The sequence below is a fragment of the Aethalodelphis obliquidens genome, unplaced genomic scaffold (assembly GCF_003676395.1).
Source record: "Aethalodelphis obliquidens isolate GAN/ISIS:26980383/991018 unplaced genomic scaffold, ASM367639v1 scaffold3, whole genome shotgun sequence".
NCBI lineage: Eukaryota > Metazoa > Chordata > Mammalia > Artiodactyla > Delphinidae > Aethalodelphis > Aethalodelphis obliquidens.
This window is the reverse complement of record NW_020837947.1, coordinates 14,496,612-14,637,696: the sequence shown is the minus strand read 5'-3', so window position 1 is coordinate 14,637,696 and position 141,085 is coordinate 14,496,612. Positions and strand designations below refer to the sequence as shown.

Sequence of the window (141,085 nt, the reverse complement as noted above, 5' to 3'; positions counted from 1 at the left end):
GATATCGAATATAGTTCCCTGTGCTATACAGTAGGACCTTGTTGTTTATCCCTTCCATATATAATAGCTTACATCTTCTAACCCCAGCCTCCCACTCCATCCCTCCCCCAACCCTCTCCCCCTTGGCAACCACAAGTCTCTTTTCTATGTCAGTGAGTCTGTTTCTGTTTCATAGATAGGTTCATTTGTGTCATATTTTATTTATTTATTTACTTATTGCCATGCCTCATGGATTACAGGACCATAGTTCCCCGACCAGGGATCAAACCCGGGCCCTCAGCAGTGAAAGTGCAGAGTCCTAACACCTGGACTGCCAGGGAATTCCCTGTGTCATATTTTAGATTCCACATATATGTGATATCATATGGTATTTGTCCACAAAGGATAACTCTTAATTGTCATGAGATGGAATATTTCATAAACATTAAAATGATCACTCTGGGGCTTCCCAGGCGGTGCAGTGGTTGGGAATCTGCCTGCCAGTTCAAGGGACACAGGTTCGAGCCCTGGCCCAGGAAGATCCCACATGCCGCGGAGCAACTAAGCCTGTGCGCCACAACTACTGAGCCTGAGCTCTAGAGCCTGTGAGCCACAACTACTGAGCCCACGTGCCACAACTACTGAAGCCTGCATGCCTAGAGCCCGTGCTCCGCAACAAGAGAAGCCACAGCAATGAGAATCCCACACACCACAACGAAGAGTAGCCCCCGCTCACCGCAACTGGAGAAAGCCTACGCACAGCAATGAAGAACCAACACAGCCAAAAATAAATTTATTTTTAAAAATATGATCACTCTGAATACTGTGTAGCAATAAGCCTTCTTATATTAAATAGTATATTTTTACTGATTAATTATTATTAATATATAATTTAAGACATTTAAGTACCAAATATAACAATATTTTAAATATATTAAAAATTAATAATACACTATTAAATAAAAGAAAGCAAGATAAAAATTATGTGAAACTGCTAATTACAACTGTATAAAAATTATGCCTACTTGTTGACAAGATTGAAAGGTAATGTGTAAGTGAAAATATAATTTTTAATGTTGAATCAGGACTCTTTGTTATGGGGGAAAAAACTGAACTTGGGATTTAGGCCAAAACTGAAATTTACTTGCTCCCAGATCCCAAGGAATGATTGAGCAATGCAGCCGTAGGAGAACAAGAATCCAGCTGGCCCACTGGAGCCACTGGGACCAAGAGTTTTAACATCTTCAGGAGCCTTTTTCCATCCCTTGATTCTCTGTTGGCCTCACTCTTACTCACTACAATTGGCTTTGTCTACATGCAGAAAACATGGCTCCTCAAGTCACACTTAACAACTTCTGCCTCTAAAGAGGGACTCCCTGTCTTCCCTAGTCTCTAACAGGGCTGCTGTTCAGCCAGCATGCACTGGTTCTGGATATTGACGATCATCCCTGGAATTAGTTTCAGATATCCCAGGGAAGGGAATCATTGGTATTACCTTTCACTCAATCAACCATAGGCAGGGGGCCAGGTGACAAAAGAGCATGGCTGCTCCCACGAGCATCATAGGTTTGAGGTGATGGAAGGAGCACTTCCCAAGAACAGGGGTTATTACTGGGCAGATTTTTTTTTAATGTCTTCTATATGTGTAGTTTTGGCTTTTATTTTCCAAAATGTTAAAATACAACAACTTTTAAGAGGAAAAGAAAAAATTGGGGGTACTCAAAATCATCTTTCTCAATTTTATTTCTACTCTGTCTTCGTTAGAATGCATTTCAACCTCTCTGTCCAATTCATGGTTAAATATGGTCACTATGTACTGGAAGTCCTTGCAGAAACAGGGTGACTGGTGTCCAGCTTAGTGTCACTTTTAGCTCTGCCCTGGTTGAACATCAAAATAATTCTTTTGTGTGATAATAGAACAGGTTCATATATGATGTATTCAATTTCCTCCAGGATTTTCAGCATTTGGGTTAAATTTCATTCAACCTTATACCCACACTTTAATTTCCCCACGGCACCAACCAGAAAAAAACAGGCCCCAACTTTGCCACACAGACATACCTAGGCATCCTCATCTTTTCCCTCAGCATACATAGATAAAATTTTGTAAAGATGGATTTGCATACAAATGCAAAAGTCTATTTTAAAGTCTTATGTCAAGTCTTTTAGAAAGAGCTTCCAAATTCTTACTCTTGAATATTCCCTAGTAGCAGGAGATAATTTGACTGCTGAGATATTCACAGAAGAAATGAGAAAAAATGATTAATTTCTGGACATGTTTAATTTCATAGAATCTTAGGCTCCTAATTGATCGTTGATTTCCAGTTCTTCCAGGTGCAACCACACCATGGAGAAATGATTTTAAAAGATGAAGCATTAGTGAGAGCCTAATAGATTTTTCAGGCCAGCTCTCAAGATTCTCTCAATTTCCTATGTACCATTACAGAGTAACACATGTCTAGCACTTAGAACGCTCTGGTAGTGCACCTGGGGACAGAAATGACTGGATAACACAGTAGGATCTGCCTAAGTGTCCAAACAGCAAGCAAACAAAAATAGAAATGGAAACCAGCTGAATAGAACATCCTAGGGGAGCAGCCCTGACCTACCGTAAACCACTGCCATGGGGACAAAAATCATAGAAATTTCCAAAGGGTGCTCAGGACACATTTCCAGCAGAAACCCTTGAGCTCTCTGTGGTTTGCTTCTTTCCCCGGCTCATGGTGTTTGCAATGGGACCACATTCCAGGCTCAAGGGTCTTCTGCCCATTCATAGGGCACAGTATGGCAGAGGAAACAACCTATTGCATATTGCTAGTTTTAAATGAAGGCTATCTTAATAAACACACTAAGAAGCAAAAATTGGAAATCGGGGGCTTCCCTGGTGGCGCAGTGGTTGAGAGTCCGCCTGCTGAGGCAGAGGACACGGGTTCATGCCCTGGTCTGGGAAGATCCCACATGCCGCGGAGCGGCTGGGCCCGTGAGCCATGGCCGCTGAGCCTGCGCGTCCGGAGCCTGCGCTCCGCAACGGGAGAGGCCACAACAGTGAGAGGCCCGCGTACCGCAAAAAAAATAAAATAAAATTGGAAATCGGTCCAGTCCAACCTGCCAGAGAAGTGGGACCATAAATGTAATAAAGATACATTGGGATACATCCCAACACATTGGGGTCATTTTATAAACATTCGTTTAAAATTTCATTTATAGAGCACTAATTCATATGATTCCCTCAACACTTGTTTTTTTACACGGTACCAGCACCTGTCTAGTTCTCCTTGGGGAAAGGTGTCTTGCTCTTTCATGAGATGAAAGCACATTCGGTACAGATTTCCAGTCGATTCTCCAGAACGCTGCACGCCTCCACGCTTCAATTCCCTAAGTGTTTGGGAATTAAAGTCATTAATCTTTTTCTTTCTTTTTTTTTTTAAATCACAAGGACCCTACTGGCATAGTGATTAGCAATTGTAGCCTGAAAGAAAGAAAGAAAGAAAGAAAGAAAGAAAGAAAGAAAGAAAGAAAGAAAGAAAGAAAGAAAGAAAGAAAGAAAGAAAGAAAGAAAGAAAGAAAGAAAAAAGAAAAGAAAAAGAATTCTAGCACAGCTGCAAGAAAACAAACAGAAGGGCTGGGAAGACCTGGTCTATTTTTGTTTTCCATTTAGTTGGCAAAACAGAATTCCCTTTAGGAAAGAATTCCCCAACTCCACTTCACTACATATTTCCTCACTTTTCCTACATCTTTTATTTAATTTTGCAATGTTGCTGTCTTTTTAGTCGCTGGGCATTTGCTTGTTTTTATAATCCGTTTAACAAATACCATTGCATGCCGAGTACTGGTGAAGTACTGTGCTGGGCCCCCTTCAGCCACACAAAGCTAAATTACACGTGAGTACTGACATCAAAAGTGTATTATCCTAGGACTTCCCCGGTGGCGCAGTGGTTAAGCATCCACCTGCCAGTGCAGGGGACATGGGTTCAAGCCCTGGTCCGGGAAGATCCCACATGCCGCGAAACAACTAAGCCCGTGTGCCACAACTACTGAGCCTGTGCTCTAGAGCTTGCGAGCCACAGCTACTGAGCCCGCGTGCTGCAACTGCTGAAGCCCATGCGCCTAGAGCCCGTGCTGTGCAACAAGACAAGCCACCGCAATAAGAAGCCCGTGCACCGCAACGAAGAGTAGCCCCTGCTCGCCGCAACTAGAGAAAGCCTGTGCACAGCAGCGAAGACCCAATGCAGCCAAAGAAAAAATTAAATTAAATTTAAAAAAAAAGTTTATTATCCTAGTAGAGCATATGACTGGTACATAAATAAGTATAAAAGGTGGTAAGGGGGCTTCCCTGGTGGCGCAGTGGTTGAGAGTCCGCCTGCCGATGCAGGGGACGCGGGTTCGCGCCCCGGTCCGGGAAGATCCCACGTGCCGCGGAGCGGCTGGGCCCGTGAGCCATGGCCGCTGAGCCTGCGCGTCCGGAGCCTGTGCTCCGCAACGGGAGAGGCCACCACAGTGAGAGGCCCGCGTACCGCAAAAAAAAAAAAAAGGGCAAAGGACTTGAATAGACATTTTTTCCAAAGGTGATATATAAATGACCAACAAGTATATGAAAAGATGGTTAACGTTAGTAATTATCTGAGAAGCACAGATCAAAATCACAATAAAATATTACCTCACACCCATTAGGATGACTATTATCAATTAAAAGCAGAGGGGGAGAGAGAAAATAACAAGTGTTGGCGAGGATGCAGAGAAATTGGAACACTTGTGCAGTATTCATGGGATTATAAAGTGGTGCAACCCCTATGGGAAACAGGATGGAGGGTCCTCAAAAAAATAAAAATAAATGTACTGCAGCATCCAGCAATCCCAGTTCTGAATGTACATCCAAAAGGATTGAAAACAGGATCTTGAAGACATTTTTGCACACTGTGTCCACAGCAGCACACTACTCACAATAGCCAAGAGGTGGAAGCAACCCAAGTACCCACTGTTGGTTGAATGAACAAACAAGATGTGGTATATACATACCGTGGAATGTTATTCAGCTTTAAAAATCTAGGCTAACCTACCACATGCTACAACAGGGATGAACCTTGAGGACACTGTGTGAAATGAAATAAGCCAACAAAAAGACAAATATTGTATGATACTACTTATGTGAGGTATCTGAAGTAGTCAAATTCATAGAAACAGAACGTTAAATTGTGGCTGCTGGAACAGGGGAGGAAAGGTTATTGTTTAATGTGTATGGAGTCTCAGATTTTCAAAATGAAAATTTTCTGGAGATCTGTTTCACAACAACATAAATATATTTAACACTACTGAACTTTACACTTAAAATTGGTTAAGATGGTAAATTTTATGTGTTTTTCTTCATAAATTTTTTAAAAAAGGAAATTTAGGATAATTGAGGGCTTGGAATTCTCCCTCCTTTTCCTACCTCTGGTCTATTATGAGTCCATTACCCCTTTCTTTTCTTGCCTTTGGTCCTGGGTTTTCTTTGTGGGAAGTTTTGTTTTTTTTTTCTTGTTACTACTAATTCAATCTTCTATTTTGATTTTCTCTGTCTTCTTGAATCAGTTTAGATAGTTTGTACTTTTCTAGAAATTTGTCCATTTCATATCGATTATCTGATTTGCTGGTACACAATTGTTCAAAATACATATTTCCTTACAATTCTTTTTATTTCTGTAAGCCCTAGAATAATGTTTCTTCTATCATTTGTGCTTTTAGTAATTTGAGTTTTCCCTCTTTTTCTCTGTCAGTCAAGCTAAATTGTCAGTTTTGTTGATTTTTTTCAAAGACAAACTTTTGGTTTTGTTGATTTTCTCTATTTTTTTTCTATTCTGTATTTCACTTATTTATATTATTATCTTTATTATAGCCTTTCTTCTGCTTTCTTTGGGTTTAGTTTGCTCTTCTTTTTCCAATGTCTTAAAGTGGAGGTTTAGATTATTGATTTGAAATTTTTTTTGTTAATACAGGCATTTACAGCTATAAATTTCCCTCTAGTCAGTGTTCCAGCTGAATTCCATGAGTTTTGCTATGTTATGTTTTTATTTCCATTCATCTCAAAGTATTTTCTAATTTCCCTTGTGATATTTTTCTTTTATTCATTGCTAATTTAGGACTGTGTTGTTTAATTTCCACTTATTTGTGGGTACCCCAAATTCCTTTTTGTTTTTGGTTTCTAATTTCATTCCATTATAGTCAGAGAATATATTTTGTATGACTTCAGTCCTTTTAAATTTTTTAAGATTTGTTGAGGCTTCCCTGGCAGTCCAGTGGTTAAGACTCCACTGCCACAGCAAGGGGCACAGGTTTGTTTCCTGGTCAGGGAACTAAGACCCTGCGTGCTGCATGGTGCAGCCAAAAAAAAAAAAAAAGACTTATTTTATGGTCTAACATATGACCTATCCTGGAGAATATTCCACGTACACCTGAGAAGAATGTACATTCCGTTGCTGTTGGTTGGAGTAGTTAGGAGGATTAATTTAACATCTGTCTGTTAGTTCTAAACAGTTTTTAGTCTTGTTTATTCTTCTGTTTTCTTTTTGATCTCCTGTATAGTTGTTCTATCTATGATTGAAAGTACGGTACTGATGTCTCCAACTATTATTGTTAAATTGTCTATTTCTCGCTTCATTTCTGTCAGTTTTTGTTTCTTTTATTTGGGACTCTGTTGTTAAGTGCATATATGTTTATGTATTCGTTTGCCAGAGTTGGCCTAAAAAATACCCCATACTGAGTGACTTAAACAATAGAAATTAATTTTTTAAGTTCTGGATCCTGGAAGTCCAAGTTCAAAGTGCCAGCAGGGCTCGTTTCTTCTGAAACTTCTCGCCTTGGCTTGCAGATGGCCACTCTCTTGCTGCTTCTTCACATGGTTGTCCTCTGCCCACCCTGGTGTCTCTCCATGTGTCCTAATCTCCTCTTTTTATAAAGACACCAGTCAAATAAGATTATACTCTAAAGGCCTTACTCTAACTTCATTATGCCTTTAAAGGCCTTATATCCAAATATATTCACACTCTGAGGTTCTGGGGGTTAGAGCTTCAAAATATAAAGTGCAGGGGGTGGGGGTGGGGACAATTTAGTCCATAACAGTTTACAATTGTTATAAGGTATAACAATCTCATGAGAACAATTGTTCTTAAGAACACTCTTGATGGATGTCATTCTTTGTCTCTATTAACAGTTTTTGTCTTAAAGTCTATTTTTATCTGGTATTAGTATAGCCACTCGAGCTCTTTTTTGGTTACTGTTTGTGTGGTTTGTCTTTTTTTCAAACTTTTACTTTCAACCTACTTGTGTCTTTGAATCTGAACTGTGTCTCCTGTAGACAGCAAACATTGGATCATAGGGTTGTTTTTGGTTTTTTTCATCCATTCTGTCAATATTTGCCTTTTGAGTGTTTAATCCATTTATGTTTAATGTAATTACTGACAAAGTAGGATTTATGCCTGTAATTTTTGTCCTTTATTTTCTATGTCTTACGTCTTTTTGTTTCTCTATTCCTCCATATTGCCATCCTGTGTGTTAAATAATAATAATTAATAAAGTTCTTTTCTAGTGTACCATTTCAAGTCCCTAGTTGTTTCCTTTACTAACTTTTTTTTTAGCTGTTTTCTTAGTGGTTGCCCTGGGGATTTAAATTAACATCCTAATTGATAACAACCTAGCTTAGATGAACAACAACTTAATTTCAATCATATACACAATCATATATAGACCTGTTCCTTCCCCCTCCTTTGTGCTGTTATTGTCATACAAATTACACTTTTATACGATGTATACACACGCCTTGTGTGCCCATCCACACAGATCTACAATTATTGCTGCATGAAGTTCTCCTTTAAATCAGATAGGAGAAGAAAAGTGTGACAAACAAAAAATAAATTTGTACTGCGTTTTATATTTACCTATGTAGGTACCTTCACCAGTGCCCTTTATTTCTCCATGTGAATTCAAGTTACTGTCTAGTGTCTTTTCATTTCAACCTGGCTTTAGAGTTTTTTAAAGGACTCTCTTTAGGATTACCCTAGGGAGTTGAAATTGTACACTAGAACACAGACCAGTTTTCTTATTACTTTTAGGGAGAAGAGAATTTTCAGAGGTCCTTTCTCTGCCATTTTGGCTGACATCCTTTTTCCTTACATTTGGAACCTGGGTGAGAGATTTGTTCCCTCTGTATTCAGTGCTGTCCACATGGCCTGGGGCAATACAGAAAACAGTGCTCAGGACAGTGCTTGTAAGGCACACAATGCAGTGCTACTATCAGCTATACAAATCCAAAAGGGTTTACCTAAAGGAAATGGGTGAAGGTTTTCCTTGGCCTTTATGCTGGAGGCAGTACCATGAGGCTTGTCCCATGTGAGGTCCTCAGCTCCTCTTTTCTCCTTTCTCTCTTCTTCCATCCAGTCTCTAAGATAAGACAGGATTGGTGCCCACCCATGTTGAATTAGTCATCACCTAGTCTGAACCAACTCAAGACCATGTTTCCTGCCGATATGGTGGCAAGAGCATCAATTTTAGGGTAAAAATAACTTGGTCTAAACCCAGCCATGCCACTCACTACATGTGTCCCAGGAAAGTCCCCTTAACATCATTGAGCCTCAGTTTACTTTTCTATAAAATGTGGGTAATAATATTTATTTTGGGAGTTCCTAAAAAGATTAAATGAAGCAATGAATGTATTTGAAGTGCCCAGTATTCTGCCATGCATATAGCTTGTGCTGGAGAATAATAATTATGCCTCAATATTATCTGGGAAAACGACCTACTTTACAGCAAAGGGAACTATACTCAATATCTTGTACTAACCTATGATGGAAAATAATCTAAAATATAAAAATATACACACACGCATATCTGAATCACTTTGCTGTACTAACACAACATTGTAAATAAACTATATTTCAATAAAAACAAACAAAAATTATCCAGAAGGGTGACTTATATAGCTCTGTGTATAATCTTTTCCTTTATTAAAACCCATCTTACTCCTGAAAAGTTTTTATTTATATCTAACAAAATTCCAGACTAGGGCTTCCCTGGTGGTGCAGTGGTTGAGAATCTGCCTGCTAATGCAGGGGACACGGGTTCGAGCCCTGGTCTGGGAGGATCCCACATGCCGTGGAGCAACTAGGCCCGTGAGCCACAACTACTGAGCCTGCGCGTCTGGAGCCTGTGCTCCGCAACAAGAGAGGCTGCGATAGTGAGAGGCCCGCGCACCGCGATGAAGAGTGGCCCCTGCTTGCCACAACTAGAGAAAGCCCTCACACAGAAACGAAGACCCAACACAGCAAAAATAAATTAATAAACTCCTACCCCCAACATCTTCTTTAAAAAAAAAAAAAAAAAATTCCAGGCTATATTTAACTCTTTTATTTTGGCCTAGATAGGGAAAAAAAAAAAAAGTAGCTGTGAGCTCTCGTTACCACGACGCTTCACAGTCTGTGTTAAAGCCATATCTTGGCCATGTTGTCATTAATCCAGATGTCTTTGGTCAGCTTGCTTGCCTTTTAGTCCCTTTATTCCTCTTTTGATGATCCTTTGCCTGCTTTTTTCCTTCGCTGTCTTCCATCTCTTCCTATGTATATTAATTGATGTGTTTTGTAGGTCAATGTGTTATTAAGGTCAAGGTCTGTGTCTCTGGGACTTGGATTCAGCTGTCAGCCCTCAGCATCTAAGACAATTCGAGACCAAGTTGAAGCTGCACCCAGAGGCGGAGAGGATGCAAGAGCAACAAAGGCTGGATTTGATGGACAATTAGGACAGCTGGAGAGAACAGGAACAGTTTCTTTAGACCTATTTTCCTGAGGTCAAAAAACCCGGGAAGTGGGGTAGGGTAAGGAGTGTTCAGGAATAACTATAATCACCAGCTTTGCACACACATAAAACATGGGTCAGGACATGCTGGGCCTATTTCATTATTTTTCACAAAAGGTTCCCTCAGACTTTTCAGTCTCTTTTGTTAACAGATGCTTGTCCTAAATTCTATTCATTCGCTCTTCCTTCGTTTGTTTCGTTTTCATTATGTCCTCTACCCGATTGATTATGCACTTAATTACCATATTCCTTTTTCTTACTGGTTCCTTCAGCATTTTTCTGACTGGTTACTCTTGTCCTCATTACAGATCTTTCAAGGTCATTTATTTGTTATAACAGAAAGAAGAGATTTGGAATCTGATGGTTCAGCCCCTGGGAGATGCACAAACTTGAACGAGTAATAATGGGCCTATTTCACAATTCTCTCCCCAAGTTGTCAGAAAGATGAGAAACTTTTATGCATATGCAAAAATTGAGACATAGTAAGAACTCAAAAACTTATAGCTATTATTGCTGTTTTATAAAACTCATGCATTTAACTTGCCTAGGATTTTTTATTGGGTGCCCCAGGGTTATTTGGCTATAAATAAGGACAACTAACCCCTAGTCAGTGAAGCCTGTTCTTGGAGCTGGTTTTTCAAGAACAAGGATGGGCTGGACTGAATCGTTCACACACTCTATTTCCTCATGACAAATGGCCGGCATTTGTGAGGATGGAGGTTTAGACTGTGTCTGTGGCAAAGATCAGGGTGGGTAGCTTTTAGTATCCCCGGGCTGTGCCGCCAAACTCTCCAGATGCTCTAGGGTCTTAACCAACTTGACATTAAGAATCATCTGCAGAGTCATTTTCTGTTTTGGGGGTTTTTTTGTTTTGTTTTGTTTTTCTGCGGTACGCGGGCCTCTCACTGTTGTGGCCTCTCCCGTTGCGGAGCACAGGCTTCAGACGCACAGGCTCAGAAGCCACGGCTCACAGGCCCAGCCACTCCGCATGTGGGATCTTCCCAGACCGGGGCACGAACCCATGTCCTCTGCATCGGCAGGTGGACTCTCAACCACTGCGCCACCAGGGCAGCCCCATTTTCTGTTTTTTTGGTTTGTTTTTTAATACCTCATGCCCAGAGAGCCTATGATTTTGGTCTGTGACAAGGCTCAGTTACCTGAATTTTTAAAAGCTCCTGATTGGTTCTAGTTGCTTAGTCAGCTTTCCCAAATTAGGTAACTCAACAACCCCTACTCCCAGATGCTAGGTTTTCATCCCAACCTCCACTCAAACTTTTCCCGCATCCTTTGCTTTAGATGAACTGGTTATCTACTGCAGACTAGCGTGCTCCTGATGCCGAAGAGTTAAACTGTCGTCCCTCCCCATCGATATTTGCAAAGTAAGTGGTTCCATCTGGAGGAGAGTGTTTTTCTCAAAGGAAAGATTTTGCATCAAGCTTTCAGCCACTTCCTCCTCCAGGAAGCCATCCCTGATAGCCCAGGCTCAGCTCAGGGCCCTTCCTGCATACTTTGGAAATCTCCAGTACACATCTCCAGTTTAGCACTTGTCACAGTTATATTAAAATGACCCACTTACAGATCTGACTCTTTAACATCAGTGACTGTGTTATTTTCACCTTTGTACCTGTAGCACCAGCCCAGTGCCTGGGACGTGGGAGGCTCCCAGTTATCTGCCCTTTATTGAGCCTCTGCTATGTGCCATGTGCACATATTTTCATCCTTCCACGAAGGACTTTCACAGCGAAATCAAACCTGGGCCTCTGACATGATTTGCTTCACGCTCCTCTTTCTGAGTTCTCTAGTTTATAATCCCAATTATCTTCCAAACCGGAAAGCTGGGCTTCATCCGGGACTTGTCTTCCTCACTCCAGCTCATATCCAATTAGTCATTCATGCCCTGTCCATTCTCCCTCCCAGAAATCTCTCTACCTGTCCCCTTTTATTCTGGCTTCGTGGCCACTGTCTTAGTTTCCTGAAATTGTTCCCTCCGCCTAGTCAAGTCCTCTTCCCATCTCTCCTGAGAGCTAAAAAACTCTTCAGTGAAATGTCCTTCTCCGAGGGATGGATAAAAAAACTTCTATGTGCAGACAGTGGAACACTACCCGTGGTAAACAGGAAAAAGTACTGATACGTAGAACAGCTTGGAGGAATCTCAAATACATTGGGATGAATAAAAGAAGCCAGTCTCACAAGTTTATACACTATAAGATGCCATCTGTATGGCATTCTCAAAAAGACAGAACTATAGTGATGGAGAACAGATCGATAGTTGCAAGTGGTCGGGGTGTGGGGGGAGGGTATGACTACAAAGAGGTAACAGAAGGGATTTCGGGGTGTGTGTAATAGAACCGTTCTGTATTTTGATTGTGGTGATGATCACAAGAAACTCCACGTGCATTCAAATGCATGACACTATATGCCCCCCAAAAGGTCCATTTTGGATGTGATAATTTGAAAAAATAAAATTAAACAATTATAATGAAAATCCTATTTGTTACCCAATAAATGAATGGAATATACACATTAATAATTTTTACAGATGCAGAAAAACACAAAACAAAAACTCTTCGATGACTCCCTAAAGGCCATCTGAAAATATCCTAACCTTTATAAGATCCTTTATGATCTGACCCTGGCTTGCCTCTGGGGCCACCCCTCTAACACCATATTCAGTCCTTACCCGCAGATACCCCCAGAATGTACACTGTGTGCTCCAGTCCTGGCAATCTGCCCAAAGCTCCTGGATGCAACAAGCTTTCTCTCGTTCACCCGTGCCTCTGTCCATGCTCGTCCCTCTGTGGATGCCTTTCATATTCTATTCCCCTTCGTGTCCATGTGGCTGTCACTGACTTACACTTCACCCCATCACCCTTCCGGATTCAGCCTGCAACCTGCCCAAGCCCGCCTTCCCTGACCCATCCTCCCCGGCCCTTCCTCAGAAGCCAGTTGGATCCCAGGCCCATCTCCATCTATTTGAATTGTAATCCTCTGCAGTCTTCCCACAGATCGTAAACTCCCAGTGGGCAGAAACTGTTGCTTATCATGCTATTTCCAGTGTTTAACCCAAGGCCTGGGAGTAGTAGACTGTTACAGTTTGAGGAATGAATGAATGAATGAATAAATGATGTTGTAACCTCACGGATATGACCAAAACACATTAGAAGGGAACTTGAAAATGGTGTTTTCTATTATTCCGTGGCCAGTCCTTCTATCGGGCTCCAAATACAATGGCTACCTATTCCAGATAAATCTAAACAATTAGTGGGCAGAATTCCATCTAATTCTGAGTCCACGAGGGGGTCAGGGGTGGAAAGGAGGCACCAGGACCAAGTTGACCATATGCTATGTGTCAGGCACTCGTCACGTACACTATTCTATCCTTTCATTCTCACAGTCACCCCAGAAGCAGGTATTAATAGCTGCATTTTACACATGAGGAACCAAGTTTCCTCAGCCTTGCCCAACCTTCCAGAGTCAGTAAGTATTGAAGCTCGTAATGGAACAGTAGCAAATCTTTATCTATTGGGCTTAAAAGCCTTGCATCTTATCTCATGGAATCCTTTTAACAGTCTTGTATGAGTTGGGTTTTCTTTTTTTTTTTTTTTTTTTGCGGTACGCGGGCCTCTCACTGTTGGGGTCCCTCCCGTTGCGGAGCACAGGCTCCGGACGTGCAGGCTCAGTGGCCATGGCTCACGGGCATAGCCGCTCCACGGTATGCGGGATCTTCCCGGACCGGGGCACGAACCCGTGTCCCCTGCATCGGCAGGTGGACTCTCAACCACTGCGCCACCAGGGAAGCCCTGAGTTGGGTTTTATATCCCCACTTCACACATGAGAAAACAGAAAACGACGACTAAGAGACGAGAAGCAGCTCCTCCAAGGTCGCAGCGGCAGAGCTGGGTCTGTCTGACAGCGAAGGCTGTGTTCTGGGCCCCGGTGTGACACCTCCTTCTCTCTCCACCCCCAGTCTCCACTTGTTGTGCGTACATGCTGCCCCCAAGACTCAGGTGCTGCCCCTCACACTGCAATTCCTCTCTCTGCCCTCCAACTGACTAGTGAGACGCTCCCAACCCGGGAAAATCCCAAATAATCTCACGAATTCACATTGCTGCTTTTATAACAACACGACCCAGCCAGTGTTACTAAGGAAGAAAGAATCCCTTCCGAAATAAAATCACAAACAAAGTTGTTGGAGCCATAGTTAATTTATTACCTACGGGTAAACATTCCTGTTGGTTTCCGAACATTTTGATTAAGAAATTACACTAAGGGCTTCCCTGGTGGTTCAGTGGTTAAGAATCTGCCTGCCAACACAGGGGACACGGGTTTGAATCCTGGTCCGGGAAGATCCCACATGCCGTGGAGCGGCTGGGCCCATGAGCCGTGGCCGCTGAGCCTGCGCATCCGGAGCCTGTGCTCCGCAACGGGAGAGGCCACAACAGTGAGAGGCCCGCATACAGAAAAAAAAAAAAAAAAAAGAAATTACACCAAATTTAAAGGGAGCATTTACAGTCATTGAAACTACACAGTGAGACCTTGTACATATTAGTAGATGTGAGTCCCAGTTATTCTATACATTTGAAAAAAAAAAAAAGTTTTACCCAGTTTAAATTCAAGAGGCCTAAAAAACAAACAAACAAACCAACCCTCACAGCTACCTAGGATAATCGGTAAGAAACGGAGTTTGGACTTTCTAAAACAAAGAAAACCAGTTTTGACCTCTAGTTACCCTCAGCTAGTCATCTTATTAATGGCAATGCTTTGCTCGCTCCCCACAAGCTTTTGCTTACATGAATTATCCATATTTTATTACGTCCAGAACACACACTAATAAAGACTACAGAGCAAAGGGTAAAAATCAAGAAATAAAAGGAGAAGGGACAGCCGTTTATTATAGGTAGAGAAGTCTTTGAACTTCTACTCCAGGTGGGGCTGGGAAAAACCAGGACTAAGAAAAGCGACGCAGCGCGGGCTTGGTCAGGAGAACCTGCAGGCGTTGCCAGATGAGGTGGCCGCCTTCTGCTTTAAGTTGCTCTCCGGTGGCTGACACTTACCTGTAACAGAGACTGAGTTCAGGCTTGGTTTTTGCTCGTTTTCTGCATCCTGCCCTGGTTCTCAATGCGCTTCTCCCCTGCCTGGTATCCCCGCCACGCTCCTTTCCCAAGGAGCCCAGCTCGCCCTGCAACCTGATTACGCTCTGGCAGGGCCTCTGCTAGGTGCCTCTGTGTCACTGGCAAATCAGCTTGCAGGCCACAGGTGGTGTTTCTGGAGGATCAGGTGGGGATGCCTTGACTTGGCACGGCTGGGGGACGCTCATCGGATTAGACCCCTCTTGTTCTCATGTGCAGCTGGACAGCAAAAAGTCCCTCAGTTTCTCATTGGAAATCAGCTACAAACACAAGTCCCGTATGAATATTAGTACTGACTTCATCAAGATTCTATTCTTGATCTTTCTACTGTTATTAAATTAAAACGCCAAAATGTTGCTTACTCACATTTCCAGTTTTCTTTTTATTTTTTTTAAAGGATACTCCAAACTCATGTAGATTTTGGTAAAAGTTGAGGTTGTCTTTTCTTTTAATGTTAATGTCTTACACAAATGCTTTTGAGCAATTGAAAGCTTTTTTTAAAAATTAATTTATTAATTAATTTATTTTTGGCTGCGTTGGGTCTTCGTGGCTGCACGTGGGCTTTCTTTTTTTAGTTGCGGTGAGCGGGGGCTACTCTTCATTGCCATGCGCGGGCCTCTCATTGCGGTGGCCTCTCTCCTTGCGGAGCACCGGCTCCAGAGCGCAGGCTGAGCAGTTGTGGCACACGGGCCTAGCTGCTCTGCAGCATGTGGGATCTTCCCAGACCAGGGCTTGAACCCATGTCCCCTGCATTGGCAGGTGGATTCCTAACCACTACGCCACCAGGGAAGCCCTCCAGTCTTATCTAAGCTCCTATGAAGAGCCTCAGGTTGGAGTGTAAGTGAATGGAGACTCTAGAATGAAATGCTTGTCCAGAACTTACCCAAAGAGATACCATAGGAACGTTAGCTTTCGTGTGTTGGTCCAGCTTAACGTGTCCCTGGCAAACAATCCTTATAGTTTATGCTCTTAACTTTCCTTTTGTTTTGAGGTTATATATGCCCCTCTTGAAGTAATTATTAACAATTTATTTGTGCTTTCAAAATCCTTTTGCCCAGCTCTGGAAGGGACAGAATGTCACCCCCCTCCCCACGGCGGTTCTTCTAGTATAGGTGGGCTGGCTTCAGCCCAGGAAAGGGTGACCCTGAAAACCTGGTCGCCTGGTCAAGATGCAGCTGGTTACAAAAGAGCTTTCAGACTCACTCCCAGGACGCAAGAACAGACTGCTTAATTGCTTCTCCGGGGGAAAGGGAGCCAGAATAGCAGACCAGTTAAAGGATGAAGGTGGCTCTCTCTCTCCCCCCAGGGTCTCTCTCTCTCTCCAAGGCTGAGCAGTGGTCTCTGTTTCTCCCTGTTGTGCCTACTTCATTCTTTTTTTTTTAATAAATTTTTTTTTTTTTTTTTTTAATTTTTTACCGTGTTGGGTCTTCGTGGCTGTGCGCAGGCTTTCTCTAGTTGCAGCAAGCAGGGGCTACTCTTCGTTGGAGTGCGCGGGCTTCTCATTGTTGTGGCTTCTCTTCTTGCAGAGCACGGGCTCTAGGCATGTGGGCTCAGTAGCTGTGGCGCACAGGCTTAGTTGCTCTGCGGCATGTGGGATCTTCCCAGACCGGGGCACGAACCCGTGTCCCCTGCATCGGCAGGCGGACTCTCAACCACTGCACCACCAGGGAAGCCCAAAGTGAGATCATTTTGAACTACAGGCATACCTTGTTTCACGGCACTTCTCAGAGATTTCGTTTTGTACAAAATGAAGGTTTGGGGCAACCCTGTGGCCAGCAAGTCTATCGGCGCCATTTTTCCAACAGCATTTGCTTACTTTGTGTCTCTGGGTCACATTTTGGTAATTCTCAAAATATTGCAAAATTTTCATTTTCTCACATTTGTTACAATGATCTGTGAATGGTGATCTTAGATGTTATTACTGCAAAAAGATTATGACTCGCTCAGGTGATGGTTAGTATCTTTAGCAATAAGATATTTTTGGGTTTTGTTTTTTATTTTTCGGCTGTGCCGCACAGCACGCAGGATCTTAGTTCCCTGACCAGGGATCGAACCCATGCCCCCTGCAGTGGAAGTGCGGAGTCTTAATCACTGGACCAAAGGTATTTTTAATTAAAGTATGTACATTGTTTTTTTAAAGACATAATGCTATTGCACACTCCATAGACAGTATAGTATAAACGTAACTTTTATAGGCACTGGGAAGCTAAAAAATTCATGTGACTTGCTTTATTGTGATGTTTGCTTTATGGCTGTCATCTGGAACTGAACCTTGGAAATCTCCGAGGTCTGCCTGTACTTGTTGACGTACCAAACACAGTTGGATAATCTGTCCTGGTTACAGAAAGGGCCTGGGCTGAGGGGCACATTTGGACATGAAGTGGCTACTGAAGCTGTGAATGTGCTGAGCCACTCAGGACAGACATGGAGTGTGAGACAAGGTGAGAAAAGGACAGGAGAGGGCCTGGGGCAAGGCGGGTGGAGCAGCCACATTCAAAGACAGTCGAAAGTGCGTCTGCAGGAGATCAACATGCAGTGGCCTGAGAAAAAGTGAGAGCTGGGAGGCCGCCGAAGAAATTTCCCAGGAGGAGCGGTCCACAGTGTCAGGTTGCACAGTGGGAACAAAGATAGGGGCTGGGGCCTGTTCTCTGCTGCAGGCGACCAGGACAAGAGAGCGCAGCCCACTGCCACGGTGGGGACAGATGCCAGATGGCAGAGAGTTGAGGAATGAAAGAGGGTAAGGTGAAGATCAATGCTGTAGAGACTGTGCTTCCAAGAAACTGGATTGTGAAAGAAAAGCAATCTCTAAGGGCATTGAGCAAAGCTCAGTGATTGTTTATTTTTAAATCTCAAATAGATTTAAGCACTTGCATAAAAGAAAATTCAACAGAGGAAGAGAATTCAGACATGCTGGGTGCGGGGGAGGGGTACTATGTGTGGAGCCCATAGAGTGGCAGTAGCCCAGTGTTTAAATAGGGGCCTCTGTCATCCATCTGCTAGGATACTAGGAGAAGTTGCTTAAACAACTAAGTTGGAGAATTAATGGGATCTCGGTGACAAGGAAGGACAGGAGATGCTGTTTTGGGGGAAAAAAAAAATTAGAAAACTCTGATTCGTTTGCAATATATTAACAGTCTCCACCTGGGGAGATGGTACTGGACACACACAGAGACATACACCTCCTATGGTAGATGGGGGACCAGGGTGGTCCACTAGCAGCACATAGAGGGCAGCAGGGACCACGGCCTCCTTATCACAGCTATCTACCGTGGAGGATGCAATAATGCAACATGGAAAAAAAGTACAAGGCGTAATGTCTACAAATTAAAATAACAGTGTCACATAAGAGTTCTACTGTTTAATTTTGCTATGAGAATCCAAAAGTGGGCCACCTGTTATTAAAGATCACAGTGCCCAGAAAGGTCATATCCTAGAATCATTGTCTTTGTTAAATTAGAACTGAATATGATTGAAATCTTGCATTTAGAGAATTTCCTGGAAGTCCAGTGGTTAGGACTCTGCGCTTCCATTGCAGGGGGCAGGGGTTCCATCCCTGGTCGGGAACTGAGATCCCCCAAGCCACGCGGGGCCTGGGGTTGGGGGAGAGAAAGAAAAAAGAAATCTCACATTTAAAAGCCAGAGATGTTTAAAATCACTCCTTTCGATGAAAAGATGGGACCCTACAAATTCCCACCTAGACCTGAGAGACCTACTTGAATCATCTTCAAGCCAACCTGTCGTGTCCTTTACAAATATTGATTTTAGTTGCTGCCTTTATACTCCTTTGCAGTTTCATCCGTATGGGATAAACGTTCGACTTGTGCTTGGCCTCCTTGGCGATATCACCCCTTCCACGGTGGCCTCTTTACCTTTCCTGGTTGCTACTCCAGATACCTCCTGCCCCTCCAGGGAAACTCTCCCAGATCCTAAGCCTATTCCACATTAAAATTGGTTATTTATTTATTTTAATTTTTAAATTAAGGTATAGTTGATTTACAACATTATATTACAACATAGTGATTCGATATTTTCTATAGATTATATTCTATTTAAAGTTATTACAATTAGGAGATTGGGATTACATATACACACTACTCTATATAAAATAGATAACCAACAAGGACCTACTGTATAGCACAGGGAACTATACTCAATATTTTGTAATAACCTATAAGGGAAAAATACATACATATGTACACCTAATTGAATCACTTTGCTGTGCACCTGAAACTAACACAACATTGTAAATCAACCATACTTTAATAAAAAATTAATTAATTAAAAAAGTATTATAAAATATTGGCTATGTTCCTTGTGTTGTACACTATATCTTTGTAGCTTATTTATTTTATATGTAGTAGTTTGTACCTCTTAATCCTCTACCCCTACCTTGCCCCTTTGGTATTTAAATTTACATATATTTTCCCCTCCACTATGAGGTCTGAAAATAGGTATTGTTTTAGTGTCATCATATAAAATTCTGGAGCCTCTCAAACAGCCCCCAGGTATAAGAAAAAGGCCATTATACCTACAGTCCTATTTAAACTGGTTTGAACTGAGCACCTCCTGGGTTTTTATTTGCACATGGGATTATCACAGCCCATCCTGCCTCTGCCTCTGTGGTCATTGCACAGGCCCACTCTGTAGCAACATCTTTGTTGTGAAATTGTTCTGTGGCTCTGCCTGCCATTTAATGAGCTCATTTCCTGGTCGTACATCTGCCTCTGAGAGCTTGATCTAGATCTTGTTCGGAAAGTAAATGGTGTGGCAGCCTTGCAGGGTATGGCTGTCACCAAACTGTGACACAAAAAATACCAAGCCCTCGACTCAGATAGGTCAAGTGACCACTAGGAATAAACATTGGCTAAAAATCACAAGAATCTACCATCTGCTTCTTTTATAAGCATCTAAAAATTCTTGGGCTTGCCAATTCAAATGTAGTTTATTTGGGGACTTTCCTGGCAGTCCAGTGGTTAAGACTTCGCCTTCCACTGCCGGGGGCGCCGGTTCCATCCCTGGTTAGGGAACTAAGATCCCACAGGAAGCACGATGTGGCAAAAAAAAAAATGTAGTTTATTTGTCCTTTAAACACATAGCATTTTTTTTTAACACCTTGAAGCAATAGACATTTATGATTTCACACTGTTTCGGGAAGCTGGAAATGGCTTAGCTGTGTGATTCTGGCTCGGGGTCTCTCGTGAGGTTGCATTCGGGCTGTCGGTCAGGGTTGTCGTCATCCCCAAGCTCATAGGGAGCTGAAGAATCCACTTCCAGCTCACTGTCTTGGCAATTGGTTAGCATCATCAGTTCTTAGCTGGCTGCTGGCACAAGGCTTCAGTCTCTCGTTTCATGGGCCCCTCCACTGGGCTGCTCACAAGATGGCAGCCTTCCTTCCTCAAAGTGACAGATGAGAGAATGATCAAGAGAGTGGGAGCCAGTGGGCATCCAAGGTGGAAGCAGAGGTCTCTCGTATCCTAATCTCAGAAGTGATACCATCACTTCTGCCATATTCTACCAGGCATGCAGTCCAATCCTGGTAAAACTTCACATAACATTTTGCCTTGTAGTGCTAGTGCTCCAAGGGGTTAATTAATGGAAAGAATATATTATAGATATGAATATTTAAATAAATAATGTAGACATATATTGAAGCTAAATCCTTTTTTTTTTTCTTTTTTTTAATTGATGGAGCATATAGTCAAAAAGGCTGGAGACCACTGCCCCAGAAAACAAGAAATCCTGCTTTGGAAATATTTTCTAGGTGCCAGGCACTGTTCTTAGCCCTTTATATGCATCCTCACAATTACTCTTCATGACCTTATAAGGCAGGCATTAATATTATTCTTATTGTAGAGTTGAGCAAACCAAAGCACAGAGAGGTTAAACAACTTGCCTGAAGTCACACAGCTACCAAGTAGCTGACCAAGACTCAAATCCAAGTAAACTAACTTAAGAACAGTTCCTCTCCATCCCGCTCAACCTCCTTTTACAATCCAGTTTACCCTTCATTAACAATTCTCTTACACTCTCAAGGACGATACTAGGTCATGGGGAAATAAAAAGGTATGAAATGTGTTCCCATCCTTGGGGAGCTGTGTGATGTGTCACAGTCAGCGGCTAATACCAGTTATGAATTTCTGGTTATAAAGCACAAGTCGCTTTCTATGGGCTTGATTGAAGAAGACTGATTTTCTTTGCCTTTAGCAAAGTGGTCTCCAGCCTTTTTAAGGCTTTTCATTCTCTGATCTGTCACTTTGAGGAAAGCAGGCTGCCATCTTGTGAGCAGCCCAGTGGAGGGGCCCATGAAACGAGAGACTGAAGCCTTGTGCCAGCAGCCAGCTAAGAACTGATGATGCTAACCAATTACCAAGACAGTGAGCTGGAAGTGGATTCTTCAGCTCCCTATGAGCTTGGGGATGACGACAACCCTGACCGACAGCCCGAATGCAACCTCATGAGAGACCCCGAGCCAGAATCACACAGCTAAGCCATTTCCAGCTTCCCGAAACAGTGTGAAATCATAAATGTCAACTTTTTAAAACTTGAGCATTCAGATCCAATATACATATTTGTACTTATTTATAACTATTATACTTATATTGCTATAGCACTAATATGTTAGGTATATCATATCATATACTCCAATTAGTAATTTTGATAGGATGAGGTTAAATACATGTAAATAGAGGTTTTCCTGTTTTCTTGCTGTACTTCATGAGTCCTCTGAGAACTGGCCTGTTAGGGGCAGCCCCCCAAGATGCACGTTTGTGCCACTCAGAAAGGTTGCTCATGGAAAATTCTTGGAGAATCTCAGTCTCAGAATTCTCAAGTTAGTGGGAAATTTTGAGGCTAGGGTGCGCCTGGAAGAGAGAATCTGAATGAAAGTGCTGTAAGGATCATATCCAAATGATTCTTTTCAAAGTAAGTAGTGCTCCTCATTTTCTTGGCCTTAAGGACAGTTTAATTTCTATTGTTTCCGCCAATGCTCCCTCTAGAAAAAAAGTCCTCCAGATGGTGAAGCCTGTAATATAATTTATCTCACCTCTTATTTGTGTGTTATTGCTCCACAGACAAAATCCTCACTTAACACTGGTCAAGATATCCTTTATGGAGCCCACAGTGGTTGGTGAAATAAATCACTTTTAAGTTTTCCTATTTCGTAGTCAAAAAGAAAAAAACAAAAGCAAACAAGAAAAAAAGCCAGATGTGCCAGTTTATGTGTCAGGTTTATCAAGAGCGCCATTTCATGCAAGTCAAAACTACAAAGAGGTGTCATCTCACACCGGTCAGAATGGCCGTCATCAAAAAATCTACAAACAATAAATGCTGGAGAGGGTGTGGAGAAAAGGGAACCCTCTTGCACTGCTGGTGGGAATGTAAATTGATACAGCCACTATGAGAACAGTATGGAGGTTCCTTGAAAAACTAAAATAGAACTACCATACGACCCAGCAATCCCACTACTGGGCATATACCCTGAGAAAACCATAATTCAAAAAGAGTCATGGACCAAAATGTTCATTGCAGCTCTATTTACAATAGCCAGGACATGGAAGCAACCTAGGTGTCCATCGACAGATGAATGGATAAAGAAGATGTGGCACATATATACAATGGAATATTACTCAGCCATAAAAAGAAATGAAATTGAGTTATTTGTAGTGAGGTGGATGGACCTAGAGTCTGTCATACAGAGTGAAGTAAGTCAGAAAGAGAAAAACAAATACTGTATGCTAACACATATATATGGAATCTAAGAAAAAGAAAAAAAAAAAGGTCATGAAGAACTTAGGGGCAAGACGGGAATAAAGACACAGACCTACTAGAGAATGGACTTGAGGATATGGGGAGGGGGAAGGGTAAGATGGGTTGAAGTGAGAGAGTGACATGGACATATATACACTACCAAATGTAAAATAGATAGCGAGTGGGAAACAGCTGCATAGCACAGGGAGATCAGCTCGGTGCTTTGTGACCACCTAGAGGGGTGGGATAGGGAGGGTGGGAGGGAGGGAGACGCAAGAGGGAGGAGATATAGGGACATATGTGTATGTATAACTGATTCACTTTGTTATAAAGCAGAAACTAACACACCATTGTAAAGCAATTATACTCCAATAAAGATGTTAAAGAAAAATTTTAAATAAATAAATAAATAAATGGTATGTCAGGAGGGAATACCAGAAAACAATAAATTCCATATGTTTAAAAAAAAAAAAAGAAAGAAAGAAAAGAGTGCCATTTCATTGTCCTTGGGCCCTGCCCCGGTTGGGCCCCTCCTCCTCTCTAAGCCCCCCACCTCCACCCCCTCCGAAGAGATGCACCATTGCGCTTGCTCCTCCAGGAGTCTAGGGGTTCCAGGACCCTTGGCTTAGGCCGTTAGAGGCCCCAGGAAGAGCGAGGGAGTCCCAGTTGAGTTTCCCCCACAGCAAAGTCCCTCCCTCATCCTTAGAGTCCCAGGGCTGGCAAAGGAATTCAGGAGAACCCAAGAGCCGGCAGCTGAAAGTGGTGGGGTCGGATGGGAACAGATAAGGGACTTCAAATCAGAACAGCAGTTTCCACAGTGAATTATGAATCAAAACCAAATAAATTTATAAAGATGGAGTGACAGGACACAAACTGGAACTTTGCAGTTTTAGGAAAGAAAAACCCAAGTGAGGGTCAAGGCCAAACATTTTTACCAGCTCCACACACTTTTCTGAATTCTGACTGTGGCTTGGGTGGGAAGGAAGAGACTCCTGTTTAGTTAGCCACTTGGCTTTGAGTTTTGGACAATAATGCATTTAAAAGGAGCTGCTTTTGCAACTTATGCTGAGAAAAATCAGTAAGAGAAAGATTATCTAATAATAAAAGCAACCATTCTTCACCTCAGCTGCTAATTTGTTCAGACCAAAACCACCTCCCGGATATCAAAGAAACCTGGGAGCCAGAGACAAACGGGAAATTAGTGCCTTGAGCAGTTTCTTTCCAGGAATGGGGAAAGTTCAGTGTCTTCCTGCCCAGACTGGCAAAAGAGCTATTTACACTGTTGAGATCTTTAAAAATCTTCTGACCTCTTCTCTCGGCCACGAAAGTCAGGCATAGCATTATTTTGAAAAGAGGCTAAGATGGGATTTTTCTCTGCAAATCCCCAAGCTATCCAGAAACCATTTTACTTGAATACAATGAAACGTGGGAAGTAAAAACTCTCATGTGGACATTTCAGGGGTAAGTCTAGCTCCACTGCCCGGGTTGGAGTCTTACTCTGCTAAAATATCAGCTTCAAATATTGGTGGCTGCTAAGTGCTGACTGAGAGCTTTACCATTACTGGAGTTTTTAAAAAACATGGTTATAGGGCTTCCCTGGTGGCGCAGTGGTTGAGAGTCCGCCTGCCGAGGCAGGGGACACGGGTTCGTGCCTCGGTCTGGGAAGATCCCACATGCTGCGGAGCGGGCTGGGCCCGTGAGCCATGGCCGCTGAGCCTGTGCGTCCGGAGCCTGTGCGTCCGGAGCCTGTGCTCCGCAACGGGAGGGGCCGCAGTGGTGAGAGGCCCGCGTACCGCAAAACAAGACAAAACAAAACAGCAAAAAACCATGATTATAAAGTTATAAGTTTCTTAATCTTGGGGAATGCTTTGCTGCATTGCCTTGCATGTTGCAGATGTTTATTAAAAAAGCAAATATATAATAGTCGTTATTAAATATAGGCCAAAGAAGGATGTGCATTTTTTAAAATCCAGAAAATATAAGCCATATAAAATCCAATTTTGTTCCAGTTAAATTTACCCTAGAAATTAGCATTTTAAACCCTAAGTGCCCCCTCCTGTTCTTTCTTTAACTGATCTTTTTTATCTTTCTTTATCTTATAGCTGATATAATATTGCTGGATTCCTATGTGTGTTTTGCTAACTAAAGCCATGCTAAATGCTGGTGATGAGAGAAGCAGAAAAGGGAGGGACCTTTGCAGAAACTGTTCTTGAGTCTAAGATGTTCGTTGCTTCATTTCTTGTTTGATCTGGTTCCTTTGAGGCCCTTCACCAGCAGGAGAATTTGGAAATGATATTGGCCAGGATAATTATAGGTGGGTCCACAAGTACATTGGCAGATGGAGCTAAGGAGTTAAAAGAGTGTATTTACACAGCAGGGCAGAGTCAGGAAATCTATTGTTTCTGTATTTTATCAAGTCTGATTGTTTCAGAGTTAACAAGCTTAGAAGCAAAACAAAATACTAACACTGAGTTGACATCTAATTTGGCTTAGTTTTCATTTTAAAGGGCATTTCAAGGATGCTGGAAAGTTGAGGAGACTGTAAATTGAATAAAAACAGGTATCTTAGACCTCTATTTTAGCCCATCCAAGAATATATATTTTATTGTTCTTTTTTTAAAAAAATTGAACCTTTTTTTTTTTCTTTGCGGTACGCGGGCCTGTCACTGTTGTGGCCTCTCCAGGACTGGGGCACGAACCCGTGTCCCCTGCATAGGCAGGCAGACTCTCAACCACTGCGCCACCAGGGAAGCCCAAACTTTTTTTTTTTTAAGTTAATTGTAGACACAGCAGTTGTAAGAAATAGTACAGGAGAGAGCCCATATACCTTTCACCCAGTTTCCCCCATGGTAACATCTTGCAAAACTGTAGTCTATATCACTCGGGATATTGACATTGATACAGTCAAAGTACAGAACATTCCCAACCCACAAGCACCCCTCTTGTTGCAGTTTTATGGCCATACCCACTCTCTCCTCCCTCACCCCTCCCTGACCCTTGGCTACCGCCAAGCTCTTCTCCATTTCTACAGTTTTGCATTTCAAGACTGTTACGTAAATGGAGTCATACAGTATATAACTTTTGGGGATTGCTGGTTTTCTTTCAGTATAATTCTCTGGAGATTTGTCCAGATTGCTGCACATATGGGGAGTTTATTTCTTTATACTGTTGGGCAGCGTTTCATGGTGTAGACATACCACAGTTTATTTAACCATTGAATGTGTTAAAGGATGTCTGGGTTGTTTTTCCTTTGGGGCTATTACAAGTAAAGCTGCTATAAACACTCATGTACAGGTTTTGGTGTTAACATAAGTCTGTAAAGGTCCAAGGTACAGTTGCTGCACCATGTGGTAGTTGCCTGTTTCTTTTTTTTTGTTTTTAATTTATTTTTGGCTGTGTTGGGTCTTTGTTGCTGCACGCAGGCTTTCTCTAGTCGTGGCGAGCGAGGGCTACTCCTCATTGCAGTGCACAGGCTTCTCAATGCGGTGGCTTCTCTTGTTGCGGAGCACCAGCTCTAGGCACGCAGGCTTCAGTGGTTGTGGCGCGTGGGCTCAGTAGTTGTGTCTTGCAGGGTCTAGAGCGCAGGCTCAGTAGTTGTGGTGCACGGGCTTAGTTGCTCCGCAGCATGTGGGATCTTCACAGACCAGGGCTCCAACCCGTGTCCCCTGCCCTGGCAGGTGGATTCTTAACCACTGCACCACCAGGGAAGCCTGCAAGTTGCACACTTTTTAATGTATTTATTTGCCATCTTTATATCCTCTTTGGTGAAGTCTCTTCAATTCTTTTGCCCATTTTCTAATTGGATTGTTTGTTTTTTTGTGTGTTGGGTTTTGAGAATTCCTTATACAGGTCTTCCTCAACTCACAATAAACTTACATCCCAATAAACCCATGGTAACTTGAAAATATCATTAGTCAAAAGGGCATTTAGGGCTTCCCTGGTGGCGCAATGGTTGAGAGTCCGCCTGCCGATGCAGGAGACACGGGGTCGTGCCCCGGTCTGGGAAGATCCCACATGCCGCGGAGTGGCTGGGCTCGCGAGCCATGGCCACTGAGCCCGAGCGCCCGGAGCCTGTGCTCCGCAACGGGAGAGGCCACAACAGTGAGAGGCCCGCGTACAGCAAAAAAAAAAAAAAAAGTGCATTTAATACACTTTACCTACAGAATATCATAGTTTAGTTCTAGTCTAGTCAGTGCAGCTTCCTGCCACTACCCAGCATCACAAGAGAGGCAGGTACTACGTATTGCTAGCCTGGGAAAATATTAAAATTCAAAATTTGAAGTACAATTTCTACTGAATGCGTGTCACTTTCGCACTATCATAGAGTCCAAAAATAGTAAGTCGAACCATCATAAGTTGGTGACATCTGTACATCCATATACTAGTTCTTTATTGGATATGTGGTTTGCAAATATTTTCCCCCAGTCTGTAGCTTACCTTTTCATTCTCTAACTGGGTTTTATGCAGAGCAAAATTTTTAATTTTGAAGAAGCATGAATTTATCAGTTTTTCTTCTCATGGATCATGCTTTTTGCGGAGGCCTATGTCCCTAAGATTTTCTCCTATTTTTTTTTCTAAAAGTATTACAGTGTTATGTTTTACATTTACGTCCCCGATCCATTTTGAGTTAATTTTTTTAAGTAAGATATGAGCTTTAGGTCAAGGTTAATATTTTTACCTGTGAATGTCCAATTGTTCCAGCATCATTTGTTGAAAAGGGTATTTTCCCTTCACTGAATTGCTTTTGGACCTTTGTAAAAAATCGGTTGTTCATATTTGGATGGGTTTACTGAAACTGTTACAAAATTATTTTACATTTATTTTAAAAGCATATTATAGCAAGTCAACTTAAAAGAATACAAAAGAAATGTTAGATGAACTTAGCTGCCTTTCTTCAATTTATTCCTAGTTAAGATGTTTATCAGTTCACACTCTGATTATTTTCATGACTAAAGGCATGTGGGTTTTGGCTGACCAAATATTTTTCTATAGTGATTAAATTCTATATTTAAGAGAAAATATTCAACATTTCATAACCTAATGGTTTTCTCCCTAGGCATATGATAAGTAGTATATAATTGAATATAGATAATTTTATATTTATTTGTAACTATATACTGGAATAACCATCTTCTTTGGCATGATTTTAAAAAATACAGTCTCACTATAAGATATTCCCACTGTAAAACAAAATTCATTATGCCGTGAAACCCTACGTTGGACCCATTCCAGGTGGATTGATTTTCTTGGAAGGATTAGATTGAATATATATAATTATGATGATTCCAGAGCATAGACCTTCGCCTCCCGTAATGTCATTTAAAAACTGTGCTAAAAGGAAATTGCTTTTCTCCCACATCCTTGCTTATTACAGTTGACTATTAATTCCCATCAGGAAGCCAGGTGGCATCAAGAAAATCGGTTCAATTTCAAGGCCCTGGAGCAGTGGTTCTCAACCTCTGGCTACACATTAGCATCACCTGGGGAGATTTTTACAATCCCAATACCCATGCTGCACCCTGGACCAATTAAATCAGAATCTCTGGGGTTAGGATGCAGGTATTAGTATTTGTTAAAGCTCCCAGGTTATTCCCGTATGCAGCCAAGTTTGAGAATACTGCTCAATTGTTAGGTCTCTTCTTTTGTTTATTTCTTTATGAAACTTTATATTACTATAATTTATCACTCAATACTGTGAATACAGTGTACTGGGTTGTCATAATATACTATGTGAACTTATATCTTTCAGGTTTCACTCTTCCTTGGATAATTTAAAAATTTCTAACATTCTTTTTATTCTGTTGGCAAGAGTAATACATATTCAATGAAGAAAATTTGGGGAAAAAACAGGCAAGCATAATGAAGGGGAAAAAAAATCATTTTAAATTCTATCATCCAGAAAGAATTATTGTAACATTCTAGTTTTTTTTATTAGGCATATACACATACATTAACATATATATATATATGTATATACATATATATGTATATATATATGTATATATATATGTATATATATATATACACATTCACCTTTTATTCTTTCAACGTTGAGATGATATTGAAAATATAGCTTTATATGTTATTTTAGAAATCTCATAAATAAATGCAAAAATTAGTATCAATAGCAGAAAGTGTGAAATCAGTATTGGTTTGCAACTGTCATAATTTTTACACTTTCACACACCTTGATCTGGGTCATGGATATAAGCAGGTAAGTCATACCCTTTAATAACTCATTTTACATTGCTACAAAACAACATTTAAGGCGTATGACTATACTTCCCATAATATTTTCCCCCTAAGTTGACAAAGTACTGCTATCATATGTAGTTTTGGAATTATGCCAAAAATGCATCATTACCAGCCAAACTGATGACTATTGTGTAAAGATAATAAAGTTAATTTTTCTTTCTAAATCCTTCAACTACTCAGACTAGAATAAGAATATGAACCAGGAAAAGCATATAAAGTGAATATGTTTATTAAATGTGACTTATTAAATACAGAATGGAATTGCGTTCCTCTAACTCAGACTCAAATGCCAGTTGAATTTTTATTCTCTAGATTTCAGTGGGAGGAGATATGTATGCATATATCATGAGCATATGCCTAAATCTTTGCATTACAAGGGAAAAAACTGATACATATTCACTATTAAATATTTAGGAAAGTCATAAACAACAAAAAAATTTTTTTTCTTTTTGGCCGCACTGCATGGCATGTGGGATCTTAGTTCCCCGATCAGGGATGGAACCCGTGGAAACGAGTTCCACACATCCCCCTGCAGTGGAAGCGCGGAGTCTTAACCACTGGACTGCCAGGGAAGTAACCCCCTCAACATTTTTTAAAAATAAAAATCGCCTGTAACTACTGTTAGATGCAACAACTCTATATAATTATGAATGCATCTCAGTATAATTATGCTGAGTAACAGAAGTCAGACAAAGAAGAGCATATAGTAGATTATTCCATTTCTATAAATTCCTATAAAATTGTGGAAAATGCAAATTATTCTATAGTGACGGAAAGCAAGTAAACAGCTGCCTGGAAAGGCAAGATGGGGAATGGGAGGGGCTGAACAGAGGGATTACAAGGACGCACAGAGATGTTTTTGGGTGAATGGTTAGGCCTATTAACTTGATTGTGGTGACGATTTCAAGGATGTATACATTTGTCCTAAAACCCATCAAATTGTACACTTTAAATGTGTGCAGTTCCTTCTATGGCAATTATACCTCCATAAAGCTGTCAAAACAATAAGGGACTGTTGGCAACTTCCAGTCATGGAATTTGTTCTGTAAAGTTTTGCTTGAAATCCTGGATATTGCAGTCACTTACTGGATATTATTTTCACTAACCCATCATTTTTACTCAGGAAAACACCCCATAATTTCACACTCTGAAATAATGAGTGTTTCAAGTTCTCCAACAGAAAGGAAAATTCAAATATTTTACTCATGATTTCTTCCATAGAATTGTCAAAGAGCATAATAACATTCAAAACAACATATCAAGTGATTGTTTCACTTTTCAAAGTTACCATTGACTCTACTACCTCTCCTATAAATACTGCATTTGTAGGAGTGACAGAAGTCATTAAAAAACAAACAAACAAACAAAAAGCAGCTGATAGACTTGAGATCAATCCCAATACAACTGAGATCAATTCAAATACAGAATCTCAGGACAACATCTGAGATTTGGATGGGAGCTCTATAACATGGGATAAGATAGTCAACCTCTCTTCTATACAATTTTAGTAATTCTTTAGATCAAGCACTGGTCTTTTCATTGGGTTCTTAATCACACGCAAAAAATAACTGAAGTATTTTTTAATGTCAGAGACAACATATAACAGATCTAAGATTAAAAATTCATAAAGGTATTCAAGTTAATAGGGGAACATAAAAATCTCTCAATGATTTAAAATGTATGTCTCTATAATGTCTATTTTTCCAGTAAGCAATGTTGACTTATGAAACCAGTTTCCAGCTTTGAAAACCCCCAAGCATTTTTCCTGGCACTTAACTCAATAAAAGTTTGTCGAATTAATAAGTCAAAATATTTTTTTAAATGTTGGATATTTACAGGACCCTTTGAAGAATTTGTGAAGGGATTTGAATTTGTTGCATTATGGTAACTTGATCTGCCCTGGAGTGCAGAAACCTTCCAGATAACTTCAGGCACCCTCCATAAATGTATCCTGAGAAACTCTCCCTCCATATTGGGCACATCATTTACTGTATCTGCGTTCTAGTCACTCCATAATAGGTGGAGAGCAGCCCAACTCTAGAAAAATGAGAAGCCAAAGCTCTATGGGCTTACTGGGGACTACATTTCAATAGTATTCATTTATTTGTTTACATTTAGACACATTTTGAACAAAGTGGTGGGAGCTATGTTAAATCAGTTTTCTGTAAATAATTGCTTCTGGAAAGCCTTCCACAGTGGCTGGAGGGGGAACAAAGGTATATGTATATATACATGACATGAATGAAAGAACTAACTGTCCCCTTCCAACACCCCACCTCCGCAACCCTCAACTCGGCTCCCTCGCTTTGTTACCTTAGAGTAATCTTAGATTTGAGTCAGGAGCCAATTTTAAATCTTGGTAAATGAAATAGATATATGAATAGCAGGCTTTATACTTAAACCCAAAGCAATACATTCCTTAAAAGTTAGAAGAATAATGGGCTTCCCTGGTGGTGCAGTGGTTGAGAGTCTGCTTGCCGGTGCAGGAGATGCGGGTTCGAGCCCCGGTTTGGGAGGATCCCACATGCCACGGAGCGCCTGGGCCCGTGAGCCATGGCCGCTGAGCCTGTGCGTCCGGAGCCTGTGCTCCGCAACTGGAGAGGCCACAGTAGTGAGAGGCCCGCGTACGACAAAAAAAAAAAAAAAAAAAAGTTAGAAGAATAATATTTGCCTATATACATAATGTATACTTACTGGAAGATGACCTTTGAACTTAATCTGTATGTTGAACTTTTTCTGTAGTTTCTATACAAATATTGGATTATTAGCTACTCATGAATTGAATAAAGTTGTTAGTTTTTCTGGTGTTCTAGTTAATAATCAGCAAATACAGGAGAGGAGAGTAAGAGTTGGGCTCTTAGATAACTTGATGTAAGTAATTGCTCCAGAAAAAAAGTAGACTTTTTATTTAGGGAAAACAAGTGATAAGTGGTAGTTTCAAGGGTGAAGAGTTGCCAGTTTTAAGTGAAATTGTCTGAAGGTAATCGAGAGAATGAATCCGTGGGAGAGTGTTGGTTTTAGATTCTGTTTTAATCACTATAGTTATTATTGTGCTTTCAAGGGGTTGTATTAACATATGTGAATTATTTTCAAACATATTTGAAAACGCTTTGTATGCACAAGATGCCCAGCTATGACTCTAAATTTTATTGGCAAATCTCACGTGACCTGCCTTTCTGGAGAAGTAAGCATTAGACATATAAGTTCAGCCTGCTATATGGGCAATGTGTATTTGTTTCTGAGAAATCTCTGTTTTTATGAGAGCATTAACTCTCTCAGGGAAACAACTCTACCACTAACTGCCCCATGGGAGAAGATGTGCGGGGACACCTGCCTCCTGCTATTTGGAAGAGAAAGGGCTGCTGGTGAGAAATCGGGATAACTGACAGCCTTGGACTGAGAAGTGGAAAACAGAGAACAGCTGCCTTCCTCTCCATCGCTGACACTGATGCAAGCAATTCTGAAGGTGTCTCTAAAACTCTGGAAAAGAAAACCTTGATCAGGCTTCCCTGGTGGCGCAGTGGTTAAGAATCCACCTGCCAAACCAGGGGACATGGGTTCGAGCCCTGGTCTGGGAAGATCTCACATGCTGCGGAGCAACTAAGCCCGTGTGCCACAACTACTGAGCTCGTGAGCCACAACTACTGAAGCCTGTGTTCCATAACAAGAGAAGCCACCACAATGAGGAGCCTGCACACAGCAACGAAGACCCAAGGCAGCCAAAAATAAATAAATGAATTTATTTTTTTAAAAATCTTGTAATAACTTATAATGGAAAAGAATCTAAAAAAGTATATATATACATATCTGAATCACTTTGCTGTACACCTGAAACTAACGTATCACAACATTGTAAATCAACTATATTTCAATAAAAATTAAAAAACAACAAAGCTGAATGCATGATCTGATAAAGAAATATTTTTAAGAAAGAATGAAGCATCTTAAAAAAATAAAGAGTAATTCCACAGTCTCTGAGTAAGATGGAAAGGTTTCTTTGGTCAGTCTAAACATCAAAGATACTTAATGTGTGTGTTTGTGTGAATCTACAAAGCAGCCTGTTATCCTTAATACCTCCTTATCATGGTGTTGTTTCAGGAAGAATAGGGAGTACTAGAACATGCACATTTCTTTTTTTTTTTAAATTTAGTTTTAATTTATTTTATTTTTGGCTGCATTGGGTCTTCGTTGCTGCGTGCAGGCTTTCTCTAGTTGCAGCGAGCAGGGGTTACTCTTTGTTGCAGTGCGCAGGCTTCTCATTTCCGTGGCTTCTCCTATTGCCGAGCAGGGCTCTAGGTGCACGGGTTTCAGTAGCTGTGGCATGCGGGCTCAGTAGTTGTGGCTCACAGGCTCTAGAGCTCAGGCTCAGTAGTTGTGGCACACGGGCTTAGTTGCTCCACGGCACGTGGGATCTTCCCGGACCAGGGCTCGAACCCGTGTCCCCTGCATTGGCAGGCAGATTCTTAACCACTGTGCCACCAGGGAAGCCCACATGCACATTTCTTAAAGTAAGACTTTGCAATTAAAAAATAAGTATCTGAGCATTTCACACTGAAAAATAAACACAAAGCAAGCAATTGCTAATCTAATCAGACATTGGCACTGTCTTCTTCAGCATGCGAGTGTACACTGCCAGCTTGAAATCTTTGACCTTGCAATCTCTTCTGAAAATTCAAAGGCTAGTGTGATGTGAAAAGCTTTAAGAATTTCCCAAGAACTGAATAAATATAATCTCACAGAATGGGGAATTTTGAAAGTATTTGTACTACTTAATGGTACATTTTCATATGTGCTGAGGTTAGTCATTCTCAAATAGGTTTTTTTTTGTTTTATTTTTAGCGCTACGCGGGCCTCTCACTGTTGTGGCCTCTCCCGTTGCGGAGCACAGGCTCCGGACGCGCAGGCTCAGCGGTCATGGCTCACACGCCCAGCCGCTCCGCGGCATGTGGGATCTTTCCGGACCGGGGCACGAACCCGTGTCCCCTGCATCGGCAGGTGGACTCTCAACCACTGCGCCACCAGGGAAGCCCCTCAAATAGGTTTTAACAGCGTTGTTTTGCTCTTAACATCCCAGGTGAGGTCTAAACGCCACTTTTCACTGACATCCCTGAGAAGAAGAGAGAACATATTCCAAGCTTCCCACAGAATGGGAGTGAAATGTTGCCCAGTGGTTGGCCAGGGAGGAATCTGTCTTCCATGTACCGGCTCTGAAGCCTTGAAGGCCTGATTTAACCTCTCCGGGCCTACTTTCCCCCACTCCATTGGTAAAATGAGAACAATAGGATCAGCATGGCAGTATTGCTGTAAGGATGAAATGGGATTATACACACAAAGTGTATTCACAATGTCTGGTACTGAGTAAGTACTCAAATGTTTCCGAAATATTTAAGTCAAAATGGGGGAAATGCTTAAAACTTCGGAAAACCAACCATTTTCCAAATATACTGCTTCTTAAGGGATAGATTCCAGAGAAGGTGGCCGTTCTGTACTTCTTTCAAATAAAAATGATAAATTCAGAAAAATTTTATGCTGGATAACTAAGCTATGGTTCCCAAGGAGCCCTTTTACTACATGCAATTAGTTGGGCACAAATATCCTGGTGCTGAACTATTGTTTACATCAGTTCTCTACTAGATTGTCCTAAATCTGGGTATGGGATATTTATCTGGCATCTAGGGGCAATATTCCAAAAGTTTCTTCATTTTTAATGAGCTTCTGTTTGTGAAAACTAAGGCGCTTAGTTGTCGGTTAAAACTGGGATAATTTTTCTTTCAGCCCCACTACCTTCATGCTTACGTCCAGATAATTCAGCTAACATTTTAATTTAGTTCGAATATATAGTGACTGCCTGCTATGTTCATATGACAAGTATTATATTCAAGAGTATGAAGGGACAGAATGCAAGCCACTTAGGCAGTTATTATTGAAAGCCCTTATCTATGGAGAAATACTGACAGCAAACGACGAGCAGATCCATGTCATCCTGTTTCAGCGGTGGCGTGAGGGAGAGGTGGCCTGGACCTCCAGCATCAGGCCCTTAAGGACAGGCACATTTCCAGTAACAGGCTCCATTCCCCAGGTTCCCCGGGGAATGAGGGCAGCCGGTGTTGCCCACGGCATCGCCTGATATCACTTGTTCCGGGTGATAGGAGAGCGTGGGGCTGCCTGGGCCACCTCATCCGTGGTCTGACTGCATTAACCTCTCGGTTCCCGGCTCCTGCCACGTGAGGTGTCCTAATATGGTCAGACTCCGCAGGAGCCCAGGAGCGCTTGCCTTTCTCCTGCTAATGGGGAGGAAGCAAACACTCTGAAGGTAAGCAAACGGGGATCTGGGTTCGCCTCTGGGCCAGCTGAAAGTGGGCTGCAGCAGAAGCCCTGCCTCGGGTCATCAATCATTTAATAAACCCCCAGCGAATCCGATCTCCTCGGGGGGCTTTCTGCCCTGCCCTCTTTCTCGCCCTCCCCTCCCCTTCGTGGAGGCAGCCCTGGGTGGTGGTCCCCCAGCTCCTGTCCCCGTACAGGAACGGGAGGGGTCCTAGGGGTCGGGGTGGGCGGCTCGCCTGGCCCTTGACTCGAGGCTCTGGCCGCTCCTCGGGTCCTAGCAGCCTAGCAGGAGATGCTGCTGCAAGGCGTGTCTGGGGCTGTGCTCATGTGATGAAGCGAGGGAAAAACAAGGGGGAGGAGGAGGAGGCAAAGAGGTGGCTTTTTTTTTTTTTCTTTTAAGGAGTTTGCAGCGAGCGCGTCTCCTTCATTCGCTGTCTGGGCGGGTTCGGAGGAGGACGACGGGAGAGGAAGGCGCTCCTGAGACCTCGCGGGCGCACGGCTCCTGGCTCTTCTCCCCGTCCCTGCTATTTGGGGAAGGCGTAACCCGGCTGCTGGGCGCGGGAGAACCGCAGACAAGCCATGGGCGCCGGGAGCTCCACCGAACAGAGGAGCCCGGAGCAGCCGGAGGCGGGGAGCGCGACGCCGGCCGAGCCCGAGCCCGAGCCCAGCGGCGGAGGCTCTGCGGCGGAGGCGGCGCCCGGATCGTCGGCGGACGCGACCATCGCCGCTGCGGACCCCGCCACCAAGGTACCGGCGCGCGGAGCCACCTGCCCCGGGGTGGCGGAGGGTGGGGTGTGTGTGTGGGTGTGTGTGTGGGGGTCCCTTGATCTCCGCCTGCGATAACTTCCCGGCCGGTCCAGCCCATCTGCAAACTCGGGAGCATGAATCCCTCTTTCTAGGCTTTTCAGGGTCCTTAGCTCCGGGGCGGGACCACAGCAGCGGCGAGCGCGGCGAGGGGCTTGCATCTTTGTAGTGGGTCTCCAGGGGTGGCGACTGCGCCATCCGCAGTAATAAAACCCGCCGGCTGCCCGCCGCTAACTGAGCCTTTCTCCACGCTCTTCCGGTGGGAGCGACCCAGCCCGATACCGGCGAGCTGCTTGGGGGAGTCCGCGGAGAACTGACCCCCGAGCCGAGCGTGTCGAGCCCCCGCCCCGCTATCTCCCCAAGCGGAAAGTCCGCTGTTGGGCCCTGACGCGTGTTGCAGCCTGGCGAGCCCTCCACCCATGGGTTCCCCGCAGCGCACCGTCCGTGATATCAGCTGTGTCTGGAGCGACCCGGGTTTGGTACCCAGTCCTCCTGCGGCAGCGGCTCGAGCAGACACCGCCTTCCTGATGCAGAGAAAGCCTGGGGTGTAGCTCGCTCGGAGCCAAAGAAAATCTGAGCCGACGCTGCATTTCCAAAAGGAATGACAGGTTTCGCAAACACGGCGGCGTCCTCCTTTTTGCTCAGTTCATTGCACTCAGTTGGATAAACAAATACTGGAGGAGTAGTTAGAAGTTCTCAAATGCGGTCAGAGGCGTAAGCCAGCATTCCCTCTACTCTGGTCTCTGGAGGCAGTGCTGAACCTCCTAGACATTTTGCATTTTATAGTCGTAGTCTTCAAGGCTGAAATATTTCTTCTTGGCGACTACAGTCGCCAAGATTGTGACTTGTTCAGATCGTTGTCTTTTAGATCTATTTTCCAGCATCTATGTTCTTTAGCCAGGCTTCACCCAACCCTTTTTGTGATATTTTTATAGAAGATGTGGATAACCACATTTAATACTTAAAAGGAAAAAAGAAAACCCGTTGTGTCAAATTTGAGGGTATACGGAGTACATGAGGACCTTTAGGAGTTATCTCAGGAAGTATAGATGTTTACAGTGCGGGGGGGGAAAAAAACAACCCTGAAATCTAGGTAAAAATCACAGAATTATATGACCTAATCGCCTTGACCTTTTAGCTGTCTTAGTTTAGTTTGGGCTGAGAGACCGCTCTTAACTAGATTACCTCTAGTCGTTAACATAACTACTTGTACTAGAGCTGTAGGTGCTCACAGGTACCAACTGTGCCTGGAATGCCTAGACTTTCTGAGATGCCTAAGAAATGTACTATCCTTTTGAGATCTCAGTTAGGTTTTAATATTTACTGTACATCACTTTTTGATGCCGACTACTGTCAAAATGGCTGTGTAACCAGTATTTAGAGTCCAGTAATGAAAGCAGTTTTAAGGTGTCGTTGCTAAAAGCTTGCAGTTGGGGAACATCTTTTTCCCTGGCTTTTACCAGTCCTTCAGGTCTTATCAACAGTTCACCCTGAGATATGGTACTGATTCCCTTCGCAATAACTTCAGTGTGTTCATTTAAAATATTCCCTCCTTTCTGTTCTCTTTATCTTTCTTCCATAACCTTATCCTCCCTTTTTCTTAGTCACCACCATCTTGAAACAGCCAGATGACCTCCTTTAAAAAATTACCTAAATGACATCCGGAATATCATTGAACTTTTTGGCCTACGGCCCAGTTATCAATTTGGAGACAAATCAATAAACTTACATATATCCTTAGAAAGTATGTAGTTTTTCATTTCAACTAGCAACATTTATTTCTCAGGTTTTGAAGACCTAAGTCTTTTCACAAGGATGGTCTAATTAAGAACGATTCCGCACATAGCTTTTGCCTCCCCTCCTTGCCCCAGTTCAGCCCCAGTTCTTGACCTCTGAGTAATCTCATCTGCCATTCTAGGTTCCCACAGCACCAGGGACCCTTCTTTCCAGCAGTTTCCATATTTGTGGGTTTAGTGACTTGTGTTCTTCTGGCTGTTCTGAATGCTCCACAAGGGCAGGGACCATATCTGGTTTGGCTCATAACAGGTGTTGCCCCATGTGTGACATGTGTGGCTGGCCGGGAGGATGAGGCTGGCTCCCTGATTTTGATTGCAGACGGTCAAGTTGGGGAACACCTTGGCCCATCTACTTGTTCTGTGACTTTCTCATCATCATGATCTGTGTCACTTATCAGATAGTGACTAAGTCAAAGTGAGTCTGGTTATTCACAGACCAGGTGAATATCTAGCAAGAAACTAAGATTTGGGGACTCTGATTTCTGTTTCTTTAGGAGGGCTTTTTACCGTTGCAATTTCAAATTGCCTTTAATCTCAGATAAACAAATGCATTATAAATGCAGGTTACTCAGAGGAGACCACTTCATACTTGGATTAGTGATGAATTACATCTTGAGCTTTTTTTTTTTTTCATCTTGAGCTTTTTTGATTGGGTCTGTGGACATTTGGGGAGGTTTAGACTAATGCTTCCCTCCTCCCCCCAGTAGAATGCTGATCATTAATTAAAGGCTGTTAGATTTTTTTTCCCTGTTGGTAAAACTTGATTACTGAAGCCTCACAGTTTAGATGCACTGAGACAAGTCCTGGTTTTATCTGTGATGTATTTTAATGGAAATGGAAGGAGTCTTATCTTCCAGTCAATCTTTTACAATCTTTGTATGTTAATTCTGAAGGGAAATGGCTTGATCAGTTATTTTCCAGGTTTAATTTTGAGAGTTTGCCATTTTGGCCACTGCAGGGTGCAGGAAGATTAGAGCACCTGAACACAGGTGGTAAGCAAAGCCTCGTGGTATTCCTCAGTCATCTGCTTTTAAACATTTGAAGTCATCTGCTTTTAAAAGCTGAAAAGCCTGTTTTCACTCAGGTAGCAGTGTAGGGTGGGGTGGCCAGTGACAAACTTCCATATCTCTGGCAAATCTTGATTTCTGGAGCCAAGCTTCAGGCTAAATCTGGACAATCCCAATCCTCTAAATTAGCCTTTCTGTCTTTTCTGTTCAGTGACTCAGAGCTAGAAATGGAACAGTTCTCAGCTGCAGCAGTGTGAGGCCTAGGTCCCCGGCAGGTGGGGAGACTGGGACCCTTGTCAGTCTTTCAAGCTGTGGTTCTATTTGGTTATGAGAGCTGTGACTCAAACAGATGTGTTCATATAGAAGCGTCCACCGTCCCGATGAATAAAGTTGAGGACGCCCTTACCTTTTGTGCATTAAAACAGACAATTGATTTGGCCAGCTGCATTTCATAATTCCTCTCCCAACACAAGGTATGTGCTGTTTCCCATTTACCCTGTGTTTACAAAATAGGAATGGAGATGGCTGTAATGTGATTGCCACCAGTTTTACACTAGAAGGGCTAGAATTTAAGATGATTTCGAGAGAATTATATGTTAACAGAGTGGGTTTTTTTGTGTGTGACTACCTGTATTCATATGGATTTCCCTCAGATTATAAGAGGTACTACTTTCTGATTAGAACACAGTCTAGAAATTGGAGCTGTGGGTGTGGAGATGGTCGTTTAGGGTACCGATAGCCTGTGGGGACTGCAGTGCTTTCCCTTTAATCCATTATAGCCTTTTAAGCTCTTAGATTTGTGAGATCAGTGAAGATTTCCACTTAAAATACTTCCCTTGGTGAGGAAAAGGCCCCAAACATGCGTCCTCTTTGAATTTGCTGTGCATTGACTAATCTCTGTGCCGGGATAGCTTTAAACTACATTAAAAGGATGATTCCAGCTTGGTATCTTACAGGATAATTAATAAAATGGAAATAAAATGTTTTGTTTTAAAAGGTACAAAGGGGACTTCCCTGGTGGTCCAGTGGTCAAGAATCCACCTTCCAATGCAGGGGACGCGAGTTCGATCCCTGGTTGGAGAACTAAGATCCCACATGCCGCAGGGCAACTAAGCCCACACACTGCAACTAAGACCCTACACAGCCAAATAAATAAATAAATGGTTTTTTTTAAATGAAAGAAAAATAAAATAAAAGGCACTAAGAAATGGTTTCTTTTTCTTTACCAGTTTTAACACCTGTTCAGTGTTACAGGAATACCAATGAAAAGAAAATCCAGCTAAATGGTGCTCATCCTTGGCCTCTATAATTTTTACTGCTGTAGTCATTCATGAAGTGAGAAATTAGAATTTACAGCACTTAGCATTGTGAGAAAAATATATCAGTACTTTTATCACATGAAAAATATAAAACTAAGGGCTTCCCTGGTGGCGCAGTAGTTGAGAGTCCACCTGCTGATGCAGGGGACACGGGTTCGTGTCCCGGTCCGGGAAGATACCACATGCTGCGGAGTGGTTGGGCCCGTGAGCCATGGCTGCTGAGCCTGTGCTCCGCAACGGGAGAGGCTACAACAGTGAGAGGCCGGCATACCAAAAAAAAAAAAAAAAAAAAAAAAAAATATATATATAAAACTAAAACTTCTTGAAGCCAATTCTTAGTTCTCTTATAACCTAAAAAATTATAATTTAGAAGAAGTTTCATTTTAAAATAATACAATAGAAAAATATGGAAAAAGCTGGGTTTGGGAGGGAGATGCATTATGTCTTGTAAATAGGCGAGCTTACTTTCCTTTTTTAAAAATTTATTCTATTTACATTTATTTTTGTCTGCATTGGGTCTTCGTTGCTGCACGCGGGCGGGTGGGCGGGGGCTACTCTTCGTTGTGGTGCGTGGGCTTCTCATTGCAGTGGCTTCTCTTGTTGCGGAGCACGGGCTCTAGGCGCGCGGGCTTCAGTAGTTGTGCCATGCGGGCTCAGTAGTTGTGGCTCACGGGCTCTAGAGCGCAGGCTCCGTAGTTGTGGCGCTCGGGCTTAGTTGCTCCGCAGTATGTGGTATCTTGCCGGACCAGGGCTGGAACCCCTGTCCCTTGCATTGACAGGTGGGTTCTTAACCACTGCGCCACCAGGGAAGCCCAGCAAGCTTATTTTCAATAAATTCTTTAAAAATCTATAATTATAATTATTTGTCTTGTCTGTTTAGATTTGGGGCTATTTTCCTGTAAGTTAGCACCTTATTAGAGAATGGGTATGGGTTTTATACCTATGTTCTTACTTGTTAGTACATCTAATAAAAGGATTAAGGTGAAGATATTAATCTGTAATAATTTTGATTATATATACATTTTTATTTCTTATCGTGAATAATTAAGTTTACTTATTTAAACCTGACTGTAGACCTGACATCATCATTCTTGAATAATAAAGGCTTTATAAAAGGATGATCAAAAGCACTTGCTTACTCTTATTAAAATGATTTTTATTTAAAGTCATAGCAAACAGGATTCATTTAATGTTTATTTTTCTAAAAATGTTAATGGTTGAGAACCTTAATTTGTAGAGTATGGTAAAAAGGGAAAGCCTCGTGTTCCTCCCCACCCCTTAAAGTACTCACTGTTAACAATAGTTTGAAATCAATGTTGGTTGTTTCTAGCATATTCTTTTAAAACCTTTATGCGTGTGCAAGTATATAGATAAGAATAGCTCTATCTTTTGCTTTCAACAAATAAGATCATAACATATATTCTGAAACTTTAGAGTTTGGATATCTTTTCATATCAGGCCATAAAGATCTACCCTCATTCTTATTGGCTACATAAATTTCTCATTTATGGATTGAAGTACCATAATGATTTAAGCAATCCCCCTGTGTTTATATTTAGGTTTTCCTAGTCTTTTGTTATATTAAATTGGCACAGGGAATATCCTAGTTCAGACATCTTTGTATGTGTGTGAATGTATCTCTAGGATATATTTCTGGAAGTGGAATTGCTGGATCACAGGATTTACATGCGTTTAAAATTTTGATAGTCCTTGCTAAATTTACTTTCCAAAGAGATTCATCCGCTTTGCATCCCTACTCTGTGGAGAGCAGCGCTCACTTTCCCTTGCCCTTGCCTCAGTGGATAGAAGATTTTTCTAGTATTTGCCAATCTGTACCTCAGTTGGCACCTCAGTTTCCTCGATGCATTTTTAATTATGAAGTTGGGTGCCCTGTCAGGTATATTGGCCATATGCTTTTCTTCTGTGCACCACTCCATCAGGAACTGGACTGGCTTTTAGAGCATTAAAGGGTATAGTTTATTTTATTGTTAGTTAACTTTAAAAGACTTTTTCCCTCCAGAAATTAATCAAAATTGGGAAAAAGCAAGTTTAGAGTAAAAAGGGGGCTGAGGTATTTTTCCCTTTCCTTCCCAAATTAGCAAACTGTCTTTAATTTTATTTGCTTGGATTGACTTTGCAATGACCTACTTCTTTAGCTATCAGTTTAAAAATTTCTCCTCTGGGAACAATCTAAAATCATCCAGTTGCCAGAAATTTCTTCATACATCTGATGCATGAAATGTTGGAATCAGGGATTGTGGGCAGAAATCCACCTCCTGGGAAAACAGTAGTCCCCTCCCCTGGGTGCTGTTCTCAGTTCTCATAACAAATGACAGCCTGGCTCTGTTAACTGGAATAAATGTGTTTTCCCAGGAAAACGTAGGTGTTCAAAGCACTGGAAACTACAGGGTCTTTCCCAGACACTGTTAGGCTTCTCTTAATACAAGTATTCATTCAAGTTCAAAGGTTTTCATCTTCCCTACAGTTTCTTCATGATGTTATGTAAATGAATAAGCCAAATTTTAAGAAGGGGAGATAACTATAAATCATCGGCAGATCTGTCCGTCATATGCAGACATTGCAAATTGTGGAGTTTGGAGAGATTAAATTTTCTGTGGTTCCCAAACCTGGTTGTGCAGTTGAGTCACCTGGGGAGCTTTTTAAAGACACCACTGGGCCCCCTTCTAGGTTATTCAGTCAGAATCCCAGGCCACCCCAGCGCCTGAGATTCTGTAGCCTTGATGCTCATCAGGGATCCTAATTTGCCTAGTTAGGCCACTATTGCCTGGAGGAAGCGGTTTGGGGTGTAGACTTGGGCGTGGCATTCAGAGGTAACAGCAGCACAGACTGATTGACATTGGTGCTTGTGTGGGTGGGAGGGAGGGTTTCAGATGATGCTAGAAGAATTAGGTGTTTCCCCTCCTCACAACAGAGGAGAAAATAAATGGAAACATTTCCTACATAATTTCCCTCCTTTATTCTACTGCCTTTTTTTTTTTTTTTTGGCTGCACTGGCTCTTCGTTGCTGCACGTGGGCTTGCTCTAGTTGCGACGAGCAGGGGCTACTCTTCGTTCTGGTGCGCGGGCTTCTCATTGCGGTGGCTTCTCTTGTTTCGGAGCACGGGCTCTAGGTGCGAGGGCTTCAGTAGCTGTGGCTCACGGGCTCAGTAGTTGTGGCGCACGGGTGTAGTTGCTCCGCGGCATGTGGGATCTTCCCGGATCAGGACTCGAACCCATGTCCCCTGCATTGGCAGGCGGATTCTTAACCACTGCGCCACCAGAAAAGTCCCTATTCTACTGTCTTGAAACCAAGTGTGCTGCTAGTAGAGGCTTTTTCTTAATGGAATGTGCTCTTCAGGGTAAATAGGTGTGGAATCAAGTGCTCTCATCGTTTCTGAGCCAGGAGCTACTTGTCAAAGTTCACTTTTTGTTCCCACCTGATTGCCTCTTAATCCTCAACCCTCATTTATCAATTTAAAACGTCACTTGTGTTGGGTAAGTAGACAGTAGCTGATGGCTTAGTTTATGGCCTTTGGCTGGTCCGAAAATCCGTGAAGAAATCTTAACACCTAACCAAGTTTCTGAAGATCAGAAGAGGGGGCTGTCTAAAAAAAATTTTTTTAAATTAAAAAAAAAAAGAGGAAGAGTGCTGTGTGGCTTTCCCCACCACTTGATTTCATTAACATTTCTCTACTGGCTCCTGTACTCCAGGAACTGGGGATTGAAGAAGAGAGAAATCCAAGAGCTCGGTGCTAAAAAGAAGGTTAAAGTGTTCCCAGTGCACTAAAATGTATTATTTTCTGTCTAGAGGGAGAAATTTAATTCATTTTCCATACTGGTTACCTGTTCCAGTACCATTGACTAAATAGTCCCTCCGGTTAAAACTTGAGTTTCCGTATGCATATATGTTTATTGATTTCTTTTTACTTAAAAAATTTTTCCTACTCTTTATTTGTACACGTAGTTAAAAGCATTAAGAGAGTGGCTAAAAATGTAATTGATTCTAATGGCAGACCCTTGGTTTAAAATACTTTTATATTCTATATCTCTGGGCTCACCTCTGTCTTGTGGCTATCGTAAGTTTATACACACATAAATATAAAAAAGTGGGGAGCCTGTGTTGTCTTCAGAAGTGAAGTTATTTTCTTGGCATGTGATAACATTATGCATTAAAAATAGTCACTCAAGTATTTGCTAACCACTTAGCCTATGAAAGGCCCTGGTCTAGATGCTTCCTGAGGTAAATTACACACAGCATTATCCTTGAGCACCTCAGGATCTAGGTGAAGTATAGGATCCCTCTAGAGGAAAAGATTCAATAAGAAAGATTCAAATAAGTTGAGTAGACAATAGAAGAATTGCCATTAGTTGGTACATGTCTATTCAGTGAATTGTCCAGATAACTGATGAACAAAGAAAAGAAGATCTTGGCAAGTGTTGCAGGCAGATAAAGACCGTTAGTCGGGAGGCCAGGAGGTACAGGGCATATGAAAGAGCTGAATGTTGTAAGAGGATAATGGGAAGATGCCGATAGAATTGCAGCCAATCATGGTAAGAGCTGCACAGGCAGCAGAGAGCCAGTGAAGTGAAGACTTCCGATAAAAAACAAAGCAAAGAGGCAGACCCTCTCACACTCGGCAGAGAGGACACCCCTAGGAGCTTGGGGGGCAGATATTAGCCCATGCGGTGGGATGGGTGTAGGGTGTAGGCTCGGCACGGGGGCAGCCAAAAACAATTGAGGTTTCAAGACTTGGAATACGGAGTGCCTCAGTTTCTCCAGTAGACAAGGACGTTCCCCTCAGGATGTTGGTTTCAGTTGTCTATTGCTGTGTAACCAACTGTGCCAACCAACTGCTCAAACCAGTAGTATCTTTAGAAGAGAGAACATCACTTGATAGTAACAGCTTGGGATTTTTTTTTTTTAATGTAAAGAAGAGGTTTGCAGCAGAGTCTAGGGAATGACAGAGGGCATCCATGAGATCAATAGGGTTTCTCTAAGTAGTGATCTGCTCAGAGCCCAGATCACTGGCACTGCGAGCAATCCAGGCTTGCAGAGTCGGGGGCACAGGGAAAGATTAAATATCACAGGATAAGAGATGATGACACCGAAGGGGCTGAGAGTGGCGGCTGGGGAGAAGGTGGAACCAACAGTGAATATTAATAGAGGAGAAGACAGATGGCACTGGCTCCACCAGCCATTGGGTCACCGCTTCATCATGCAACAGTGACTGGTTTACCCCAGCACATCTGGGTCCACCTAAAAATGAAAGAAACTGATGGTTGACTAGCATTTCTTCCATTTGTAGGCAAAGAATCTAGGTGGCTTGGGGAAGGTTTATCTTCACTTTCAAAGCAGATACTTCTTCTTCGCAATTTTTTCCATCTCCAGTGTATGCCCTTTGGTGTGTCGTTCGGAGGACGATTTATGGTTTGCTATTTTTCTTCATGTCTGAGCGTATGATTTCTTACTGAATTGAACCATTACATAAGGCTCTGGGTTTTGTCTGCTTCATGATCAATTTTCTGTCCTTGCTCAGATATTGACCACCCTTATTGAAGCCATGCTCCATCATGTCCTTGATGGTTTTCCTTACTCTTTGAAATACATATTGTTGTGATGCATAAAACAAGATTGTTGATGTATGTTATGGTTGTTAGCTTTTTTTTACATTTTCAGTTCTGGGTGTTAATTTTTCACTAAGGTAACAAACTGCTTGCATAATGCTTTTTAAGAAACTTTTGTTTGAAATTATCCTTCACTTGGGTATGTATGTAAAACAGTCTATTGCACACCAGTAACGTTGAATGCTATGCAAACTTCAACCTTAGATGTGGTTGAATTTACAATTGATATACACTGCAGTACCAACTGGGGTGGGATGGGGGAGGTGGAGAAGGGATTGAAATCTACAGGAAATTGCTAAAAATTAGACAGTCTCTCTATGATGAATTTTTCTTAATTATTTCAGAAATGACACGTTTAACCAATATTTAGACATGAGTTCCTGACTCCTATAATGTTAATCTAAATATTTGAGTGGAAATTTTTGTTCTTGTTCTGCTCTGTTTTATATGAAGTAAGTTACTGAAAAGCAGTGGAAAATGTCACCACTAAAGTTTACTAAATTATTAAGGATTATTAAGGATTATTAAGATCCTTTCTCCAATCCTGACAAAAATGTATAAAATTTAAACAAAAAATTCTTGACAGTACTGGGAGCAAAACTCAAATTGATTTGATTTTATATCTGATTTTTTTTTAAACCTTCAGGAGTTTAAGTTTCCTTTAAATTCAGTGTGATGGCAGTGTTAGATCTGTCCGTTTTGTTTGCAATATAGGAAATTTGTTTTACTTCAATTAAAATGCTGATTGGTTGTTCTTTTGTTGTTAATTAAAGGCACACTAAGGTCTTTTGAATGCTGAAAGGATTTTTGTCCTAAATGGAGCTAAGAGAACCTACAATGTTATCTAGAATTGCAACAGTGACAGAGATTTCAAGTCACTTCTGGAACTGTGCCTGATAAACAGTCCTCCAGGACAGGGAGGAATGCGAAGAATGCATTCTACTTCAGGGAAGTAGGTCATGGTTTAAAGCCTTACATTTGTCAGAGAACTTTTCTCAAGCAGTCCTTATGATTGCTGGGTCCCCGCTAACTCCGTACTCAGGGTTCTTTAGTCTTAGGCAAATTAGGTGGCTAAATTAACTTGTTAGTTTCTAGGAGGGTTGGACTAAAAGTAACAGATTCACCACATGCGCCTGTACTCCCAACACCAAAAAGAGTTAGGGCTATAGACTAGTGACTGGAAAACCATAGATGTGGGCTTCCCTTGTGGCACAGTGGTTAAGAATCTGCCTGCCAATGCAGGGGACACGGGTTCGAGCCCTGGTCCGGGAAGATCCCACATGCCGCAGAGCGGCTGGGCCTGTGAGCCATGGCTGCTGAGGCTGCGCGTCCAGAGCCTGTGCTCCACAATGGGAGAGGCCACAACAGTGAGAGGCCCAAGTACCGCAAAAAAAAAAAAAAAAAAAATTTTTTTTTAAATAGTAAATAGGCAGATGATGTGTAAGTTTACTTAGGAAAATTAGAGAGTACATTTTAAGTGAACTGGGGGTATTTCTTTGCTGCCAAGATTAAGCGCTGCAGGAACCAGCTGAGTCTGCTCTACCTAAGTGTGACCATAGTGCCCACAGTTTATTGTGGACTTAACCCTGTGGAAACCATATCTTGCCCTGAATTGTAGCTGAGTGCTGGACAAAGAGACACTAACATGACAGGGTTCAAAGGCAAGAGAGAGAGCACATACTGGGGTAGCAGGAAAGGTGGCATGGAGGATGGTATGGACTGAGTGTTTGTGTCCCTCAAAATTCATATGTTGAAACTCTAATCCCCAGTGTGATGATATTAGGAGATGGAGTCTTTGGGAGGTAATTAAGTCATGAGGGTGGAACCCTCATTAAGGAATTAGTGCCCTTATAAGAGGAGACACCAGAGAGCTTGCTGCCCTCCCCACCCGCTAAAAGATACCCTCTCCAAAGCAGGAGGAGAACTCTCACTAAGAACCAAATCAGCTTGCACCTTCATCTTGGACTTTCAATCTCCAGGACTGTGAGAAATAAATGTTAGTTGTCTTGGCTGTCCAGTCTATGGTAATTTGTCATAGCAGTCTGAACTAAGACAGAGGAAATGGAATTTATGGTGAATTGCTGAAGAGTGGAGATGCTTGAGAGAAGGAGGCAAGAAAATAATTAAGTAATTTTTTTTTTCTTTAAAATCTGAGAACTTTATTGAAAGTTTCTAGAACCCAAATGGGTCTAAGTTAGTCACTGGGCATTTTAAACACAGGTGAATAAAATGAGAATTTTTTGATGCACAGTAGTGTTGTCCAAAGCATAATGTAAATAAATATTGCTATTCTAGAATTGTCTGAAGAGAAGAAACCAGAGAATATCCTAACCTGGAGTTGGAAGCTAGAGGCTCATTTCTTCAGAATAATTTGGCTTCCTGAGATAGTTATGTTTATTGAAATCCCCCCAGAAGTGGTATCCCAATAGCTGGGTGATTAAGTCCTCTGGTTCAAGTGTGTTTTCATTTAGCAGAATCTACTGATGCATAATAGAGTAAACCAGCAATGTCTTATTAGCCCCCATTCAGCCTAAGTAATTATTTAAAATAATAAAAATAAATAATGAAATAAGGAGGCAAGAGAGAACCTCATCATGTTGGGACAAATACTGAGTGAAAAATAGTCTAAGAAAAATTGGGTTAAAGATTTTGGTTTTTAACTGCAGGACTTTTGCAGAACGTTTATTTATTTATTTATTATTTTATTTTTGCGGTACGCGGGCCTCTCACTGTTGTGGCCTCTCCCGTTGCGGAGCACAGGCTCCGGACGCGCAGGCTCAGTGGCCATGGCTCATGGGCCCAGCCGCTCCGCGGCGTGTGGGATCTTCCCAGACCGGGGCATGAACCCGTGTCCCCTGCATCAGCAGGCAGACTCTCAACCCCTGCGCCACCAGGGAAGCCCCCAGAACCTTTATTATATTTAATTTTATTTTCTTACAGTTTTTTTTTGATGTGGACCACTTTTAAAGTCTTTATTGAATTTGTTACAATATTGCTTCTGTTTTATGTTTTAGTTTTTTGGCCGTGATGCACGTGGGATCTTAGCTCCCTGACCAGGGATCGAACCCACACCCCCTGCATTGGAAGGCAAAATCTTAACCACTGGACCACCAGGGAAGTCCCAGAACCTTTAATACGTTATTATTGATTATGCTTCTCCCAAAGGAGACATATAGTATGCATCTTTACCCAAATACAACTGGGGAATGCCAGGCTAGTGAAGAGAGCACAATTAGAGAGTGGTGACTGAGAAGCCAGGAGAGGTATCTTGTGGCTCTGCCATGGAGAATTTGAATACCAGAGTGTGACTTCTACATTTATTGTAATTGGCAATGTGAAGCCAATAATTAATTGGGATCTACATCTGTTAGGGTGGAGGCGGGGACTTAACTTTCTGTTTTGAATCTGAGACAAAGAATAATTCTGAGATATTAAGGAAATTTGTTCTCTTTTGGAGGAGGGGAGCAAGGAGGATGGATTTTCATTTCTTTCATATAAAAATGATAGCATTTTTATATCTAATTTTTAAATGAACCATATGTAGAGAGATTCTTACTCTCAGATTAAAATGGAAAAATATGGAATATAGCCCAGCTTTTAAATGTACATTATTGGGAAATGCCTCAGATTATCCTGAGATGAAATATTTCATATTTTTACATCCTCATTAAGTTACGTTTAGAGTTTCTGATGTATTTTGGGGGGTTGTGTGGAGCAACAATAAGGATGATTAAAAATTTGGAAATTGAATATACTTTGGATTTATTTCATTGTTCAGATAATCCAGATAATTGCATATCAGGTTTAGTTTTCATTTTCGCTGTGCAGTGAGTCCAATAACTTTATTGACTCAGTTTCTATGGCACTTAATTAATTGCACGTAGAGCTGAGCATCCTGGGACAAGCCACATTATGTCCTGAAACTTTCCCTTAACCAGATTTTCTGGGGCCAAAGACAATCGGACTACTGTGGAGTTAAATGCTGTAAATTATTGTGTTCCTCAAACCCTTTCCAGCTCCTGCAGTGAATACTGGAGGTATTGTAACTGTATGTGAACTTGAACGAAGATCAGGGGAAGGTCAAAGCAGAGCCTTCTTGAATGGAGTTGCAAATTCTTCCTCTGGCAAATAAGAGTAAAGGGAAATGTCACCCATTTGTTGCTTTTTATGGTCATGAAGAAGGAAAAAATCCCCAAAGCTTCTGATTCCTTTGCTATGAGCTGACCAGCTGGCTTATTTTGGCTTTGGATAAGAAGCTGGGACGCACACTGATTTCTTTTTTTCCTTGAGTCTCATCAAAGCAAATCAAAGCAAATAACTGTTTTCTGGGATTGTTAACGAAGCTAAATTTTTAAGTAAGTCGCTCCTTTGGAAAACCTAAAAATCAATGTAGGGCTGTTCTTGTAAGATTGCTTTAGGCCATTTTTAAGTGGGAGTGACTCAATCTAGGCATAAAGTAATGATTCCTGCTTCTTAGTAAACATTTAGTAAGACTGCATTTACTTTAAAAATTAGCTCATATAGAAACATGTTTAATATACCCACGCATTGACCCTTTTCTTCAGTGTAACTTTCTGTGCTTATTCTCAAACAAAGCACGAACTTTCTGTGAGTGGAAGAGGAGCCTGGCTGTGCCAGTTTTGTGTGCTCTGCCCATGTCCGAGGCTCCTCACACAGTTATTTTACTGTGTGTTTCTGGGTTGATTACAAGGGTGAAAGCTGTAGGGGATGAACTAATGCCAAAGCCTTAAGGGTCAGGTACATGTAGAAATATTAAAAAATATAGTCCCTTCTCTCACCGTCAGCTGATTTGTCGGGTTGAGTATCTACCAGGTACCAGACAGTTTTGGGGGCACGTGTACATGCTTTTTCCTATCTTACCAGTCACTTATAACTTCTATGAGCTAAGTGGTGGCATCCCCATTTAAAAAAGGAGCCAACTGGGGCTTCCCTGGTGGCGCAGTGGTTGAGAGTCCGCCTGCCGATGCAGGGGACGCAGGTTCGTGCCCCGGTCCGGGAAGATCCCACATGCCGCGGAGCGGCTGGGCCCGTGAGCCGTGGCCGCTGAGCCTGCACGTCCGGAGCCTGTGCTCCGCAACGGGAGAGGCCACAACAGTGAGAGGCCCGCCAACAAAAAAAAAAAAAAAAAAAAAAACAACGGAGCCAACAAAGTGAATACTTATGGAGCTTTTGATTCATTAGCTCTTTTTTTGTTGTTTTGTTTTGAATTTTATTTATTTTTTTATACAGCAGGTTCTTTTTTTTAACATCTTTATTGGAGTATAATTGCTTTACAATGGTGTGTTAGTTTCTGCTGTATAGCAAAGTGAATCAGCTATGTGTATACATATATCCCCATATCCCCTCCCTCTTGCTTCTCCCTCCCACCCTCCCTATCCCACCCCTCTAGGTGGTCACAAAGCATGGAGCTGATCTCCCTGCGCTATGCGGCTGCTTCCCACTAGCTATCTAGTTTACATTTGGGAGGATTCACTAGCTCTTGAGGGTACCCCCCTCCCCGCACTCCCCCGGTTTGGTCAGCTCCCGGGCTGGGACTGCTGGGTATGAGACCACTGCAATGTGAAATGGGCCTTGGCTGTGATGCTGAGAAGACGGCTCCTAATAACTTCTGACACACTAGACCCTCCTCAGGTCCCAGGGCTCTCTGCCTCTCTAGGTATTTTAGGATGTATCACTCCATCTGCTGTCAAGTAAATGGCAAGCAATTCATCTTTGTGGGCCAACCGGTTATTTCAGACCCTGTCCGCACTCTTCCCATCCCGTCTGAGAGGGGAGATAGCTGATGCCAGGCTGTAAGTGCTTCTTGGGCTTGGAGGCAAGTCACATGACCTAAAGAATCGATACCACTCATTCCTCTCTTTCATTTGGGTTTAACTGAATGCCAGGCACTTACAATCACCGTTTTCTCCCTTCCCATTTTGCTCTGCCAACCAGACCTCCCAGGGCATCATCCATCCTGCTGTACCCGTGTAAACCCCATTCTATTTCCTCTCTAAGGATTTGCCAGCCCAGATCAAGGCTTTGTCCTTCGGCGATACTGTGCTCTCCCAGGGTTTTTTTGTTTTGTTTTGTTTTTTAGAATATTAATTTAATTTTATTTTGATGCTTTTCTCTCTCTCTTTTTTAAAAAAAATTATTTATTTATTTTTGGCTGCATTGGGTCTTCGTTGCTGCACGCGGGCTTTCTCTAGTTGCAGCGAGCGGGGGCTATTCTTCGTTGTGGTGCACAGGCTTCTCATTACGGTGGCTTCTCTTGTTGCGGTGCACAGGCTTCAGTAGTTGTGGCACGTGGGCTTCAGTAGTCGTAGTTGTGGTGCGCGGGCTCAGTAGTTGTGGTGCACGGGCTCAGTAGTTGTGGCGCACGGGCTTAGTTGCTCCGCGGCATGTGGGATCTTCCCGGACCAGGGCTCGAACCCGTGTCCCCTGCATTGGCAGGCGGATTCTTAACCACTGCACCACCAGGGAAGCCCTCTCCCAGGGTTTTAATACTCAATTATATCCACCAAGTTTCAGTCCCACATATGCATTTATGTACTGGACAAGTTTACCTCAAGAACAGTGTTCTCTTCTGTCCCCTTTGCCTGCCTCCTCTTCCCATAAAACAGTGGTCTCCAACCCTTTTTGGCCCCAGGGACCAGTTTCGTGGAAGACAGTTTTTGCATGGACCCAGCGGAGGGGGATGGTTTTGGGATGATTCAAGCATATTACGTTTATTGTGCACTTTATATCTATTATTATTACACTGTAATGTATAATGAAACAATTATACAACTCACCATAATGCAGAATCAGTGGGAGCCCTGAGCTTGTTTTCACTTGCCACTCACTGATAGGGTTGTTTTTTCTTTTTTTAAAAAAAATTAATGTATTAATTTATTTTTGGCTGCGTTGGGTCTTTGTTGTTGCACGTGGGCTTTCTCTAGTTGCGGCGAGCGGGGGCTACTCTTTGTTGCAGTGCGTGGGCTTCTCATTGCGGTGGCTTCTCTTGTTGCGGAGCACAGGCTCTAGGCATACGGGCTTCAGTAGTTGTGGCTCACGGGCTCTAGAGTGCAGGCTCAGTAGTTGTGGCGCACAGGCTTAGTTGCTCCATGGCACTTGGGATCTTCCTGGACCAGGAATCGAACTGGTGTCCCTTGCATTGGCAGGTGGATTCTTAACCACTGTGCCCCCAGGGAAGTCCACTGATAGGGTTTTGATATGAGTCTGCCAGCAATCGATTTATTATGGTCTCTGTGCAGTCAAACCTCTCGGCTAATGATAATCTGTATTCGCAGCTGCTCCCCAGCGCTAGCATCACCTCAGCTCCACCGCAGATCATCAGGCATTAGCTTCTCCTAAGGAGCACGCAACCTAGATCCCTCGCATGCTCAGTTCCCAGTGGGGTTCGAGCTCCTGTGAGAGTCTAATGCCGCCACTGATCTGACAGGAGGTGGAGCTCAGGCGGTAATGTGAGCGATGGGGAGCGGCTGTAAATACAGATGAAGTTTTGCTCGATCACCCGCCGCTCACCTCCAGGACTGGTACCAGTCCGTGGCCCAGGGGTTGGGGACCCCTGCCATAAGAGAACTCTCTTCTGGTGCCTTTAGCATCTTATAGAATGGTTTTGTCTTACTGGCTTTTCCTTTCACTTGCTTCCTCAGATGTTTTTCTCATTCCCAAATTTTAATTATCTCATGCAATATACTGCAACATTAGTCTTCAAACTAGTCTTCCTGCTTCTAGCCATTTTTCTCTGTGTATGACTGCTTTATAGACGTAGATAGTTAGGTAGTAGAAGTACCTGGAACCCTGTGATCTGAGAGGGTTCTCCAGACTTTTCCTGTTTGCCTCCAGTCACGCACTTATGTATTTGTTACCCTTCATTCCCCAGGTTGCACCTTGAGGGTTGGGAGAGAAGATAAAAACCGGTGTGTTGTTAGATGCTTTCTTTTGCTCTTCTATATATTTTTTTCCCATTCAGTCAGTGAATGTAGCAATAAATGGAAGCTCTTTTCATTGCCTTTGTTTGATTTTAAATACTCTTCCATGTACTGCAGTAACATGGCCTCCGAGGAATGTCTACATAACTGAAGTCAATTTTCTACCACCGCGGGCATCTTAAGATAAATGAAAACTATGGTATCTTCATCATATTTGTATAGAAACATAGTTTGGGCTATAAATTTCTTCCATTCTTGGGTTGGTTTTTATTTTTGGAATTCTATCTGAAGCAGAAACGTGGCCAATTGACTTAAAATGTTCCAGCATTTGATTTATTGGCATTTTCATTTTCAACGAGCAGGTATCTGGTATGAATTAAATAAAGTTTAGAAATTCTTTGTTTTCCTTCTCCTCTTCCCACCTCCAAAAAAGAGAAAATTCCTAAAGCTTTTTATAATTTTTGTCATAAAACAGTTGAAGCCATTCTTTATCAGGACTATTTCCCAGGAGGACACTATTAACAGTTCTTTTTTTTTAAGCTAAAGAGACATTTCACAACTTCAAGTCTAAGGCTTTAACAAGTTTTTTGGGTCTTAATTTCCTTTTTCTTCAGAGCTTAAGCCCATTTTCTTTGCCTGGATATAAAAGATAGTTTATTAATTGAAGTTGTTAGCCTTTAGATTTCTTCCTTACAGGTGAAAAATGTGTTCATGTGACTTTTTCAGAGTCTTCTCTTAAATTTTCTCTTTGACTCACATGGTGATTCGCTGAGAGTCTGGATAACTTAATGGCAGGAGAATTATCATTACTTCCTGAACTAGAATCACCACTTACTTAATGGGCTTTCTCTAACTCAGTTCTTTTTTAGCTGTATCCATGCAAAACTGGTCACTGGGGCATCCATTCAACACATACTAAACTACTGTTGCTATTTCTTCAGTTGTTTTTGCTCCACAAGCTCTCGGGAGATATCTTGTGCACCATCTTGGCTTTTGATACAACTACATGCTGTCGAATCCGAATCCTGAAACTATCCATCTCTCTGCCAAGAACACCTCTAGTTTGTTGTCTTTTGCCCCTTCAAGCTGAGCCCACCTACCCCAAGTTTGTAGCTTCCCTGCTCTCTTCCCTGATGGTCCATGCAGTCTCCAGCTTGGGGCAGGTGGAGAGGAGACTTCTGGGAGAAAAGCCAGTGGTACGCAGAAGGGATTGAGTGACAGAGAGGAAGGGAACAGAGAACATCAGCTTGGCAGATGGCCCAACAGTCTAAGTGCACCAAGAAGAAAGCTCGAGCAAAGTGTGGTCCTGCAAGGAGGCTTGAATGCCTTAAGGACAATAGACAAGAACCTATTAGCTCTAAAATACGTGTTGAAAGCAGTTTACTAGTTTTGCTTGCTAACATCATGAAGGAATAAGATCCATATTGAATGCAAAATTCTAGGTGGTTCTTTTGCCAACAAATTCTACATCAAGATAGTAGGAATCACAAATGCCTGTTAAAGATAGATTTTTATATAATATAAATATGTATGTAATATTTCTGGTAAAAAAAAGTAAATTCAGACTCAAAAATCTCATTTATTTGGATGATACAGACCGACTTTGTCTGTAGTAAATAGAATTTGTGGTAAAAGCTTACGTTTTTAAGGACAAAGTTAAATTTATACACGTAAATGAAAGCATTTTTTTCTTTCTGCAACAGTTTTATTAATATATAATTCACCTAACATACATTTCACCCATTTAAAGTGTTACAGGTCAGGGGAATTCCCTGGTGGTCCAGTGGTTAGGCTCGGCCAAAAAAAAAAAGTGTACGATTCAATGGTTTTTAGTAATCAAAACATTCTTTACTGAAAAAATGTTATTGCTGAATGACTAAAAGGAAGTGATATTTGCTAACTGATCTGACTTAGGTTCTTACGACTGTTTAGTACTTTCCTTCATAGGAATCCAGTTGGCCCCTGCTAAAAAATATTTCAAAAATCGAAGTAGAGGAAGGGAACTCCCATTTACTGTCTGAACTTTAGTCACTGTAGGGATTTCATGACCCATTAAATCAGTTAGCTAAAACAACTTCAACCCAGTAGCTTTCAAGTTCATTTTCTTCTGCTGTATTTTAAATCTAGTAGAGGACTATAGCAGAAGACAAACATTTGAATATATTACCTTTCTGGAGAAAGGCCCACTTAAATTCATGTTTTTAAAATTCAAGAATAATAGTGCTTTTAAAAATCTGATAGTACATACATAACTATATAAAAGCCCTTCTTTCTCCTTACCCATCCATCCCCCCCATCAGTCAGTCTTCCTTATCAGAAGGAACCACAGATAATGGCGATTATAACATCCTTCCCAGCCTAGAATGGATTGCTCAACAGTTGTGTGAGAAAAAGTTGGTGATCATTAGGGGTCAGCTTGGGTTCACTTAATTAAGAATAAACCTAATAATCAAATTAATTTAATTTTTTTTCCTTCCTTTCTTGGTCTTTTATTGTTGTTCAGGTTCCTGAACTATAAGATTTCAGGGGAATGGACTGATGGTGATTCTGGATTTCACGAGAGAGGTCTGACAAAACTGAGTTGTTATAAATGTGGTCTAGTCACACATACAGTTGAATAAACATAATCGATTGATCATCCTGGTAAGAGTTGCCTGCTATTTCATCACCTTGCAGCAGAACTGAAGGCAGATGTCTCAAATTGACAAAAGATTTTTTTTTAAGTTAGGATAGAAAGCAAACGCTGGATGACGTCTTTTTTCAAACGTAGGTATGGTGACAGTGTTATGGGATCAAGAAGAGAGCCAGTTTAGCTCAGTGCACTGGAGCAGGCAGACCCAGGGCATCCAGTAGAGACAGAGGAGGGCACTGGATCTGTGGAAGAATGGGGAGCAAGGAGGGCCTCTAATACGACAGAAGGAAAACATCTTTGAAACATCCATGAAATGCATCCATTCCCGTGCTTAAAAAGAAAAAATTATAGAGCAATTTGGCAATGCATTGAACCATGTAAGTGTTCACATCCTTTTTTCCAGTGCACCTGGTTCTGGAAATTCAGCAAATAAATAATATAAAGGAAGGTAAACTATGTTACATAAAATGTGTTACAAATGTTTATCGGTTTTGAAAGACCTGTTAAGTGAATTATGTGTGGTACATACACCTGATCCTTTGTCGTTAAAGGATACGTGAAGAGAATTGGTAGCAACTTGGGAAAACGGTTATGGTTTCAAATTGGGGAAAATATGCGGAACCGTACATAATCCAAGTGTATGTATGTGGCTAAAAATTGAAGGGAGCACATGAAAATGAAGAGGTGTTAGGACGACAGTGTTTTAGGTCAACTTTTAAAAACTTTCTTTAATATTTTCCCTTTTTAAGCTTATTGAATAACCAGCAGATAGATCAACATGGGAGGGAATTTAGGATGAAAGAGGATCTAGTTTAAAAACAGAAAGAGGGACTTCCCTGGCGTCGCAGTGGTTAAGAATCCGCCTGCCAATGCAGGGGACACGGGTTCAATTCCTGGTCCAGGAAGATCCCACATGCCACGGAGCAGCTAAGCCCGTGCACCACAACTACTGAGCCAGCACTCTAAAGCCCACGAGCCACAACTACTGAGCCCATATGCTGCAACTACTGAAGCCCACGTGCCTAGAGCCCGTGCTCCGCAAAAAGAAAAGCCACTGCAATGAGAAGCCCACGCGCTGCAATGAAGAGTAGGCCCCGCTCACTGTAACTAGAGAAAGCCTGCGTGCAGCAACGAAGACCCAATGCAGCCAAAAATTTTTTTTAAAAAACCCCAAAACAGAAGGGAAGTAAAACACTGGGGGTTTAATTGATTTTCTGTTAACTATAGTATTAAATGAGAGCGGGTGGCTAATACATACCAAATATACTCTTATGCTATATATATATATATAGTAATTAATTAATTAACTTATTTATTTATTTTTGGCTGCATTGGGTCTTCGTTGCTGGGTGTGGACTTTCTGTAGTTGTGGCCAGAGGGGGCTACTCTTCGTTGCGGTGCGCGGGCTTCTCATGGAGGCAACTTCTCTTGTTGCCGAGCACAGGCTCTAGGTGTGCCGGCTTCAGTAGTTGTGGCGCATGGGCTACAGAGAATAGGTTCGGTAGTTGTGGTGCGTGGGCCCAGCCACTCCGCGGCATGTGGAATCTTCCTGGACCAGGGATTGAACCCACATCCCCTGCACTGGCAGGCGGATTCTTAACCACTGCAGCACCAGGGAAGTCCCTCTTACGCTATATAAATAGAAATAGTGTATCGTGGTTTGCACTGGTCAATGTCTACTTGGAGTATAGTACTCAGTCCTCAGAGTCGCATTTTAGTGCCAGATATGCTACATTAAAGCCAGAAGTGTAGATTTTGGTCCTTAAAAGACTCATGAATATTTTCAGGGCCTTGAGAGACAGTTGTCGCAGCAGAATCCACAAAACCCGGGTGAACAGAGAGAATGGAGGGTTTGGGGTAGGGTTATTTTGAAAAGAGTGTTCTTCAGAGTGCCAGCTTTGTTTCCTGTGATACGTTTTGCAAGTAAGTTATAGATTTGCAGAACAAGGGACCTGCTTTTGCATCTGTAGTCATTGTATACCATTTTTGATTCCTGTTATCAGGGCCTATTAAACGTCTAGAATGCAACCATGGAAAGACGCCATAACTGTTCTCACAGGTTGGCAAGGTAACATATCACTGTTAATTTAATAAGGCTTTTTCACAGGCAAACATAAAGGGATAATGGCAGGAACAGAGTGTGACAAGTTCCAGGAAGGTGTGGGGTGTGGTTTCTTTTTAGTGGCAGCTGAGATAGTTCAAAGGCAAGGTCTCCAGGCTGCCAGTTTTTTCCATTGCCAATAGGGAGACATCCATTCTTTGGGCTCTCTGAAACTTTCTCTTCAGGTATTGCTGATGGAGAGAGCTAAGTGATCATCCTTTAGGCCTCCCCAGGTACTCTGATTCCTACCCACACTCACTGGGCATCACCTTTCTGCCTGACTGATGCCACCCACTCCTATCCCCCTGAAAGACCCCCACTTTATCTTTTTCTTTTCTACTAAGTGAGATCCAGGAATCTTCATATGGGACCAAGCAAGTAGCCATTATTAAAACAATGGGACATGTTCTCAAATATGTGTATTTAAAACAAAACTAAAACTTTGGCAGCTATACATATATCTAACTACATTTAATGTGAATCTGTCTATATTGTTCTTTTTGCTTTACAGGAGAGGGTGTGACATCTAATCAAATACCTACATTATATGGAAACTTTCAATTTTGGAACAGACCCATGTTTATAATTTGCAGGGTATTTGACCAGCTTTCAAACCCTTGTTTTAATATTACAGAAAGAAAATTAGAACTTGGGGCATATCGAAGTTTAGTGTAATATGAGTTCTGTGTTAAGAATGCTGGAAGGAAGCTGTCCCCAGTACTAGGTGTGGAAAATATTTAATGTCTAATAACTAAATCTCATGGTCAGGATGAAGGATGTTCGATCTTAAGTGAAAAGATTTCTGGAGACGCACGAATATAGACGCTACAGATGGCTTTCTTTAAATTTCACTGTCGTTTTCAAGACACCTATGGCCTGTCAGACAGCCCACTCAAAGATGGATGACAATCCCAAAATGTCACCAGAGTTTTAAGGGTTTTTTTTGTTTTATATATCCTTCCTAAATTTTTAAAATTTAGTGCAGAATACCTTTCAATGGCACTTTAGACTCATTTGTCATCCTATTCAGTCTTCCCCTCCAAATGTAGTGGAAAAGGAGCTTATTTCTACCATAAGAACTGGCCAAAACATCTGGGGAGGCTTACATAATTAAAAGGATGTATTTTATTTCCTTCAGGAATCAACACCACTTAACTCTGATTTGTCATGACATTTTACTGTTGCTCAAGAAACATTGTAGATCTTGGCTTGTGATTAATAGGAAATGAACAGATATATTTACCCCAGGAAGACATCCATGGGTAACTTGCCCTCTGAAATATTTCCTAGTCTCAATTGCTGGAAGAATTTATTAAGATATAATTCACATACCCTACAATTTACCATTTATTTGTTTATTATTATTTTTGACTGCGTTGGGTCTTCGTTGCTGCGCACGGGCTTTCTCTAGTTGTGGCGAGCGGGGGCTACTCTTCATTGCGGCGCACGGGCTTCTCATTGTCGTGGCTTCTCTTGTTGCGGAGCATGGGCTCTAGGCGCACGGGCCTCAGTAGTTGCGGCGTGTGGGCTTCAGTAGTTGTGGCTTGCGGGCTCTAGAACGCAGGCTCAATAGTTGTGGCACACGGACTTAGTTGCTCCGCAGCATGTGGGATCTTCCTGGATCTCACGGATCAAACCCATGTCCCCTGTGCTGGCAGGTGGATTCTTAACCACTACGCCTCCAAGGAAGTCCCCGGTTTACCATTTAAAGTGTACAATTCAGTGGTTTTTAGTACATTCACTGTGTTGTGTACACGTACCATCACAACAGTCCATTTTAGAACATTCTGACCCCCAAAATGAACCTCATAGCCATTAGCAATCATTCCCCATTTCCCTTCCCTCCAGTCCCCGGTAACCACTAACCTCCTTTCTATCTGTAAAGATTTTCTTATTCTGGACATTTCTTATAAATGGAATCACATAGTATGTGGCCTTTTGTTTCTGACTTTTTTCACTTAGTTTAATGTTTGCCAGGTTCATCCGTGTTGCAGCATGTAGCAGTACTTCATTTCTTTTTATTGCCCAATAATTGTGTACTGTGTGGCTCTACCCCACATTTTATTTATCCATGCATCCATCCATGTTGATGGACATTGGGTTGTTGCCACTTTTTGCTAAGAACATTAGTGTACAGGTTTTTGCTTAGACGTATGTGTTCATTTCTCTTGGGTATTTATCTAGGAGTAGAGTCGCTGGGTTACATGTTAACTAGCAGATGGTTTCCAAGGCAGCGTTTACCTTCCCCCTGGAAATATAAGAGGGTTCCAGTTTCTCCACATCCTCTCCAGTACTTGTAATCTGTGAAGTGGTATCTCACTGTGGCTTTGATTTGCATTTCCCTGATGGCCAATCATGTTGATCCCATTTGTTTTTAGTGAAATAAATATCTGGTATTCTTCTTTCTTTTTTTTGCGGTACGCGGGCCTCTCACTGTTGTGGCTTCTCCCGTTGCGGAGCACAGGCTCCAGACGCGCAGGCTTAGCGGCCATGGCTCACGGGCCCAGCCGCTCCGCGGCATGTGGGATCTTCCCGGACCGGGGCACGAACCCGCGTCCCCTGCATCGGCAGGCGGACTCTCAACCACTGCGCCACCAGGGAAGCCCAATATCTGATATTCTTATACAGCCAAGTAAAGCTAAAAATTAAAGATGCCTTCTGAAATCAATGTTTGTACAGCAAACAGCACAGCGGATCCAAGGGAACAGTATGTATTGTGCATCCTTGGCAGTTAAAGCACGTTCTGGCTTCTGAAAAATGGTTCTTACGGTCCTGACTTAATAGATAAGAAATACTGTTTCTAGATGGGGGAGTTGATGGAATAATTAAATGTTTCCATGGTGAGAAGGTGGTGAGAATTTCTGTTGGTTAAATATGTTTCTCACCAAATAACGTAGTAGCAGTTACTTGTGTAAATTCACCAGTCATCAACATTTGCCACATTTGCTTGCCCTTGTCTTGTTTGTATACTTTTGTGTGTATGTGTGGTTCCTGAACTCTTTTACACATCAAAATACTTCTAAAGAGTCTAGCCCTGCCTCCTAAGAATAAATTCTTGCATTCTTCTACTTAACCACAGTAGCATGATCACACTTGAGAAATTTAACATAAAATTGATGATATCATCTAATATAGAGTCCGTATTCAAACTTCTGCTATTCCTTAAACATATTTTATACCTGCATTTCAAAAAATTGGATCCGGGATCTAATCAAAAGTCCCATATTGCATTCAGTTATGTTTCTTTTAGTCTCTTAAACTAGAATACTTCTCCTGCCTTTTTGTTTTTTGTGGGATTTTTTTTTTTATAAAGAGCCCAGGCCAGTTTATTGGATAGTGGGCTCATTGGATTTGTTTTTCTATGATTAGATTGAGGCTGAACAGTCTTAGCAAGAATACACCTAGGTGTTACTGAGTACCTACTGTTACATCACCCCGGGAGTCATATAACGCCTGGCTGCCCGATTATATCAATAGGTGATGCTGAGTTTGATGATTTGATTAATGGTTCCCACCAGATCTCTTCATTAGGAAGGTATGCTTTTCCCTGTGGGATAATATGAGAGCTCGATGCTGATTATTCCGTTGCCAAACAGTGTTTTAGCATCCGTTGATGATCCTCGACTGAATCACATTGGGAGATACAAAATGGTAAAGTTCTCATCCATCATTCTTTCTACATTTCTCCATCTGGCGTTCTTCTGTAGAGAAGAGCTTTTCCCTTGTATCCTCTTCTCTCCCTTCGTTTTCCTCTTAAAGGTAAAAAAATTTTTCCCCGTAGAAACGTTATGAGCATATTTATTTAACAGAACAAGAGAATGGTTAGATAGTTATTGCTTAGACTGGTTAAAAAAATGGGATCAAGATGGTCGTTACCCTCAGTTCCTGACGATCACCTGGGTGTGAGTGGTGGTTATGGAAGACGAGGGAGGGGTAGCGTAGCAGGGAAGCAAGGCAGTTGACTAGAATAATAGGCCTTAATTTCATTAAAATGAATTAGAAATATTTTGTCAGAAGTGTTCTTTTTTTTTTTTTTTTCCTGGAAGAAGTTGTCAATTATAAAACAAAACAAAAAATTTCTGTCCCGGGCCTCCCTGGTGGTGCAGTGATTGAGAGTCCGCCTGCCGATGCAGGAGACACGGGTTCGTGCCCCGGTGCCGGAAGATCCTGCATGCCGCGGAGCGGCTGGGCCCGTGAGCCATGGCCGCTGAGCCTGCGCGTCCGGAGCCTGTGCTCCGCAACGGGAGAGGCCACAACAGTGAGAGGCCCGCGTATCGCAAAAAAAAAAAAGTTCTGTCCCTGACCAGGTAATTGTCTTTCCGTATTATAAATATGGAAATTACAAACTGTAGAAAGATTAAAAAGTAGCAGAGGGGAAAAAAGTGGAAATTCCAAGTTAACACAACCGTTATCTCTTTTGCATATTCTTAGAAAAAAGGAATATTTGTGACTGGGTGCCATTTCACAATTTTATAGTTTCTAACTTCAAAAGCCTTAAAAATACACACACACACAAACTCAGGTTCATAGAGACAATGTACGAAAGCAGAGGTTAGAATTCCAAGCCAGTTCTCACAAACCTGTTTGACCCAAACGTGGTCCAGCAGTGTTGCGGATGGATCACCCTGACGGCCATTTTGAGCTTCGCAGCAAGGGTGCCTAAACCGTCCTAGCTCCTTAGCGTGCTGTGTTTGGAAGGCGTTGGAAAGGGCAGAGGTTTTGCATCTGAGAGAACCTAGAACTGGGTAGTGTCCCTTGTGTCAAGTTTGAGGTCTCCTATGTTATTTGCATTTTGGATGTTGAACCCTCAGAGTAATCCTTGAAGAATGCGTGTACATTTTACATCTAGAAAAGGGGAAACCCTGTTGAAGACTAGATGTTTGCAAAATGAATCTACCCTCCAACAAGGTGATCCAAAAAACTGCCTGACTGAGACCTTCCCTTAGAAACTCCATTATAGGAGATGCCACATTTCCTAGGCTCGTATTTTTGTTGTAGGAGACATTTGAATGAATCAGTAACAGTCTTTTTTAAAAAATCAGAACATTTATACATTTATACGTTTTATATTGATTTAGTACTTTGAATGTTACAAACAAGAAATCTTATACTATGACTATCGCTGGAAGGAGTAAGATTTTAAATAATTATTTTCCTAGCATCTGTCTCAAAAAACCACCTGCATTTCATTGTCTGCCTGCAAGTTGTGCATTTGTATTTTTCACTCCACTGTGGGGATTGCAGGACTGTTTCTAGTCTTATTTTTGTTGAATGACTTTATGCAGGTTAAACCATCAGGATGCCTCATTGACTTGGAAAACTGTTCTATTTATCTAGACATCTAGACTGGTTTTAAGTGTTTATTAGCATTCATCTTTGCAGGAAGAAAATAGCTACTAAAGGATAAAAATTAGATTGACCATAATATTAATCGATGACACCCCTGACAATTTTTCTTGGTCTAACAATTGTTGGGTAACAAATTGATCAGACTGAAATTTTGTGTATAAACGTCATTAGGGTAGTGGTGAGCTTAAAGAGACCTTGAAATACAATTTTCAGTGTAGAACAATGAATCTCCTATTTTTTTTATCTTTCCATGTTCCTGGAACACTTTTTTTGGTGGGGGGGAGTGTAATTGCTTTACATTGTTGTGTTAGTTTCTGCTGTACAACGAAGTGAATCAGCTATATGTACACGTATGTCCCCTCCCTCTTGGACCTCCCGAACACGTTTAAAATCTTGCACAGAATTTAAATGTAGCAAAACTATAGCTGTAAAAGTTCAGTTTAATAGCATGGTGTTCTGCTGGTTAGTCATTGTTGCAAAGTCTTGCTAGCAGAGCCAGGAAGGAATTGAAAATGTAGATTTCTTCCTCCAAATGTTCGCTACACATTGCAAAGTGATGAAGACATTTTCATAGGTGCCAATGCCTTGGATTGCTGTTTCTGTTTTTGCTCAGGGCGTTAGTGGAACTGAGAAAGGATGGCTAATGAAACCAAGTTAGCTTTTTTTTTTTTTTTTTACATCTTTATTGGAGTATAATTGCTTTACAATGGTGTGTTAGTTTCTGCTTTATAACAAAGTGAATCAGTTATACATACACATATGTTCCCATATCTCTTCCCTCTTGTGTCTCCCTCCCTCCCACCCTCCCTATCCCACCCCTCTAGGTGGTCACAAAGCACCGAGCTGATCTCCCTGTGCTATGCAGCTGTTTCCCACTAGCTATCTATTTTACATTTGGTAGTGTATATATGTCCATGTCACTCTCTCACTTCAACCCATCTTACCCTTCCCCCTCCCCATATCCTCAAGTCCGTTCTCTAGTAGGTCTGTGTCTTTATTCCTGTCTTACCCCTAGGTTCTTCATGACATTTTTTTTTCTTAAATTCCATATATATGTGTTAGCATACGGTATTTGTCTTTCTCTTTCTGACTTACTTCACTTTGTATGACAGACTCTGTGTCCATCCACCTCATTACAAATAGCTCAATTTCGTTTCTTTTCATGGCTGAGTAATGTTCCATTGTATATATGTGCCACATCTTCTTTATCCATTCATCCGATGATGGACACTTAGGTTGTTTCCATCTCCTGGCTATTGTAAATAGAGCTGCAATGAACATTGTGGTACATGACTCCTTTTGAATTACGGTTTTCTCAGGGTATATGCCCAGTAGTGGGATTGCTGGGTCATATGGTGGTTCTATTTGTAGTTTTTTAAGGAACCTCCATACTGTTCTCCATAGTGGCTGTACACATTCCCACCAACAGTGCAAGAGGGTTCCCTTTTCTCCACACCCTCTCCAGCATTTATTGCTTATAGATTTTTTGATGATGGCCATTCTGACTGGTGTGAGATGATATCTCATTATAGTTTTGATTTGCATTTCTCTAATGATTAATGATGTTGAGCATTCTTTCAAGTTAACTTTGTCAGCGGTCCGGGCAGCTGAAGGGATACGGTTCCCTCCCAGCGCTGAACCTGCCTCACACTCACTGCGTCGCCTCTCCCTGTGGACAGAGCTTCCCGGTGGCTCACACAAAGGGAAGCCAGCGGGGCTGGGAGTGGTTCCAGGAGCACAGTACACCGGGAGATCCGAAGATTTGGAGGAACTTATTTTATTTACTTATCGTTTATTTTACCTTTTCCTCCTAGGAAGTCTCTGATTGTGTTTGATCACAATCCTATCTTTTTGTGAAAGATTTAGATAGCCCTTTTTGTTGATTTATCCAATTAGTAAGAATACAAGGGGACCTGCTTTTTAAAAGACTATCCTTCGTGGATTGATATGGAAGGATTGCCTTTTTCTTGGCGGTTTTGAGGTGGAATTCCTTGTGTGTGCATTTCTACAGGCACATACTCAGTTTAAGCCATTTTAAGCAAATCTTGCTTGTGGTCATTCAGTGAACACGAAAACAAACCTAAAAACAAATACAGCGACTTATAAAATCTCGAAGATACAGAAGAAAATGCATCCGTCCTTTCCTAGGGGTAATTGCTTCTGCAGCTGTTTCAAGGTGGGTTCTGTACGCTGGGGCTCCCGATTTCCGTTGGAGCAGATGGGAATCACTTATTAATCCACGGGGCTACAAGAATCATTTGTCAATTGTAAATGTTACATAGACTGGAGTGCTTTCCTCAGCAATGTGTATGTTCCTAAGTTAAGGGAAAGCCTTGAGTTTTTCTTTGGGGGTGGAATCCTCCTGAGATAACCACACCCAGACAGATAAAACTCATTTTCTGGATCTACTCCTTGAAGAAGGAGAGTTTTTAAAATGCAAAATGGGTGGAAAGAGGACACATATAGTTTCTAAGCATCTAGAGTTTTACAACGAGAGAACTTTGTAGAACTGAAATACTTTGAAAATATTCCCGTTACATTTCTTTAACTGAAAATTTATGCTTGATAAGTAATGGACACTCAGTAGGTATTTATTGAATGAGTTTAATTCTTAGGTCTTAAAAATAACCTGTTTCCTTAATAAAATGAGCAAGCTTAACCTGCAAGTAGACTATTGCCTCCTATTCAACCATTTTCTTTAGTATACTGTATTTTAACAGGGCTATAAATCCTACTTTTTTAACATTTCCCTTCTGTTCTTTTTGAACAGAGATAAAAGTCATTTTCAATGCTAATAAGAATATACATAGGAACAGATTTTAGGAGTAATGTGTGGACTTTGTAAGAATTTATTCTTCAATTGCATTGGTTTGCCTGGTAGCTGGTATTTTTGGTAATGTTAAATAAAGCATTAATCACTGGAATATATGAGACTTGTTAAGACTTCCCTTTCAGATCCTTAGGGAACAGCTAATAGGTGTGTGTGTGAGTGTGTGTCTGTGTGTGTGTGTTCCTAGTAGAGAAGAAGCATTTCTTTTTTCTTACTACTGTGAAAGGGGGATAGTAAACACTGTTCATCTTCTCTTTCAGATTTTCATATTTTACTTAACACCTACAATGATGAAAATGAAATGTATCACTTCAGATAGTATTTGAAAAGTTCATGAGTTAATTGTATGTTAATTTCTTTTTGTTGTTGTTGGCCACGCCACATGGCTTGTGGGATCTTAGTTCCCTGACCAGGGATTGAACCCAGGCCCTCAGCAGTAAAAGTTAAGAGTCCTAACCACTGGACTTCCCGGGAATTCCAATTTCGTATTAATTTCTATGTGGAAGGAAATCTTTGGGTCTGTAATGTATGAATGTGGATAGACTCACAATGAGGGAGAATCCAAGAGCCATTTATTATTTTCTTTTTTTTAAATTTATTTATTTACTTATTTATTTTAATTAATTTATTTATTTTATTTATTGATTTTTGGCTGCGTTGGGTCTTCGTTGCTGCGTGGGCTTTCTCTAGTTGTGGTGAGCGGGGCCTCCTCTTCATTGCGGTGCACGTGGCTTCTCTTGCTGCGGAGCACAGGCTCTAGGCCCATGGGCTTCAGTAGTTGTGACTCGCGGGCTCTAGAGCGCAGGCTCAGTAGTTGAGGCGCACAGGCTTAGTTGCTCCGTGGCATATGGGATCTTCCCGGACCAGGGCTTGAACCCGTGTCTCCTGCACTGGCAGGCGGATTCTTAACCACTGCGCCATCAGGGAAGCCCAATGTTACCTTTTTAAAAGAAAGGTAGAGATAGAGAAGGAGATGGGAACAGTGGCCTTGAAGCCGAGAGTGTTTTAGTGTGGTTTCTATTCCTCATGAGGTCTGTGACCTTGGACAAATAGCGTTCTTTTAGGGCTGGGTTCTCAGCAGTGTAATGGAGAGACTGTTCTGGATGGTCTCGAAGATGAACACGTCAAGCTCTAATGTTTCATAATCGTATTCTGTCTCCCTCCTTCTTAAAGATATTATAATATTAGATACTTTAAAAATACTCAGAACACTCCCTCCCTTCTGGCATAAGAATTTTAAATTTATATGTATTCAATATATTTAATCCATAATTTGTGATTCATAAGCATATGAATTTTTATTGCGTTGCAGTTAGCTTGAAAACACTCCCATTTTGCATTCACTTATAGAATTTCCTGTGTTTCCATGTCATTTTAAAAAATACATTACAGCTAACGAAGTCATTCTTTTTATTTGCCAGGGAACACACTGACAGCTGATGATTTCCATTCTGCAGGGAGTGTCTTTGTTTCTGTGACCTTCTTCTCTTATTTCCTGAGGGTAAACTTCCCAGGTTTCACGAATGGTAGAAACAGCAAATGTTTTGTCATCAAGATATGGATTTGAATCCTCGGTCTGCCACTTACCCAAGATAAGTGGCTTACCTTGTGAGCCTTCCTCTACAAATTGGTGGTTAAGGGCGTGCTTTCACAAGTGATGCTAATTTTGATGCCGCCGGGAACAAATAAGTGTTCAGATTTTGCTGCCATGTCACTGATACTGGTAGAGTTTACTTAGACAGGTGAAGGATGGCATCTTAAGTTTGCTTTGGTTTTTGCATTCTTTTACTTGATTAGAGCAGGTGAATATATTTCCATGTGTTGATTTACTGATTTAGTTTCATGTTACGAACGGTATTCTTTGCCCATTTTATCTATTGGGGTCTTATTATATGCTTCAAAACTCACGGTTTCTATTTTCACATCTGTGGGCAGTCCCTCGGCAAACAATTTTTTCTAATATTTTTGGTGAGTTGAATTGCTGGAAGTGTCTTCCCTTAGAAGTTTCCTACACATAAGGATTGGGTTTACAGGCCAAGCCCCCAATCCTGAACTTAACCCTTTGTTATCCAATGATACCATGGATTTTTAAGTCTTGGGTTTTGTGGTTAATGCATTCTTTGTGAGGTTGGGACCTGATTTCCTGTGGCTCCTTTTCTCCACATACGTTTTGTTTCTTTAACAAACTCTTACATAGTGCTGACTATGTCCCAGGGGTTGTTTCAGGAACTTTACAAATATTAACTCATGTAATCCTTTCAACAACCTTTTGAGATGTAGGTACTATTAGATCCGTTTTACAGATGAGGAAACTGAGGCACAGGCTGACTGGTGAAGCAGCTTAGCTAAGGTCACCCAGCTCCAGGAAGCAGAGCCTGAGCAGAATCCTGGAGGTTGGCTCTTCACTCCTCTGGGCTGACTCTAATGGATGGTGCTGGTTTTTTCCCTTTAGGCCTTGGGCTGCTCGTAACCCGGATTTGGTTCTCATAGGCTCATCCCTCATGTTTGCAGGGCCCAGGACAAGAATACAAATGAAGACAGATGTACTACATGTCAAAATATTTAAAAACTATTAATCAAGCTAACACATTGTTAAATGAAAGGCTATTGTCTTATCTTGGAAAACATACCTTCATAATGACCTAGAAGGCCAGATCTGAGTTTAGAACTCTTAGACCCCTAGACCTTCCCTACCAGAAAGGAGGCAGGCTGGAGGGAGGGCCAGCCTCCAGCTTGCCTTCTTCCCACTCCTGGCTGCCCCGAGAGGCCTTCAGCACATGGATGTGACTAACCAGCCCACTTTGTCCCTACCCCCCAAACTCCATCATAACAAACAGCCTTTGGCAGGCCCCTGGCCTTGGGGTGCCCTGGGAACTCCACAGTCTTGGGTCCCCGGGCGGGTGGGATGGTAACTTCAGGTAGGTTTGCCCTCTTGCTTCCTGTAGGGGAGGGAAGGGCCAGAGGACCGCCAGAATGGACTGTCCAAAGTGAGAGGCTCTTTGGCCTGGGTCTAATGGTGTTATCGCTCGTAGGGATTCTTTGATGTAATTGCTTTTTCCCTTTTGCCTCTTGTCTGTTGACTAGATTTGTTCCCTGCTGTCTACCTCCAGTTTCTGTTCAAGCTAGTCACACTTGAATTCAATAACTATTTACCTAAAGCATATCATGTGGAAGGTGCTGGGTGTGTCCCCCATCCTCACGGAGTAGATTTTTTATCTTAGCTTAGCCCTTGAAGCTTCCCACAGCATAGCCTGCATTGTATAAAAATTCAGAGGTGACTGGTGAAGAACGTTGAGAATTTCTTCCTGATTAGCTCAGGGCGGAGCCTTTAAGGAAGAGGGTAGTAGGAAATCATGGCAAGGCAGAGGCTCTTAGATAAGGAGGCTGGGCCTCTGTAGTTGATGGTGGGGAATTACGGTTAGGAACTAAAGGAGACTGGCGTGACAGATTGAGTTAGAGAACTAACCAGAGTCAGGGAGATCAGCTTTTAGGATATTGCGTTAAATCAGACATTGATTCAATGAAACGTTGAAGCCTGAGCCAGGGCAGAGATCAAGGAATGGGTGTAGACAGCACTGAAGACATAAGAAATGATGGCAGCTGGTGGAATGGCACTTGGGGATGAAAGAGAAGCAGAAAAGCCCAAGGTGATCCCCAAGTGTCTAGGCTCTTGCATCTGAGATGTTATTCCTCTCCTAGAGAGCAGTGTCGAGAAGAGACGTGAATGAACTGTTGGCTAGCAAAACAGAGGGAAGGGGTGACAAACGCATGATTTGTCATTTGTGTAATACTAATAGCTAACATTGATTGAGTGTGTACTACGTGTCAGGTGTTGTCTTAAGTGCTTTGTACAAGTAAACTTGTAAATTCTCTTTCTACCAATGAGGAAACAGGCACTATGTGGAGATTAAGGAACCATGCAGCTAGGGTCTCTTGTCAGGAATAGACATTCTGGCTCAGAGAATGTGTGTGTGTGTGAGAGAGAAATTCAATATAAAGACCAAAAGCTCAGGGTTTTAAGCAGTGAACAGGGACAAGTTTTTTTTTTTCTAAACTTAGGAACTGTCACTGACATAACCCAGCCTCAAGTCTGGGAGTCCTTCTTTTTCCATTGGCAGGTCCTGCTGGCCTCATGTCCATTATTTCAGGTTGATCCTTCCTGTCCCCAGGGTCTCCTCCCTGCTTCTAGCTCTGCACTGGATGCAGCAGCAGCAGTCTCCCTGCCTCTATTCTTGGCCTCCTTCTTTCCATTGTCCGCTGGGCAGCCAGATTGATGGTCTGAGGGTTTTTTTTTAACATCTTTATTGAAGTATAATTGCTTTACAATGTGTGTTAGTTTCTGCTTTATAACATAGTGAATCAGCTATACATATACATATATCCCCATATCTCCTTCCTCTTGCGTCTCCCTCCCACCCTCCCTATCCCACCTCTCTAGGTGGTCACAAAGCACCAAGCTGATCTCCCTGTGCTATGCGGCTGCATCCCACTAGCTATCTCTTTTACATTTGTTAGTGTATATATGTCCATGCCACTCTCTCGCTTTGTCCCAGCTTCCCCTTCCCCCTCCCCATATCCTCAAGTCCGTTCTCTATGTCTGCATCTTTATTCCTGTTCTGCGGTTTGAGGGGGTTTTAGGTTTGTTTGCTTATGGTCCACTTACATCCAGTGAAGCCTACAAACCTTAAGTGTACAGCTTGATGCCTTCTTACAAAATGAACACACGTGTGTAAAGAGCTTCCACGTCAGTTTGTAGACCATTCCCAGCGTCCCAGAAACCTCCCTGTGGCCCCTTCTAGTGATTACTTCCTGCTGTGGACAGACTGCATCCTCCTAAAATTCACGTGTTGAAGGCCTGACCCACAGTGCGACTGTATTTGGAGGTAATTAAGGCTAAATGAGGTCATAGAGTAGGGCCTGAAAGGATTTGTGTCGTTATAAGGAGAGATACCAGGGAGTGCTCTCCCTTCGCCGTGTGAGCGCATGGTGAGAAGGTGGCCATCTACAAGCTAAGAAGCAGGCCCTCACCAGAAATCAAATTGGCTAGGACCTTTATTTTAGACTTCCCAGCCTCCAAAACCATGAGAAATAAATTTCTGTTGTTTAAACCACCCAGTCTGTGGTATTTTGTTATAGCAGCTCAAGAAGACTCATACAATTGACTTTGGAGAGTGAACTTAGAAGGTCAGTCAGGAGACTGCAGTGCAAGATGTGAGTGTGTAGTGGTCTAAGTTATGAGATTCTGTGACCTTTAGAATAATTACTGTGGGACTTCCCTGGTGGCTCAGTGGTTGAGAATCCACCTACCAATGCAAGGGACATGGCTTCCAACCCTGGTCCAGGAAGATGCCACATGCTGTGGAGCAACTAAGCCCGTGCGCCACAACTACTGAGCCTGTGCTCTAGAGCCCACGAGCCACAACTACTGAGTCCACGAACCACAACTACTGAAGCCCACGTGCCTAGATCCCCTGCTCCACAACAAGAGAAGCCACCGCCATGAGAAGCCCGCGCACCACAACCAAGTGTCGCCCCCGCTCGCCCCAACTAGAGAAAGCCCGCGTGCAAAAACGAAGACCCAACACAACTAAAAATAAATAAATAAATTTATATTAAAGAAAGAATAATTACTGTGAAGAACATAATTTATGAAGCAACAGAGTGGGGAGTCTACTGAGTTCAAGTAATACTATTCCATCGTAAAAACTTACATATTAAAGCAAAATGTCGTCCCCTATTTCCCAGAGGCAATAACTAGAGACAGTTTTATAGGATATTTGCTAACCTAATTGATATAAAAACTTTTCAATCTCAAAACAATTCTCCATTATTATATGAATGGATACCAAATAATTTCCCGTCCTGGCAATGATTCACATTATTGTTTGCTATTGAACTATTTTTTCCTTGCCAGGAGGTAATAGTACCCATCAGAGAAAACTGCATTTCATTTTCTGTGTGTGTCTTTTTCAAACTACTGATTACCAGAAAGCTTCTGATCCTCAATGGAGAGTTTATGGAAAAGGTGAAAAGAGGATTTTTTTAGAAGAACAATGCACAAGTTTGAGACAAATGAGTATTAAGACAGTCAAAAGTGTTTTTTTTTATACTAACTTCTCCAGTAGCAATTTACTCTTTTTTAGGGAAAAAAAAAGTTTCATGCCAAAAGGGAGGAGTCGATTATGTAAAGAAAACAGAAAAATATTCAAAGTATTACTGTTTACTGTTTGGGTGAGTTGTAGAGGGAAAGGGAAATTGTTTGGACAGTCTATATGGTGAAGAAAGCCATATATATTTCCCAGTTTCTAGTAATTTTGTTTTTTTTTTTTTTGCGGTACACGGGCCTCTCACTGTTGTGGCCTCTCCCGTTGCGGAGCACAGGCTCTGCACGCGCAGGCTCAGCGGCCATGGCTCACGGGCCCAGCCGCTCCGCGGCATGTGGGATATTCCTGGACCGGGACACGAACCTGTGTCCCCTGCATCGGCAGGCGGACTCTCAACCACTGCGCCACCAGGGAAGCCCTCTAGTAATTTTTGCATGCTGTGAATTTAAAGCAAATTGTTTCATTTAAGTCAGCATTTAGTCCAAAAAGAGCAAAGGCTTTGTGATCATTGACATGTATAATACGATCATCTTTTGTAGGCTGTAATTTAGAAACAATGAAGGCAATTTTGAGAGAGGGTCGCTGATAGGACACTGTTTAGACACAGCTCTCTTCCCTGGGGAAGCAAACTTGCGGAAGAATAGCATCAAGTTGAAAGGATTTTGTTCGTATTTCAAATAAAGTCAGCAGGGAGGGCTGGCACCTGTCTGCCCAGCTCTGTGTCCTGACAGCCAGGTAGTTTCTCCCTTGCTTGCTTTCAAGATTCAAGATCAATGGCACGGTGGGCAAGGCATTTCCCAGAAGCCCTCACTGCTTCATGAGGAGTCCCCACCCTAGTTAGACAAGGTGTTGCTTGCATTCTAAAAAAGCAAAAACAAAGGAGCTTTCCCTCTCTAGTCACTCAGATGGGAGTATTGGAGACTATTTCACCAGCAGTTAAAAGTCTGTACTTCTGGAAATCATTTACTTTGCTTACACATCTTTTGCCAAGTGGTAAAAGAATCAGCCATCTCCACTTAGATGCTCATTTTTATTTATTGAAGCACTTGTGGAGGAAACAAGCCCTTTCCTACTCTTTGTCTATCCAGGTCTCAAAACAGAGTAATTTGCTCCTTTTGACTGAGTCCTGAATAAGATCGGATTCAAATAAGGTTAGAGCTCAGAGCTCAAAGGAGGTCAGGGCTTATATATTTTATAGAACAAAACAATCAAACAAGAACCAGAACTGCAGCTGTTGACTTGATCAAGACACCACCGTTGTTGGGATGGACAGACTAGCTGAGTTGGGGGTAAATATATTTTCTTAGGTTAAAAGAATCAGGAGCACATTCTTCAAACTGACTTTTCAACAGTAGCTGCTGTGATAAGCTAATTGCTATTCTGAATTTGGAAGTTATAACTCAGGATGACAGAGATCTGAAATAGTTGATTCATATTTTTGTTGCGTTTGCGTTGCACCTGAATTGCCTCTCACTGTTCCCACCCCTCATTCAGAATGGAGAATAGAGTGGTTTCTCCCAAATGAATACCTTCTGCTTCCTGAATTAGGACAGATTCCTTGAGTGTGTTTATGTGCAAAATTAAGCCCACTCTGTGTTCCCCTGTATTACTGATAAAGCAAAAAAAAAAAAAGAAGAAGAAGAAGAAGTATTAATGGCATTACTAGATGTTCTCTGTAATAACTGGCAGCTCTAAAAGCTGTTTTGACAGGTATAACATGAATTATAAATTAGGTTAATGGAATACTTTTTAATGGGAAATGCACTTGTATAAGATCACTTATTCAAGTAGTATTAAGTACCTACTGCAAGTGCTTTCCCCTCTTAGGCTTGTATTATTCTGGAGGACTTTTTTTTTCACTAGGCATGGGGCATTTTTTTTTTCTTCTCTTTGAGTGCAGGTTAAGAGATTCAAGCTGATCTTCTCCACCCCAAATGCTGAGAGAGAGCGTTATACAGCTTTAAGTTCCTCTGCAAATTCACCATGATGCTTGGTTAGACTGTGAATGCATTTTTCATTACGTGATGCTTTTTAGAGTGTTTGTATATTCGTGAATGTGCTGACCACCTGTATGTGTCAGAAGCAGAAGCGTGAGGGAATAGATTTGGTAGCAAAAACCAGTCAAACCAATGCAAAACTCTCCAAATACCTTGTAGTTGATGTGGTATTTCTAGGGCTTTGCCAGTGGAAAGGCTCTGTGCGATGCCTACTTCTTTAGAAACACCCTCCCCTTTCCCTTGGGTAGAGTTTGATCCTGATAAGAAAGTTGGTGTTCTGTGCAGTGTAAATAACATACATTTATTGAGTAATTTTTTTTTTTTTTTTTTTTTGCGGTACGCGGGCCTCTCACTGTTGTGGCCTCTCCCATTGCGGAGCACAGGCTCTGGATGCGCAGGCTCAGCGGCCATGGCTCACGGGCCCAGCCGCTCCGCGGCATGGGATCTTCCCGGACCAGGGCACGAACCCGTGTCCCCTGCATCGACAGGCGGACTCTCAACCACTGCGCCACCAGGGAAGCCCCATACTGAGTAATTTTTAAAACCCAGGAAAATAAGAAAGAAAAGAAACCAGAGCTGCCGTTTTTCAGTCTCGGCATTGTCTCTCGGAATGACTTCCTTAGTACAGCCTTGGCCAGCCTAGGTTTTCCTGGAGAAAGGGGGCACAAGGGCTGTTGAATGTAGATGCTGCAGCCGGGCCAGTTTTGTAAGTGAGGGCAGTGGGGCTGCCCCCGTCACCTTACCTCCCGAGGTTTTAGTAACAGGCTTGACACTTAGCTCATTCAGGGTAAAGGCTGAGGGGCTTCCCTGGTGGTGCAGTGGTTAAGAAGCCACCTGCCAATGCAGGGGATACAGGGGTTCAAGAGCTGGTCCGGGAAGATCCCACATGCTGCCGGGCAACTAAGCCCGTGCGCCACAACTACTGAGCCTGCGCTCTAGAGTCCGCGAGCCACAACTACTGAGCCCATGTGCTGCAACTACTGGGCCTGCGTGCCTAGAGCCCGTACTCCGCAACAAGAGAAGCCACCACAGTGAGAAGCCTGTGCACCGCAACAAAGAATAGTCCCCGCACATTGCAACTAGAGAAAGCCTGCGCGCAGCACCGAAGACCCAACGCAGCCAAAAGTAAAAATAAATGAAATAAATAAATTTACAAAGTAAAGGCTGAGAGATGCTTAACTTGCAGAGACATTGGTTGTGACTCTTTATTCCTTAGGGAACACGATGACTAGCGTGTTTAGGGTTTGCGTCAGTTTGGGTTTGGTTTTGCTTTGTCTGGTTTGAAGATGCTTTTATTTGTCCAGGAGGCATGGCTTGGGAAGAGGCATCTGAACAAGATGCTTTGGAAGCCTACCATTGAGACCGAAGCAGTGTATGGACCAGTATCAACCTGTTCTTAGAATAGTCACTGTTGCTTTTCTTTTTTTTTTTTGCCTTTACTTTTTTTTTTTTATGCGGTATGCGGGCCTCTCACCGCTGCGGCCCCTCCCGCTGCGGATCACAGGCTCCGGACGCGCAGGCTCAGCGGCCATGGCTCACGGGCCCAGCCGCTCCGCGGCATGTGGGATCTTCCCAGACCGGGGCACGAACCCATGTCCCCTCCATCGGCAGGCAGACTCTCAACCACTGCGCCACCAAGGAAACCCCTGTCTTTACTTTTTTAATTGAAGTATAGTTGATTCACAATGTTGTGTTAGCTTCTGGTGTACAGCAAAGTGAATCAGTAATATATACATATTCTTTTTCATATTCTTTTCCATTATGGTCTGTAACAGGATATTGAGTATATATAGTTCCCTGTGCTATACAGTAGGACCTTGTTGTTTATCTGTTTTATATATAGTAGTGTGTATCTGCTAATTTATCCCTCACCCCTTGTTTTCCTTTTGAGAGCTGGGTTCCAGTCTCTGCCAGTGACCGAACCCGGTATCCCCATTCACCAATGATCAGTTTCCTCTGTCAATATTATACTCCCGGGTCCCATTCCCAGAGATGCTGGCCTAACTGAGTTGGGGTGTGGCCACAATGACAACTCTGCATAGTATTATCGCCATTGTATAGGTGAAGAAACAGAGGCTCAGAGGATGGCAAATGTGCTCAAAGCTCTTACAACTAATAAGCAACGGATCTGGGCACCCCTCCCCATCTGTCTGCTTGTCATGTCCGCTTTTCATTTGCTGCACTGCGCTACATGGATCCAGAGAAGCTTTGTAGCATTTCTACCGGTTAAGGAAGGGTTCTGCCATTAACTGCCTTTATGAATCCATGGGCCTAGACAAAGGCCTTGTTTCAGTCCGACCAGACTTACTGATAAACAGTAGCCATGCTGCAGTTGCTGCAGGACTGGATCACGTCCCTTCTTCTGGTATGCAGCAGGCCATTTGAATTCCGGGGAGTACAGGGCCAAGCACACACGTCAGAGAAACCCATTTCAATTTATCATTTTAATTCTGCTGTTAACCATCACAGACCCTAAATGGATTCCTCCAGAATGGCATCTTCAAGCCCATTATCAGAGCTAAATGTTTAATAACTGTGTGAAATAATCCATATGCCACAGAGTATAGGAAACCTTCTTTAGTGTTTTTCACATAGAAGGAGGCATTTCTGGACGTCCCTGGGGATGGCTTCACATAGCTCTCACTGGCCGCTGGCTGGCCCCCTCCCCTTCCTTCCTTGCTGGGTTGCCTTCTCTCCTAAAAGCTTCAGGCAGGAGAGGTTCTAGCAGTGAAACCCCCTGCTTAGCGGGCTTCAAAAAGAAGCAGATGTGAGGCAGACATTTAATCAATCAAAAAGCAGTTTCGAATTCAGGCCAGGAAGCAATAGATGCTTTTTAGCAAACGCAGAGCGGCTCTTTGTGGAGTAGCAATTGGCAGGTTTGCTATTCTGTATCTTAGCTTTTCCAGTGATTGTGCTAGAAATATTTAGGGTAGAACATTATAGGATAGCAATTGTTGATTCTAAATCATATTATCTTAGATGGGCCATCTTTGCAAATTAAGTTCATTTTACTGAAAATAAGACAAGCAACTTTGCCTGTTTTCTTTTTCAGTCAAATGGATCACAAGCTTAGAACTGAAGTAGCAACAAGATGATCAATATGTTCTCTCTAACTGGATTTTTTTTTTTTAAATCAGCAGTCATTTTAAGCAATGTGGTTCAAAAGCAGTATGGCCACTAAATTTGCATACTGATAAAGTATGCTATTTAACTTTGACAGTGGTCTCAATTATATTCCTAATTAAATGGTATGTCGCTGGGAGTTCCCTGGTGCTTTCACTGCTGAGGGCTTGGGTTCAATCCTTGGTCGGGGAACTAAGATCCTGCAAGCCGCGCGGCGTGGCCAAAAAAAAAAAAAGTATGTTGTTTGTGTTGGGCAAAATTTGGAGTAAACATCTGTTCCATCTCTCTCTACCACAATAACATGGTGTAGAAGTACCTGCCAACGGAGGTGATGCATGCTCCCTTGGGCTACTTAAACGAGCAAATAAACATCTCGGAATAGGAGAAGAGCTTCTTTTTGCGTTACGCGGGCCTCTCACTGTTGTGGCCTCTCCGGTTGCGGAGCACAGGCTCCGGACGCGCAGGCTCAGCGGCCATGGCTCACGGACCCAGCCGCTCCGCGGCATGTGGGATCCTCCAGGACCGGGGCACGAACCCGTGTCCCCTGCATCGGCAGGCGGACTCTCAACCACTGCGCCACCAGGGTAGCCCTGAGAAGAGCTTCTTTTAAGAGACTTTCTTGTGTTTCCCCTTTTCTCATCTCTGCCTTCTCTCCTATAACCAGGTAATGATGAGCCTCTACCACTGGACCCGTACTCAATCCCAGATGTGCGTCTTGTATTGGCGATTGGAGTTTATTGTGCAAAGTTTGGGCACTGTATATTTTTGGGACTCCTACCGTGGTGAAGTTTCTGACGCTTGTGTCTTAGGGACAAGTCTTTCATCAGAAGGAGTAGTATTAGGGAATTCCCTGGCAGTTCAGTGGTTAGGACTTCTCACTCTCACTGTGGAGGGCTTGGGTTCAATCCCTGGTCAGGGAACTAAGATCCCACAAGCCGTGGGGTGTGGCCAAAAAGAAAAAAGAGAAGTAGTATTAGCATCTACAATTTTTTGAACCTTAAAATCTAAACTTTACTTGAGATAACGCTGGTTTCCTCCTTTGTCAAAATTGTTTATCTGTCAGGCTCAGAAACTATTTAGCCTTCCTATGGCACGTGGTGGATTTCAGAACATTTTGTATTATCGAATTCCTAAGCAAGGATGTGACGTCATTATTTTACTACCAAACGCACATCCTTTGAAAGAAGCAGCCATTTAACAAGAGAGTAATTCCCGGAATATGACATGGTGTGTAGGGATTAGGTGGGAATTGGGATCGTGACTTTTAAATCTACAAGGATGAAACTCTGGTGAAAGGGCTCAAAAGGAACTAGACATGTGACAATTGTCAGAAGAGTCTCAAAACACCAATCTTGTGTTTTTAGGCTACTCATTTTTATCGTTCTCTTCACAGTAATATTTTTCTTACTTTGCATTTGGGATTTGTGGAGGCAGGTGCTTTGCCCTGTACATCTTACAGGTGCAACAGGTCAAAAGGGAAGAAAGTAACTTGACATTCGTGCTCTGTCATAACACGAGAATATAAGCTTTCCGGGTCTGTATCCTGAGATGTCTAACTTGACAAGAGCTGGAGAGCCTCATCCCACTGGGGCCACAGTCAAACAACCAACCAACAGATGGTAGGTGCTCACTTTTCTGTAAAACCGGGAACTTCAGCAGGTTTGGGAGCTCACGGAGTAACCTGAGTGGGACGTGTTCCCTGTCCTAACACAAGAATCTTTTGAGCTGGGCTGCTTGTGCTTCGTCTTTTCCCCCAGTTGGACACCTCAGTTCAGCCGTAGTTCACTCAAGTAAGATGGATCGTATCCTTGACCCAACATAATAGAAGAAGGATTGTGTTTTCTTAGTTCAGGACAAGTTGGTGGAGGGGGAAAAAAAACAGTTCTTCAAGTTCAATGCTTAGAGTTCATTCCTGATTCTATGAGGCTGAGGACTGGCTGGTTCTTAACGAGTGTTAGCACTACCCCCTGAGGAGAGATGGCACACGTGGGTGTGCTGTGGGGACCATCAGGGAAGCCTCATGTCCTAATTCCTCTGCATAGTTTCCACATAGAGGAGGACGCTGGTGATTCAGAGACTTGGCCTAGGATTCCCAGGTTTCTTTCTTTCTTTTTTTTTTCTCATTGCATTTAACAACTTCACTGAGAAATAATTGACAGTGTGCAGTTTGATAAATTTCGACGTACATCTACCTCTGTCTAACCATCATCACCATCAAGATGGTGAGCATATCAAACACATCCCCAAATTGCATGCCTCTTTGTAATCTCCCCCTCCTTTCTGTAACTTCGGATCTTCTTTCTGTTACTGTGATCAGTTTGGATTTTCTAGAAATGTATATAAATGGAATATACCACATGTATAATTTTCTCTTGCTTTTTTCACTCAGCATAATTATTTTAAAATTAATCTATGTTGGGACTTCCCTGATGGTCCAGTGGTTAAGACTTCGCCTTCCAGTGTAGGGGGTGCAGGTTTGATCCCTGGTTGGGGAGCTAAGATCGCACATGCCTCCGGGCCAAAAAACCAAAACATAAAACAGAGACGACATTGTAACAAATTCAGTAAAGACTTTAAAAATGGTCTACATGAAAAAAAAAAAAAAACTTAAGAAAAAGTAAATAAAATAAAATTAATCCATGTTCAGTTTGGAAGGTTTTTGTTTTTTTTTAATTTATTAAATTTATTTATTTTTGGCTGCGTCGGGTCTTTGATGCTGCGCGCAGGCTTTCTCTAGTTGCAGGCAAGCAGAGGTTACTCTTTGTTGCGGTGCGCAGGCTTCTCATTGTGGTGGCTTCTCTTTTTTTTTTTTTTTTTTTTGTGGTACGCGGGCCTCTCACTGTTGTGGCTTCTCCCGTTGCGGAGCACAGGCTCCGGACGCGCAGGCTCAGCGGCCATGGCTCACGGGCACAGCCGCTCCGCGGCATGTGGGATCCTCCCGGACCGGGGCACGAACCCGCCTCCCCTGCATCGGCAGGTGGACTCTCAACCACTGCGCCACCAGGGAAGCCCGCGGTGGCTTCTCTTATTGGGGAGCACGGGCTCTAGGCGTGTGGGCTTCAGTAGTTGTGGTACGCAGGCTCAGTAGTTGTGGCTCGCAGGCTCTAGAGTGCAGGATCAGTAGTTGTGGCTCACGGGTTTAGTTGCTCTGTGACATGTGGGATCTTCCCTGTCCAGGGCTCGAACCCATGTCCCGTGCATTGGCAGGCGGATTCTTAACCACTGTGCCACTAGGGAAGCTCCAAGTTTGGAAGTTTTTTAACAAGTTGAACATATACCAACAATATAACCTAGGTATATAAATATATAAATACCTAGGAAATACACCTAGGTATTTATCCAGGAGGAATGAAAGCATGTATCTAAACAAAGACTTGTACATGAATGTTCACACAGCTTTATTTGCAAGTGGACATAGGATTTTCCAGGGTCATTTGTTGAGAAGACTCTCTTTTCTTCATTAAGTTGCCTCCATTGTCAAAGATTAGAATTATATCTGTGTGTGTCTATTTCTGGGCAATTTATTCTGTTCCCATGATTTGTTTGTCTATTCTTTCACCAGTACCGTACTGTCTTTTGATTACTGTAGTTTTATATTAAGTTAGGTAGTATCAGTCCTCTGACTTAGCTGTCCACACAGGTGTTGTGTTTATCAAGCATCTCTCTGTCCTAAGTATGATACAGACCTCAATTGTGTGAGGACTCCAAACAATACAGGTAGGCATTTCACGTAATGGAATTGTGGTGACCTCTCTTCGCTCAGTGAATTGCTATCTTGGGTCGGTGGTGCTTTTCATTTCCTTCATCTCAAGCAGAGATCTTATAAATTCCCTTTGCTTGAAATCAGCATGGCTGATCTCCTACCTCACCAGATTTAGAGCTCTTTGTTTTCTTTTACATACTTTCCCAGAGAACCCAGGAGTTTTAATACTTTTTAAAACAACTATAACTTTTTAATGTAGGGGAATATTTGACTGAAATGTTGTGTGTTAAAACATATTGCATTTATCTTTGTGTCTTTACTTATGGCAGATGTTAATGGATGTGGTTCAAAAAGGGTTCTGTGGGCAAGTCACTTGAGAAAATGCTGTAATGGTTTGTTCCTTAGAGGTTCAGAATGCACATTCAAGAGTCTCTAAATTCTAATTAAATCTGCTTAACTGTCTAGGTCAGAGTTTCGCAAGCTGATTTTGAGCCCAGAACGCTTCTGAGAGAAGCCTGCTAATATATGCTGATATACCTCGTATACTGATATTCTTGGATACCAGTTTGAAAAATGCTGATCTTTGAGATTTGGAGGCCTAAATTGTAGACACCATTCCTCATAAAATGACTTCACCTGTAGTGGCCAAGTCCCTTGGGATTTAAATAAATAATATGAGAGATATTACTTTCTAAGACACTCAACAATTTGAATATTTGAGTAGAAACATTCAATTGAATTGAAATTTAATTTCGCAGGCTAAAAGCAAACTAGGGACTTTAATGGATATCTCCTAGTTTTCATTCTTTCTCATGTCTAGGGGTGAGCCTGTGTTATTCCTCCTAAAACTATATTAAGTAATTTTCACAAATTTTACTGAAAACTACGAGAAACAGGAAAATTAGTGATTTGGAGACAATGACCAGAGACTGTCTATCTGGTATGTACACCCTTCACCAAGTGGCATTTAAGGACCCTCATGTGCTGTGCAGATAATGTTCCAGAAACTTTCCATAAATAGGGAGCAATGCAATTTCAAAAGCAAAATAAGATTAATCTTTGTATTCTGAACATCAGAATTTTTTCCACTTTGATTAAATTAAATTAATAAAATAAACAGCAGCACAACAAAACTGCTCTCAGCCAGTTAGGTATAAACTTGGTTAAATGTGGCTTTCTGGCCAATATTTTTACTTTGGCTGTGGGTTGGGGGATGTTGTCTAGTTGAACAGCACTGTAGACTCACTGTCAGATTTCTAAGTAAAGACCAGCAGGATAAATTGGTAGTATGTGCAGGGTCAGACAGCTGGACCACTGTTTTCATTGGGTGGGGCTGGAAGGAAGGGGGCCACACTGACTCTGGGTGATGGTGATGAGATGCCGCCCCCTTTTCTGGTCCTTCAAATGAACTCACTCATATTTAAAGCAAAGTTACCAGCCAGTAAGGGCGTATTTTTGTTTGTCGGTTTTGTTTTGCTGAATATACGAGTGGAAAAAAGTAGCATGAAATTAAAAATAAACAGAGGTTTTCTTTAAAGATCAGAGGCTTCAGGGCACCAGGATTTTAAGAGGTGGGGCAGCTGCCACACTGACAGGAAGGTCTGTCCTCCTTTTCAGGAGGAAAACTGGCATCAGAAAGAGATCTCTAAAGGCCAGTTTCTTGGAGACAAGGACTTCTCCGTTTTAGAGGTTGCTAGAAGCACCCCTGACCTGGGGTACATGCTCTTCTCAATTTCATGTGGTTTGAGAGAGCTTTTGGCCCGATGTTTTGACAATACCTCTGAAACTTGATAAGTAGTTCATATTCTGTCTCTCTGAAAAGCTTTGCAAGTTAAAAGTTCTCAATTTTCTTTTATAGATTGCCTAAAATCTTTTTTCAAATTCATAGACTAGAAATATATCTTTCTTAATATTTAAGAATTGCCTTAGCCCTGCTTACTGTATATCTTGAGCTAATTAGAAATTAGATGATTACCAAGGGGTGAAGCATTTTACTGTTTAAAATATAAAAATTTTGAAATTTTCTCGACTGCACTGAGGTTTTCTTGAGTCTACAGATTTCATCGGCTACACCCCAAAATTTAACTCTGTGAGAAGGTTCACTAAAGAAAATTTTATTTTTTCTTTTAATTCTGGAAGATTTCAAAATGTAGAGTAGAGAATAGAATAGAGAGTAGAGAATAACAAGTACCCGTCACCTAGCTTCAACTGTAATCAACATTTTGCCAGTCTTATTTTGTCTAACTTCAATTTTTAAATTTTATTTGCCTATTTTAAAACAAATACAAGATATGTCATCTATAGATCCATTATTATATATCTCTAACAGTTGAGGACTTTTTTTTTAATAAATTTATTTTATTTATTTATTTATTTTTGGCTGCGTTGGGTCGTCGTTGCTGCATGCAGGCTTTCTCTAGTTGCGGTGAGCGGGGGCTACTCTTCCTTGTGGTGGGCGTGCTTCTCATTGTGGTGGCTTCTCTTGTTGCAGAGCATGGGCTCTAGGTGCGTGGGCTTCAGTAGTTGTGGCTCGCAGGGTCTAGAGCGCAGGCTCAGTAGTTGTGGTGCACGGACTTAGCTGCTCTGAGGCCTGTGGGATCTTCCCGGACCAGGGCTCGAACCCATGTGCCCTACATTGGCAGGCAGATTCTTAACCACTGCGCCACCAGGGAAGTCCCCAGTTGAGGACTTTATAAAAACCTAACCACGTTATTGTCACTCTTTATAGAATTAACAATAATTTTTTAGAATCTTAAAGAAAATCTTTAAAAAATTATTTTAACAACTGATGTTTTCATACGGTTTTATTTCTGCATCTCAGAGGAGACGTGTCCTTGTGGTAGAGAGGTTTCGTATCAAGACACAGCATCTTAAAGCTAACTTGTTGGAAAGCATGGCTGTGTAGGGGAAGGCATAGAGGGATTAAAGAATTCAATCCAGTTTGCTCACAACAGTTAGGGCTGTTGCCCCTCTAAAATTCTTATAAACACGGACTGCTGATAGAGTCATCAGTTTCTGCCTTTAGCCTCTTATTTTCAGCCTATTTCTAGAAAATTTAAAATACATTGGAAAATGCTTTGTGTGCCTGTGTTTAAATAAAAGGGGGAATGAAATGCTTTCACCATGGTCCTCATGTTTGCCGTTTGGACAGCGTGGCTCTAGAGTGAATACACTGTTTGGAGCTGTGGCTATTGAACATAGTGAGTCTTCAGCCAAAAGGATGGTCAGCTTTTTAGTCGGTGTTGATGGATGGGCTCCCTCACAGCTCCCACGCAGCTCTGAGTGTGGAGGTGTGGATGCGTGGTATGTCATTTACAGCCCCATTCCCACAGCAGCATAAGTTGCTTTTGCTACCTGAGGGTCAAACCAAGCAGGAATCCTAGGCAGAAAAGGCTACCTCTCTCCAGCCATTGTTTTCTCTTCTTGTGACCAAGCAAGGCTACAGCCATTTTACTGTAGGGCTGCCTGAGTCTTGAGCTACAACCCTGTTCAAGTGCCCGTGAGTGGGTGTAGTGAGATGCGGTCCCTGTACACAGATGTCTCATTTTGTTGGATTTCTTATCGTCTCACATCTAATGCTGCCTCCTTCCAAACCCTCCTTGCGGCGGGGGTTGTCGGGGGGAATAAATCAGGAGTTTGGGATTAACATACACACACTACCAACAAGGACCTACTGTATAGCACAGGGAATTCGACCCAATATTCTGTGATAACCTATATGAGAAAAGAATCTGAAAAAGCTGTATGAGAAAAGAATCTGAAAATGGAATCACTTTGCTGTACACCTGAAACTAACACAACATTGTAAATCAGCTATAATCCAATCACATTAAAAAAAAGAAAGAAAGAAAGAAACCTTCTTTAACACAAACATGAGGACAATTTAGTGTGATATAAGGGCTGGAAAAATACTGGAGTCCAAGCTTTGCCTTGATTTGATCAAGTGGACAGACATAAAATGGCTTCTGAGAGCTTTTCCATTTAGAGAGAGAACTTTCCCAAATATTTCATTTGAATCTCAACCAGCCTGAAAATAGAGATGGCATTAGTTTCAATTTATAATTGGGAAAATGAGCTCAGAGATAAGGTTCCATGGCTGACAGGAGCCTGACTGTGCTCTGTCTGCTGTTTCCCCTGTACCTTCTAGGGTTAAGAAAAGAACAAAGAAGAGAAAAAACTCAGGTGGCTCCCCCCCATTTAGACCTTTGTATAAACTGCATTGCTTCTCTTCTCCCACCCAGACCATTAGAAAATTAGAAGAAGTCTAATTAGGAGTCTTCACACGAGATGTTCTATTGGGTGCAGAGCTTGGAGGCAACAGGAAGGAAGTCTTGGAGGTTTCATTTTAGAGGGGAAATGGGCACAGGACAATTCATTCCCATTAGATCGCAGTTGTTGACCAAATGGTAGAACAAAAACTGCTAAAACTTACGTTAGTAGTTGACTCATTAGCCACTTAACATGTGTGGGGTGAAGCTGCAGTTATTCATTACGGTAGGTGAAAATGAATTCTTACCCCAGCTTACAGAAGAAGAGAGGAGGCTGTGAGAAGCTAAATAATGTTCCCAAGGCCAAAGATCAAGTAGATGGCAGATCAGACCCTGCTTTCCCAGCCACCTTCTGTTTGCTGACCTGGAATTACCAAGTTTCAGCCTACGACAATGATAAAACACCAGATGTGAAGTATTTCATCTTGCCCCCGAGCACCCAGCCCTCCGCTCTGCTTCTGAGTCCACCATGTCCTCCACGGTGGAGGAGTGAGTATGGCTTAGTTCGTATGAAAAGCCTCCTGAAATATGATCTCAGTGTCAAGTTCCTGTCTTAAAGCAGTTCTCGTTTCCCATGAAAATCCATGTGACTGGCAATCGGTGAAGCAGAATTTTCTGAACTGTCTCCCAGCCATACTAACAATAAGCAAACTAAGACAGGATAATGTGTGAAGGAAAAGCTTCTCTCCCACCATCCAGTTATAAAAGTAATCAGGTATATTAGACAAGGAACAGAACACAGAAAAGTAGAAAAACAAAGGATATGAAAAATTCACAGTTCCCTCCCCGATGATTATTTGGTATACTGTGATATTAACAATTTGGTAATATTGTTATCACCACTTATTTAGCTATTTGGGGTATGTTCTTATATATATTTGTAATCATATTGTACCTATAACTGTTTAGTTTGCTTTTTTTTTTTTTTTTCCGGTACGCGGGCCTCTCACTGTTGTGGCCTCTCCCGTTGCAGAGCACAGGCTCTGGACGCGCAGGCCCAGCGGCCATGGCTCACAGGCCCAGCCGCTCCGCGGCATGTGGGATCTTCCCGGACCGGGGCACGAACCCGTGTCCCCTGCATCGGCAGGCAGACTCTCAACCACTGCGCCACCAGGGAAGCCCCTAGTTTGCTTTTTAAATTTAATATTACAACATAAAATACATCTCTACACTATCACATGTGCTTTGTTGATACCATTTTTTTAATTAAGTAATTTATTTATTTATTGGCTGCGTTGGGTCTTTGTTGCTGCGCACGGGCTTTCTCTAGTTGCAGAGAGTGGGGGCTACTCTTCGTTGCAGTGCGCAGGCTTCTCACTGCAGTGGCTTCTCTAGTTGCGGAGCACGGGCTCTAGGTGCACGGACTTCAGTAGTTGTGGCATGCAGCCTCAGTAGTTATGACTTGCAGGCTCAGTAGTTGTGGTGCACAGGCTTAGTTGCTCCGCAGCATGTGGGATCTTCCCGGACCAGGGCTTGAACCCGTGGCCCCTGTACTGGCAGGCAGATTCTTAACCACTGTGCCACCAGGGAAGTCCCTGAAGAGTCTTCTTTATAAGTTCTGTCATGGGATTTAAAATCATTTCCAGATTATCTTTTTTATTCTCATCATTTGTGCATGTGTTCTCCTTATATTGACAAGGTTCTGGTTCCTTCCTGGTTACAGCCATGTAATAGTTCTGCTTCTTGGGTTTTGCTGTTATTGTTGGGACCAGTGGCACTGCTCAGAGCCTCATCTGCTGTGTGGACTGCAGGGCTCTGGCCGCTCCCACCCGTGCTGGTCCTGCAGTGAGATGGTGGAGCCGGGAGCATCATTCTGTGAGGAAATGGTTCGCAGGCTCACCTCCTTTTCCCCCAGCATCCTGACACATGTCAGGAGCTCACCCGTTTTGTTCATGGTTTAGCATGTTCATTAAAGAGCTTGATACCCCTACAGCTTACTCTGCAAAGGGGTTCAGAGCAAGTTGTGGGCCGTCCTGTGGAGAAGGAAAGGGGACAGAGACATCGGGTGGCTTTTCTGCCCTTAGCTACCATTTTGATGTTTTCTGTTGTTGTCCTTAGAGGAATGAGAAGACAACAGTGTTACTGGAAGCATTCAAGATTTTTTTTTTTAAAGCTTGTTTAGTTGTAATGTGGTAATGCTTTACGGGAATAAACTCTGGCTGACCCACTCAAGGGAGATAAGCTTGAAAACATTTAGGGTTTTGATTTGCTCAAAGGGGGCGTTTACCGTTTTTGAAGCAGAAATCCAGTGGGAAAATAAGTTTCCCGGTGCTAGCTGTGTTTCAGTGCAAAAAGCATGCCTTTGAAGTCTAGTTCTCATCTCAAAAGACCTAACTGTTCATAAAAGTAAGAACAAGGTGGATGGATAAAGCTATGTGACAGGGCTTCCCTGGTGGCGCAGTGGTTGGGAGTCCGCCTGCTGATGCAGGGGACACGGGTTCGTGCCCTGGTCCGGGAAGATCCCACATGCCGCAGAGCGGCTGGGCCCATGAGCCATGGCCGCTGAGCCTGCGTGTCCGGAGCCTGTGCTCCGCAACGGGAGAGGCCACAACAGTGAGAGGCCCAAGTACCGCAAAAAAAAAAAAAAAAAGAAGTTATGTGAGGAAACTTCAGCATGAACACGTTTGGAAACTTCAATCCTATACCGATTTCTTCCCCTCGCATCTCATCTGGCTCCGGCCCTTCCCACCCGGTGTGTCACTGAGTTGTGTCTGTACGTCTTTCAGGGTCTATCTGGGCTTAACTGAAATCCTTGTCTTCTGTGGGCGTCTGAGTTACAGAAAAAAAGAGAGAAAGACTGAGGACGAGCCAGATGTGTGTTTAGTGACAAAGAAATGCATCCACAGTGTACGAAGCAATCAGATTATAAAAGCATGTATTCTCCTTTTTTTTTTAATTAATTAATTTATTTTTGGCCGCATTGGTTCTTCGTTGCTGCACGCAGGTTTTTTCTAGTTGCGGCGAGCGGGGGCTACTCTTCGTTGCGGTGCACAGGCCTCTCATTGTGGTGGCTTCTCTTGTTGCGGAGCACGGGCTCTAGGCACGCAGGTTTCAGTAGTTGTGGCACAGGGCTCAGTAGTTGTGGCTCGTGGGCTCTAGAGTGCAGGCTTAGTAGCTGTGGTGCACGGGCTCAGTGGCTCTGCAGCCTGTGGGATCTTCCTGCAGGGCTCAAACCCATGTCCCCTGCACTGGCAGGCAGATTCTTAACCACTGTGCCACCAGGGAAGTCCCCATTTTTGTTTTTTAAAAAAAGAAAGCTTGTGTGCATGTAAACACATAGAAAAGACAGAAAGAACTTAAGTGTTAAGGAACTGTGGGTTAGGTTTCTTGCCATTTGACGTGACTTTAACGTGCTGATAACTCTCAGAAGCACCTGAACCCTTAACAATAGTATGAATTATTTAGATGGTTGGGAATGGGAGAAAAGGAAAACAAAAACACCATAGATCGGGTTGGCCAGAAAGTGAATTATCCATGTACAAGAACACGTGAGATTTTGTACAAAGCATCTCTAAGTAAAACACAGAATGGTGGAAGTGTCTGAGTATGGCTGAATGGAATGACGTCCCATTGTTGTGTGGAGGGCTGGTGTGTCACGGGCTTTGAGTGCTCAAGACATCACTCATGGGTCAGAGCTTGGGCACACTTGCTGGACCCAAGCTACACATATAATAAAATAAGCTCAAAACTCAGTTTCAGTAATGTCGCTGTCATAAATTGTCACCAAAGTTAAGTCAGTAAGTGCCTTTCTGAGGTAAAGACAGTTGCCCTGTGGTCACGGGGAATAACTATTCCACAATTTACTTATCACGCTGACTATAAAGGGGGCTGGCAGGTGATCTCAAAGACTCATTTTATTTTATATCATCTAATGTAATACATCATTGTATACGCGTAACAATTCTAAAAGAGTAGATGAAAATTTGTGCCGTGTCCTATAGATCCCTCAAGTTTGAAAATACTCAATTTGACTCCTGCTAAAGATGTCTTGGATTTGACAATTCACGAAGAATTGTGAGAAATAGCTCAAAAGTATAGAAACTCTGTAGAACTCTAGACTCTATAATAAAGTTCAGAGTTCTGGATCCTAAACTAGGAGCACAGCTGACCAACGTTTTTTGACTTGAAATCGAGGTATTAGAATGGCTGTCTTTCATTCCCCTGCTTAGGTTGCCATGCCATGCTATCTGTGTTAAATTTTTTAGGTTTAAGGTTCATTGGTTGACCATGTAGCCCACAAGAATATGCATTTCCTGCTTTCCCCCACTAGCTCTTCATCACATTATTAATGAAATCTCAGTCTAACTCGTGCGTAAGACTAGTGCAATTTAGTTAAAATACTCCTAAACGTTGACATTTTTGCTGATGAGCATTGTGGGGACCCCTGCCCCATCTCCTGTGCTTTCGTCTTTAGGTTTCATTTAAAACTCCCATCTTTCATATTTTGGTAAGAGAAGACTTTAAGTGGAAGTGTAATCTGAGCGTCCTTTCTAATACCCTGACTCACCATGGACATTTTGAAGCCGGCTCTCCCGTCTGTAGTGAGAGTATTAGAGTACAGTGACGGTATTTCAGAAGGCAGCTTTTGCAGTTGCAGGGCATCTTTGCTGGGAGCAGGGAACAGCCAGGTGAAATCCGTTTCAGCACCGTTCGAACCTTCTGGATTGATCATCTTGAATTGGATCTACTCCCTTCAAGGCTCTGATGGAAGCCTATGGTTTGGCCAGCATGTTCCATTGGCCTGTAAACGGCATGGAATGATGCCAAACAGAGTGTCCAGCTTTGAGATTACTTTGGCATGATCGGGTCTGGGTACTATGGGATACTATTTAAGGCATTTTGTCATTGTGCGTAGTAACAGGTCCTCCAACACTTTGTTGTGTTGCGGAAAAATCTCTGGGGGCTTCCCTGGTGGTCCAGTGGTTAAGACTCTGCATTCCCAATGGAGGGTGCCCAGGTTCCATCCCTGGTCAGGGAACTAGATCCCGTATGCCTCAGCTAAAGATCCCGTATGCCTCAGCTAAAGATCCCGCATGCCGCAAATAAGACCCAGTGCAGCCAAATAAATAAATACTGAAAGAAAGAAAGAAAGGAAGAAAGGAACCATCTGTGTATTAAAAAAAAGAGAAGAAAAAGAAAAATCTCTGGAAGTAGTTGGTGGTGAGCCCTGGCCTTCAGGCCATGGCTGAGCTGTGGGACCCGAGGCCGGCCAGCCTTCCCCTCTGTAATCACTTTGAGTCTCAGTGTCTTCATCTGTAAAATGGAAACAGTAGCACCTCGCTAAGTTGGTTTTAAGGAAAATGAGAAATGTATGTGGACCATAAAGCATTGTTGAAATCCTTAGGTTCCTAGCGGTTATTATACGATTTTTTTTTTTTTTTTTTTTTTGCGGTACGCGGGCCTCTCACTGTTGTGGCCTCTCCCGTTGCGGAGCACAGGCTCCGCACGCGCAGGCTCAGCGGCCATGGCTCACGGGTCCAGCCGCTCTGAGGCATGTGGGATCTTCCCAGACCGGGGCACGAACCCATGTCCCCTGCATCGGCAGGCGGACTCTCAACCACTGCGCCACCAGGGAAGCCCTATTGTACGATTTTTATTTGGTTTAAAACTTTTAACCTATATTCTCAGAATTTAAAAAATTAGGGCATGTCTTAGGAATTCCTTGGCAGTCCAGTGGTTAGGACTCACGCTTTCACTGCTGTGGGCCCGGGGTTCAATCCCTGGTTGGGGAACTAAGATTCTGCAAGCCCTGGGGCGGAAAAAAAAAAAAAACTGGGCATGTCTATATGTCTACTGTTTTTGCATCTGATGACGTCAATTGCACGGGCTACCCTATGGGGACGATTGTAAACCACCGTTTTAGTAATATTTTTAAGGAAAATACAATGAGTCATGAACACACATGTTAGGCGTCTCTTCTTTGTTCACTGGGCTCTGGATCCACTGGCCTTTGAACCATGGGGCCTTCTCACTTGCCTCCCCTTTACCTTTTGCTCACATACCCCTTGCTGGCATCTTAGATCTTAGCTTTACCTTTACTTCCTCCGAGAAGCCTTCACGACACCCTGGCCTAGGTCATGACCCTCTGTTTGTCGTCATTTGCTGTATGTATTCCTTCTTCGTGACAGTTTCCATAGCTGCAATTCAGTAATTATTTATTTAAATGTCTGCCCTCTTCCCCGAGAAGGACACATTGTCGCTTAGATATATATTCCAGCCAAATATGCATATCTTGTGTCTAATCACAAGGAAACATTATTTTAAAGTAAAAAATATTTTTCAGAGGGCTGTCTGCCTTCCATAGTAGTTTGTAAGCTCAAAGTGTCTGGGACCACACCTGACTTAGTCGTTGTGAAATCTCAAACAGGCCTGGAATGATGGGTGTTGTGTGTCAGGCCTATGTCTGGTTTTTCAGAAGAGTGAACGAATGCATGAATGGTGTGTACCTTTATCCAGATACAGAGTCCTATCTGCTTGTTCATAGCTCCTTGTATCTTTTGTAAGATAGCTGGATCATTCACACACACACACACACACACACACACAAAGACTTAACTCTTCACTGTTACTAGCCCTCCAGTTCTCTGTATTTCTCCTCTAAATGATTTATATTCTCGAACTTACAGTATCGTTTCTAACTTGGTTGTGAAGATTGAAATTAAGTTTACATGGTTCTGTCTTCCCCGTAGCTACTACAGAAGAATGGTCAGCTGTCCACTGTGAACGGCTTAGCCGAGCAAGGCCTCCAGGAGGGAGCCCTGAATGGCCAGGAGGAGGAAACTGTCACAGATGGTAAGTCGCCTTGCGGGGGACTGGGCAGAACCAGGGGCTGGAGGACAAACAACACCTGCAACGGATCCCTGCAGAACAATAAAAACAGGCCTGGATAGAATGGGCACTGTCATCCTACCTGGGGGTGGGTGATGTTGACAACAAAAGCAGTCAATTGATTGCAAAAAGAAGTATTTATCTGGCCATTTGCATAGCCCCTGGGAGCTTATAGTAACACTTGAGCATGGAAGTGAAGTTGTTTTTCCTTTTTGTTAGGCATCCTTACCTGAAACTTCATGATCTTTTTGTTGTTGTTGTTATTGTTGCCTTATTCCAACTACTTGTCTGATGTCGAACGTGAATTCTTGTTGGAAATGCTTAAGTCTTGGTTGCTTTCAGAGTCAGTATCTCTCACTCTAGAGTAGCCTACTGGCCTTGCAAAGATTTTTCTGGTAGCGTACATTTCAAGGTGCATACCTCTTTGCCCAAACTATGATATGCGCATGTGTTATAGCTCTTGAGCCCAGAGATCCTTAAGAGGTGTTTACTGGAAAGCAAATCTGTGACCACGCTATCACCGGTCAGCCCGTGGAGGGGCTGGGGACCACACCTGGGGGTCAGAATCAAGCACCTTGACAAGTAGGTCTCTTGCGAAGGCCACGTGTTGGAGAAGAACCTTCCTCTGTTCCTGTTTCTTGTCTCGTTGTTCCATTTAGTCATAAAGAAATCATTTAGCCACTGCTGTTGAAGAGGCACAGAATGATCATTTTCCGTAAGTGAACTCATGCTTACATGTAATGTGAATAAGACAAATGAAGGGAAAGTCTTGTGAAAGGAGACTGGCCATTGCCTCGGTGAGATGAGATTCTTCTAACATGTGGAACCTGTTTCTCCTCGTGTTCAATGCCCCTGTGGAGCTGCCGCAAGCAGGGGGCTGCTTTTGAAGTTGGTGGGAATCCTGATCTTTCTATAGCACCACAGGCACCATATAAAGCTAGAAGTACATACAGCCTCACAGAAAGAGGATCTGCACGACCTAGTGCGAGAGTTTCAAATAATTTCTACCAAAGTAATTGGAACGGCCCCAACCCAAATTCCAGAGTCCCACGCTCTGTCCTTCCCATGATAACGTTTGAATCAGATCAAGCCACAGCCGATTTGGAGCCTTCCCTGGATGGGCAAGCCACCGTGCCCTGTGCTTTGGGGAGGGTGAAGAAAGCTAAGAAACGGTCCACCAGGGGAGACAAGCTAGTCTATGGAAGGCTCCCTAAGATGAAACTAAGGGGGACTTCCCTGGTGGTCCAGTGGTTAAGACTCCAGGCTTCCAACGCAGGGGGCACGGGTTTGATCCCACATGCCGCATGGCCAAAAAAAAAAAAAAGGTTAAGACAAGGCAACGTGTTGATTATCTAATGAATTTTGCAAGAGATGAGAGCTGCTCAGAGTTCTGGAGGAGCCTCGTTTGAGGTCAGGGTGTGGGATAAGGTCTGGGGAACTGAGGGGAGGTTAGGTTTAGATTTGTTGGGACAGGGGCTGCCAGCCGGAAGGGAGGACAATAAGAACAGCCAACACTTAACACGCTTTTATTGTGGGTCCTGGAACTGTGCCTTTTGTGCAGTATGGCCTCTAGCAGTAACCCTGTGAGACAGGTCCTATCTCTATTCAAACCCAGATCAGCAGATTTCCAAGCTCGAGCTCTCACCCGCTGTGCGGGCCGTGTCCACAGGCTTGCCCACCGGCGTGGCATCTTCTGAGCAAGGGTAGAATGAAAACCCAGAAGGGAAAGTGCGCTGGGTTGGAGGGCTCTTCTGAAAGGCGAGTGGCTTCGGAAAGTATTTTGGCAATGTGGGGTCACTGAAATATGCCCCCAAGGGAGTGTCGGGCCAGGCCTTTTCATCTGATCTGGTGTGGAGTGTTGATAAGAGAAGGGAGGGGCTTCAGTGATGCCCTTGTTTCCATACAATCCTAGGTAGCGTGAAAATCCTGTCTAATCTGTGGCCTGTTTACTGGAGATCCGCTGGCTGTCTTCCTTTAGTCCAGATGTAATTTCTTTCACTTTTCAGCCATGTGTTTAAACACTGATTTTTATGGAAAGTGATTCTGTTCCCACCCTGTGATTATTCCATTGTCTCCCTGAGCCTACCATGGCCTTGGGGGTCTGAGCAAATACAGATGCCTCTTGCAGGAAGAGTGGTGATTAATATACCTTGTCCTTCACAAGATCCTGAAAAGGCCTGCGGGCCTAGAAAGGACCCCCGTGTGGCCCAGGGCTGCAGAGGCCACCCCTCCCCCTGGAGGCATTTCCGGAGGCTCTGCCTTTGGGATGAGCTTTTACTGTTTTAAGCAGAACTGTTGTTGCTTTGGCTTGTTAGGGTGTTTCTGAGGCAGCCTGGTACACTTGTTTTTATTATGTTTTCTTTTCCTATTTTGTCTGCAATGCAAATGCAGAAAATTCTCTATGTTAAATTATTAAACAGTATTTTTTCATGCTTTTATTTTGACATAGGTTAGATTTTATGTATTTCCAGGAATTCGTGTCCTACATGGCGGCTTACTGTAATGTAAATGAAGGCATAATTTGGTATGTGATGCTTATTTGTAGGATTTGGTGGGTCTTGGTTTCTGCTCTTGCCCACTTCAGTAAGGAAAGACCTGAGCCACCCTGGTCCCTGGGAGGATTGGCCAGCAGTGGAATTTGGTCCTGCCATAGGTGGATCGTTGGATGGGAGAAAACTACAAATGAGGGGCATTCCTGCGCGAGGGGTTTTAATTTAAACTGACAGACAGGGCTTCCCTGGTGGCGCAGTGGTTGAGAGTCTGCCTGCCGATGCAGGGGACACGGGTTCGTGCCCCGGTCCAGGAAGACCCCACGTGCTGCGGAGCCTGCGCGTCCGGAGCCTGTGCTGTGCAACGGGAGAGGCCACAACGGTGAGAGGCCCGCGTACTGCAAAAGAAAAAAATAAATAAATAAAGTGACAGACAATATTTAGACAAATGTAGAATATGCAAATGTGCTTCTACCTTGACTTACTCTTCTTTCTGAAACCAGAAATCCTGGTAATTCAGAACCAGTCCTCTTCCTATAATGAAAATGAAATCCTGTTTCCTTGTAAACTTTCTTTCAATGATAGAAAAAGGGATCTGCTTACTAAATATTTTCAAAACTATGCAGTAGGGTTCAGATATACACACACACACATATATATCTATATATATGTATATATATACACACATATATAGATGATATAGATATACACAGACACACATATATATCTATATATATGTATATATACACACACATATATAGATGATATAGATATACACACACACACATATATATCTATATATGTATATATACACACACATATATAGATGATATAGATATACACACACACGTGTGTGTGTGTGTGATTTGGAGGGAGCTTGAAGATTGATTATATAATTTCAGGGGCCATCTTTTAGAGAGTATACAGTCAGGCATGAAAACAAATATTTATTAAAATGAAAAAAAAAAGAATTCACACCGAGTTACGTTAGCCTTGGAGTGAGTCCCTCTTCTCTGAGCTCTTTTTAGGCAATTTAGCGTTTATCACAATGCTTATACAGAAATACAGCCTTTTCCGAACCAGAAGGTTCTATCCAGCCAAGCCACGCCTAGCACTCACAGGGTGCCGTTAGTTTTGTGGAAAATCTGCTTCTGCTGATTTTAATCTCTTCTGCTGGAAAGATTAAAGAAAAAGAAGACCCCTCCCAACCCAGATTGTCATTTGTTCTATAGTCTATCGTTTATATGGTTTTCTATGCGTTTCTGTGGGTGCCTGAACAAGAATGATTTTTAAAACATTATATCTCAGTCCGGGTCCAACTTTAGATTTCAGATTTTTGCAAATTAAAACTTTTAGATTTTTCTTTTTTTTGATTCAGTCTTAGTATCTGATGGGCAGATTATTTTCTTTCCGAACAGATGGGGAAATTAAGGATTACAAAATCAAAAAACTTAAGACCTCTTTTTTTAAAAAATTAATTAATTAATTTATTTTTGGCTGCGTTGGGTCTTCGTTGCTGCACACGGGCTTTCTCTAGTTGGGGTGAGCTGGGGCTACTCTTCATTGTGTTGCGTGGGCTTCTCATTGAGGTGACTTCTCTTGTTGTGGAACGTGGGCTCTAGGAGCACGGGCTTCAGTAGTTGTGGCATGCGGGCTCAGTAGTTGTGGCTTGCAGGCCCTAGAGCACAGGCTCAGTAGTTGTGGTGCACAGGCTTAGTTGCTTGCGGCATGTGGGATCTTCCTGGACCAGGGCTTGAACCCCTGTCCCTTGCATTGGCAGGTGGATTCTTAACCACTGCACCACCAGGGAAGTCCCAAGACCTCTTTATTTTGATAATAATATATTTGTTAAAGTGCCTACTGAACTCATTGCCATATACGAGTTAATCATGTGACTGTGATCTTCGTACATTTGAATGTATCATTTACAAGACAGTTATTTTTGGGGTTCTTTGAGATCTGTCTTTCTGCAGAGTAGCTACAGCAAACATTGTAATGCCTGTGAATGTTATGTTTTCTCCATCCGTCACAGGTCACATTTGCTTGTATGAAAGAATAAACACACAATGGTGGTCCTCTCCTTGGTGTTTGAATTTTTGCACACATATGCCTTGTACTATTTGCATACCGAGCGAGGGCATTTACACCAGCAGCGATGGAGCTGCAGCTGAGAGCTCTGCCCTTGGCATTTGCTACTCTGGGGTCAGCCGCAAGTATCAGCCGGCAAACTGGGGGAACAGGCTTTGCTATGTGAGCACAATGGTGCGGAGGCTGCTTAAGGAACTGTGCACGTGAATCACTGCACGTGATTTCTCTGACCTGGGAGGCGAGCCTGGAAAACATCCTCTCACCCCCAAGAAAAAATACCCCCCGCGCCAAAAAAATCTTGTCACTTCAAGCAGAAGTCTTTAAGAGGGTGTGTTCCTTATCCTTCTCAAGGTTCTACTTTTCTACATCCTGATATTTTCCCTGCAGATACAGTAACAAAAATGGAGGATCCGTTGCTCAGTTATCTAGAAACTGAGTCTGCAGCACTGTGGAGAATTTCATGTTTCTAACGGTGCTGAATGTCATTGTCTTGGCCTTTATTGAATTTGCTGGTGTACAGTGCCTTTGGGATATGATCACAGCCCTCCCTGTGGATCTTGTTACCTTACAGAAAATCCATCTGGGAGTTAAAGTTGTTCTTCTTTGCTTTTTGATCATTTAAAAACTTTATGTGAAGAATGAGTACCCCAAGTGCTGCTCTAGGATGCTGTTAAAAGATGACCCTCCAAAACACTTGTTTCTCTGTGATACAGTTTTCCCAACTGGGAAGAAATGTTTTTATGAGTCAATCCCTTTTCTCCTTCAATTTGTGACATAATTGGTACCTTGTTAGTATTCTCATGAAGACATGTGTGTTGCACAAATACTACCCTCCATGCCTCCTTTATTTTTCTCTACATCAGTTGTCAACATCTGGCGTTCAGTCTGCCTGTCTCTTACCTCCCACCTCTGCTAAAATATAAGAACCAAGAGAGCAGAGATTTCTTGGGATGGGGGGGTTGGGGTGGGATCTATATGTTTCAGTGTTGAATCCCCTGAGCCTAGAACAGTGTCTGACACATAGTAAGTGCTCAAAAAAATTTTGAATAAGTGAAGACACAGTTTTAAATTAGAGTTCACAATATTACATTTTCACTCATATGGGAGAGGAGGATCTGTTTGCTTTTCCCTTTATATCAGTTCATTCCCTACGTAAATACCAGAGCTTTCTAGATGTATCCGAGGCTCCCTTTCCTTTGCTGCATCAGCACTGACAAAGCTGGTACTTTCCGGTGCTGGGCTCTCACAGGTGCCCACCATTGGTTATCCAGGTGTTGTTGCCTGGAAACATGAAATCAGACCCTGACCTGCCTGCAATTAAATAAGAACGCCCAGTGATGCTACCAAATATGAGGGCTGGATAGACAGAGAGGGGTCTCCCTTCCAACACTTTGGTACTTCAAATACAATATTAATACATGACATTTTCTCAAGCTGTATCCTGTTTTGTAATGTTTTGAAACACTCACAAAATAGGCCTTGAACCTAGGCAAAAGCCCTACAGTCTGCACTTTCTGGGAACTGGTTTTAATTCAGTCCTCTGCTCCACAGCAATATTTTTAGCGTGCTTCTCTGAAATTAGTTATGTCATTGACAAATTTCTGGTACAAATACTCTACTGCTTTCATCTTTAAAGAAACACAGATTTATTTTTCAGTAACTAACATCCAAGCTATATAGAGCTTTTTTCCCTCTGAAGTCTATTTAAGTCTGACAGTGCAATGAACCTTTATTTTTGTTCTAACTTGAAAATTTGGGGTGGGGTGGGTGAAGGAAGAAGGAGTAAGACTTCTATCCATCCTCCCTCCCTTTTATAATCAGTTCATTCCAGAAGAGTAAAACACTGGTGAGACTGCTTTTCTCAGTGGTTTTCTGTCTAACCTTGAATACATCCCTTTATCTCATTGAGCAGCAGTTTTCATCTGTAAAATGAACATCCTTGTCCGTCTCTGAAATTCTGTGACTGAGTCACATCAGCAGTACTGGTAATATAGGCATTTAAAAAAACAATGATGGTTTAACTGTTGAAGATATGCAAGTGACTTTAGGCAGGTGGGAATCTACTTGTCAATTTCATCATGGCTTTTTATAAAAACACTTTTACGTTTTTTCGTTTTAGTTTGATCTTAAAAGCCATCTTCTAGATTTGAAGTTTTTACTTTAATGAACAAAAAATTCAAAAGGGGGGCTTCCCTGGTGGCGCAGTGGTTAAGAATCCGCCTGCCAATGCAGGGGACATGGGTTCGAGCACTGGTCCGGGAAGATCCCACATGCCACCGAGCAACTAAGCCCGTGTGCCACAACTACTGAGCCTGCGCTCTAGAGCCCGCGAGTCACAACTACTGAAGCCCACGTGCCACAACTACTGAAGCTCACGCACCTAGAGTCCGTGCTCCGCAATAAGAGAAGCCACCGTGATGAGAAGCCTGCACGCCGCAGCGAAGAGTAGCCCCCGCTCGCCACAACTAGAGAAAACTCGCGCACAGCAACGAAGACCCAACGCAGCCAAAAATAAGTACATTAAAACAAAAAAAAAAGTTCAGGAGGGGAAAACATTCAAGAATGTCTCCATATGTAATTATTTAGGTATGAAACAAAGATAAGGAGCTTCATAAATGTGGCCACAAAGTAACGTTTTTCTCTGCCTACATGGGAGGAGATCAGAATCATGTAATAGGGGTTGGTTATGGCCCAGAATGAGTGCAAGATGTTGATAAGTGCCGTAAAGACTGTCAGTCAATCTTAAATTACTGCAAAGACTTACCTATAAACGGCTGTAATTTTGAGGCTACTCCAGGGCACCCATGAATAGGATGGATGGCCCCCTTGAGGAGCATAGGTAAGAGGGCCTATAGCTTGTCCAAGTAACGTACCAAGATTCAGACCCTCTCCCTTGGAGGGATCGAGGCAGTTAATGGTTTTCTAATGGTAACTAAGCCAAGAAAGGAAACATTAAATTTAGCATTTTATTTATTTAATAAAAATCCTTTAGGGGACTTCCCAGGCGGTCCAATGGTTAAGACTCCATGCTTCCACTGCAGGACATACGGGTTCGATCCCTGTTGGGGGAAATAAGATTCTGCGTGCTGCGCAGCGCAGCCAAAAAAAAATTTTGGTTTTTGACATTTAGGTCTGAAGGACGTTCTTAAAACAGCTCCAGTTTCACCTAATACAGCAACCCCCAAATGGTCCTGGCAATGTATATTCTAGAGCACAATGTCCCTATATGGAAGGATGCTTTGATAACATAAATCCTCTGATTGATATTTGTATATATCTCTGGAAGGTGTATTCTCTGAGCTTAAGTTCTACAACTTTTTAGCCTATCATTTGAGTCTTATTCTTGAGCACCATACTTTGAATTTTTACCAACTGTTTTCGTAATTAATGTGTCGGTACAATGTGATATCAAGTAGACCCCCCTGCCCCCCAGTTAACAATGCATGCATTAGTTATTTTGGTGAAAATTGATATATGCTGGATTGAATTAATTGAATGAACTGGTTGCTTTAATGTGTCTTAAACCGGACATGCAGTATTTAGACTGACACCAAGTACCAGGCAGTTATCCTGCTGTATTAGTTTGGTCGGGCTGCCATAATAATATATCACAGAATGGGTGGCTTGAATATCAGAAATTTATTTTCTCACCAAGATCAAGGTGCCCTCAGGTTTAGTTTCTCTGAGGCCTCTTCTTGGCTTGTGGATGCCGGCTTCTCTCTGTGTCCTCACTGTGTCCTCACCACTGGGCCGCCAGGGAATTCCCATGACCTTGGAGTTTATGCAATAAATTTTGGTGAGCAGGACTATGTTTTCTGGAAGGATTAGAAGTAAATTCTGTCATCCAGAATTTGGTCTTTCCTCTGTGTGTGCCCATCCCTGGTGTCTCTATGTGTCCTAATCCCCTTCTATAAGGCACCAGGCAGAGTGGATTCGGGTCCACCCTTACAGTCTCATTTTAACTTAGTCACCTCTTTAGAAACTTTCTCTCCAAATACAGCTACGTTCTTACGTGCTGGGGCTTAAAGTTTCAACATACAAATGTGGAGAGGATGCAGTTCAGCCCGGGACACCTGCCTTTATGATTGTCAGCTGGAAAGCCAGGTTTGGGACCAGGAAGCCTCCGTGGGAAGGCAGTCTGAGGCTGTCTACGCCAGGCTCCTGCCCCCACTCAGAAGGCTCTTCTGCTTAAACACGGGAAGGTTTGGGGAGTTTCTCCATAAAAGGAAACCAGTTATTCCACTGGAGTGAGAATATGCCTCCTCCAGCTGCTCCCTGCTTCTGGTGCTGCCTTCTGGGGCTACATAGAACAAACTCACCTCCCTTTTCCACATCGCAGCCCTCTGAGTATTTGAAAACATTTATCGTGTCTTTCCTTTAATCTTTTCTCTTCTAGGCAGAACCTCCCCAGAGAAGACAAGCTGTCTCACATTCAAAGAAAAATGCCAGGGCTGATATATATATTTCAGATATGGATGTGCTTGATGGAAGCTTGCCAAGCATAACGGGGTATTAATTTCAATATTCCCACTTTTAAAGAAGAGTTTATTTCTCAGACTCTTTAAAACACGAGAACAGCTTAGTTTGCTTTAAACCAAGGATTACGTACTGGAGGAATTGATTGGAGGCCAGAAGTAAATTGATTCAGAAGTATATAAAGGAGTTCCCCTATCAAGGATGTTGCTAAAGGAGCTACTGCCACACAGAATGAAGACAATAGAAGAAAATACCCATACACGTGGGTATTTCTAACGCTGGAATCCTTAGTCACCCTTTCGGTACTTCACCCAGCATGATCATAAGCAGACAGCCTTTACATGATAACAGTAGCTAGAGATGAGAATAAGAGAAATCCCACTTTTCAAGTCATTGTTAGTTGTAAATAAAGTGGAAGGTCAAAAAGGTCCCCTTAGCAGAGCCACGGTTTGCCCCTAAGCAGCCTCTTGCAGGGAGCCCCCGGGATTCATCTCAAGCTCTGTGGCCTCACTTAGTAAAGCTCAGTGTATGGAAATGTGATGCCTTCCTCACGCTTGTCAAATCTTGGCCCTGACCGTTACCCCAGTTGTGTTAATTTCTGATCAGTGTTCTAACACAGTAGGATTCTATCAGTGTCATCTTGATAAATGTATTACTATTGGCATCTGATGCTATTCTGATCTTAATCCCTTGGATAGCCCATTATCTCACGGAGTCCTTTTTGTCCTCCGTGTTCGGAAGATCTAACAATGACGGATCTTCATGTGAATCCACTTATTCAACATGCTGGGTTCGTGTGACCTCTTTCCGTCTAGAAACTCATGCACTTCATTTGTAGGAAATTATGTCTTCCATTTCCCTCTTTTTCTTTGCTCTCTTTTCGAGATTACTATTGTTCAGATTTTAGAACTTCTAGAATGATTCTAAGTAAAACTTTTTTTTCCTCTAGTTTGTATCTCTTTATTCTTGGAGAACGTCCTCGAGAATAGATTTCATCTTGTCACTATATTTTTAATTTCTAAGAACCGATTTTTTTGTTCTAAACATTCATTCCTTTTTTTTTTTGGACTGTGCTGAGTGGCTTGTGGCATCTTAGTTCCCCGACCAGGGAGATTGAAACTGGGCCCTCAGCAGTGAAAGCTGGGAGTCCTAACCACTGGACCGCCAGGGAATTCCCATGACCTTGGAGTTTATGCAATAAATTTTGGTGAGCAGGACTATGTTTTCTGGAGGGATTAGAAGTAAATTCTGTCATCCAGAATTTACTCTTTGTCTAGGCAGTGAATTCCACCTTGACTTTAAAAAAAAGATATACTTTTAAAGATCACACTCTAGATTTGCAGAAAAGTTGCCTTTACAAGTAAATTTTAATTCATGTGACTACAGGTTAAATAAATGTATTACTCTTGCAAGTGTAAATTTTTGCTTTGCAATTATTTTTGAAGCCAGTCTAAATATACTAGCTGACCTTTTAAGTTAAAAAAAAAAGTCATTTTAAGCACTTTATCATTGTGTATGATTACAGTAAAAGTTGCTGGGAAAATAATAGATTCAAATATATTCACACAAATTAAGAGATAATGAAAGAGACAGATGTACCAATTAAATCTATCAATGGCAATTTAATTCCTTGCCGCTTCGAGACCAGCAGGAACTCATGTGTAGTCAAACCAAGTTAGGTTTATTTAGCCCCTGCTGCACCGAGGGAGGATTCTAGGCATGGGTGGCTCAGTAATGGAGTAATGTGGGAGGTGGGAGGACTTTTATTATAGGATTTGGGCTTATGCTGGATGATTCTGAGAAAGTGAAGGAGTCATCTCTAGATTGGATGCTGAAGTAAGGGCAATTCTGTGATTGGATAGCTTGGTTGTTTCTGTCCAGGAGGCAAGGAGATGGAAGCAGGGCTAGAATTGTCATTGCGGGGGACTTCCCTGGCGGTCCAGTAGTTAAGACTCCGCGCTTCCAGTGCAGGGGGTGCAGGTTGCACCCCTGGTCGGGGAACTAAGATCCCACATGAATTGTCATTGGGAAATGAGTTAGCGTAAAGGAGGGATGTTCAGTTATTTCTGTAGTTTTAGAAGTTGTGCTCTGGCCATATGTGGCTGTTGAACCCTTGGAATGTGGCTGATCTTATTTGAGATGTGTTCTACATGTGAAATAGTACAGAAAAGGAATGTAAAATATTTCCCTAATAATTTTTCTTATTGAGTACCTATTGGCGTAACCGGACATACTGGGTTTGATAAAATATATTAAAATTAACCTCAAGTGTTTATTTTTATTCTTTTTAATGTGACTACCGGAAAATTTAAAGTCGGGAATTCCCTGGCAGTCCAGTGGTTAGGACTTGGCGCTTTCACTGCCCGGGCGGCAACTAAGATCCTGCAAGTCATGCTGGGCGCCCAAAAAAAGAAAGAAAATTTAAAGCCTTGCATGTGGCTTGCTGACGGGCTCACATCACAATTCAGATGGACAACTGTGGAATGTCAGTGGGTCTTGGGTAGGTAATTATCATTATTTCTTCCCAGTGTGAACCTTCAGCTGGCCCCTCGCTCCCACTCCTTTTGAGAAAGACTTCAGGCAAATCAAAGATTGTCTCATTCTCTTCTGAAAAATCGAGAGGGAGCCTCAGGTTAATTACTTTTAGTGCAAGATGATGCTTCTCTTATTAGGATGCATTTCTGAGAAATTGATGATAAAGGGTATTCTTGCTTTTTATAGAAGTATTTTTCAAAGGACTTTTTAAAATGAGACTTAACTATATTTAAAGCAGTATTTCTCAACCTTCTTTTCGTTACCGCTGCCCTGCCCCGCTGAGTCTTTTCAGACATTTTTTTCCCTAACGGTCCCTGCCCCCCACCTAAAATTTTAATAGAAGAGATATACTGTATATCAGTTTATGTAATATCTATATCTATCTAAATATGTATGTATGTATATATATACATATACACGCACATACACACACATATATACATATATACATATACATATATATATATATATATATAATCTGTGCTTCATATATAAAGAGTAAGATGAACTATGAACTAATTTTTACCCCATGGGGGAATGTATAGTTTAAAGTAAGCACAATAGCTAACATTTATTATGCTTTTAGAATACACTCAGTAGTGCTGAGCCTAACCTTCATTTGCACCTCAGAATAACATTAACATGGGTGGTGTATTTATTCCCCCGTCAGTTGAAGCCCAGAGCCCAGAGATTTAAAAGAATATTTTACCCCGGCCACATTGCTATCAGAAGAACCAGAACTACAATTAGTTTCTCAACACTTTGGAATCTTCTTTAGACTAAACCAAAGATGAGAGTTCAGAGTCCTAAGAGGAATAGAAGAGTTGAACACAAAGCACTCAGGAAAGAATTTGAAATCTATGCAGATACTTGACCAAATTTGGTAGTGAAACATCTTTTTGCTTATTTCCTAATTTTTAAAAGATCACACTTTGACTTTAAGCTGCTTGCTAATTTATATATTCCATGATCGGGAGTTGATCATGGTTTAGACTGCCTTGCATTTTTAATGGAAAATCGGAGGTATTGCTGTAAGGTTCAAAGTCCAGCAGTGCTGGACCACCCCGTGCAACCCCAAGCTGGATGTCAAAGGTGCCTGCATTCTAACCGTGAAAGTAACAGAGGTTGTTGTAGAAGATGTGTAAAGTGTTGGAGAATATCAGGGCAGAAATTACCCATAATTCCACTGTGGTTGGCTTTTGTTAGTCTTCTTTCTGGGCTCTTTTCTTCCTCACCCTCACTTATGTGCAGATATATATGCATTTTAGAAAGCAAAGATTCTATTGAATATATAGTTTATATACTGAACAAAGAGGTGTGTGGCTTTCAATATCCATGTAAGCATTTCTCCTTGTCATTAACTGCTTCAAACATGTTTTGCCAGATAGTCCACTGAAGAGTTAAATGTGCTATTTTCCTAGTATTGGGACACTTAGATTCTTTAAATATTATATGTCCCAAGCAGTTAAATTTTCATACATAAATCTATACTTTCATTTGGTATAGCTAGTAAAAGCAGAATTGCCAAAGCAAAAAATATAAAAACATGTGAACTCAGTAAGAGGAGAAATAAACTTATTCTGCATCACTTTTATTACCTGGATTGAGTTTTTTAATAATTTTCCCCTTGACTCGTTTTTTTTCTTCTTTTTTCTTTTTTTTGGATAAATTATCTTAAGTGACTTTTAAATCCCCCTTAGCTTTTCTATTGTATTACAATAGTCCCTTTGAGGAGCTAGTCTTCAGATTATTTGCCTTGAGGATTTTGAATCAAAATAACCATGTCTACACAAACATGTCCAACTCAACTGGACCGTAAAATCCAATTAGCTGGTATTTGTCTGTGTTCATAGCAGAGCAGCAGAGACTTGAAAATACACTGAGCCCAGGAGAACCTGCCCAATGCATTTAATTCAGTGTATATATTCATCTTCTTCATGGTTATTAGTTTGCAGCAGCTTCTAACTCAACCTGAGATTATCTCTGAAGCATTTTAAAGGGGTAACAGTGCATAGATGCTCCTTTAGATCTCACCTGCCCTTTGCAGCCAGAGGAAAAGTGACCTCACTGGGTTTGGGTTTATCTTCCTCCGAGTGTAAAACTGGGGTGAAAAGAAAACGGAAGGATGGGGTGATGGGCGGGGGCTGGATTTGGTGTGAGTCCAAGTCAACAGTTCCCGATGATGCTCAGTTTTGGGTTAAGTACTCACGCCTCCTTGGAAGAAGTTAATGAACATAGTGTCAGTGCTAATCCTGGTGTCTTGGTCCTTGTCTTTATTGCAGCGTTTTGTCCACTAGTCCAGCCTCCCCGACTGCGAGGCTTCCTCAGCTCTCATCCTGAGTCACCACTTTGTGAGTTGTGTCCGAATGTTTCCACTATTTCCATCTCCTAATCCTCTCCACTCCGGGCTTCTGATGCCATTTTCTCCTTGATGGCCACTAATCTCTGTCCATTCTCAGAGCCCTTCTTCAGATTCCTCTTCCTCAGGGTTCCAGACCTTTGACTTCACCTGCCTCATACCATTCCGATGATCTCAGAGATGCATGTGGCTGCTGCTGCCTTCCTGCATCCAACAGTGGGTGATGTAACTTTTGACTCCTTCCTCTCCTTGGTCACCACGGTTTCCATCAATTTTATTTCTAGAGCATCTTCTTCCTTGTCATTACTGCCTGCTTACTTTTTCTAAATCACAGTTCAAATTTTGTGCCACCAACTCTACTCTAAAACCTCCAATGATTCCCTGCAGCCTCCAGAACTCATAAAAATTCTTTTTTTTTTTTTTCTTAAAAAGACAGCTTTGGGGCTTCCCTGGTGGCTCAGTGGTTGAGAGTCCGCCTGCCGATGCAGGGGACACGGGTTCGTGCCCCGGCACGGGAAGATCCCACGTGCCGTGGAGCGGCTGGGCCCATGAGCCATGGCTGCTGAGCCTGCGCTCCGTAATGGGAGAGGCCACGACAGTGAGAGGCCCGCGTACCGCAAAAAAAAAAAAAAGACAGCTTTAATGAAATATTCACATACCATGCAATTGATCCATTTAAAGTATAATGTCTGGGACTTCCCTGGTGCGCAGTGGTTAAGAATCCACCTGCCAGTGCAGGGGACACGGGTTCAAGCACTGGTCCGGGAAGATCCCACATGCCGCGGAGCAACTAAGCCCGTGCGCCACAACTAATGAGCCTGCAAGCCACAACTATTGAGCCCACGTGTCACAACTACTGATGCCTGCGCACCTAGAGCCCGTGTTTCACGACAAAAGAAGCCACCACAATGAGAAGCCTGTGCACCGCATCGAAGAGTAACCCCTGCTCGCTGCAACTAGAAAAAGCCTGCATGCATCAATGAAGACCCAAGGCGGCCAAAAAAAAAAAAAAGTATACATGTCAGTGGTTTTTAGTGTATTCACAGAATTGTACCACCATCACCACAGACAATTTTAGCACATTTTCATTTCCTCGTAAAGAGCCCCCTTACCTGTTAGCAGTCTTTCCAACTCTTTGGTTCTGAGTAACTGCTACTCCACTTTATGTCTTTATAGATTTGCCTGTTTCTAATGGAATTAAATAATATGACACTGTGTGCTCTTTTGCGACTAGCTTCTTTCACTTAGCAATATTTTTTCAGTGGTTCTCCATGGTATAACATGTATAAATAGTCCATTTCCTTTTGTTACTGAATAATGTTCCATTGGAAAGATAAACCAGATTTTATTCTTCCATGCATCAGTTGATGGACATTTGGGTTGCTTCTACTTTTATGCCTGCTATAAATAATGCTGCTACCAATATTCTTGTACAAGTTTTTGTGTGGACGTAGGTTTTCACTTTTCTTGGGTATATATCTAGGAGTAGAATTGCTGAGTCATACGGTAAATCTCTGTTTAACATTTTGAGGAATTGCCAGACTGTTTTCCAAAGCAGCTGCACCTTTCACCTTCCCACTACCAATGTATGAGGGTCCAGTTTCTCCTTTCTTTGTTATATTGTCTGTCTTTCTGATTACAGCCATCCTAGTGAGTGTGAATCGGTATCTCATTGTGGGGTTTGATTTGCATTTCCCTAATGGCTCACGATGTTGAGCATCTTTTCACGTGCTCATCAGTCATTTGTGTTATCTACCTTAGAGGAACATTAGCTCAGATCCTTCATCCTTTCTTTTTTTGGCCACGCCGCACAGCTTGTGGGATTTTAGTTCCCTGACCAGGGATTGAACCCGGGCCACAGGAGTGAAAGCGCTGAGTCCTAACCACTGGACCACTGAGGAATTCCTGATCCATTTTTTAATTTGGTTATTTGTTACAAAGTTCTTAAGATGTCATTCAAAGCCCTTCATAATCTGGCCTCCAATGTAATCTTTCTTGTCTCATTTCCGGTTATCACCTCGGTCCCTCCCTTCTCCTGGTCTCCCCAAGTAGACTCTGAGCCTGTAGCTATAAAGAACTCACTTATATTCCCTAAATGTTGTGTTCCGTCGTGCCTTTCCGCATGCTGTTCGTTCCCTCTGTGGGACTGCCTTCCTCTGTGCCTCAGGTAGGGCTATCCCCTCACGTCCCCCATCCTTTCAGAGGCTAGCAGAGATGATACCTGAGGTGGGTTAAACTGGAGCGCGCGTGCTTCTTCCTTTGGTGTGTCTACCACCCAAGACTGAGCTCCCCGAGGTCAAGGACAGTATCCAATTGTATCCCTAGGGGCTTAGCATAATTAACATGGAGTAAGAACTTGGTAAATATTTGTTGAATGAACCATGAAGTTTTGGGAAAACACATTTTTTGTCATCCACCTATTTATGATATTGGTAAACATTTTCCCATCATTTTTGCTTTGGGTGATGACGTCTTCCTCTAAAAATTCTGATATAACAAAAACAAGCAAATAGGGAATGAAAGTAGTAACCAGAGAAAGTTGCCTGCATTGTACACTGACCTCACGTCTGATCTTTACTTCAGCTTTTATCCTGATTGATGACCTTTCTTTGTAAATCCAAGACACACAGCGGCTTATCGGGCAGCCTGCCACATGCCCTGTCCTTGATTACTCTTCAAGGTGGATGGAGGTCAAAGGAGGACTGTCTGCTAAGAGAGGCAACAACTTGCCACGTGATCCCTTGCTCTGCTTTCTGGTTTAAACCACCACTCCAAGAATATCAAACGGGCTGTGTCACTGTCTTCACCAATGTCTTGAAAAGAAACAGAAAGTTTATGCACCAAAGCTGAATAGTGATACATTTACCTTTTTAAATGTTGTTGTTGTTTTTTAATTTTATTTTTTATTTATTTATTTTTGGCTGCGTTGGGTCTTCGTTGCTGCACACGGGCTTTCTCTAGTTGTGGCGAGCAGGGACTACTCTTCATTGTGGCGAGCGGGGGCTACTCTTCATTGCGGTGTGCGGGCTTCTCATTGCAGTGGCTTCTCTTGTTGCGGAGCATGGGCTCTAGGTGTGCGGGCTTCAGTAGTTGTGGCTCACAGGCTCTGGGCACGCAGGCTCAGTAGTTGTGGCGCACGGGCTTAGTTGCTCCGCGGCACGTGTGATCTTCCGGGACCAGGGCTCAAACCCATGTCCCCTGCATTGGCAGGCAGATTCTTAACCACTGTGCCGCCAGGGAAGCCCTGGACCTTGCATTTGTAACTAGTGATGTTTCTTCCATTCAGCTCAGGCGAACAGCTGATGCCTGTCCTATTGTTAGAATTTGGACTTTTTAGAAAGGAAAGGAGCTGGTGGCAAGCCAAGCAAGGGGAGAATCAACAGATGCACCCAGAACTTGAATATGTGTATTTCAGGCGGCGCCGGATGATAGCCATCTGTGGTCCCCAACTGCTGGTGCTGAGAAATGATGCAGAGCTGGGAGGTCAGATCCTGGAGGTAGCCCAGGCCGATACACACGCTTGGGAAGGCTGTAGACCGCTCATTTAATGTACAGTGGTCTACATTAAATGCAGCCTTCAGGGTCGGCTTTATCCATGATTTGCACAGCTAGGACTCTCGAGAGTTGGGGGTGGGGTGGCGGAGAGAGGAATGTGGAGCTGCCCAGACCCCTTAACTCTATGGACTGCACAGGGACCATTAACACCAGCAACGTTTCAGCTAGGGAAGATAAAGGTTAGGAAACTGCTAAGTGGCTCACTCTGGGAATCAGCTCCCAGGCCTCAGGACAAGGCGCATCACTCCCTGTTCCCACTTGGACGTATGGCCAGGCTGGGCGTTCGCCAGAACATGAGGGAAATCCAATCTATGGAGGCTGAACTGATTTCTGTAACAAGGTCTGGTTGCCAGAAACGGTGCCGCCTTAACCTTGCTCGGTGTAGGCCTGATAGGGGGTGCGTAGCGGCCCCTGGTGGCCAGAGGGAGCAACTACGTGCCATGCCAGCCAACAAGTCTGTCCTCATTAGCATTTTCTTTTCTTTTCTTTTCTTTTCTTTTCTTTTCTTTTCTTTTCTTTTCTTTTCTTCTTCTTTTAATTCTTGACCGCGTTGGGTCTTCATTGCTGCACGCGGGCCTTTTCTAGTTGCAGCAAGTGAGGACTACTCTTCGTTGCGGTGCACAGGCTTCTCATTGCGGTGGCTTCTCTTGTTGCGGAGCATGGGCTCTAGGCACACAGGCTTCAGTAGTTGTGGCACGTGGGAGTAGTGTGCCTCGCGGGCTCTAGCGTGCAGGCTCAGTAGTTGTGGCGCACGGGCTTAGTTGCTCCACGGCATGTGGGATCTTCCCGGATCAGGGCTTGAACCCGTGTCCCCTGCATTGGCAGGCGGATTCCTAACCACTGCACCACCAGGGAAGCCCTTACTAGCCTTTCTTGATAATTCTGTTCCCCTCCCCCCTCCTCTTTCCTGTGCCCAATCTGGTCCACTCCAAGCCCCCCACCTTCCTCCCTGTCCCCGAGCAATGATGAACAAAATCTTCACTGCCTGAAGAAAAAAAGCAATAGTAAACCTTTCTTTTGTTTACTTAGGGGGAGAGCCTGTGCTAATGGGGTCGGACAGGCAAGGCATGAAGAGATAAAGAGAAAAAGGATGAAAAAAGAAACAAACCCAGGAGGGCCTAAATGGAAATAGTGTGTCAAAATCGTAAGAACCCCCCAACTTATCCTGTGTCTTTATATAGAACAAATCTGAAGTTTTAGTGAAAAAAAGATTTTACAAATTTAGGGCTGCTTGAAAATTTCTGAACTTTAAATGTCGGCTCTGACTGATTTTCATGCTGTGTGCCTGTATGTTAGAGATGCCATAGTGTCTCTAAGTTGGAATACGGCGTAGTTTGAAAGTTAACTAACTTCTACCATGGCTTGGCGTGGGGCGGGGAGGGGCGGGGAACAGACGTAATGCTCATGTATTTGGACTTCGAAAAAGTTGCCTGGACCAAGTGTTGAAGACACATGTTCGCCTTGTAACAGCCCTTCTCAGAGTTCAGGAAACAGGGCAGCTGAGGGTTGCCAACCCCGGATCAGCGCAGTGTGTGTGCCTGTGTGAGAAGCAGGTGGTGAAAATATAAAAAGCTATAGGTACTAAAAAGGAAAGAGCATTTTTCCACCTCATCAGCCTCTAAACAAACATAAGGGTACGGAACACAGTCTTTTTTTTAATGGCAGTGGGATTTAATATCTGTGTGGTTATTTCCTTTAAGTAATGTTAAGAGCTAAGAGACAAGTAAGTCGGTGCCAGGAATGAAGTAACGGTTTAGATAACATGCCGCTGACTCTGGTCTTATTCATCCCAGCAACTCGGAAACCCTCCCTGGGTCTCTCTGCAGAGCCTTACTGACCACGAACAGAGGCCGGCTACAGGGAGGGCTCCTCTCCTTTAAAGCGAAACACATGACTGGAGAGCGCCGAGCCCAGTCCCGGAGCGCAGGGAGGGCGGGCCAGCCCCGGGCCCCCAGCCCGCCAGCCCGGATGGGTGGGTGAGTCCTTGCATAATTAGCCAGGGAAATGCAGCCTCAGTCCGCTTCCGGCTGCAGCTCCGCAGGCACCTCTGGCTCTCCCAGATCTTCCGAAGGTGGCCTGGCGCTTCGTTCTTGCGGATCACAGCGTAGACCGCCGGGGGAGGGGGAGGGGCGCCGGCAAGACCCCGTGCGGCCCCAGCCAACCGCCCGAAGAGGCCGAGGGCGGCCGCTCTTCCCGCTCGGAGTGCGCCGTCCAAGATGCTGGGGATCATCACCATCACAGGTAAGGCGGAAGCCGGGTCAGCTGTGTCCTGCCTCCGTGGCAGGTGGAGGAACCTGCATTTGGACACGCGCGGGTCGGGGGCCGCAGGGCAGCGGCTGGACATCCTGATGGGCGTTTAACGCTCTCACTGTGCTGACTTTTTGATCAGAAGATCATTCTCTTTTGGGCTCAGGAGGCACCAAGCAAACCCAACGTTTTCTTTTTGCCTCTGCAGGAATCTTCCTGACCCGGGCCCGGGGGAGACCTGGAATGCATTTTGGGAGGGGTTGCACCTCTTCCCCTGGTGGAAGGGAACGACAACCCCACCCCAACAGATGCATGTTAGATTGGGGTGAATTTGAAAACAGGTTGTGAAAGCCTAATTGCTTGCTATAGTCATTTAAAAAAGGTAAATTCCTGCAGTATTTGACATTTTGACCTGCTTATTAGGAACTGGCAACGAAGGTACACTTGGCCATTTAGGGGATGAAAATGTTCTCTCTGGTTTGTGTGGTGGGTGTTTTTTTGGCGGGGGGGGAAGTAGAAAGGGATAGCTTTATTGCTTTGGTAGGCAAAAGGGGACACATCAGGTCTTGCCTTGAAAAACTGTGTCCCAACCCGGGACAGAATTTAATGAGGAGCTTCATGGATACTTCACGAGCGGGGTTGCTGACAAGATGAGGGTGTGCGCAGGGTCTCGGGTGGCTGGTTTCCTAATCTTGAGGAGCTTCTCTGGTTCCTTCAATCTGGCCTCGGATGGTTTCTTGGCTGTGCTGATCAGCAACTGTTCGAATCCACCCTTTGGAACTCAGGGAAGGTCATGGAGGCTGGAGCCTTGCCTGGTCTCAGGACTTAATGAAGCTCAGGTTCTTGATGTCTCATCGCAGAAAGAATTCAGTGAGAGACAAAGTGATAGGTAAGAAGCGGATTTATTTAGAGGGAAACACACTCCACAGGACAGAGTGTGGCCCATCTCAGAAGTTGAGAAAGGCCTGTGTGGTGGTTCTCATAAAGCCATAGTTACTGTAAAATTGGTGACTAACAGGCAACAGTATTTGGGCAGTGAATAATAAAAATGTATGTTTCTTAAGCTTGCTTTCTAGAAATCTGGCTGTTGAGTGTGAATGATAATATTTAATACCTACCTCCAGCAAATAAGTTACAGACATCAAACTTGTGGCACGTACTCAGAGCCCCTCTTGCTTGTCATGTGATCTTCTCATGCTGATGTACTGTAGCCTGACTCCTTAGGAACCTGCCTGTTTTCTCCTCCTTTCTGCCTTTTGCCCTCATCAAAATTCAACTCCATTTGCTAATTTAGGTTTATAAGACCAGCTCTTCTCTAAATATTTGAAATCTTTGTTCTCCAAATACATGTTTTCTTAAAAGGGCAGCATAGAATTTCTAGGACTTAAAATTTTTCTCCGTATCTCTCACGTCCTATAGATGAGCTTGTTTACTTGGAAATTTCCTTAAAATTCCTTCCCCAAGTTAACTCAACTTGCCTTTCTACCCTGTACGTAGCATGAAAATTTACACGATACCTAGAAAGTATTATTAGACTACACAAAACTTAAAAATTAAAAACACAAAATTCATTTTTTCCCCAGATCATTAATTTTTCTATGAGTGAGATACATAAATGCTCAACCCTGAGATAACCTGCCTGGGGGCGTGGTTTGTGCGGTGTCACAGCTGGGGGTGGGGCTTCTACGATCATGACTTTTTCCGGGTGCTTTTTGTGTACAGTATAATCTTTATTATATTCACTATTTGATGAGTTTAGCACATGCTCAGTTTCTTATGGGAAAGGAAGGTGATCCTTTTTAAGCAGAAGTTAACAAACTTGAGATACTTGGGGGCTTTAAAAAATTGGTTCAGATAATCCTAATGGGATGCTACATGAATGGAAACAGTTGCAAGGGCTGTCTGATTTTTAAGGCAGCTTTAAATAATTGGGTCAATTGCCTTCTGAGTTTTATTACAATGTTGGTATGAAGGATGTGGCAAAATATTGCGTTTTTTCCTGGTAAAAAGAACGTGTGCAGAAAATCTTAAACTCCAAAAGGTTCATAGCAAATAAACATTTCATAATGGAAGAAGTAAAAATTAAAAAGGAGTTTCAACCGTCTTTTTTTTTTTCTCCTCTGCAAGTTATTCTGATGAGGAAGATTTACAATCAATAGTCTTTAAATAACTGGTCAGAATCTTGAAAAGCAATGAAGGCTTTTAAAATTGGCATTCAGGATTAATTGAATAGCAAAGGTTTTTGTAACTTCGGGATTGCTCATTTAAATAATGTAGGAGAGGGACTTCCCTGACGGTTCAGTGGTTAGAACCCCTCGCTGCCAATGCAGGGGGCCTGGGTTCCATCCCTGGTAGGGGAACTAGATCCCCCCATGCTGCAACTAAGAGCCTGAATGCCACAACTAAAGATCCCGCATGCAGCAACTAAGATCCAGCGTAGCCTAAATAAATAAATAAAAATATTTTTTAAATAATATAGGAGAAAGTTATTCTCGGCTGCTTTAGTAGGACTGCCTTACGTGAGAATGTGTTTCAGTTTCACAATTAATAGGAAGGGAGCAGGATTGATGACATTTTTGTAGAACTGCTTAGGAATGAGTTTTCATTTTGTGAAGCACGGAAAGCTGTCACCTAATACTGACCATTATTCTCCCCTCCTCAGACCCTGTGCGCACAACCCCCTGAAGTGAACACAGCAGACCTTCAAGTAGGAGATGGTCGATTATTCACATCACATTCTGTTGCCTTTCCTGAAGTCTTTCCCTCACATCATGTTAGCAGTAGCTTAGTTTAAGAACTAGAAAATAAGTGATTGGACACGATGATGAAAGAGGTATCCCCCCCCACCCCTGTATCAGTGGCATGCCAGCAAAAAAAACAAAAAAACGCCACCTTTTTGAATTAGGAAAATCTCTTTCCTGTTTTCCCTAACTCACACAGTATTGAGACAAATATAGAGTTATCATGAGGAATTAGGGCAACAGTATTCTTTATCTCTAAAGTAAACTGGGAAGAAAGAATCCTCCAATATTCACAAAAGTTCTAGATGATTGATAATGCACTTCTTTATGCAAATCACTTTACAAGATTAAAAAAATCCCCTCCCCCACATGGCTGCTTCTCTCTGCTGTGCAGGCAGACTAGTTATCAAGGGATTTGTGAGACCTGAAATTAATACCCTCACAACTCTGGCCCAGTAACTGCCGTGTACTGAGTGCCCACTCTGAGGTGGCCATTATCATGATTTCCCACAAAAATCCTGCAAAAAGTGGTTTTTGTAACCCCCTTTTTAACATGAAAACTAAGTTTCTCTGTGTTCCACAGCTACTAAGAAGCACAGCTGTGGGCTTCCCTGGTGGCGCAGTGGTTGAGAGTCCGCCTGCCAATGCAGGCGACACGGGTTCGTGCCCCGGTCCGGGAAGATCCCACCTGCCGCGGAGCGGCTGGGCCCATGAGCCATGGCCCCTGAGCCTGTGTGTCCGGAGCCTGTGCTCCGCAACGGGAGAGGCCACAACGGTGAGAGGCCCGCGTACCGCAAAAAAAAAAAAAAAGCACAGCTGTAGAATAGCTTGTAAAGGACCTCTTTCTCGTTGTGTAACGGATGTAACGGATTTGACTTCGTGGTGCCCACAGTTTTACGTGCCTGCCCAGGTGTATAAGCGACCACGGGACGTCACTGTCAAGGCCAGGGCCGACGATGAGCATCACCTGTATGCTCCTGTGTGGGGTTCTGCTTCTCTGAGTTTCAACCCCAGTTACACGTCTCCCCTTGGAGGTTTCGTGGTTGATCAGAATGAGAATAGTTGGTTGGGTGTGTAAGATATAGAGATGGATTTAGAATGTGGAGAATTCCTGGAAAAATTTCAGGGCAACGCTGCAAATCATGGGGGAAAGTTAACCAGTTCCAGATGTCACAGCAAGCAGCCCCAATTTGCGTGGGGAACGGAGAGCATGGGTTATACTAAACCGAAAAAAAGAATCAATGTTATAGCTGTTTACAATATTGCACTTTTTATCTGACAAACATATCTAAGTTTGGATAAAAACATTAACATTTTGTAATCTATAATATGACATGTTCCTTAAAGGTTTTTTTTTTCTTTTAAACCTCTAAAGTAAAAGAAAACAAGTCATACTTTTATCTCTTAATCTCTGAGTATTTGGAAGAGTGAGAAAAGAATGCTGATCTTGCAGCTTTTGGACCCACAAATGGTTGTTGCATTTTGTGGAGCTTGGGAGCAGGGTGTCTGCACGGGAAGCAGGGTTCAGTACAGGACCTTTAACCTCTTGTGATCATGGACCCTTTGGGACTTGGAAGGTGGAGGATTATGAAATTATTCACAGGGAAAATGTATATTCGCCCATACTCATAGATCTCCTGTGCTTGATTTTATAAATTGGCATTGACTGGACATTTATCTGCAGATAAGCATAGTTTAGTAGACGATAACACCGAAAAAGGAAAAGCTTTGACAATTCTCTTCCAAAGTGGAATTTCTGTCCACGAAATGCTTTCAAGTTTTGGTTTCTTTCGACGCTACTGAAGATATAACTATTCATATATTTTCACAGTTATTTGTCTTCATTAATGTTCTGTAGTTTTTTTTAGCCTTGGAAGGGCTTGTTAAGCTGTTCAAAACATTAAACAACTCATAGGTTATTACTGTTACAGATATGCTATAAGTTTTCCTATTATGTAGTACCTAAGGATAGTTTATACTTTTAAAAAGTAAAAATATAGGGGCAGAAAGTATGTACTACCAGCTGTCATTTTTCTTCTCCGTTTCACTTTCCACACTTTTTTCTTTAAGGAGACCTTTCGGGACTTCCCTGGCGGTCCAGTGGTTAAGACTCCGCACTTCCACTGCCTGGGGCCAGGGTTCGATCCCTGGTTGGGGAACTAAGATCCCACAAGCGGCGCAGTGTGACTAAAAAAAGAAAAGAAAAGGAGACCTTTCATTTGTCTTAGAAAAACATAAAGACAAACAAAAAGCTTATTCAAAGTCTTTGATAAAACTTCAGAAGCTGCACCATCGCTTCACCCGTCACTCGCCTTTATCTTTTCTGCATCTATAAAGCTGTATGTCCACCCTAAAGAGGCTCCTTCTGGGGCATATGCAGAAAATTAAGTGAGTGAAAGCACTTCCTATGTCATTTTTAAATCATCTTTTTCTTTTCCAAGTAATGTTTCCAACGTAGTCACACTCACTCACAAAGGCATATGACTAGAATCTCCTCCCAGAAAAAGGGACTAGAAATATTTGGTTTCTATGTTGATGTTTATTTACGAAGCAAGACTTATGATGTTGATGCCACTAACGGTTTTAGTGGAAAACCATGTTGACACAAATCACGTGTCCAGGTAAGACTATGTTTAGGGTGCTGCCGATGAGTGTGGGGATCCTTGCAAGAACTGTAGTATTTTCTTGCCCTTTGAAGTGTCTGCGGGGTGGGGAGAGGACCAGTGACGAGCAGGACTGCATGGAGATGAAGCATTTGCTGGTTCCGCCTCCTAGAGCTTTCCCAGTTGACACATTGACCGACTCCCTTTCCCAACCTTTTGGCCATCTTTGATGCCTGGCGAGAACGTGGAGTTTCTAGGTAAACCGCAGCATCACTGAATATGTGAGCACTGTGTTTGGACTTTATGGGTATCTGAGAAACTTGCAGGATTAATAGCAGCGTTCTGCAAAATGGCTGGATAATTCAAAGCCCCACATGCGGGATAATTATACATTGTATCAGAAAGGCCCACCCTAAACCAGTTATTTTGTGGAAGGTCTTTTTGGATGCCAAGAAAGTGCATCCCCAAATCAGTGATGCTTAGATGATGAAGCTTTTTGATTTTCCTCTTCCTATCCAACTGGACAAATCTAAGGCAGACAGCAATTCCATAGGGAGCTGATGTGTCAGATTAGAGCAGAGGAGGTTTTAAAGTCATTTAAAAGTAAACGTATTAATGAAATGCTTGTAAGTGTGGTTGTGAGTAGATTCTGCTATGCTAAGTCTGAACAGGTGAACACTGGACTATCTTCCCCGAAAGCCGTCTCCACCATTATTATCTGCTTCCTGTCACTCATCTGCTTCTTCCATTCCCAACAGCTGGACCTGCTGGCGTGGTCCGCCCCTCCCTACCACCCCACGTTTTTTTTTTTTTTTTTTGCGCTACGCGGGCCTCTCACTGTTGGTAGCCTCTCCCGTTGCGGAGCACAGGCTCCGGATGCGCAGGCTCAGCGGCCATGGCTCACGGGCCCAGCCGCTCCGCGGCAGGTGGGATCTTCCCGGACCGGGGCTCGAACCCGCGTCCCCTGCATCGGCAGGCGGACTCTCAACCACTGCGCCAGCAGGGAAGCCCCACCCCACATTTTTTGGCTGTTCTTCTTTTTTCTTTTTTTTTTTTTTGATAAGTTGATTATAATTTCATGGATTATAAGCTGTATTGTTACATTTTTACACTGATATTTATTTATTTATCTGTTCTTTTATGCGTTTAACAGCCTCCTTGTTTGCTCACCAAGCTGAGATCTTTGAACTCACTTAGAACCTGCATGCAGACAGCTCATAGAAACACCTTTAAAGAGCTTTCTGCTAACCACAAACTGGAACGTGGGTGGGACGGATGATGGTCTGGGAGTCTCTGCCTTCAGCCGGAACCTGGGAAATGTGGGGTGATTTTGCTGTACTGTGTACAGTTGGGCTGGGAAAGCAGGGAAGGGGAGGAAGGGAGTTCCAGACAGAAAGTAGAGCTCATCTACGTGTGACCTTAACTTGGTCCAAAATCGGGGAAAAGGATCTAGATCTGGGTGCAAATAAACAAGAAGAGAGCAGACAGGGAGCTAACTCAGAATGCCCATTTTCCCCCTTGAAGTGTTTATGCTGGGAGTCGAAGAGGTAAAAACAGGTGTGATATGACTTCACAGAACTTGAAAGAGCACCTAAACTTCATGTATTTGTGGGTTTCTGCAGCGTCTTGTGGTGCTGAAGGTCTAGGAGTGTCTCAAGGCTGCCAGGAGAGCTGAAGGCTGCTCAAGACTGCCCTCTTCTGTTCAAAAACTCCTTCCCGGGTTTGGGCAATGGCTTTATACATGTGAGTGTGATAATGAAAAACTGGACCAACATAAATTGTCTAAAAACAAGGGGACATAAAAAGAAATTATGCAACCAGTATGTCATAGTTGTGAAGACTATTAGATAATTTTTCCAGAAGAAAATACAGATATTAATAGCCGTCATCACTGGACATAGTCTTTATGGATGTTACTTCCAATTTTCTGTATTTTTAAATCTTCTGCAATTCATATAGATCACTGTTGGAATTGGTAAAAAGTAATTAAAAGCAAGTATTTCTGTTCTGAGGAAAACGTGAAGCAAAAAAAAAAAAAAGCCGTTCTAATGGCCTTTGTTTTATTTTTATTCTAGACTGCCAGTTGATGTTTTACCCTCCTAACTAGCCTTTGCTAGTAGCGGAGGGGACCTATGTTACAGGTGAGGGCACTGAGAACAGAAACTTCAAGAGATGTGCCCAAGGGCCCAGTGCTAGTAGGTGGTGCAGTTGAAATTTAAACACCAGTCTGTCTCTAGAACTTCTGGTCTTTAATCTTCTTCCTTTCTACCTGAATTCTGTCTCTTCTTTGAGGGGTAGGGGAAGAGTTTTTCTGTTGTTTAATTCATTGGTAAAAATTTGTTTTATGGTATATAATGTGAGGCAAAGAGCCGCTAAAGTCAGGTAGGGTGAATCGTTACCGTCTCCATTTTTGTTGTTCTCTATATTTTCCTTAGTCATCTGCACTCGTTCATTCTTCTGATTGTTTAAAACAATAACTTCAAACTTAGAGGAAGTAACAAAAATAAAAATGGTACAGGGCACATCATGTACTCTTCACCTAGATTCACTTCTTAACATTTGCCTCATTTGTTTCATTATTTACTCTCTCGCTCTATGTTGGAAAACAAAACAAAATAAAAAACCAATATACAGGTTCCTGTTATGTCTTATGTAGGCATGAGATGTGGAGCTTTCTGAATCATCTGAGGAAAGGTTATGTACATCATGGTCCTTCACTCTTAAATGCTTCAGTGTGTGTTTCCTAAGAATAGAGATATTTCCTTTCATAATCATAGTACCGTTATCAATGTCAGATATTTACATTATCACAATACTTATTTTATAATCTACCATTCTTTTTTCCATCTTGTCAGTTATCTAATAAGGTCCTTCTTAGCATTCTCCCCTTGCACTGCAAGAGCCGTCCTCAGGTCAGGTATTACATCATAATCTGTTTAGCCTCTTAATCTGGAACATCTGTATAACCTTTGTCTTTTAGATATTGGCATGTTCCAAGCATATAGTTCTTTTCCCATTTCTACCACATTCCTTATTTTGTGTTTGTTTTCTCCTAATTGAATTTAGGTTGTGCATTCTTAGCCGCAGATGACATTGTTTCCTTCTCAAGGTATTGTACACAATGTCCATCTGTCCCTCGTAGGTTGATGTTGAGCTGTTCGATTTCACCACCCTTTCGACTATTAGGCATGTAAGTATCCAGCCCAACTCCCCCCCCCCCCCATTTAGCGCCCATTGATTCTTATTTATTTATTTATTTATTTACGGCCGAGTTGGGTCTTCGTGGCTACATGCGGACTTTCTCTAGTTGCGGCGAGTGGGGCTACTCTTCGTTGCAGTGCAGTGGCTTCTCTTGTTGCAGACCACAGGCTCTAGGGCTCGTGGGCTTCAGGAGTTGCGTCACGCGGGCTCAGTAGTTGTGGCGCACAGGCTTAGTTGCTCCGCGGCATGTTGCTCCACGGGATCTTCCCGGACCAGGGATTGAACCCGTGTCCCCTGCATTGGCAGGCGGATTCTTAACCACTGCACCACCAGGGAAGTCCAGCACCCATTGATTCTTGCTTTTATCCAGTCTTTACCTTGACAAAGTGACAAAATGATGGTCAGGTGATCTTACAACATTTTTAAAAATTTTTTTATTGAAGTAGAGTTGATGTACAATGTTATATAAGTTACAGGTGTACTCAGGTGATCTTTTGAATCATTATCTTTGAGTGGGCGTATAGGATATATGTGTTATTTCTTTTTTTAAAGCATGACTGTAACCATGAAAAAAACGCTTTTTACACTGAAATAGAATTTGAATTGCTGTCCACATCAGACATATAGCAATTTTTCTCTTAAGTGTAGGTGTTGACATGTCTAAATAATTTTCCTTGTCATAAGTGGCATTTACAAATTGTAAAGTTACAGTGTTTGGAGAATAAGAATTTTAATGCTTTGAGAGTACATGGAGTTTATTTTTCTTTTACCATTTTGTAAAATGTAGACTTTATTTCTTAGAGCAGTTTTAGGGTCACAGCAAGAAAGAGTGGAAAGTACAGTTCCTATACACTCCCTAACCCCACACATGCCTAGCCTCTCCCACTATCAGCGTCCCACACCAGAGCGGTACATTTGTTGCCATCCATGAGCCTACGCTGACATCGTTATCACTCAAAGTCGGTAGTTTACATTGGTGTGGGTTCGTTTACATTGGTTCACTCTTGGTGGTGTACATTCTGTGGGTTTGAACAAGTGTATAATGACATGTATCTAGAGTATCATGCAGAGTATTTCACCGTCCTAAAAAGTCCTCCCTGCTCTGCCTGTGCATCCCTCCCACCTCCCTACCCCCGTAACACTGATCTTTTTATTGTCTCCACAGTTGTGCGTTTTCCAGAATGCCGTGGAGTTGCAATCGTACAGTATGTAGCCTTTTCAGTTCGGCTTCTTTCACTTAGCCATATGCGCTTGTTAAGGCTCCTCCATGTCTTCACGATTTGCTAGCTTGTCTTTAGTGCTGAATAATATTTTATTGCCTGGATATACCACCATAGTTTATTTATCCATTCACCTATGAAGATTGGTTGCTTCCGAGTTTTTGCAATTGTGAGTAAAGCTGCTATAAACATCCATGTGTGGGTTCTTGTGTGGACATGTTTTCAACTCATACCAAATGTGGGTATGAGTAAATACCAAGAATATTTAGGGAAAAACCAAGGAGCATAATTGCTGGATCAGATGGTAAGAGTGTGTTTGGTTTTGCAAGAAACTGCCCCACTGTCTTCCCAAGTGGCTATACCGTTTTGCATTTCCCACATACAACCATGTTTGAAGTCAGTTTATTCCCCTGTAAACCAGCTGGGGGGACCAGGTGACCTCTGCTTTCCAGCTCTAAGGCTCTATGATTGGAGATGATAGCTTCGTAATGGGAACCCAGTTCTTATTCTAATACTTAGGAAGTTAAAGTACCTACAAACAAACCCACCCAGGCACAGGTGCCTGCCATGCCCTGGGCCACTGATAGGCAATGCGGGTTTTGGATCAACTACTCGATGGAATGTTGTGCGGATAAGAGAGGCAGTACAGGAACGCTGCGGCAGTGAGGTTTGGCCGCCTTTGGCCAGGGAGGTTTGGCTGGTTTCCGGCATCTAGTGTGCTTCGCCTGGAAGAGGGGCCCCTGGGGGTGATGTTCAGGGCCTCCTGGCTTTCCCTTGCAGGCTGACGAGGAGGCTGAGCCCTCTGAGACGTGCGCGACTCTCCCAGGGGCGTCTCCATGCAGCGATGGGGCAGCCGGCAGAGGAAGGCTGGGGCCTCCGGGGCCTCTGTCGGATTGCCCCTGCCGGCCAGCGGCGCGCGCCAGGCCCTGGTGGAGTATCCTCTGCTGTGAGTAGCGTGCGCCCCCAGCGGCGGTTCGCCCCGGGGCCTGGCGGGCCGGATCGCCGGGAGCGCCCCCTGAAGTGTCGGTTAGATGGGTGTGTGGGTTTCCATCCTTCCTCCTTTCCCTTGCATTCATCACCCTGCCGGCACAGGAGCGCGCAGGGTGGGTGGGGGGGTGTTAGGGAGGGACACCACAGGACACCATGCCCAGGGCTGCAGAGCCACCCTCTGGGCTCCATACGGTTCGCTGAGGCCCGTGGAGCATGTGCCCGAACCCTGCGCTCTCCGAGCCAGCACCTCGCCCGGAAACTGAAAAACAGAACCGCAGCTCAAGGGAGGCCCTAGGCTGCACGTCGCTTCTTGCCAGAAAGAGGCACATCGGGAAGACAATGACCTAGAAGGAGGGGCGTGAGGATTGGGATAGAGATTGTGCGGGCTGGGGTCACCTGGGAAGGTCTTTGCCCGGCAGGCGGGCGAGGTAGAAAACGATACAGGCCTCGAAAAATCACAAGGATTTAGCCAAGACCAGAAAGTCGCCCCCCACCCCTCCCCAAGAGCCCAGAGACAGGCGAGCAAAATGGGGGATGCAGAACAGGACGGAGCAGGCCTTGCTACTTGGGCTGCAGCACGCCGAGCGCCTGGCCCAGTCATCGGAAACGAGGCTGAAAAAAAAGGATCTAAGTTTCACTACCTGCGGGTTCCCAGCTGAGTGGGTAGCCACGTGGTCGCACGTGGTTTGAGGCAGGTTACAGACCTCTAAAGTGCAAGTGTGCGATCAAAGTTGGCTTATTTTTATTGGAGTATAGTTGATTTACAATGTTGTGTTAGTTTCAGGTATACAGCAAAGTGAATCAGTTATACATATGCATATATCCGATAAAAAAAATTTTTTTTTAAGTTGGCTTATATGTTAGAATGTAATTTAGACAGCCTTGGCTGCCAGGTTAGTAGTGTAGAAGACACTCCCCTAGATGCTGGAACGCTTAGGGATGTTTGGTAGCTAGCTGCATGGTGTGATCCAAGGGGTATTTTAGGAAACAGGGCCTCTCTGTAAGGTCTGTACAGGTCTAGCTGGTACAGAAGGCAAGTGGAAATCAGGGCTGAGTTGGGTTTGTCCAGCCTTGTGCACAAAGCACAAAGGCGCCATCTGGGCCCGCGGGGGCCTTGCCCAGTCTGGAAGATTGTTCTGACAATAGTAGCTCCTAGGATTACTTAGGTAAAAAGAGACTGCAGACCAGTTGACCAGTTAGGATTTTAAATTTTCCTGTGATCTTAAATACTTTTCTTTTTTAATGGGTTCAGCCGTATAACACTCTAAAGAGAACATCTGGATATTGCTAAGCTATAAGGAACCACCAGTAGTTGTTTTGTGATACCAGTTAGCAGCTGTTCAGCTTTGTGTCCCGAGCTTTGACTGTAAACATTCCAGTCATCCCAGAGTTTTATAAAAGGTGTTTCAAATTGAAACACAGATTTAGGAGCCTGGAGGGGAAACGGGGGAAATGGTGTGTTACACATACTTTCTCCTACTATGTTAGCAAAATGTCTCTGCATTTTCTAATGGTTTCTAGAGAGGTTAGTTAATGAGTGTTTTTACCTCCTGCTTGCTGGCAGGAAATTTAATTTTTATATGTGTGCATTACTAGTAAATTTATAGTAGAATAGAGTTTACTTTTGGGCTTTGACTTTTTCCTCTAGTGTATTTCCAATGATATCATCCATCTTTAAAAAAAAGAAGGTCACATCTCTTGTGTTGCATTAGAAGTGTTTGCAGAAAGTTCTCTGAAGAGTATGCTTTTATAATTGGGAAAATCTGTAAAGTAGTTCATCGAAATGCACTTAACTTCAAGAAACCCTTAGACTTAACTGTATAAACTGGATTATAATAGGAACAAATGGAAACTTACAGCATATTTTTTTTCACACACACTGTATTTTATTTTTACAAGAGATAAATAAACAGCATATTCTTATTTCAGAAGATTATACATACTTTTAAATAAATAATGGGGAGAGAGTGTTCCCAGAAGGAAAGGAATGTCAGGGTTGGATACTCTGAACAGTCTATCACATATGTCTGAATTTTTCTTTCTCTTGGGATATTTGCCTCAGTATTTAATGTGGGTTGTAATTTTTCCTTTATTTTTTAAAAATAAATTTATTTAGTTTTGGCTGCGTTGGGTCTTTTTTTAAAATTAATTAATTTAATTTTGGCTGCATTGGGTCTTCGTTGCTGGGCAGGGGCTTTCTCTTGTTGTGGCGAGCGGGGCTACTCTTCTTTGCAGTGCGCGGGCTTCTCATTGCAGTGGCTTTTCATGTGGCGGAGCACGGGCTCTAGCCGCGCAGGTTTCAGTAGTTGTGGCACGCAGGCTCAGTAGTTGTGGTGCAAGGGCTTAGTTGCTCCGCGGCATGTGGGGTCTTCCGGGACCAGGGATCGAACCCATGTCCCCTGCATTGGTAGGCGGATTCTTAACCACTGCACCACCAGGGAAGTCCTCCTTTATTGTTTATAAAGTCTAAAGTTGGTCACAAATGTGTATTTCAAAGTGATTTTTTTTTTATCACCTGGGGAGCTTTTCCCCCCAAATTTATTTATGAAAAATTTTAAGATATGAAAAAGTTGAAAGAAAAGTGAATATTAGACATGTATATTTATCTAGATTGTATAATTAATGTTTTACCATAATTGCCTTCTCACATATCTCTTCAACTATCCATCCTTGTATCTGTTCATGAGTCCGTCTTACTTCTCTTTTATGCATTTCAAAGTAAGCTGCAGGCATCAGTATGCTTCACCGCTAAACACTTCACCATGCATGTTATTAACTAGAGTTCAGTGTTTGGTTCTCAAATTGATTTTTTTAAAAAAGGAAAGGAAAAATTTCCCTTTAAGAAGCATACTTGAAAGTAATCAAGTTGGTTTTTCTTCAAACCTTCTTTATCTAAAATGTTCAGTTTGGGGGGCTTCCCTGGTGGCGCAGTGGTTAAGAATCTGCCTGCCAGTGTGGGAGACGTAGGTTCTAACCTTAGTCTGGGAAGAGCCCACATGCCGCGGAGCAACTAAAGCCTGTGCACCACAACTACTCAGCCTGCGCTCTAGAGTCGGCAAGCCACAACTACTGAAGCCCGTGTGCCACAACTACTGAATCCCATGCTCCTAGAGCCTGTGCTCCGCAACAAGAGAAGCCACTGCAATGAGAAGCCCGTGTACTGCGACGAAGAGTAGCCCCCACTCACCGCAACTAGAGAAAGGCCACGGGCAGCAACGAAGACCCAACGCAGCCAAAAATAAATAAATTAATAAATGAATTTTTTTTAAAAATGTTCAGTTTGGGGAGTTCCCTGGTTGCCTAGTGGTTAGGAGTCCGAGCTTTCACTGGCGTGGCCTGGGTTCAATCCCTGGTCGGGGAACTGAGATCCCGCAAGCCTTGTGACGAGGCCAAAAAAGTATATAAATGTTCAGTTCGGTTTTATTATTATTATTTTTTAATGCTACCTTAGATGCTGATATCAGTTAGAAAAAAATGAAAATTGGCTGAAACTCCCAAAACTCCTACAGAGACAGCTACGCACTGTCACCAAAGCCGAGGCCCCGCCCAGCCCTGTAAGTACGTGGGTAGCGTTAGAGCGCCTCCTCAGTATCCTTCCTTCCTCTCTGCAGAAGAGGAGGTCCAGATGGTCACAGGTTTTATCTGTGATTATCCATAAATCTGGTAACGTTAGAAAAGAAAAAGGAAGGGGCAAAGGACTTTAGGTTGATTTCTAGCACAGTACAAGGCATGTTCAAACAGGGCTCTGCACGCGGGCTCTGGTCTTCACTTGGGTGGTACTTTGGACAGCTTTTCAGTGAACTTTCTAGGCTTCGCTTTCAAAATGAAACCCAATAAATAGTAAAATGGAAATTTGTAGACATAGGTTTGTAATATTTCACATAAAGTATAAAATTATTTTCTTGGAGGAATTTATGGATTTGGATATGCACATGGTTTCTGTATTTCCACATTGTTCTGTATTTCAAATACTTATTGCCACGTTCTAAGCACTGGTATTGGAACTGGTTATAATTATTAAGCTTCATTTTGTGCAGCAGGCATTAAGTATGTTGTTCCAACATTATTGGGACCTTTTTGTGCGTCAGTTTTAATTGACCTTTTTGTTTATTACAGAAAGCAATACTAAATAGAAAATGAAAAAATTCAGATAAGCAAAACTAAACTATATCACATTCCCATCCTCCAGAAGTCGTATGTGAGGGGTGTGTGTGTGAGAGAGAGAGAGAGAGAGACAGTGATGCTCTGCATTTTTAAGGCTGAACGGCTGTTTGCTGGAGCCTAGAGAGAGAGGGAGAGAGAGAGAGAGTTTTTAAACCAAAATGAGGTCATAGTACATACACTGTTTGGTAACCTGCTTTTCTTCAGTCAAAATTTCTACCCTTTCATTTTGGTAAGAATTCATCTCCTCTAATCTGACATTGAGTATCCCAAGTAGACCCAAAAATGTCATTAAGCTGCCTTGCCCTAACAAATACCAACCCAGGACCGTGCCTGGTGTCTCTGGTTGTTATGTTTCTTAAATTTTTAAATTTAGCACAGAATCCCACCCTTTATTAAATAACATTGACTTGCTTCTTTAACCCCCAAGTTTTAAAATTCAAACCTAAATTATAAAACAGAAACTAACACACCATTGTAAAGCAATTAGACTGCAATAAACATGTTAAAAAAAAACACACAAAAAATTCAAACCCGGGCTTCCCTGGTGGCGCAGTGGTTGAGAGTCCGCCTGCTGATGCAGGGGACACAGGTTCGTGCCCCGGTCTGGGAAGATCCCACATGCCGCGGAGCGGCTGGGCCCGTGAGCCGTGGCCACTGAGCCTGCACGTCTGGAGCCTGTGCTCCGCAACGGGAGAGGCCCGCATACCGCAAAAAAAAAAACAGAAAAAAAATTCAAACCTAAAGAAAAATACAGTGAACACCCATATACACTTGACTTTATTCACCATTCACTGATACTTTACCACATTTTCTTTCTCCTCTAGCCGTACCCCGTCATTCTCTCCCCTTAAACTTTTTGAAAGTTACTTGCAGACAATCCATTTGTATTTATGTTTGATTTTTGTCCTTTGCGACATTTATATTTCAGGCCAGGCTTCCATGTGGGCTGTTGTCTGACTGTTTCCACACGATTCAATTCTGTTAAACATTTTTGTCAGGAGTACTGTGTAGCTGACTTATTGGCCTTCTCAGTGCCTCACATCATGAAGCATGATGACAGTTTTGTCCCATTATTGGAGATGTTAATTCTGATCGCTTGGTTAAGGTGGTGCCTGGCAGGTTTCTGCATTATAAAGGGAGTTGTTGCTTTTGAAACGAAGTAATCTGTGTGTTGATACTCTAAAACTGTAAGTGTGCTGGAAACCTTTCATCCCAAAGTTTTAGCATCTCTTGATTCTTGACTGAATGAGTTATTAGAATGGTGTTATTAGTAAACGTGGTTTTTCTAAGTCTACTGATGAACAGCCAACTAGGCTTTACCAAATAAGGCAACCGCTTAAGCTACAGCCAATTTCCTTGCTTTGCTTCCAAGTCTCATCTATTAAAAACTTTCCCCCTAATTCCTGTCTTTTTAAAATGTGTTTCTGAATAGCTGATTTTAATAGTGATATGACTAGTTCCAAATGCCTTCAGTCAGGCCCACATTCAAAAGAGTAACCTCATTGGCCATGAAACAGTGTTGCATTTATTTTATATAATGAGAAATTATTTTTATTTTTCTAAGCAATTGAAAAAGTTCAGTTCAGTTGACCCTACAGTTGAAGCGAATTAAAACATGGCTTTCTCCTCTCCAAATTAACTGCAAGCGAAAATCCACTTATATTATTTCCTTTAAGTTAATTGTTTGATGAATGATACAAATACGTGTTTAGAGACAGTGATGCTCTGCGTTTTCAAGGCTGAACGGCTGTTTGCTGTGGCCTAGGAAGAGCCTGGACAACTGTCTATAAAAGAACCGTTTTTCTTAACTCTCGTCCTTAATAAATATGAATCTTGATGTGGTAGAATTCTAAATTCTAAAGAAATAGCCCTACGGATCAAAGTGCAAGTTATATCTAAATTCATTGATTGGCGTTTTCTCATAAGGAAGTATCCCCTACTCCTCACTTAATTTTTTGGTATCACTCTTTTATAATTGAAGTATAGTCGATTTACAATGTTGTATTTGTAGTGTCACTCTTGGTTCATAGATTCTATTTTTAGTCAATGTATTATAACCTATCATTGTTATTTTTTTACGCTTCAATGTTTGGCCAGCAGGAGCCCTTTCAAGCTGGCTCCTGTGTCCTTTGGATATGCCCCCCCACACACACACACAAGCTTTTGAGCACCCCCTTTTGTCGCAATAAAATGTTCCTTGTACTTTCCCTGACCTAGTCCAGAATTTCCCCAAGGAGCTCTGGTCGCCTTTGGGGACTTGTTGAAGAGGCCAGGTAGTTATCACATAGAATGCCCCTTCTTTAGATTTGTCTAGGTACTTATTTAGCTTAGTTTCTCTAACCCTATATTTCCTATAAAGTGGAAGTCATCTTTAAAGCTTGATGGATTCTAGATCCTAGGTGTGATGTGTGATTCCATTTTGCATACGCCGTCTGGTTGACCTACCCTTAGTGATGTTGTGGCCACTTACCTATAACTAATTTTTTGCCTAATCTATTGAGATTTACAGATACTGGTAAGACCGTAACCCGATCTTGGAACTGCCTGATGTTAAAGAAAGTATTCATTGGCCGTGTTTTTTAAATATTTAATTTTCTTGAATTGTAATCATTTTCAATCTTTTTCTTCCCCCCCCCCCCCCCCCCCTTTTTTTTTTTTTTCTGTTAATAGTTGGACAGAGAGAGTCTGAAGATGTGACTGAAAGGGACTCAGACAAAGACATGGCTGCTAACTCAGCGGCGGTTCAAGACATCACGAAGGAGGGGCAGGAGGAAATGCCTGAGATGACGGAACAGATCCCTGCCTCAGAAAGCAGTGTAGACGAGCTGATGCAACCCGCTGAGCCCCAGGCTAACGACGTAGGATTTAAGAAGGTGTTTAAGTTTGTCGGCTTCAAATTCACTGTGAGAAAGGATAAGACAGAGAAGTCTGACACTGTGCAGCTTCTCACCGTCAGAAAGGATGAAGGCGGAGGGCCAGGGGGGTCCGACGAGGCTGGTGACCGCCTGGAGCCCAGCCGGGAGATGGGGGACGCGACACCCACAGACACTGAACTCAAACAGTCCACAGAGAAGCCCGAAGAGACGCCCAGACACGAGCTGAGCCGCCCAGAAGTCTCCCTTCAGGTGGAGTCTGGTCCACCAGCCGAGGAAGGCAAAGATGAAGGAGAAGAAAAACAAGAGAAAGAACCCGCCAGATCTCCAGATTCCCCGACTAGTCCAGTGGCCAGCGAAACCGCATCGCCCTTCAAAAAATTCTTCACTCAAGGTTGGGCCGGCTGGCGAAAAAAGACCAGTTTCAGGAAGCCTCGGGAGGATGAGCTGGAGGCTTTGGAGAAGAAAAAGGAACAAGAGGCAGAAAAGGCAGACACAGAAGAAAACGAGAAGACGGAAGATCTCTCCGAGCAGCCGTCCTCACAGGAGGCCCGCGAGAGCACCCAGGATGCCAGGCTGTCGGCCGAGTATGAAAAGGTGGAGCTGCCCCCCGAAGACCAAGGGCAAGCACCTCCCGAAGAGAAACCCGCCCCATTAGCAACAGAAGTGTTCGATGAAAAAGTAGAGATTGTCGCGGAGGTCCACGTCAGCACTGCAGAGAAGGGCACGGAGGCGCAGAAAGCCGAGGTAGAAGAGGCAGTAGAGCCCTCGCCACTTGAGCGATCGCTTGAAACGGACGCCGACCTTCCGGACGCCGAGCCCCCGGAGGCGCTGCTGAAGATGCAGGAAGAGGCGGGCGCCCCCAGCGGGGACCACGCCCAGCCGGCCGAGCTCTGCGCAGCCGCGAAAGCGCCTCCCACGCCCCCTGAGGGCGTCGCGGGGGAGGTGGAAGTGCCGTCCTCGCAGGAGAGAACTAAGGTGCAGGGAAGCCCTTTAAAGAAACTGTTCACTAGCAGCGGCTTAAAAAAGCTCTCTGGAAAGAAACAGAAAGGGAAAAGAGGAGGAGATGAGGAGTCCGGGGAGCAGCATCCAGCCTCAGCGGATTCTCCCGACAGCCCAGACGAACCCAAGGGTGAGAGCTCGGCCTCGTCCCCCGAAGAGCCCGAGGAGATCACGTGCCTGGAGAAAGGCGTGGCCGAGGCCCCCCAGGACGGGGAGACGGAGGAAGGGACCACTTCCGATGGAGAGAAGAAGAGGGAAGGTGTTACCCCCTGGGCATCCTTCAAAAAGATGGTGACACCCAAGAAACGCGTGAGAAGGCTCTCTGAAAGTGACAAGGAGGACGAAGTGGAAAAGGTTAAGAGCGCCACTCTGTCCTCCACGGAGAGCACCACCTCTGAAATGCAGGAGGAGGGGAAAGGAAACGGAGAGGAGCAGAAGCCGGAAGAGCCAAAGCGCAAGGTTGACACCTCCGTGTCCTGGGAAGCTCTGATTTGTGTGGGGTCATCCAAGAAAAGAGCAAGGAAAGCATCCTCTTCTGACGACGAAGGGGGACCAAAACCCCCAGGAGCAGACAGCCAAAAACCAGAGGAAGCAGGGAGAGACAGGGAGTTGGGCCCAGACGCGCCCCCTGCCGGCTCCCAAGACCGCGACCAACCCCCAGGAAGTTCCTCACCCGAGCAGGCCGGCAGCCCCTCCGAAGGGGAGGGGGTCTCCACCTGGGAGTCATTTAAAAGATTAGTCACCTCAAGAAAAAAACCGAAGTCAAAACTGGAAGAGAAAAATGAAGACTTGGTAGCTGGGTCCAGCCTAGAATATTCAGCCTCAGATGCTGAGCTGGGGAAAGAAGAGTCTTGGGTTTCAATCAGGAAGTTTATTCCTGGGCGAAGGAAGAAAAGGCTGGATGGGAAACAAGAACAAGCGGCGATGGAAGATACGGGGCCGACGGAGGTCAACGAGGACGATTCGGACGTCCCAGCCGTGGTGCCTCTGTCCGAGTACGATGCGGTGGAAAGGGAGAAAACAGAAGCACAGCAGGCTCCGAAGAGCGAGGAGGGCCCCGAGCAGAAGGTGGCTGTCGACGTGTCGGAGGAGCTCAGTAAGAGTCTGGTTCACACCGTGACTGTGGCTGTCATGGACGGGACAAGGGCCGTTACTAGCATTGAAGAAAGGGCACCTTCCTGGATCTCTGCTTCGGTGACAGAACCTCTTGAACAAGCAGAAGACGAAGACAAGCCACCATCTGGGGAGGTGTTTGAAAAAGAAGTCGTTGCAGAGGAAACCCCCGTCGATACCAAAACGCTGCCAGAGAGCCAGGAGGCCGCTGATGACACAGTCGCCAGCAAGGTGGAATTGACCCCTGAAGCTCTGACGGCCACAGAAACCACAGAGGCGTTCTGTGCTGAAGAAGCCACAGAAGCCTCTGGTGCTGAAGAGACCACCGACATGGTTTCGGCTGTTTCCCAGTTAACCGACTTTCCAGATACCACCGAGGAAGCAACACCGGTTCAGGAGGTGGAGGGCAGCATGCCCGACATGGAAGCCCAGGCGAAGAGGACCCGAGAGGTGCTGCAGGCCGTTGCAGAAAAAGTTAAACAGGAATCACAGCTGCCTGACGCCAGAGGGCTAGACGACACCATCCAGACAACCCAGAAAGGACAAGCGAAAATACTGGAGCAGGTGGAGGAAGCAGAAGAGGATTCTCACGCACTCGGTCAGAAGGAAGCAATGGATGGAGCACCCAGAGTACGTGTACAAGAAACGAAAACTGAGACTTTGACACAGGGGACGGCGATGGTACAGGCCACCCCGGAAAGCTTGGAAGAAATTCCTCCAGGCACAGAGAGTGCAGAGGCCAGGGAGCTTACAAGCACTTGTCCAGCTGAAACCGTGGCTGCAGTAAAACCAGAGACTGTCCCAGAACAGGCTGTTGCTCCTGACTCAGCTGAAACCCTCACAGACAGTGAGACCAATGGAAGCACCCCAGTAGCAGATTTTGAAGCTACAAATGTAAGCCAGCAGACCATGATCATGGAAATCGATGAAGACGGTGAGGTTCCATCCGGTACCCAATACCAGGTCACAGAAAGTGAGGCACTTCCTGAACTGAAAGAGATGCCTCCAGAACCTTCCAATTTTCAATCCCAAGAAGAAAAGCGTTCAAAAATGGAAGAGGTTCTAGAACATACAGATAAAGAGGTAACAGTGGAAACTGTACCCATCCTTTCAAAGACTGAGGTGATTCAAGAGGCTAGCCGATGTGCTGATGAGGAAGCCAAAGAGGAACCATCTGTCGAAGGACTTGTGGTGTCCGCTGACACAGAAACAACCGAGAAAAAGATAACTGAAGTTGCCCTTGAGGATGAAGTTACGAAAAAAGCTGAGTTTCAAAAGAATGATGATCTCGAACTCCAGAGACCTGCTAAGTCTCTTCCAACCCCAGTGGAGAGAGAGAGGGTAGTTCAAGTGGAAAGGGACAAAACGGAATTAGAGCCAACTCAAGTAAATGAAGAGAAACTTGAGTGCAAACCAGCTGTTACCACATGTGAAGAGCTCAGTAAGCAACTGGTTCAGGCAGTGAATGTAACCGTCATAGACGGGGAAAAGGAAGTCATCAGTTTTGAAGGAAGTTCTCTGCCCATTCACGAGGAAGAGGCATGCACAGAAATTCAAGTTCAGAGCTCTGAGGCACCATTAGCTCTAACAGCTGCAGCAGTGGGGGAGAAGGTCTTAGGAGAAGCTATCAAGATTTTAGAAACAGCGGAAACTTTGGAATCTGCAGAGGCACGTTTAGTACCGGAAGAAAAGTCCTCAGAAAAAGACGAAGGCTCTCCTGCTCAGCCAGGGGAAGACGCGGTGCCCACAGGGACTGAGTCTCAGGCCAAATCAATCCCGGTAATAGTATCTGTTACGCCTGAAAAAGGCATCAGCGCAGACCTGGAAGGAGATAAAACCACATCACAGAAATGGGAGTCAGATGGAGACGGTGAGCAGGCTGGTTGTCAGGAAGGCGGAGTAAGCAAAACAAGAGAGGAAGATTTAAAGGCTGAAGATGAGATTTTGAAACTTGAGACAGAGAGCTGCAAGCTTGTACAAAACGTAATTCAGACAGTTGTTGACCAGTTGGGGAGTACAGAAGAAATGGCCTCTGCTTTCCAGACCCAGGCTCAACTGACGGAAGCCGACAGCCAGGAAGCTGGGCAGAAAATCGAGAAAGAAGAAAGCAAACTTCAGCCCTGCACGTTGGATGAAACACAAACCATCGAAGCCAAAGAGGAGTCCCCGCTAAGTGCCGGGGAACACACACATCCAGATGTTTCCGGAGATGTGAATGAAGCTTTAGAGAAGATGGCGGCCACTAGGGTAGAAAGTTCCCCGGTAGATGGCCAGCAGCTTGAAGAGGTAGCTTCCCCATCCAAGGAGAAGAGAGAAGCCCCTGAAACAAAGTCTGTGCCAGAAGACGACGGTGGTGCCGGGTTTGGAGAAAGAACAGAGAAGTCACCGTTTGAATCCCGAGAAGATGAAAAAGGTGATGCTGCTGTTGACCCCGGGAACCAAACCTCAGCCCCGGAAGATGCTGAGGCATCAGGAGGCTCGACCAAAGAGTCTCCAGATACAATTGGACCCAAACTGAAAGAGAAGGGAGATGGCCAGGAAGTAGAATTTCAGGAAGAAAAAGTGCAGAGCGAGTCAGAAAAAGAGATCAAAACACAAACACAGGAGGAGACACAGGACCAAGAGAGAGCACCGGCAAAACCCGAGCCCACAGAATCCTAAAATGTCACGTAAGTAACTTCCCTTCCTTTGAAAGTAATTTTGCCCTCTTTTCTGTCATCTGGTGGCAGATTTGTTATGAGGGAAGCAGGAATTCAAATAATTAGGATTTTATGCAGAACCTACATCTGGGGAAATAACCATCAACCAGACTAGGAGATCCAGGTTAGTTTCCCTTTTTAAAAATTTATTTATTTATTGGCTGCATTGGGTTTCGTTGCTGCGCGTGGGATTTCCCTAGTTGCGGCGAACGGGGCTACTCTTCGTCGCGGTGTGCGGGCTTCTCACTTCAGTGGCTTCTCTTGTTGCGGAGCACAGGCTCTAGGCGTGCGGCTCACGGGCTACAGAGCGCAGGCTCAGTAGTCGTGGTGCACGGGCTTACTTGTTCCATGGCATGTGGGATCTTCCTGGACCAGGGCTCGAACCCATGTCCGCTGCATTGGCAGGCAGATTCTTAACCACTGCACCACCAGGGAAGCCCCCAGGGTTAGTTTCCTTTTTCTCATTGACATGCTCTTCAGTCTTACTGGTGTCCTGAAAGTAATGACTTCGTTTTACCCCCAGTGTGACTGTGTGTGTGTTTGGCTCAAAGACATAAGAAATACGTTGTGCTCACAGCTACTTTGTTGCATTTTTTTTTAATAACTAGAAGTCCAAAGTAGGTTTATAAGGTCGTGCTTGAAATTTATAGTTTATAGCTCTCTGGGAAAAAATTGGATTTCTTCCAGCAGTAGTAAGAAGCATTTAAAAAAATTTCCAGTGCATGTGAGATCCTGCCTACTGGTGTTCAAGTAGCAAAGGATGCTGTATTATGGACCTTCACCATCTTTCTTTCTCACACAGTTAAACCGTGGTTCTCACTAGGGCTCCCATTGGCTGCAACTCACTTTCACAGCTCTTCTGTTGTTGAATAAATGAGGGAGGTGAAGGGTATGTTATTTACTTTTGATTCTGGCTTCCTCCTACAGTTACAGTTGTGTATTTGCAAGACCAGAATGTGAAGACGAGTGGGAGAAGAAAACGAATGCTGCTGACGAGACCAGAACTTTGGGAACGGAAGAACAGACACATCAACTGCTCTCATTTCTAGAGAACCCCTGACAATCCTGAGGCTTCATCGGGAGCTGTAGCCAGATAACATTTCTTCCTTTCAAGACCACCCTGATATTTTCCCTCGGTACCATATAATGTTTCTGATTCAAGGTCCTTAATTCTTAGCCCGGAACTGGAGTTGGCAATACCTAGTTCTGCTTCTCAAACTGGAGTATCATCCTTTATGTATTTATATGTATGTTTTAAGTAATTCTCCTGTATCTATTGTATATTTTTTTTCTTAATGTTTAAGGAAATTACAGTATAGTGCATTCCTTCTGTATCACACAATATACGACGGGGCATGCAACCACGGTGAAGTCTCAGGAAGCTGTCTGCCTCAGTTACAACCTTTGAAAACAGAGCTTCCTAGAAATAACATTCCTGATCAGAAGCTACACTTCTTGTTTTAAAATTCACTAAGGATTAGGTCCTTTCAGAGTGTTTAGTATCACTCTGAAATTGGTCACTTTCCTATTATGCACAGTGCACTAAAAATAGAAAGTGTTTTTTGGAGGGAAACATACAGAATGTTCCGTTGTTACTGGGAAATTTTTCTTTCTATCCCCCAGTGGAGGTTGGAAGGAAGTTTTCTTCAGTAGCAGATTAATTTAAAGTCTTCTCCGCTAATTGTTATACGGTTGTTACGGACAGATGAGTGTGCTTAATTTTGAGGCAAAGTAGTGAAATGTTTTTCATGTTATCAAGAAACAAATCGACTGGTTTTGAGGCAGAGTAGTGAAATGTTTTTCATGTTATCAAGAAAAAAATCGACTGGTTTTGAGTCTACCTTCTATGCTGGACCACATCCACACACAGCACGAAATAAGTCAGGTTCTTTACAGATGGTATTTTGATAGAGGCTGGATTGTGTCTGTGCCATACTTGTGCCCACTCTTTTAAGAACAATGTAGCATTGTCATTTGGATAAATTGTGATTTGACAACTGATTTCAATAAAACATTTGCTTCACTTAGATTTGTTGGATTTATTAGATAATAGGAAGCCTGGGACATATGTTTACTGCATTCTAAAAGCAGAGAAGCTAGAAGTTTCTAACGTAGTCACTACACGCTGTCACCACTTTACACCAGTTGGAGTTGGGGATCAAAGGAAGTCAAAGGCAGAGGGGGATCCGCTGAAATAAACCAGGAGCGTTTTAGATTGACGGTACTGAAACAATGCTACCATCTGGTGGTGCCTTCCTGAAAAAGTCAGTTTTCTTTGTTAATATCTGTTCATGACAAATGTCTCTAGAATGACATTTTAAGAAGGCTTAGTGGTAAAAATGCCTTACCTAACAGGTGATCTTGGAAAAAAATTTTTAAGTGTCAAAATGACTTCTGATTCACGTTAACACCTAAAGGATTCTGTCAGACAGGTGCCACACAAAGGACAGTCCCCCATCTACCTGAAAGTCCCACTTTTTCATGGGTAGCACTGGCCTGGTGTGCACACTTCTTAAATTGTACTCACACTCAGTACTCCAGTTTGAGAACTTAAATTTCAACTGCCAATTAAATTATTTTGAAGTATAACATTCTAGCAAAAGTAGAACAGTCTTTTAGCAGAAAGACAGTGCTGTCAAAACTGGAAAGTCGTTTCTCATAAACCAACAAACCTGACTACGATAAAAAATTGGCCATTATTAGAAAGACCCCCTCATGGTAAGAGCATATGGTAGTTGGAAAACATTTAGTATCTTGTAGTTGGAAAACATTTAGTATCTTTTTGGGAGTTTTTCACACATATAATAGCCACTTACTTGTGCTTAATTACTAAACTTTAAAATCCCCAAATCAAAAAAAACACCCTCTGATCTAAAGATATTTCTTTCGCCAACTTGATACTTTAAAAAAATCCGAATGCTGGTGTCAAATTTTGAAGATCAACTGAAATTTGGAGATGGTAGCAGTTTTTAAGGAGTTCATTACACTTCTAAATATCAACTAACTTCCTTTCTACGGCAGGAAGTAACTTCGTGCTATTTTGAACAGATTAAAGATTTGTGTAGTTTGTGGTAATCATTTTTGGGGGGTTTAAATTCCATCCTGCCACTTCATCCCATTTGTATTTGGTCTTGTCTTATTACACGTGGCCAGGTCATTCTGGCCATCACGATTGGTCTTCCAGTAGTGGTTGCTTCATGATTGTGCCCTTGATGTGCCCTGGATTACTTCCGTACAAGCTCTGGACCTATGTCCATTAAGCATCATTGTTTTATTAACAGGAGGAATGCTATTAACAGTAGCATGAAATACAATTCTGTATTATAACTGTAAAGCTGCTGTTAATTTGTGAAGTACATAATAATCAAATGCAAACTGCAGAAGTTGGAGCAAGTGCCTAAACTTTGCTATTTTTGGCATTACTGTGGAGCCGTGTTCAATAGAAAGCAATGCAAGACTTGTAAACTCTCGCCATTTCTTGTAATCGAAGAATATAAAATGTTCCCCCTCAGGTTCTTTTGCTAATGGTACACCCGAGTTGCCTCTCTCTGTCACACAGATACTTTTTTCCGGTATTTTCCTTTGATGTTTGGAACTACAGGTAGTGAAGGGCTGGAAATTTTAGCTTTTCAGTGTAAGCTTCAAGCTTAGCAGTTTCCTTTTTAATCTGAGACAGTATTTGATTCCTAGTTCTGTTTGGGGGGTAAATTTTCATTTATCTAAATAAAATGCAACCTAATTAAATGCCATGGATTTTCTTTCTATAATTGCACCATAATTCAGTTTTGATTGCTCTTAACTGTTATGAGATTCATCACACATTTCACTTCTACTTTTAACTACTTAATCATCCTTTGAGACACTGGCCACAAAGCTTCGTGGGAGTTTGGAATGTATCTGGGATTCTGAGTGCACAGAAGTCTCTATCAGTGATTCTTCACCTTTTTGGGTCAGGGCCCCTTTAATTAGACTCTCATTAAAGCTCTGGCTCACCTCCAACTCCCTAAAATGAACACAGTTTCAGGTCGTTTTTGGATAGCCACACTCTGAAATCCCAGCGGTAACCAGAATCAGAGTTAGAAACCCCTCATCCAACTGCAAGAAAGGAAATGGACACAGTCCAAGGATTCCCAGGAAGAAGTTGGCACCTGAACATGACCAATGTCACATGACTTCATTTGTAATGTGACGCTGGAGATGAATCTGATGGATAGCCTGGCACAATTTTTGTGCAAATGCAAGTTTTCTCCTCACCACCAAATTCCTTACCATCTCTTACAATTAGGAAAATGACCTGGCTCTCCTTTTATAAATAAGGAAGTTGAGATATAGATCACCAGCCCTTATGTGATAGCACAGGTTTTAGCTAAGGTGACCAGGACGTGGGGGTGGCATGGTGGTGAAGATAAAGATAATCATGACTTTTTTTTTTTTTTAGTGCTGTCACAGCTTAGAAATCAACCCCCTTTTTTGATATTTAAATATAACAGGCCATCTGTACAGTATCCTACACTTAGGACTGAGGTAATCTCATGACTTTGCGTATTCTCCCATTTCTTGTTGACATGAAAAATTTTAACACGAGAAGTATAACATGTAACTTAAGAGAAGCTTCCTTATAGATAGTACTCATATTTGGAGACCAGAGGTAGAGTAACATTTCATAAATGATGAAATTTGGACCCAAGGTGTTATTTTCCCACAACAGGATATTGAGTGCTAAGTCCTAGCTCTAACTCACCCCTGTGTGTTTTCTTGTTTGTTCTAATAATCCCAAATAACTTGGTATAATTGTGAGCACAACGACAATCCTTTAAATTAGGCCAATTTAAAAACCACATTGTGGGGCTTCCTGGTGGCGCAGTGGTTGAGAGTCCGCCTGCCGATGCAGGGGACGCGGGTTTGTGCCCCGGGCCGGGAAGATCCCACATGCCGCGGAGCGGCTGGGCCCGTGAGCCATGGCTGCTGAGCCTGCGCGTCCGGAGCCTGTGCTCCGCAACGGAAGAGGCCACAGCAGTGAGAGGCCCGTGTACCCAATCCCCCGAAAAAAATAACAAAAAACCCCACATTGTGCTTGATTCTACTTAACCACTGTCAGCCTCAGGAGCTCACCTGATTCCTGGAAAAGCAGGTGGGGTTGCCTCTAGGACTTGAGACCTGGATACAGTTAGGGTTCTTTGTAAAGGCCTTTTGGAAAGGGTACTAGTGTTGGCCAGCGGGCCATTTTAAGGAGTGGGATTTATCCTAAGATATCATTACTTTAGTAGAGAAATGATGCTATCCTTCTGCCATTCCCAAGGCAGTGTTAGCGGTTGTGATTCTGCCCCACTCCCCTGTAGAGTTTTTGCTTATCGCAATGGCTAGGGTATTACTGAATTTTAATGAGTTGGGACCAAACGCTTGTGATGCTGCAAGGTCCAGAGCAGCCCTTCTTAAAAAGAGAGTTTCTACCTAAAATGCCAAGCATTCTAGAGAATTGCTTCTAGAGAATGAAAGACCAGAGGTTGGGAGGAGACTAGCTAACATGTTACTATGATAACCTAGCAAGAGCTGAAAATGGCCTACGTTAAAGTAGCGACACTTTGGCTGGAGGGGTGTGAGGGGGTCGACAGATGTTAGGAGGTGGCCTCAGGGCAGGATACCTGATTATTTGTCATAGGATCAGCTTGGCCTGAAGAAAGAAGTTTCCGGGGAATTGCCTGGTGGTCCAGTGGTTAAGACTCGGCGCTTTCACTGCAGGAGCCTGGGTTCAATCCCTGGTTGGGGAACTAAGATCCTGCAAGCCACGAAGTGCAGCCAAAAACCCCAAATAAACAACCAACCCCCACCCCTCGCCCCAAAACACACACCGCCGCCCCCCGAGCAATAAAATGACAAACTTTTTTTTTTTTTAAATGAAGTTTCTATGTTGACAGCCTGGGTGTGGAGCCATGTACCGACATGGGTAGAGGTAGGTGATGATATTTGTTTGGGTAATGTTCAATTTGAGAGGCCTGTGAGATCCCCAAGGGAAAATGCAGGACCAGTAGCTGGCTATATGGGTCTTATAAAC

At 43.0% G+C, this 141,085-nt stretch overlaps 1 protein-coding gene across 2 annotated transcripts; it reads left to right on the top strand.

Moving 5' to 3' along the window:
* The first annotated feature begins 35,690 nt into the window (after positions 1-35,690).
* Positions 35,691-137,884, top strand: AKAP12 (A-kinase anchoring protein 12). Of its 2 annotated transcripts, XM_027083364.1 has the most exons (4): positions 35,691-35,999; positions 92,540-92,642; positions 130,017-135,003; positions 135,961-137,884. In XM_027083364.1, exons 1-3 carry the CDS (start codon positions 35,832-35,834, stop codon positions 134,993-134,995), a joined length of 5,250 nt encoding a protein of 1,749 aa, XP_026939165.1. In that variant the 5' UTR covers positions 35,691-35,831; the 3' UTR covers positions 134,996-135,003; positions 135,961-137,884. The 2 variants fall into 2 exon arrangements, with proteins under 2 accessions (XP_026939165.1, XP_026939175.1); XM_027083374.1 differs by lacking the exons at positions 35,691-35,999; positions 92,540-92,642 and adding an exon at positions 111,940-112,421.
* The last annotated feature ends 3,201 nt before the right edge of the window (positions 137,885-141,085 follow it).

Bases quoted from the DNA above. Each gene is read 5' to 3' on its own strand.
- AKAP12 (XM_027083364.1), top strand. From the start codon at position 35,832: ATGGGCGCCGGGAGCTCCACCGAACAGAGGAGCCCGGAGCAGCCGGAG. The intron at 36,000-92,539 runs GTACCGGCGCGC...TCTTCCCCGTAG, and splicing joins CTGCGGACCCCGCCACCAAG to CTACTACAGAAGAATGGTCA. The intron at 92,643-130,016 runs GTAAGTCGCCTT...TTCTGTTAATAG, and splicing joins GGAGGAAACTGTCACAGATG to TTGGACAGAGAGAGTCTGAA.